The sequence below is a fragment of the Psittacula echo genome (genome assembly GCF_963264785.1).
Source record: "Psittacula echo genome assembly, chromosome: 1".
Lineage (NCBI taxonomy): Eukaryota > Metazoa > Chordata > Aves > Psittaciformes > Psittacidae > Psittacula > Psittacula echo.
In genome coordinates, this window is record NC_137735.1 from 11,635,733 (window position 1) to 11,779,911 (window position 144,179).

The following is a 144,179-nucleotide window of genomic DNA, read 5'->3' on the forward strand; positions in this document are numbered from 1 at the left end:
ATTCCAGAGTGGCCTAAATTTGTTGCTAAGCTGCCTGGCTGCTGTTTGCAAAGACATCAGTGAAGGCATTGACCTCAGTCATGTGACCTTGGCAGAGAGAAACCTGAAACAGAGGATGGGCGAGGGCATTGCTGTGGCTACCAGAACTTCACTTGAAGTTGTAACAGAAGCCAAGTGCCTCATCCTTTTCTATAGCAAGGGCAATGTGCTGTTATTACCTTTATAAGAGGGGAGTTGCAGGTGTCTGGCCTGTGTTGGTTTGAGAAATCAGTTTAAAGCTATACTTCCTCCTGGATCATTTGCAGCAGCAGTGTCAGGAGGCAGTGTCTGAGCTGTCTTGTCTGTGCTGCTGTCACTGCTGTCTCCTGTCAGGCTCCCCTGAGCCAGCTCATCACACTGATGAAGTACAATGGTCATGTGCTTTGTGCCCATAAAGCCCATGAGTGATGCTGGAGTTTCACAGAAACGCCGTCAAACCCTTCTGAGCTCTTCAAGTGTTATTTCTGCTTTGCTGTAGCCAAGTGGTGAGACCACAGGGGAAACTCAGAGGTTGCACCTAGAGTTCTAAATACAAATTAGTACACTCTGTGACTGCATTATGATCATGTAACAGTAATATGTGAATTATATAGCATTTAGCCTTGGAAAGGAGAAACCCTGATGAGCAGAGGGAAAGACTGTGTTAGAGTAAAAGTGTTTTCACTTTTCCTGCCTATTAATTTACATTCCTTTGGAGTATTGCTATTTAGTAAAGTGCCTTCTGTGTTTCTGCCAAGCTGAAGTAGCTGCTGGGAAACACTAAGTAGGCCAAATCTCGCAAATATCTGGAGAGCTCAGCCAGGGTGGCTGATGGTGATCCAAAAGAGCGCGGGGATGGATCTGGCCTCACACAGATAGCACGATAGTACTGAGCAATATAAAATCCTGCCATAAGGTTTTAATGGCAGAAGTCAGTTGCTGCAAGGTAACGTGTGGGTAAGAATTTTTATAAATTGAGTAATTCATAGTTTTGATTCAATGTGCAGAACATGGGACCTTCAGGTCTTGCCCTCTGGGTGTCAGGCCATGTCAGCTGGGTGCTATGTAAAGTTATGGACCACATCTGGCAAGGCCCTGGACAGTGATATACTCACCATATAGATTTCTGAAGTCAGAGCTCTTCAGTTGCCTTATGGAAATCCTCTTCTGCTCCTGGCAGACAGTACTGGACAAACAAATGTTTTGTTTCATATCCATTACAAAATGTAAAGATGTTTTCTGTAAGTAATAAACCAAAGGGAAACATTCTGAAATTTGGGAGAATTCCTGATTTCTGCTGTAAGTGATGGCCATTTCTGTAAGATCCACAAACTATCAGCTGTTTCTGTCTCTTATCATGAAATACTTTCAAATTTGATCATAATGACATATATATGCTTTTGAAGCATTGATGCTTCTTTTAAAGAAAGAATAGTCTCCACTCCCTCTTTATATAGTGTTCATAACCCTTCAGCCATAGTGAGCTGGTAAGAGCTTCACTAAGCCATAAAACTTGCACTTTATTCTACACAAATAATCCCCCCCTTTTCTTTTAAACAAACAAAAAACCCAGTGTTTCAAGTTTTAAACAATAGTTTGTGTTTTTGATGGAGAGTGGAAGGTATTGAACTTTCTGTGACATGAATTGGCATTGATTGTTGAGGTCGATGGAGACTCACCCTTCAACTTACGTGCAGATTAGATCAGTTCAATAGGTTTTAATCAAATTCAGTGCAAACTCTTCTTCAATCTGCGGGGCAGAGTGAACTTGCTGTGCTTTTTGTGGGTGGTGCTACACAAACTGTGCTGCTTTCACAGCCCTCCCTCGGCAGCACCAGAAGCCGTGGAGACCTCTTTTCACATTTACACCCCTGGCTGGTTTCTGTTTGCTGGAGAGGAGAAAACGCTGTATCTTTGTTGCTATGTAAGCAAGCAGGAACTGACTGGGTAAAGGGTGGTGAGTGATGGAGAGGGGAGAGCATTTGGCTTCTGTGAAGCCTGCAGGGAGAAAAGTGATCTGCATTGTGAAAAAGGGAGGTGCAATCCTGTTCCTATCCCAGCACTTTACTCCAGGTTTAGCTAGCTGTTCTCCAAGCCAGCAGTCCCCTTTCCAATGCACAAGCCATGTTACTGCCTTCATACAAATTTAGTCCAAAGCAAGTGAGAACTCCAGATTTTAATCCTCATGGAATATTCACATGGTAACTGGGCCAGGAAGTACTGCTTTAAATAACACATTGCTGTAATTCCAGTGATACACGGTCCAACTCCATATGAACAATCAGGGAGAGGTTTTTGGCTGCCAGGTATCTTGATGACCACCTCTGGGAGAGAGACAAGCTTACAGCATCTCTTGACAGTAGTGCTGTGCCTTCCTGCTCCATGGGGAAGGGATAGCCTCGACTGGGGGGATGGCCAGAGGGGTATCATACCTCAATACCTCAGCCTGCATCCTTAATTTGTGGCCAGGCAGTTTGCAGGTTTTCCTCCTTTAAGCCTTTTTCCCCCAGGTGCCAAGCAGCACCCTCAGTGGCTATGTAGGATGGCATCACCTGATGCAAAGAGCCATCGCTGGCACGTCCTGCGTCCGGTCCCTCCAGGGCTCTGCCAGCGGTGCCCTGCCCCATGGACGTGACAATATTTAGGCTTGTGCAGGATGCTATTTTTACACAGCAGCAGTGAGGTGCTGGCTCACGTCCTGTCCTGCTGTGTGTGGGTGCTGCGGGAGTCATCTGACCCCAAGCATGTTGGTGTCAGAGCTGCCTAAGCTCCCGGTCCCCTGCTGCTCTGACCGAGCTCTTCTCCCCTGGCTGGCCACGCAGCAGCAGTGTTTCTGGTGGCATTTCCCCTTCAGAAGGGAATTAATGCGGGAATGCTGGAAGATACAGGTACAGTGTGACGACTCCACATTTTGGAGGGCCTAGACCTGAAATGATTTGTCTTTCATCTGGAGCTGTGGTGACTAAATCACTGATACCGTCGTGACAGTAATTATTCTGTGTTTACGTGGAAACGCAGCAGAGTGGAGGAAGATGGTTAAACATTGATTTGACATATTATATGAATGATGATTTGGGAATTATAACGATGCTGGCACTTAGCTGAGAGCTCAGTTTGAAAACTTTCCTCATTTAATTTAAATTGAATTTAGACTTCATATTAAGTTGTGCTGAAGAACAATACCTATTGCATGATGCAGATATATTGGAGTGCTGTTCCTATATTCTTTCTCACTGCACTCTTACTAAACCCATGCAAAAATAGCCTTTACATTGCCACAGTAACAGTTCCTAAAATTAGCAGAGATTTTTGCTAACTGCCTTTGGATTTGGTAAATATTTTATCATAATAATGAGGGCAGGAGGTTACCTCCTGCTAGGCTTGTTTACGTGATGTGAATTCTGCACTGAGCATATGGTGAGATTTGGACTTCTTGCGTGCTGAGTACTTGTGCTGTGCTGCATCTCTTACGCATAGTTGTATTCACATTCTGCTGGGTAACACCTCTCTTCTTTGCCCCTGATCTCATAAACTCTGCAATTAGCAGTGAAAGCAGAAGTTAATTCAGTTGTACTGTCTGCTTGCTGTCCTGTATCAGGTATAGGTCTCTTTTCTGATTGTGATCATAATTGGTGCTGGAAAAGGCATGTAATTCTTTCCTTAGTGTCACTGGAAATGCTGTTTATAAGTAGTAGAAGCAGGTATACATCTCAGAAAGGAATGTGATTCTTGAACTGTTTTAGTTTGTATTTTTGGACTTCATGAATGAATTCAATTAAATGGAGACCTATTAACATAAAAAAATTATTGAATTTTATGAATTGCCTGTCTTGTGGTATAGGAGCTAAAGAGAGAATCAGCAGTAGTGCTTTGCTGTAGGAGCCACAGCAAAGGTATTGGGAAGAGCAGTGAGTGTTTCTGGGGGAGTGACTGGACCCACCTGATGCAGAAAAGCCTCATTTGGGGAAGGGAGCAAGCTCGAGTTCATGAGTGACAGTTCAGCTCTCTATAGCCAACTGGAGGGCTTGTGGGACTGTGTAACATGGACATTGAAAGCAAAACTTCTTCAGCTTTCCTGTTCTTCTGCTTCTTCTGTTATGAGATGTACTGAAGGCATTGTGTTATAAGGAAAAGGCACCATAAAGCATGCAAACATGTTTGAAATGGCTTTTAACATAAGCTGCTAATTGAGAAATTAGGTAAACTAGTTATTTAATGTTACAGAACGTCTAACATGCAGCTCCTTGGGCAGGTTTATTGCCTGTCTTTGGGCACACGCTCCCTACTGACCTGGTGCCCGGACCACTGGGGTGCATGGCTGGGCAGGGCTGTGCCCAGGGAATTGCTCTTCCTTGCTGCAGAGAGTGGTTGGAAGGATGGATGGGGAAAGCTTGTGGAGTTAACATTTCATAATCACTCCTTTTTTCTTCTTTTCTGTGGAAGCGACCATTGAGGTCTCAAGCCCCCACAAGGCTCCCTAATGAATCACCAGTTCTTAGGAGGAAATAAACCCCCTCAACCCCCTTATCTAGAGTAAATTTATAGCTCACACCCATTTAGTTCTCTGAATATTGCACATATTACTGTATTACTTATTACTGTGTTATATTATCCTTACCCCCATGCCACCACTGGAAGAACTCCTTGTCATTGTGTTTTACACACAGGCACTAGACAAGGAGGGAGCAGGGGCAAGCTTTAGGCATTTAAACCCAGGAGCTCATGGAATATTTAGAGGCACTCAAATGCTTGTTTCTTTTCCTTTCATCTGGGTGTTTTTAAATCCAACCCTGAGTGTTTTGACTGAGGTGACACAAGGCAGGTTTGGCAAAAAAACAGCTTGAACTCCAGTCTCTAATTCCGGTCGGTGCTGCTGCACTCATCTGCTTCTGCTTTAATCCTGCTCAGAGAAGATTGCAAATTTAATTCCCCTCTGGGCTGCTGTGCAACCACACCCTCCACAGATCACTTGATACAGCATTTCAGCCATCAATACTTCTGTTTCTCACATAGTCAGTAAATGGCACTTGGGCCTCATCTTCGATTTGATTTTGGGCAACCACCTCTTGCTATAGAGATGAAAGCTTTTAGTGTCACACAGAGATATTTGCTGCTAATTCCTTCATAGAATCACAGAATCACAGATTGGTTTGGGTTGGAAGGGACCTTAAAGATCATCTAGTTCCAACCCCTTCACACAGAATAATACCTGCTATCAGAGCTGAGCATTTTTGGTTCAGAGTTAGAATGTGGCCTCTGCCTTTGTTGAAAAAGCTGAATGTTTTTATGAACTAAACAGCTAATATAGATAATTTTAGATACTAATTTTTTTTTTTCCTCAGAACAAAATATCTTCATCTCAGGAAGTGAATGTAATGGGTTGTGAAAAGGCATGTTCGTGGTGAATTTATACAGGAGCCAGTAGTGTTCATAGTTGCTAAAGAAAATTAATGTAGCTTTTCTGCTGATGGAGGGTTGCTGTTGAAGGCAAATGATATTTTATCTGTATAGGCCAACCCAGCCTCCAGAACTGTATGAAAACAAAAATAACAGGGGAGAGGACCCTTCCCAGCTCCTTTGGTTTTCTTTTTACCATTGCCTGCAGGCTCTGGTTCCACACTGTCCATCCACAGAAACACTGTGAGGAGTTAGCACTTTCCCTGCATTGAGAGGTAATTGTCTGGATTATAAAAACATGTTCTTTAGGAACAAAATACTTATTGGCATCAACGTTGTCTCTCCATTTAAGTTACCCCTAGTTTAGTTCACAGTACACTTTAAAAAGTCCATGTGAAATATCACAGAAGGCCAGGTTGGATGGGGCTTTGAGAAAACTGCTTTGGTGGAAGGTGTCCCTGCCCATGGCAGGGTGTTGGAACTAAATGATCTTTAAGGTTCCTCCCAACCCAAACCATTCTAAAGTTCCATGATTATAATTGTGTCCTTTGGCTCTTTGTCATGTCAGGTTTCTGTAATCACCAAGGGCAGTAAATCTAATCAGGTGATTTGTCAGAACAGGATTAAATAATGTAGAGTAAATGTGGCCTTATTTGTGTCCTTCTATTGAACAAAGCCATTGAAAGTCTTTATTATTAGCTTCATACTTGAGGTTTGACCCAAGATGGAATGTATATTCTTAATCATGGTACTTTTTAATTTTTCAATATTTGATTTCTTAGCTTAGTAATGGCTTCTATGGGTTCTTATGCTAAATTAAAACAAAAAGCACCAAACTGGAACGAGCATTTGGACTGTATCGAATTCTACAGTTTGTGGCCATATGTTTCTTCCTCAGATCTGTAACCCACCATGAAGATTTCTGTCATCTGGTTGTTGGACAGCCTGATAGCAAAGGGGTTTGTCATCCTCTGCGTGGGCTGGTCAGACCCTTGGAAAACAGGATCGTTTTCCAAGGGTTTGATTTCCCTCAGCAGTCTGCTCATAGCAGAGAGAAGGTGACATTTTCCATCCCAGGCTCCATTGCGGAGCATGACCAGGGACTCGGGAATCTTCTCCCTTCTGCCACCACCATCAGCTTGTCTTGTGCTGGTTTCCAAACGCTTCTGTCTCATCCAAATCTCATCCTCATCCCTAACGCTTCATCCTGGTCTCCAATGCTGTCAAATCCTACTTAGTATAGCAATGCCAAAAGAGCCATTCTTATTCAAAGGGGTGTTTTTTTGTACCTGTCACAATGTCCATCTCTGTCAGGCTTCAGCCTTTACTCCAGTTACTTCCAAAACCAAAATGCTGTGCTTTAACATTGAACAACAATGTATTGTATTCTCTCCTATTTCCACCTTTACAAAAAGCTTAAACAGTTTGTCTGAAATTTTCTCTGAAGAAATGAGCTTGAGAACACCAAATCTGAATAGTGGCTATGTGAGCAGTTGTAGTTTGGCAAAGTTACAAGCACACTGAAAACATCACTTTACAGTTGCCATAAGGTGTATAATGCAGCTTTAATAATGAGTGATACCGCTGTCCCCTCTTCCCTGTGACACTTGCAGTATGTGCATATGTCTCGAGCAAGCAGTATAGAAGTAAATTTGAGGGATGTATCTTATCTGACAAATTTTGCAAACCATTGCTAATTGAATAAGCTGTTCCTTATCCGGAGCTGCAGAATTATGTACTGCATAGCCTGTTGGAGAGAGGCTGAGACTTGACATCAAAAATACATGAGCACTGGATATTTGGCAAGATTCTTGGCAGTGATATCGCCAGCAGACAGGTCTTGCACACCAAAAAAGTGCTGTGGAAATTGTTTGCTGGTTCGTTTCTTGCCATTTTTTGCCTTTGTCAAAAAATGAGTGCACTTAGATCTCGTTAGGGTCTGAGGATTGGTGAAGATTAACTCTGCTAAAGCAGAATGCAGTCTGGGAGAAAGGGAAATTTGGATAATTGGGCATTTATTTGTATTTCTGTATAGAAAAAGTCATTTATAGTTAAGAAGGAAATTTCTAGTTTAATTCAGTTCTACAAATAAGGGTATAATGAAAGTATTTAATTTTTAATGAGCTCTTTAGTTCTGATCTGGTGAGTAGTCTCAGATCATTACATTTCCTCAGTAATTTGCTATTTCATACATTAAATATTGATGGTATCTTCTGCTGCCTCAAAGACTGATTTTGATATACAGAGGCATAAAAGTAGAATGCTGAAAATTACCATGTAAGCACATTTCCTACATGATTTGAAACATAAGTTAAAATGTGAAGTTCCCTAATATAGTTAGTTTCTCAAAATTGTCAGCAGTTGCAACTTCAACATAAAGCACAATCTATTTTAAAATATTGAAACGTGAAACTAATATTAATCATTTTGTGGTGCTACATGAAAGAATAGGTATTTAAAGCTGTCTTCAGTAGCACACATTTATAATGTACCCAAAGGCACTGAATTCCCACTGGAGTTTTGTGTGATAGTGAGTAGCTTAGTTCTGAACTGAGTAAAACAAAGTAATTATGCATCTGTTTACCATGAATATTTTAAATATGATTTGTGTTACTTCAAGATGAATGGCAGAATTCCAACAGAAATACTGCATCTTTTCCTTCAAAATTTATTTTATAGGGGAGTGTTGGGTTTTTTAAATTCTAAACCTTTGATCCAGAGACCTGAAGGGAAGCAAATGTGTCAAGTTCTCCTGCCCTGTAGCTCTGGACACTGAACACCATGGGCATCATGGAAAGCAAAACTTTCTGTTTTCTTCCAGTTTGCAGCCAGGTTGAATGGGGCTCTGAGCAACCTAGTGTAATTGGAAGGTGTTCCTGCCCATGGCAGGGGGGTTGGAACCAAATGATCATTAAGGTCCCTTCCAACCCAAACCATTCTATGGCTCTATGACTCTGTGTTACTGCCCTGCCCATGGGGCACACCACAGCAGGAGATCGCAGCATGAGATCACAGCCATCTGCAGGCCACCGCATTGGCCAGTCACTTAACGCCTCTGAAGAGACACCATTCAAAAAGCCTTAGCCATGGGAAGAGTAAAACATAAAGAAAAGGCAAATGTTTAATAATTCTAAACAGAATTTTGTATTTGAAATGTAACTTTTTTAGTCCAGAATGGTCAGGGCAAGGTCAGCTCTTTTAAAGTCAAGTGTTTCATGGATTAAATACTACAAATGTGATGCTTGTTAATAATTGTGGAGGGAGCAGAAGTTCTTTGTCCATAGTTATAAACTTTTAGCAGCTACTTTACTGAGTAACTCAGGAAAATACTTCAGTTTCTTACAGGGTTCATTCTTTTTCAGGGTGGGTAGTTTGTTTTGGACAGGCTACAGTAAAGACAAATTCTCATGTCAAAAGTTAAGTATTTCAAAGTTCAGAGTTTCCTCTATTTTCTCTTGAAGAGTAAGTCGGACCCTCGTATTATCTTGGATTGTGTGTGCTGTTTGCACTGTGTAAATCTGGACATCTGTCTTTCTATAAACTTCTAATTGCCTGTCATGCTGTGTTGTTTTTATTGGAGATGTACATAATTATAACCAGGGCTTCAGTAATAGTTCCAAAGTTCACATTGCCTTGAGCACGACTTTTTTGACAATCCAGGATGTGTAATTTCAGCAGACAAGTCAGAATGCTAATGGGTGGTGAATAAAGCTACGGGCATTATTTACCATGGGCAGCTCAATCCCATGTATCTGTGGGTAAAATGTGCAGAAACTCCCCTGGAAGACTGGATGGGAGGCTCAGCATCTCGTTGAAATACTGACTTCTTCGGGTCAGTGGATGTGGAAAGGCCTTTTAGATATCACCACTAGGTGCTGGCCGTGGGGATGAAGTGAGAATAGAGGAGGAAGAGCAGCAAGGTCAAATATTGGAGAACAAGAGCTGGATGGCTCTCTCACTGATTTAGGTATCATCTGTTATCATGTGTGTTCCAGCCGTGATGTTTGCTCTATAGACTCTTAAATACACTGTGATAAAAAATTGATGCAAGAACTTCAACAGAATTGCACGAATAAGGTCCTGTCTCACCTGTTCCACATAACCCATGGGGATGCCAACTTGTATTCTTATTGTCAACAGCCCAATAAATGCAATTTCTAATTTACATCACAAGATGGCAGCAAGTTTTTAATTCACTTAATATTTTACTAACCTAACTAAACCTAATCGCTTGGAATCATGGCTTACGTATAAAATGACAGCACACTTTGTTCAATGGTCAGATTTATGTGGCATTTACAGAGATGTCAGTGTTTCAGTAATATGAACTCAAAACATCTACAGAAATGTATTTCTATCTTAAAATCAGTTAAAAAGACAATTACCTTGAACTTTAAAGATCAGTAGCTCACAGTGTAATTATTACTAAGTCTCATTAAAGGTATTTTGGATTAAAAAATATAGCTTTTATCTATAGTCTTTGACTTCTTGAAGACAAAATGTGATAAATGCATTTAGTGAAATTCAGGCAGAGGCCCTTAAGACTTGATCATGTGGATTCTTTCCTCTGTAAGTAATTCTAATTCATGTTTGAAATGTTTGCACACTTGAGCTTTGAAAGTTACGGAAGTGAAAACTTAGCTCAGCTCCTTTGGCAGGTATTTTCTCCTGTGCTGGCCAATACCAGAAGTTAAAGCTGTTTTATCTGCTTGACCTGTTTTGTCCCAGGTGTGAATTGTCATTAATTGTAGCTCTTGCCGAAGATGCTACTGATGGCCTTTTAAACACTCTGCCTTTTGTTTTCCCTTGCAGTAACACAATCACAGGCTGTTCATAGCCAACTGGAGAAGCCATCAACTACTGCAATTCTCTGCAATACCTGTGGAAATCCATGCAAAGGAGAAGTTTTGAGAGTTCAGAACAAGTATTTCCATATTAAGTGCTTTGTTTGTAAAGGTAAGTGTTTGTGAGAGCTGTTTTCCTCTGAGCAGGGCGCTAGCACTGGGCATGTAATCTAATGGTCCTGGAAACCTCACAAACATCTTACAACCCAGTTCATGCCTGAAAGAATTACTGTAAACTCTATGATTGCTTGCTGTAAGATTATAATAATCCTAAATCGTAAAAGTGGAGTATGTTTTAAATGGATATTAGCCTATGGAGTTTACTGTAGACTTGGGACCTGAAGAACAACAGGTTGGGGCGAGGAGCAGATTAACATTTACAAAGAAATTTAGAGTTTATCCCTCTCCCAGCATTCTAATGCAGGCCATGGCCATGTCTGTTCAGACTCTTATGTGCTGGGCTGTGATGTTTGAATCCCAGTGTGACCCTCTGTGCTTTTACATTTTTGGGGGGAAACTACTTGGTTTGATCCAGGTTGGTGCCTGGTGATGTAATATTAACACATTGCAGATGGCAGAAGGGTGGTCAAGGAAACAGAGAATCTATTAATCCAACAACCCTTCTGTAGATACTTGGTTGGTTGAAAGATTATCTGGAAGTTGCAAAGATCTAATTTGTTTTGAAGGTACAAATGAGTAAGTATTAACTGCTGCACAACCTGCTTGCTTCATTATTAAGCAGTATTTCAAATGGCATGGCATGGCTCTGGTCCCAGCTGTGTTAAATGTGACTATTTCCATTCCTATTTAAAGGAAACTATCAGGAAGAAGACTGTCATTATTTGTTAGCTACACTGATATTTTATAAATCCCATGGGATTAAGTATGTAGCATTCAATACCTGAATAAATCTTTAATGAGTTAGACAGGATTAAATGTTCAGCTCAATAATTGTGTTCTTTGTAAAATTACTTAGCAAGTAAAAATAAGCATAGTGCAGTATCCTAACTGGCAGCAAAAATACTTCGGTTACCTCTTGAGAACCAGAATGGTATATAAAGCAATACACAGCCCATACATACATCTTTCAAACTCTTTTAAAGCCACCTGTTCTTATGGTAAATTTTTATTATCAAATTAGATTTCAGACCTAACTCAGGAAGAAAGCAGGTCATTTGCTATTCAGGAGTCTTGTCTCCTGCATAAAGTCTCAGTAACATGCTGGTGTATGCTCCATATAATTATCTTGATGAGATCCAAGCCCCCTTTTATACACATGGTGTATTGGTGACGGAACACTGGAACAGGCTGCCCAGGGGGGTTGTGGAGTCTCCTTCTCTGGAGACATTCAAAACCCTCCTGGACACATTCCTGTGTAACCTTATCTAGGTGTTCCTGCTCCTGCAGGTGGATTGGACTAGATGATCTTTTGAGGTCCCTTCCAATCTCTAACATACTGTGTGTGTGATACGTGCTATGAGAAAAAAATGGCAAGTGCTACAGAAGGAACAAGACACAGTCATGTAGCCATGTTTTCATTTCATAGGGCATTTGCTTGTAGAGACTGCCAGCTCATCCACAAGTGCAACAAGCAAATTCTGACACTTCACTGATCCCAAAGTTAGGCAGTGCAGAGGCTGCCCCCCCATCATGCAAAAGATGATGATGAATGCGCTTGAGAAGCTGCATTGCCCATACCTGTCTGTAAGAGATAAGGATGAATTTATTCGCTTCAGGCAGATCTTGGATAAAATGAGAAAAACTCACTATGTTAAAAAGGAAGAAGCAGGGTAGCATCTGTCAGCCACCCATCAGACTCTCAGCTGGCACAGGAGATAGTGTCAGGGACGTGTGGTTAAACTGCTTTGTGGTGTCAAAGCGCTTGGAGTACTTATATTCCTCCTTACTAATCATTTTGCTAAGTGCTAAGTTTGCACACATGGCTGCTTCCTTCCCCCCATTATTTAAATGCTATAATTTCTTTTATCACTTTTCAAGGGTTTCCATCAATTTGCTGGCATCCTTATGGTATTTGGTTTTGTTTTCTTTCTGGGTTTTATTTGTTTCTTAGGAAGCATAAGTTGCTTTCTAGTGTGGATTTACCATGTTGTTATGTGAGAATTTAGAATCAGAACAGAGTGCTGAGCACATATTTCACTAGGTAACTTAAAGGGGAAAAAATCAGGTTAGGCAAATGTGATTTGTGTTTTTAATCATGTGCTCAAATCAATGCTTGAAAAACTATAGTTAATGTTAGGATTTAGCTAAATATGGTACTCTGTTCTCCTGGTTAGTTGACCACTTACCTCCTTTCAGCCTTAGAGGAGAGGCTTGTGCCACGGCTCCTTTTCTGAACCCCTTTCCTTGTCGTGCTGCTGGACTGCTGTGCATGGGTAGGGAGATGATCCTGGGAATATATTTACCTTACAGTTGACTCCTCCCTGCGGTGTAATTATTTTGATAGTACTCAGCAATGCAGTTTGCCCCCTCTCAGCTCATCTGCCAATGATAGCACCCTGAAAGAGACTGTGTGTCCAGCATCCAGTGCAGCCACAGGGCAGTCCCAGGACAGATAATCCTATGAGTGGGCTGACAGCGTTGCCACACTAAGCTGCCTGCCTAGGGTGAGTGCCTCTGTATTAAATCATGCCACAGCCTCCATCAGAAACCTCGGATATTTGTAAAACTGCAGAAAATTACATTCCTGCTCGCAGTATTTACAGATATACAATGATGGAGACAACAAACCGTCAAACAGCCCATGAAGAAGAACAACAAACGGCCATGTCTTGATAGGGTGTGTAGTGGTATTAGAGGTCTGAATGAGTTGATCAGTGACAGATGATATTATGCTGGAAGAAGCCACACTTGCCTTTTTGAATAAGTGAGATGTGAAACAAGTTCTCTGATGGTGCTGGATAGACTGTGAGGTTTCAGGGAGGCAGAGACATTAATTGTTTCATTGTTTTTAGGACAGAAGGGTAGTTTTGAATATTGCCAAACTGCCATCTGATCATTCCCATGGGGACTCTGGGTCTCATAATGGCAACAGCAAGTATGTAGGTGCCTTTTGTATTTAAATTGTATAACTGGGGAAGGTCAGTATAAATTCATTCATTCCCATCCAGTTCTTCTTGTATTCCCAGATAATGATTCTAAATAATTCTAGGAAAAGTTTTAAAAAATCAAACAATTTTTATTATTTGAGATATACATAAAAAAAAAGAATGCTGTGAACATCTGCTAGTTTTGCTCAGTATCAAAGTTTAATAGGCCTTATGGAGGTAAATAGGCATTATAAATAAGGTACTTATAATAGCTATTTTTATACATTATTTCTTCTTAAGTTTCCTGTCTGATCTGCTAGTAAAAGGCTGTAGGGAACATGGCGTCTAGCCTCACTTCAAATTTTTACTCAATTTTTACTTTAAAATATCTCCCATTTTAATTGGTTTTAGTAAAAATGCAGTTGTAATAGCAGCAGTTTCCTTTGGAAAAATAAGGCGAACATTCATTAGACTTCAAGGGCATTGGTTCCAATGTTTGTGAATTCTCTTATTTCTTGCTGCTGTAATGAAAGCACCAGGGAAAATGACAAATGGTGATGACTCAGACTATCAAATTAAAGCAAATTGTGTTGTCTAGTTCATTCTGAGGGTGTCTGTCTGGTCAGGACTGCTTCTCGTGCAGGATATGGTATTAGGTAAATACTGGCTTGGAGCTGGGTTACAACAGCATAATTTAGTGAGCCCATAGAGAGACAGACTAACATAGGATTGCAGATAGGAGAGATGTAGGTGCTATGAGTATGTTATCCTGGGTGGCCTCGTTGACCTTTCACAAAGATAGAAATTACCTTGTTTTAGAAGTTTTTGTTAAGTATTTATTTTCCTGTGATGTGATAGAACCCTGGCATTTCCAAAGTAGCAGTAAGCTGTGTTACTGCTATGTTAAGCAGTATTTAGGAAATATTGGAAGTGTGAATCAAAGCCCAGTGTTTCTATAGCTTTATATATTTTATATAGTCACTCATGCAGACCTAATAATGGACAGTTCATAGGGCATTTGCAAATCTATTTCCATGCAAAAATCATGCAACCTCTACCCTAGTTAAATGGGAAGATGCCTGCAATCTTGCAAAAAGCTGTTCCTTGTACAAGATTACTCATATGTGAGAAGAACCATAACTCATCTCTTTGTACTTTACTGGTTTGATCTTGATGAAATGAGGTAAGCTTGCCGTCCAAGCCACAGATATAAAAACATGATCGTTGCGTAATATCAGCTTTGATATCTATGTGTTGTACCCCTAATCAAAATTCCCTGGATTGCTGTCTTGCTATGAATGCAGCACATGCAGTCTTCCATGCCAGCACAGCTAGGAGTTTCAAGTATACTTTTTCCCTCTATAAATTTTTATCTATTTGTTTAATTAACCTGTTAGAACATATTACATCTTCAGCTTAGAGTTGGGTATGTGGTTTTGTGGGTCAGTGTTTCTGATCATTATTAGAATCATGACATGGTTTGAGTTGGAGGGGGTGTTAAAGCTTATTCAGTTCCAACCCCCCTGCCACAGGCAGGGACACCTTCCACTAGACCGGATTCCTTAAAGCCATGTCCAACCTGGCCTTGAACACTGCCAGGGATGAGGCAGCCACAGCTTCTTTGGGTGACCTGTTCCAGTGTCTCACCACCCTCACAGGAAAGAACATCTTGTTCTTGTGGCACTGCAGTTTCTTGGGGATTGTGAAAAGGCCCTGGGATGGATATATCATTTCTGTGCTATTTTTTCAGTAGAACATACAACACAACCCAGTTTTATATCCTTTATTGTCAAGGCAGATTAATGGGAAGGGCTAAGACGGAATATTTTATGAAAAGATTAAAAAAAATCAAGTAACTTGGTAATAGGAGTGATTTGTTTGTTGTATCAAGTGCATCTGCTAGGATATAAATATGTTAAAAGCTATGCTGAGTAATCTGAAGGACTTGTGTTTGAACATAGCTGCGGGTTTCATGTTTCAGAATGGGAGTCATTTATGGGAAGCTCACTAGTAAGATTTCAGAGTCCCAACTTTCGGCCAAGCAGTAGTGGCTGGTGGCATGTGTGGCATCTCAGGCACTGGAGATGAGCATAGGGGCTCTTATTCATCAGGTACGCTCAGCAACATGCCCATCGCTTCCCAAGTCCTTCAGGATTTGCAATCCTAGATTGTATTAACTCAGTATAATGGGAAAAACTATGCTTCTGACACAATGCTCACTGTCTGTCTTGGAGAGAATGGCAGTTTTGGGGCTGACTTACCAATGTCATGTTAGCTTAATACTTTATTTCACTGAAATAATAATGATGATGGCAACTTCTACCCTTTGCAAAAGTAATTTAATGCAGTGGCCAGTGGTTCTGTGTTGTGGTTTTGAGATTTTTAAGCTTAAACTTTAATCAATCACTGACTTTCTAAAAGCAACTCCACAACTAAAGCATGAAAAAGAAAATTTGGTCAGTTAGTGAACTCTACAATTGCAAAGCAGTTGTTTTCTTTGTTTTAATCAAATTCTTGTTGCAACCTTTCTTTGTATTTGTAAAGAACATTCTGCTGCCCTTCATGCCTTGGTCATATACTGATCGCCTCAGCACTATAGTGAAAGGTTTATTTTGTGGCATGTTTCATGCAAAGTCCGATGGTTTTTTTTTTTTTTTAAAGAGAATCTGTCATGACTTTACGTAATATTAGTGAAGTGTAATGAAAGGGACAGAGGAGGAACCATGCTTACGAGCAGTGGTAACGTTTCCATGAAGGTTAGCTAACTGTCCACCCCAGGAATCCAAGTTTCTGTTATTTCCAGTTTCCAACTTGACTTATTTCATTTAAAGGCATAACATTTCAGGGATTTAAATCTTTAGGGCATAGAAAAGCTATACGTGCTTACTCTTGGCTTTATACCCAGAATGCTAAACAACACCCCTGCTTTATTTTCTTACTAATTATATTTTTCTTTAGTGTTTTTATTGCCTTGCTCTTCCCCTTATTTATGAAATGTGGATAGGATTTTCAAAGAAGTAATTGCTGCAGTTTCTGGGGGATGATCCAAACTTGCAGATACAGCCACGTGCAGATGTTTGCATTGTAGGGGATGGTTCCTAACTGGGAGGAGAGAGGTAGCCAGGAGAGGTGCTTGGCCCTGCTGGGAATGCTGAGTTAGATTTAGACAAGGTCATGAAACAAATGGAGAGCTGTAAATCTTATCCAAGTTGAAATCAAAGTAGAACTGGAACAAAATAGAATGCATTTTAAAATTATGCTTGATGTTCATTAAATGAAGTTTTGGATGGTAACATAAGCTTTGCAGGCAGTAAAGATACTATTCACATAAAGAAGTTTTGAGCATACGTAATTTTAGCCCACATTAGATAATGTGACGCCCATGCAGAGCCTGTAATTCTGTTGAATTGCTCAAGTTCTCCTCTTAGGGTAATGTTTTTCTCCACGCAAAAAATGTCAGTGCAAGGATGCCTTTATGCAAGGGGCCTTTCCATCTGTGCCATGCTCTTTCACCTGGGGGTACAGCAGGGATACACCCAGCATGCTGGAGTAGTTACTGAGAGTTTCAATGCACTAAGGTGACATGAAGCCTGTGTGGAGACTCAGAGAGAGCAGCATAAAATTCATCACTGCCACGGTGGTGTTATTCCACCTCCCGCTTTCTGCGAGCCATTAACATGACACCATCTGCCGTATCTGTGCATAGTCAGAGCAAGCACTTCATTTCCAAACCTGTAACTGGCACACAAAGCTTCATTATGAAAAATCAGGAAATATTTAATGTTGTTACATGTGGTGGGTTTTTTTTAAAGCTAGCTGTTTTAATTAGTTTGGCAAATGACAGCAGTATTTCATCATAAACATTTAAGGTGTTACTAGGTGGAAAATGATTAAAGAACATTATTCTGTTTCTTAAAACTCTTGGCATGCTCATAAATTTTAAATAACCAGATTAATTCGCTAAAATGTGAAATAAGTATAAACCAGGCATCTGTTCCAGTTTTCCTGGGAGTTGTTGTGGTAGCTTGGAACAGCCACCTGTATTGTGCAGTGAGAGATCCTCTCACCATTAACACTATAGGAGTGCTTGTATAGAGCAGTATCACTGTCTTTTAGCTACTGGCAAATTCTACTTTCCAGTAGGGAAATGAAAATGTAAATGCACCTTTTTAATGCAGAAATTACTAGATGTGTAGTTCCTCTAATTATAGGAGTCAAGTTACATAGTGCAGAGGTAACTCCCCAAACTCTCCATTTAAATTAGTACACCTGAGTCGCTAATGTTTTGTCAGTCTCATAAAAGCATTCTGAATCTCTAAGGATTTTCCTGCACTGAAGTGTGTATTCCATCAATTAACTTGTGGGTATCATAGCCAGTCTATCCTGAGAGCTTCTGAATATGTACTGTGTGCTGTATCCTTTACATCTTTATCAATGCTACACATGCATGGTGAGGTGTTATAAGATGGATATGATATATCCCCAAAGTTCTTCATATTTTTTCCACTCCAGAAAGTTGCTGGCTTTCCTCTGGCAGATGTGTCTGCCTTCCTGCAGTTCCTGGTTTGGAGCTGGGGAAGGGGCCAGCAGATCTGCCCCAGACTTTTCTGGAGCTGCATACTGCTCTTGTTTATCATGGACTATAACAAAACAAAGTAAGAATCCAGTCATTGAGATTATAGCTGGTATTTCAGACATTATAGTTAGACACTACTGGTGACTGGCAGGCTTAAGTATACTTGATTTCTGGTTAAAAAGACTTAGATTTCCTGCCTAGGAAGAGTGATTGGATTACATATATTACATACTAATGCAAGGTTATTCTGTCTTGCTGCTGCCTCACCTATAGACAGATGTTTCAGGTGTGAATTGACTAAGAGGGCTAGTGAGCTGCTATTCTCATACCATGCAGGCTTTGCATGTTCAGCAAACTGCGGAAGACTTCCCCAAAGCCTTCATGGAAAGCTTACCTGGACTCATCCAACCAGACCATGAGACAAAGAGTATCTTATCTTCTGGAAACAGGCTTAGACTGCTTCCAAGTAATTGCGGTTCACTTTGAAGTTAAGTCAGCACTGTAGTGGTGGATATTTGCCAGGTGGTTGCTATTGCTTCTCACAGGCATAGTGGCTAGGAGAAATGTTCCAGATATAATTGTAGGCTTTTGGAGAATGGACTCCCAGACTACATCGATGGCGTTTGAAGACATGCAATTTAGCTGCCAAAAGAGAATTATGTCAACAGTGTACTATGTATTATCCTTGGGGTCTTAGTCAGCCACCAATATCCATCTCGGAGATGGAGGAAAATACTAGCAATGTGCAGAAAGCCGCACTGCAGAGGAAGAAAACTTTCATTTATCCCTGAGCAAGCAGAGATCTTTTTCTTGCTTTCCCTGTAACATTGTGAATGGGGTTTTGTTCCTTCTTTTATTTTCAAGGTCTCTGCCTCTCTTTCTTGCGTTGGATTCATGCCTGGTTGCTTGCATTAGGCAACAAATGGTAGGAAAATAAAATAGACTTCATACATGCAGTTACATGTAAGCAAACTGCTTGATTGTCTCGCAAGCTTAAAGCAAAACAGCACTTTCTGGATGCGAGAAAACCAGTGCATTTTACTGTTACAGCCTGCTGTAGTGTAGTATCCTCTGAGCCTCTCAGGACACAGCTGGTATTCAGGCCCAGTACACAGCCAGAAAATTATTCTGCTTTTAGTAGGCTCATTTGCCAGCAAGGAACAGAGCGATGCATTTTATATTCGTACAGTGCAAATGGAGTACTGATGACACACAGTAGTGGAATAGCAATATGCTTAAAGTGCATTAATTAATTGCTATTGCTGCTGTTTATTTTCATAGAAAATGAAGGGTTGGAAGGGACCCCTAAAGGTCATCTAGTCCAACCCCCACTGCGATGAGCAGGGACATCTTCAACTAGACCAGGTTACTCAGAGTCCAGCCTTACCTGACCATGAATTTTTAATTTAAAACCATTACCCTTTGTCCCACTGCAACAAGCCCTGCTAAAATGTTTGTCCCAGTCTTTCTTATATGCCCGCTTTAAGTATTGGAAGGCTGCAATAAGGTCTCCCTGGAGCTTTCTCTTCTCCAGGCTGAACAACCCCAACTCTCTCAGCCTTTCCTCCTAGGAGAGGTGATCCATTCCTTTGATCATTTATGTGGCTCTTCTCTGGACACTCTCCAGCAGGTCCATGTCTTTCGTTTACTGAGGACTCCAGAGCTGGATGCAGTACTCCAGGTGAGGTCTTACCAGAGTAGAGTAGGGGAGGAGAACCATCTCCTTTGACCTGCTGGCCATGCTTCTTAGGATAGATCCTGGGATACAATTGGCTTTTTGGACTGTGAGTGACTTTGCCAGCTCATGTCCAACTTTTCATCCACCAGTATCCCCAAGCCGTTCTCTACAGGGCTGCTCTCCATCCCTGCATCCCCAGCTCATATTGATGCCTGGGATTGCCCTGACCCAAATGCAGGACCTTGCACTTTTCCTAGGGGAACCACAGTATCACAGTATCACAGTATGTTAGAGATTGGAAGGGACCTCAAAAGATCATCTAGTCCAATCCCCCTGCCAGAGCAGGAACACCTAGATAAGGTTACACAGGAATGTGTCCAGGCGGGTTTTGAATGTCTCCAGAGAAGGAGACTCCACAACCTCCCTGGGCAGCCTGTTCCAGTGTTCTGTCACCCTCACTGAGAAGAAGTTTCTTCTCAAGTTTAAGTGGAACCTCTTGTGTTCCAGTTTATACCCATTACCCCTTGTCTTATCATTGTTAGCCATTGAGAAGAGCCTGGCTCCATCCTCATGACACTCCCCCTTTATATATTTATATACACTAATAAGGTCCCCCCGCAGTCTCCTCTTCTCCAAACTATAGAGACCCAGCTCCCTCAGCCTTTCCTCATAAGGGAGATGCTCCACTCCCTTAATCATCTTTGTCGCCCTGCGCTGGACTCTCTCCAGCAGTTCCCTGTCCTTCTTGAACTGAGGGGCCCAGAACTGGACACAATATTCCAGATGCGGTCTCACCAGGGCAGAGTAGAGGGGAAGGAGGACCTCTCTCGACCTACTGACCACCCCCCTTCTAATACACCCCAGGATGCCATTGGCCTTCTTGGCCACAAGGGCACAGTGTTGGCTCATGGTCATCCTGCCATCCACTAGGACCCCCAGGGCCCTCTCCCCTACACTGCTCTCTAACAGGTCGTTCCCCAACCTATACTGGAACCTGGGGTTGTTCCTGCCCAGATGCAGGACTCTGCACTTTCCCTTGTTATATTTCATCAAGTTTCTCCCTGCCCAACTCTCCAGCCTGTCCAGGTCCCGCTGGATGGCAGCACAGCCTTCTGGTGTGTCAGCCACTCCTCCCAGCTTAGTGTCATCAGCAAACTTGCTGACAGTACACTCAATTCCCTCATCTAAATCATTGATGAATATATTAAATAATACTGGTCCCAGTACTGACCCTTGAGGCACTCCACTAGATACAGGCCTCCAACTGGACTCCACCCCATAGACTACAACTCTCTGGCTTCTGTCCTTCAGCCAGTTTGCAGTCCACCTCACTACCTGATCATCCAGGCCACACTTCCTCAATTTAGCTATGAGGATGCTGTGGGAGACTGTGTCAAATGCTTTGCAGAAGTCAAGGTAGACCACATCCACCGCTCTGCCATCATCCATCCACAATGTTATTTCCTCATAAAAGGCTAGGAGGTTGGTCAAGCATGACTTCCCCTTGGTAAAGCCATGTTGACTGCCCCTCATAACCCTCTTATCCTTGACATGCCTTAAGATGGCATCAAGGATAAGGTGTTCCATCACTTTCCCAGGGATGGAGGTGAGGCTGACTGGTCTATAGTTACCCGGGTCCTCCTTCTTGCCCTTTTTGAAGACTGGAGTGACATTTGCTTTCCTCCAGTCCTCAGGCACCTCTCCCGTTTCCCAAGACTTGGTAAAGATGATGGAGAGTGGTCTAGCAATGACTTCCGCCAGTTCCCTCAGCACCCGTGGGTGCATCCCATCTGGACCCATGGATTTATGGATGTCCAGATTGCTCAACTGGTCCCTAACCCATTCCTCATGGACTAAGGCAAACTGCTCCAGTGACCTGACTTCATCTGAGGTCTCAGGAGTACAGTGCTCTTCAGGACTGCCTCCGGCAGAGTAGACTGAGACAAAGGCGGCATTCAATAACTCTGCCATCTCTGTATCTTCTGTCACCAGGGCACCCATCCCATTCACCAGTGGGCCAACCTTGCCTCTGGTGTTAGTTTTATCAGCTATGTATTTGAAAAAGCTCTTTCTGTTGTCCTTGACCCCTCTGGCCAGATTTAATTCTAAGGAGGCCTTAGCCATCCTAGCTGCCTTCCTACATCCTCTAGCAGCAGCCTTATATTCCTCCCGAGTGGCCAGCCCCTCCTTCCATGACCTATAAACTCTGCTCTTCCACTTGAGCATACCCAGCAGTTCCTTATTCAGCCACGCAGGTCTCCTGGCCCTCTTCCTTGACTTCCTACATGTCGGGATGCTCAGCTCTTGAGCTTGGAATAAGCAATCCTTGAATGCCAACCAACTATCTTGGGCCCCTTTACCTTCAAGCAGCCTTGCCCATGGGATTTCCCCTAGCAATTGCTTGAAAAGGCCAAAGTTTGCCCTGCTAAAGTCCAAGGTTGCAATTCTACTTGCTATTGTACTGGTCCTACCACACAAGATCCTGAATTCCACCATCTCGTGGTCGCTGCAACCAAGGCAGCCCTCAACCTTTACTGCTTCGACCAGACCCTCCTTGTTAGTGAGGATGAGATCCAGCAGTGCTCCTCTCCTGGTTGGCTGATCCACCATTTGGATGAGGAAGTTATCATCCATACACTGGAGGAACCTCCTGGACTGTGGCTGGGTTGCTGAGTAGTCCTTCCAGCAAACATCAGGGAAGTTAAAATCCCCCACGACGACCACGGCCTGTGACTGTGAGGCCGCTCTCAGCTGCCTGTAGAAGGCCTCGTCAACTTCCTCACCCTGATCTGGTGGCCTGTAACAGACACCCACAACAGTATCGCCCCTGCCAGCCTGCCCCTTAATTCTCACCCACAGACTCTCAACTCGCTCGTCCCCTGTCCCTGGACAGAGCTCAGTACATTGCAGCTGCTCTCGCACATAAAGAGCAACCCCACCACCCCGCCTGGCTGGCCTGTCTTTCCTGAAAAGGACATAGCCCTCCATGAGTATATTCCAGTCATGCGAGCTGTCCCACCACGTCTCTGTAATTGCCACCAGATCATAATCTCCTGACTTAACACAGGTCTCCAACTCCTCCTGCTTATTTCCCATGCTGCACGCATTGGTGTACAGGCATTTCAAGGAGGGAGCTGAGCTCACCAATTTCACCCTAGGATTATAGGAGGCCTCCCAGTCTTCATCAATCCTAGAGTGCTGCCCCACTGGGGCAAGCCCAGTTACAACCCCATCCCCCTTCGAATCTAGTTTAAAGCTCTCCAAATGAGCCCTGCTAATTCATGCCCCAGCATCCTTTTGCCTCTGTGAGTTAAACCTTTCCCACGTGCCATCATCCGGACTGGAGCCTTATAAAACCAGCTGTTATCAAAGAACCCAAAGCCCTGCCTAAAGCACCAGTCTCGTAGCCAATCATTTACAGACTGAATTTTCCCATTCAGTCCCACATCATCACTGGAAGATGGAAGAAGTGAGGAGAAGATCACTTGAGCCCCAGACTCTTTCACCATCCGCTCCAAGGCCCTGTAGTCTTTCTTCATCCCCCTCAGACTGCGGGAAGCAGCTTCCCCCCCACCTGTCTGGAAGACAGGTTCACATGGGCCCATTTCTTGAGCTTGTCCAGGTCCCACAGTTATGTGTATTTAGGTTCCTCAGATGGTCACATTTTTATAGGCTGTAGGCAATAAAGAATTATGGAGTTAAATTGACTGTGAAATCACACAGCATAAATGACAGTGCTGCAAGTGCTGTTACAGACACCAGGCCAGGAAAAAATTATCCTGGTTCTATGCAAGTAAAGGAGCCCCTCAGATCTGTATGTAGTATTTTGGTGTCAAGTAACTGCAAACCATCTTGATGAGCGGAATTACTGAGTTGTTAGAGAAGCCTTCCTCAGGTATCCTCCTCAGAAATGGTGTGGATATCTTCCATCTCAAGTTCCATAGCACATCCAGCTACTGGCTTGTTGCCAGACACCATAAGAGGAGACAAACACTCACTACTTAAAAATTACTCCAAATGCTCGTAACTGTTCCAGATAGGGCATTGCCTTGGTGTGCAGAGTAGTACCAAGACAAGCAGCTGAGTTACTCAGTGTTAGTCTCTTCATTATTGTAAGTGCTGTGCTTGCAGTGCTTTTCTTGTTTCACTAAGATGAACATCAGTTATGGTTGGAAGCATTTTCTAGGTTTTAAATAACCCTACCTCCAGATACTCATTTTGGATGACAAGTGTTGGGTAGGAGTGAATCTGTGACATAACTCTGATTTCCTATCCTAGGAGAGTAAGGTCTGGTAGTTGCCTTCAAACATGCTCCCTAGGCTTCCTTCAGCTTTCCTTTCCCTGATTTCTTATCTCTGCACATGTGCAGGATCATCTCAGCTAAGCAGGGTCACTGCCCATGTAAGTAGCAGCAAGCGGCACAGCATCTTGCCTGAGGGATGGCTAATGGGTCTGTTTTCAGAGCTAACCTTCTCAGCTTTAAATTCAAACTGTTTTAATATCCAAGCCAGTAATTAAACTGGACTCCCTGTGTTCTCCTATGGTCAGCTGTGTGTTGAGTTAAATGGTGTCCGATGGTTCTAAGAGTGTAGGAGCAGGAGAGGGTTCCTGGCTTGAATTGTGGCTGGTGGAGCATAGCTGGTGGGGGAGTGATGTGTGAAGAGCAAGGGAGGAGTATTTGGCTTGTGGAAATGTGACTTCCTCCAGCATGGAGAGTCAGTGCGTAAGAGAGAGAATGGAGAATGTAACCTCCTGTGCTCCAGATTCACTTCTGATTTTCTTCATTCACTGAATCAGGTTGCCCAAAGAAGTGGTAAATGCTCCATCCCTGGCAGTGTTCAAGGCCAGGTTGGACAGAGCCTTGGGTGACATGGTCTAGGATGAGGCGTCCCTGCCTATGGCAGGGGGTTGGAACTAGATGATCTTAAGGTCCTTTCCAACCCTAACTATTCTATGATTCTATTATATAGCAATATAGTTTTAGTATGACTGTTGTTTTCTGTCACTTAGTGGTTGGGGCTGTGTCCAGGGAGAAGTACCACTTTTTAAATGCCCACTCATAATTTAAAGTAGGCCTTGAGCCCAGGTCTCCTATGCTGAAGTCTCTGTCTACTGAGAAAGATGATAAAACAAGGGTGATTAGATGTGATTTTGAATGAATGTTCAGGATCCTATGCTTTATTGGGTTTCTGTGGTGTAAGTATGTGTTATTTTGTGCCTTGAACATGCCTACTAGGTTCATTTCTCGTAGTTTAGATGCAAGATTCCAAACAGGCTTTAGTGTGTGTTGGGAGGCTTTACGTTTAAAAACCAAAGTGCCCGTGGACTCTCAGGTACCTAACAAGAGATCTCAGTCTTGAATGTTAAACTTTTAGGTATCTCTGCTATTTTGGGACCAAGGCACTGAGCAGCTCTGCAGTGTTTTGTATGTGCAACCCAAATTTGATAAGCAGCATTCCTACTCACCTTCTGTGGGCTGCATGCGAGGAGTGACACTGCTGTAGTCATCTGTTCAGCCTCATTTGACTGTAAGCACCGTTTGCTGCTGGAAGCACTTCCCCACATGCACATCGCCAGGAGCAGAAGTATGTAGTAACAAGTGTGATGCTGTGACTTAGAGTAAAATAGTAGTCAGAAGAGCAGCAGAATCACCATTCTGAATTCCAGTTCTCCTGGAATAAGTTAGTTCAAGTCTGTTTTCAAAGATCCTGGTCAATGTGGATGAGGATTATCTTCTACATCCCTGTCTACTTCTGTACGATGTCAGCCAGACTTGTCAGATGGGAAAGGAGAGTTACATGTTCTCAAATTGCCAGCCTAGTTCTATCACTGGTGCAATGGAGAAAGCCCCTGAAAAGTCTTATAAGCTTTTGGTTAATCAACCTTAACTCTTTACTACAGATTTAGCTTAAAATCTATAAATTGACATCTAGGATTATAAACTCTACTTTTGCCTGGAGCAGATGGTTGTAGAGATCCCTCCAATTCAAGCTTGGTGAGTGATGTTTATCAAGTAAATATGAGGTCTGATTTTAAAAAAGGACCTTGTAAGCCTGTGGAAGTTTACAGCAGTTACCATGCAGATCACACCCGGTGTTTAGAGGAAGCAGTATTTCAACCACTTTTGTGTCCACAAGGAATATCAGACAATTGTAATCTGTCAGAGACCTTTCTTTGTATCACTGGTGCTTTAGATTTTACAGGTTTATATCTCTTATGCATTTCCTTTAACCCGTTAAATATGATGGGTGTTGTATATGCCAGCCTTGAACTAAACTCCTAAAGACTTAACTTTGTACCTGCAGCCACTGCACTGAGGTTAATATTTTTACATGGAATAAATCCAAACTATTAGTGTACAAAATACATCACTGATATAATTTGCTATTAAAGTAGTGTTTTTCAGATGCACAACTGTTCTGTGGTCATAAGCCCATATAGTGAAGTGCTTTAGTATTCTACTAGGAACCATAGGTGAAAAATGAGCATTGTCTTAGAAAGCGAGCTTTCTGTTTCCAGCCTTCTGAGTCTGTCTTTTCTCTTCCTACAGCTTGTGGATGTGACCTGGCTCAAGGAGGATTTTTTGTGAGACAGGGAGACTACATCTGTACTTTGGACTACCAGAGACTCTATGGCACACGGTGCTTCAGTTGTGATGAATTCATTGAGGGAGAAGTGGTCTCAGCACTGGGCAAAACCTATCACCCAGACTGTTTTGTGTGTGCTGTCTGCAGGTATGTTTTCTACGTTAAGTTATTTCATTTAAAAGCTAGATTTTGAAAGACCAATGCCAGGCATTCAAAGTTTAAGAGTCTGTAGATGGGGGGTGTGAAGGGGAAGGAGGGAAAGGGGGGTAGTTCTGCTTTCTATTTTCCACTCTTTAAAAATAGCAGAATAAAAAGACGCGAATTTGGAGTGCCTGTTTTCCAAATGCTTTTTCTGTTATATGGTGTCTCATGTGTGAGGTTTTAAAAGTACTTGTGAAACTGCCACTGCCTCTGCCACGTGCCACTGCCATGTGTCAGACCTTTTGCTCCAAATAATGCTTTATTTTTCCAATGTCTGCTATTTTGTCTTTGGTTGGCTGCAGTTACAAAGGATTCCAGTGCCACTGGCTGAGTCTTCAGTGACCTAACTGGATACCATATTAATAGATTTAAACTGGTTTCACAGTGGTGCTTCCCAGAAACTGTGAAAGTCATTTGAAGTAGGACAGAAAGGTCCTCGACTCACAGGCAGTTATGTACATGTTGGATTTCACCGAGGATTTCCAGCAGCTATGGATGTGACAAGTGATGCAGCACACAAGATATTCCCCTGCTACAGCCCAGTGTAGTTCAGTGGGATCATTTCCCTCATGGGTATGTTTGACGTTGCGACCCAGTGTTGGTGGGGATATTTGCAGACTCTGCAGTACAAGTGATTGATGTCTGCTTGACCTGCATCTTAATCCTCTTCTGTGGAAACAGCACAAACAAATCTGTTGAAGACTTCAGGAAGAAACTTTAAGTTCACCAGACCTTCAGGAAATGCACTGTTGCAGTGTTTGGAGCAAATGGAAATGCTGTAGTAATTTCTCTGGCTCAACTTGGACCTTTAGCAGTACAAGAAGAGCAACCTGTGTTCAAAGGGAAAGCACAACAGGGCACTGATGGACCACGTGTGGGTACTATATGTTCTAGTGCCTCATCCAGGTGATTGTACACTCCAAAACCAGCATGTTCATGTTGCTGCGGCAGCTCATAGGGCTGCTGAGCTCAGATGTCCTCCTGTGCTGGTGCAGAAGGAGGACTTCAAATTCCAGGACAGCCGTGGTTCAATAGTAGGATCTTGATTTATCAATTGCAGGAATAATTAAATAGCCAAGTTAAGGGGAAGACTGAAACTAACAAGCCATTATTATATTCCATCTATTCAAGTTTTACCATGCTTAACAGGCGATTTTTTCCTTTTGGTTATTTCAAACAAACATTAAGAGTAAAGATAACAGAAAAGCCCCAAATATATGTATCATTTTTTAATAAGAGAAAAATGATTTAATAGGGTAAGTGTGGATCTTATGTGTTAATGGCTGGCTGCACTTGCATTTGGCCTGCAGCCTGTCAGTATTACAACTCTTCTGCAGATGAGCACAGCTAATTCTCAGTACCTTTCTAAAATGAGGTAGTTTTTCATTTAAGAGGGAAAAAAAACCTTGTTGGTTCTGTTTTGCTGCTGTATGTGCTTGTATCCTCAGGCACATCATTGGGGTTTAGCATTCAGGCGTAAATTATTTACCTGTGTGTTACTGTACTTAGCAGCTTGGTACCTAACTTAGATTTCAGTCGGGCTGTTGGATATACTAAACTCCAGGTGTATTTAGTCAGTCCTTCAGCTGATGTTTTGGAGATTGGTGCTAAAATTTGTCTCATCTCCCTGGAAATCTGCAATATTTTTCTATATGACTACACAGTACCTAACAATTCAGGTGAGCTGAATTGCAATACAGTGAAAGTACTCTCTAGAACATGCTAAAAAAGATCATGTATGTTGAAGACATGCTAAAGCTTTTAAAAATCAAGTTCCTGATACTAAAGTATTTAATACTAAAAAAACCCCAGAGATGTTTCCTTCTGTATAACTAAATCATTGGACTGAAAGCTATTTCACTGTTTCTAATTGCTGCTATGTAAAACTTCAGTAGAGAGACCCAGATTTGCTTCCGTTGCTTTCCTTAGAAGGACACACAAATTCATGTTGTCTTCATCAGAGCCAACTATAATGACCTGCTGACTAGTAGGATTCAATTAGTGTCTCCCAGGGGGGTTATAACACTGACTTGTGGTGCAGAGCAACAGAAGAATTCTGTCATCTGTTTATAGTAAAAACACTGGAGCAGGTCCTCAACTGCCCTAAATCAGCTCTGCTTCAATTACCCCAGTCTTTGCAAGCCAGGCATAATTCATGTTTTTTATGGGAAAGTGTGTCCTATCTAAACATCATCAGCATTTGTCTTATTGATTGATATCCATAGTTAAAGGAAGGTGGGTAGACTATAAATACACTTGGTTTGAGCAAGAAAAAGAATTTATTTGTTTAAAACAATAAAGTAAAAAGGCAGAAAGACAGAGCCACATGGTTTTGAGTGCAGGATTGTAAAGCTCTCTTATTGTAGCATTTTCTTTGGTGAAAGAGTCAGGAATACCATTTGTCTCCTCATTTCCTGCGGATGGGCTGAAACCTCAAATAACTGGCCAGATCACACTGTCTGAGGCAGTTGGCTGATAATTCAAACTGCATTTGATCTTGCCTTTTACAGATGGACTTTAATGTGTGTGCTCTGTTAGAAATCTGACTTCCAGAATGGAAGCTTGAGAGGTGGTGACTGTCTGATAGTGGGGATGATCCTGCTCTTGAGGCAACCAAGCAAGGTTCTTACCAACTTCAGCAGGAATGTGTTGGTAGCAGAAAGTGCTTTGCAGTCATGACATGGGTTTCCAAAATGTTGCAAGATTTTTAGGTGCTTTAAATTAGCGCTTCTATAATCCGTATTTCTGTAGCTTCTGAAGTAACACTTTTAAACTGCTCCTACGTTGAATAGTAAACCAGTGACAGTAGCAACTCCTTTCTTTCTTATTTTTGGAGAAGATTTGAATAGAAACTGGTGGGAAGTGTATATTGCTTCAGATGGTACAATCGGTGAGAAAATCTGATGTGCATTCAGCTAGCTGGAGCAGTGAGGAAAAAAAAAACCTGTAGTGCAAGCCCAGTCGTCTTCTGGAGTCCTGATATTACTGCTTTTGAGTGCCCAGTGCCTCAGTGTTATGGAAAAGGGCTGGATTCCGCGTTGCCCTCTTTGAAAAAGCTTGTGTATCCGAAACCCAACTCATCCCTGGGCATCTCTTGGGACTCAGATGCAATTGGCCAGGGCTGCCAAGATCAAAGTGTGAAAAAGATTAATTAGTGTGCAGAGAAAAACTATTAAAAGTACAGTATAAAAAGTACAGATAAAAGTATGATCATCTTCTGTGATTGTTTCTCTTTAACTTGCAGTGACCTGGTGGCTCTTAAACAAATTCACATTTTAGTGGCGTGTTTACTCTGCTAGCCATAAGGATTGAGGGCTTAGTTCCTTCTTCTTCTGATGCTGTTCATAGTCCAATGAAACTTGTTTTCTGTTGTGTTTTGTGATGCCTTAGACTAAGAATGAGTAGAAGAAAAACAACATAGTTTGAAAAATGTTGCAGCTTAACTGCTTAGTCTGAATTCCTGGGAAGTGGGTGAGAAATCTCATTCTTACAGCTTCATTAATTGGATGAGGCTGTGTCCTCCGGAGGGCTGCCAAAGACATTTCCTCCAAAAGGCTCACTTGCTTGGAAAGTGAAATAGAAAGAGGACCAAGGTTAATGCTATCTGTAGCAATAAAAGCTGCATTTTATTAAAATCATGCATGTAGGTCTTATATGGCTGTCAGAGACAGGACTGTATGTCTCTTATGCAGGATGGGAAAGGGCAGAAAATTAAGTCTTGCAAGAATAAATGGGAAATCATGCCCATGGGAAGTCTTAGTGTGTTAAAAGTTGTATATGCTTAATACATCTATATGAGATGTATGGTCTGAATAATGTTGTGCTGTCCATAGGCTCTGTGATTTCAGTGTTACTGATGGGCTGTGTGTGCATAGGGTGTCAAAAATCTGGGGTTTGGTTTTATGGGTGAATATAATTGGTAAAGTTCGGAGGGGGAGTGCGTATTCACCCAGTTGGAGGAATGTATATAATTGCTATCCCTTTAATTTCAGTATTCTTATAATGAAAAGTTGGGAAAATATAGTTTATTGTGATATGTAAATAATGAAGAGAATGGCAGTTTGACTCTTAGCTGAGGATAGATTAGCACATACATTCCACATTAATAACCAAACAGGTTTGTGTTTGCTTTAGAAAATTTGGATATCTAAGTAGTACGTTTCATCTTAATTTAGGAAGTTCTCTCTTGAAACAGTATATTGATAGAAGTTGGTTATATGCTAAATAGAGGTAAATAATGTGGGGAGGGGCAAGAGGCAGTTACGTATTCTTCAAGGATTTTGTGCCAAACTCAGATCTAAAGCTTCTCTCAATCCATTTGTGTTTCTGTTATCCTCAAGAAGGTAATTCATTGTGGATAGGCAGTTGAATGTAAAAATTCAGAAAATGGAATTTATTTTTCTTTTGTAATAAAAGATTTTATAGTCCTAAGTATAGCGCTGCTGTTTCTAGAAACTGCAGGCTTTTATTTATATAAGTATGTATATATTTTATGTATATATGTCTATATAACACTGAAAATCAGAAGTTAAAATTCAGTTCATTCTGAAACATAACAATCACGCCAGACTTTCTGAATATGCTAATCCTTTTTAATTGCTCATTTTTTTAGTGCTGCTGAATTTTGCAAGGGTTCTATTCCCACTTAAGCAGTACTTGGTACTTCTTAAAGCATCTCCTGAGGCTGGCTGCTTTATCTGGATGTTGAGGCTAAAGATTTGAAATTGTACTGAGTGTTCTTCTTGACATTTTGATTCTAAACCAAATATATTTATCAAGTGTCCTGGGTTCAGCAGTAGCAGTCATTTTTCTCTTTCTTAGTAGCTGGTGAAGTGCTGTGTTTTCAACTTGCAGCCTGGGAACAGCGCTAATAACACCGATGTTTTTAGTTGCTGCTCAGTAATGTTTACTCTGACCAATGACTTTGTGAGTCTCATGCTCTGCCAGGGAGGAGGGGAAGCCGGGAGGATACAGAGAGAGGGCACCTGACCCAAACTACCCAAAGAGGTATTCCATACCACAGCACATCATGCCCAGTATATAAACTGGGTGCAGTTTCCTGGAAGGGCTAGATCATTGCTCAGGTCAGGCTGGGTATCAGTCAGCAGGTGGTGAGTGCTTGTATTCTCTTCCCTTGTTATTTCTCTTATCATTATTATTATTGGTGGCAGCAGTAGTGATTTGTGTTATACCTTAGTTATTAAACTGTTCTTATCTCAACCCGTGGGAGTTACATTCTTTCGATTCTCCTCCCCATCTCTCCGGGAGCAGAGGGAGGAGGGGTGGGGCGCAAGCGAGCGGCTGCATGGTTTCTGGGTTGCTGGGTGGGCTTAAACCATGACATCAAGATATCAGTATATGGTGATTCCTGAACAAAGGGGTCTTGCAGTGTGACTCTTCAGTTTTATGTATGGACTATACCTATAGCCCTAGAGTCATGTAAGGTGGAAGGGATTTGGGGGGATTCTGTGGTCCAGCCCCTCTCTCAAAGCAAGTCCAGTTGGAGCAGTCTGCTGATGGCATTAATTTAAGATATTTCAAAGGATGGAGATCCCACAGGCTCTCTGGACACCCTGTTCCAGCATTTAAGCACGCTCGTGGTTTTTTTTTTTTCCTCATATGTTGAGTTGACGTTTCCCATATTGTAGCTCATGTCTGCTGCCTCTTGTCCTTTTGCTCTCTACTTTTGAGAAGAGCGTGGCTCTGATTTTATATACATGTCATCGGGTAGTTTTAGGCAGCACTAAGATCTTTCCTCAGCATTTTAAGGCCAGACAAGTCCGTCTCCTTCAGCCCTTGCCCATGCCTCCTGTGCTCCAGCTCTGGACCTAGGCAATTCCACTGGTCTTCCTCCAGTAAATTTTGTTCTGAGGAACCCAAACTGGTACACTGCTCTAGATGGAGTTTCTCAGATGATGAACAGAGGGGAAGATCTTATTCCTGGGCCTGCTGACTACATTAATGCAGCTCGGGATTCGTAGGCCTTCTTTGCCCCAGGGACACTCTGCTGACTCATGTTCAACATGCTGTCCACTAGGACCTATACATCTTTTTGTGCTTTCCAGCTGATTGACCCCCAAGGTGTGCTGGTGCATTGGTTTTTTCCTCCCTAGGGGCAGGACTTAGCATTTGCCCTTGTTGAAATTCATGTAGACAGTAGATAGCAAGTAGTGTCCACTTTATATCATCATGTTTAACACCATAGGTCAAATTTGTCCCTATGGAGCAACCTTGAGGGATATGATTGTACCAGGTACAAGTTAAAGCAGAATTTGATCCTGTAGGTCCTTAGGTTGCAGTCTGACATTACACCTGACCCAGTGTAACTGCAGCGTGCTATGAAATGAATAGCTTTGCTCTCCCGACAAGCCTGACCATATGCTTCTGTTAATTTTCTTATATCAAATTTAGTTGGCTGTTCAGCCACAGAGGAATCAGCAATTTGAAAAAACAGAAGGCCATCTGTCATATCTGAAAAAAATTTAGTATTTTCTTTTGCCCCAAAAAGCTTGAATTCCACAGTGGCATAGGTTGAGGCATGGTGCAGAGAAGGACACGATCAGGCAGGACCGGACCTTTTGGTGTCAGCATACAGTTACCCTGGATTAGACTGAGAATGATTTGTTGTTTTACAATAAAATTGTAAACCCAGTCATTTCTGGCTTTACAAATATTATAGTCGGGTGGATAAAACAAAATTCATTGGGAAATGAATTACAGAAGATATGTTAAAATCCTACAAGTCATTTCAGAGAGCTGCTCTAAATATGCTCTTAATTCTCATGTTAAAAATAGATTATCCAAAGTGTGAAAATCACACTGAATATTTTCAAAGCATAAGGAACTAATTAAAACCCATACATAGCAATGTTCAGTGAGTGAGTGGTGGTGAGATATTGTATTCAAAGGCAGATACTGTGCTCTTAACCTCCAATTTTATATATAATCCTGCTCACAATTTAAAGAGCTCAGAAACTGAAACCTTGTTAATTGACTGTCACCACCTTCTGTTGTGCCTTCACTCATATCCTGCTGAAATCCTCGAGCAGGGCTGCTTGTGAAAGGGAGAGGTTAGATGTTTCAGAAACACTGGCAAATGTGTTGTATACGAATTCTGGATTCCCAATGAACAGGATAGTGAAGCAAACGCTGAGATTTAATTATGGGTTTAGAAGACCAGCAAGGGAAGGAAATGTCTGCCTGTACCTTTGGGTGGGCAGCTTCCAAGGAGGACTTCCTTTTTTAAAGCAAGATATCTCACACATGTGGAAACTGAATAGAGAATTGAAATGGTTGTCCTCACCCATCCAAATGGAAGGGCACTGCAATTAGTTAGTAAACTCTTGGAAATTAAACCAAGACACGTTTATGGGCTAGGAAAGCCCCTACATGCCCTCCTCTTTAAAGGAGGCTGTGTGGCTTACTGCGGTGCCTGTGAGCTTTGGCATGTTTTGTGGGTTTCACCTACATTGCTCTGTGCCATAGAAGGTCGATTATTCTATTCTTCTCTTCTAGAATCATAGAATCCTAGGTCAGAAGGGACCTCAAGTATCATCTGATCCAATCTTTCTTGGCAAACATGGCATAGGCTAGATGTCCCAGCACCCTGTCCAGCTGAATCTTTAAAAGTGTCCAACATCAGGGTATCCACCAATTATTCCAGTGGCTGACTGTTCTCACTGTGAAAAATTTTCCTCCTGTTTCCAGTTGGAATCTTCCCAGGAGTAACTTGTGCCCATTACCCCTCCTCTTTTCCATGTGACTCCTTGTAAGAAGGGAGTCTGCATCTACATCATCTTTGTAGCTACCATTTAAATACTGGAACATTGTGATAAGATCTCCCTGAGCCTTCTTTTCTCAAGGCCAAACAGAGTGCTTTCAGCCTTTCTTCCTGTGTCAGCCTTCCCAGTCCTTGGATCATCTTTGTTGCCCTTCTCTGGACCCTCTCCAGCCTGTCCACACCATTTTTGTATAGCAGGGACCAAAACTGAGCACAATATTCTAGGTGTGACCTGACAAGGGCTGAATAGAGTGGGAGAGTGACATCTTCACCTCTGCTGCTGATGCCTGTGTTGATGAAACAGAGCATCCTTTTGGCTGCCTTTCCAGTCAATCAATAGTGAAAAGGTCTAGACTTGATTTTGTAATATTTTGTTAAAATGAAAACATAATTAAATGGTTTCTTTCACGTCAGCAGTATAAAACTAGGGCAGCATTTGAATTATATCACTCCATTTTTGAGATGGTTTTTGATTATTAGTCATTAATTTTTATGATCCGTGTAGAAGTGTATCGCATTTACTAATTTTTTATTCAAATGCTTGTATGCTCATTTGAATGAACTTCTGGATTGAACTAGATGACCTCCAGAGATCCTTTCCAGCCTCAGCTGTTTAGTGATGTCCATGAAACCTTATTACTATATTACATACTCCATATACTATTATTTAGAAACAAAGGAATTGTTCTTACTCACTTTTCAAGTATTAAAAGTTTTTCTTTTAAATAGAATCACAGAATAGTTAGGGTTGGAAAGGACCTTAAGATCATCAAGTTCCAACCCCCTGCCATGGGCAGGGACACCTTCCACTAAACTGTGTCACCCAAGGCTCTGTCCAACCTGGACTTGAACACCACCAAGGATGGAGCATTCACAACTTCCCTGGGCAACCCATTCCAGTGCCTCACCACCCTTACAGTAAAGACCTTCCTCCTTATATCCAATCTAAACTTCCTCTGCTTAAGTTTTAACCCGTTACCCCTTGTCCTATCACTACAGTCCCTAATGAAGAGTCCCTCTCCATTATCCTTATAGACCCCATCAGATACTGGAAGGCTGCTATGAGGTGCGACGTAAATGTAGAATAAGCCACTCTTGGGTGGTTTAGGGAGCAAAATAAAGTTTATTCTTAGCAAGTATCTATGCGACTTTTGTAGTGAAGAAAACCTCTCAATCGGTATGAATCTGAATAGCAGTTGTAGGGGAATGTCATGCAGAATTGTAATGAAATGTTAATGAAATAATCTGATCAGCTGGACTTCACCATGAGGCAGAAGGCCTGTGTTATGCTTATGCTCCACTTAAGCCATGTTTTGATAGCTCGCTTGGGATTTAGTTGGACATGAGTTTTGGGTGGGGTGAAATCTGTTTCTAAATCCTCACTGTCCTTTGCTGCATTATGAAGTGATTTGTCCATTTGGTCTTCTTAGAGGAAAAAGCCTCAGCAGTTTCTGTGCCCAGACAAGAAAGCTCACAGTGGAAAGCTTTTTGTTTTAAGGACATTGATAAAAAGGAAGGATTTAATTAAGTGTAAGGAGAGCTGTTGTTGAGTAGAGCAAGTAAGAGCAAGTAGAGTAAGGTAGAGGTTTTGAGGTTTATAACTGTGATAGATTTTCTCCTATGAGAATTCATTTGCTTTCTGAGCATAAAGATTAAGAGAAGGACTTTGATATGATAAAAGTTGGGAGGGCAAGTGTTTTATTAATATATATTAGTCATCTTTCTCATGCAGCATTTTAACAACATAAAAGAAGCTGTATTTGTCTGTACTTATTCCTGTAATGCTAATTTTATTTTTATTCTGTAACTGAACCTGTTAGTGATCAACCCTTGCTGATACTGCATTCCTTAGATGCACAAGGATTTGGACTTGAGTGCTCAGTGTCTTTTTGTATCTTTAGATCTTTTCTTTTTTCTAAGTAGCTGTAACATCTGTATTTGCAATTGTCTGTTTGATATGTGTCCCTTTGAAACTTGAGCCTCCAAGTGGCTGAAAAATCATGAATGAGAACTGGGCAAGCAGAGACAAAGAAACCAGAGTAATAATCAGTTCCTTTGTGGAAAGATATTTCATTTCTATAAAGGCATGAGACTGTAACCTGTTTGCTTTTGTTTCCTCTGTTGTAGGCTGCCTTTCCCTGCGGGTGACCGGGTAACTTTTAATGGGAAGGAGTGCATCTGCCAGAAATGTTCCCTGCCCCCTTCCAGCAGCACTGGCTCTTTCCCTGTACAGAACCTGCGAAGTAAGTAGGGGTTTCTTCTCTTTTCTGTTGTTCTTAATCTGTGTGGGTTTAAAGAACGAAATCTGACACCAATATGTGTAACTGAAACACAACAACAGCCTCAGTAAAATCTAAGTGTAATTTAGACACTAATTCAGACAATTATCATTATAATTTAGACACTGTGCTGCATAAATGGTGTCAAGAAATACCCGTAAAAACGTATATGGTAGTTTTCAAGGAAAGTGTGATATTAAGAAGACAAGCACATGGTGCCATTATAGGGTTAACAATACCCATAAACGCATTTGATTAAACCTGGAGTAAATGAGATTATTTGGGGAAAGGTATAATATAAATGTTATTATTTTTGAGAATTTAGTCCAACTCCTGCTAAAATAAAATCCAACATGGTATTTAATAAGTTGTAAGTGTTCCACTATTGCTTCAGAAAATATCAGTGACAGGACTACATGGCTGAATACTACACAGGAGGGGTTAACGTATGCACCGTGACAAGAGGGACGTTTGCCTTGACCTCAGTGCTATCCTGTACTGTCAGAAGATACAAACACTGCACAGAAGTAATGCGGTCTTTTCATACCACCTTTTTTGCAACAGATCATGGAGTGTCATTGTTGCTTTGAACTCTGTTCCTCTGCTGATTTGTTCAAAAGTAGCACCATGCTTTAGGTGTCAACCAATGTCTATATGTAATTAAACAGCAACAGCAATTCAATTAAACAGCAAAAGACAAGAATTTTTAATGACTATCACATCACATTGAGCTGGATTTGTCATAGGTGAGGAAGGGCCCCATAGATTGCTCATTTTTGTATATAAGCAAACCAGCCTGTTTCAGGGAGAAATCTCTCCCTTTTGGGGAGTTTTTGGGGGGTTTCAATTTCTTTTTCCTTATGTCCCCCCCCAATTCCCTACAGAAGTTTTCACCATTTTCTTTCTCTAGTTTGTCAGCAAAAGCTCCTGTGGAAATGCAGTAAGGGACGCTATGCTGATTTTCCTCTTGCTAATGCCGTTCTCTTCTGGAGAGGCAATAGCTCTTTCTCTTAGGTGCTTTCTCTTGTCACTTATTCCGGAGATCAACCATCCTCAGCCATCTTGGCTGGCTGCATTTGCAGATCCATACTTTAATGGCCTATCATCTGTTTGTCTCCTTGTCGTAAGGAGAAAGTGCCTTTGACTTTAATGGACATTATTTGCCTGGTTGAGTACTGACAGTACAAGTTCATTTGATTATCTGTGATACAGAATCATTTAATGTATTTACATTCGCTTTCTCTGTACACACACACATGATTTTTTCTTGCATTGCATCTCCCCAGTTCTTTCAGGTCACTGCACTGAGTCTCCCCAGTGCACAGGTACCTGCAAACCTAAGCAAACCACTTGCCTCGAAGGGAAACAGCACTGGAAGCATATCTTTGTGGCAAAACCTGACCTTGGAAAACAGAAGCTTAGGTTTTCCCCAGATAAAATCTCAAACATGGGCATTTAAACGTCAGATACAAGTCTGCTTTATATCTCATTAGAAATAGAAGGAAGTCTTTCCATAGATTTCAGTAGAATTGGTTAAGTCTTGGTTCAAACTTGGATGGTAATAGGTTGACCCATTCTTGCACTGGCTCAGAACTGCCCAGTACGTACTATGTATGTTATTTGCCAGCCCATTTATCTCTGACTTGAGCTCAAGAATGCTTTCAGGATATCTCTGGGAACTCACTGAGCTCCTAGTATCACTGTCCCCTCTGACCACTCCTTCTGTTTTCATCCTGCCACTTCAGTTTTGACCTCTGTTATGCATTATATTCGGAAGAAAGGAAGAACGTCAAGCATTTTGCCCAAGTCCTTGATTGTTTTTATTATTGTGTATATACCTACCTACCGTTGTTGTTTCCTTTATAAAACACTAGCTGTGAAAACCTCTTGTGGCAGTGTTGATGTTGAAAAAGTACTCAGGGAAGAATATCAACATGTAACAGAAAATGATGTGTTATGCAGAGTTATGGGTTGAAATTAGGTGAGTCACCAAAGGATGCTGCATCCAAAACAGGAAGACAAGGATGTTGCATCAATAGGCACTGTTGGCATAGCAACTGCAGTATTTGTTTTTAATTATCTGGAACTTAACAGAGAAAACAGCAGTTGGAAATAAAGAATTAGCTCACAAAATGCTTCATTTCTGACCACCCAAGCTTAAAACAGTTGAATGGTGAATAATATCTGAATACACAGTGTTGTACTAAGTTTGTGAAATAAACTCTCAACTAGTGAGGTTAAATTAGATTACCAGATGACCCCCCCCGTGCAGGGCAGATCACAAATGAATTTCTGATTGCAGTTAAAGAATAGATACTACAGAATACTGCAGTATTTATTCTCTTGTGGGACTAAATCCAGGCACACACCCAGATGTTGTCTTTTATTAGCAAAAACTCAAACATTCTGATCTATGGTGCACAAGCTTTTGTTCTGGGCTTGTTTCCACATATTGGTTCTCTACAGGGTGACATTAGAAAGACATATTATTACTCCCTTAATCCATTCCAAATCCACTAAGGGAAAATAAGAACTGCCCTTTATTGTTGTGCACTCAGAAATGAGGCATTTACAATTGCACTAACAGAGTGTCTCATTAGGGTCACGTAACCAGCTAAATAGAATCTTAAATCAGAAAGTTTTTAAGAGGACTGTTTAAATGTTCTAATGAGCTCCTGTGTTTAGAATTCCTTCTTAATAACTAGATAAATCTTTTCTTTAATGCTTTTATATATCTTTCTCTTCTATGCAAGTCATGGTTGTGGTTTTATTTTTTTTCCTCTTCTGGCATCTCTAAATGACTCTCAGGGTTTGCCTTTTCTGTAGCAAATTGTTGTTATACATGAATAATTCCTAAATATATATATGTATGGTTTCACATAGGTTGGATGATATAATCGTATGGAATTGAAGGGTTACTGAGATACTGATACTAGAATCAATTTATTACTGATATTTATCCCTATTTTTTCTACATAGTCTGTTTTAACATTCTGAAGAAAACTATACATAAACACGAACCTAGAGTGAAGAGTGAAGGAAAGCTGGACCCTGTAGAGTAAGGATTCATTTAGGATATAGTGAACCAGATTAAAATCCCATGCCTGTGTTGCATCTCTAAACAGGGTGCTCACTGGTGGACTGTTGCTGTGGAATCTGAGGGTATAGTTGTGTTTTCCTAGCATAGTCAAAAGCATCTATTGTTTACAAGCAAACAAACCATAAAACAAAAACAACAAAAAGCAACCAAACCCCCCCAAAAGTCCTGTTCTCAATTACTTTTATTGGGGAGTATAGCCATGTTTAACCAACATAGCCTAGCCTATGTTACCCAGTTATGATATGGTTTACATTTAATTTTGACTACCACTTTTTGGAGCTTTATATAAGTGAAATTCTGTAAGTTATAAATATATAGCCAGCCATCACATTCACATATTGCAATGTCACTACTACTCAGGAATTTGTAGCGCCTCTCATGTATTTTTCCTGGTTACAGGATTTCAGCTTAGGCTTTTTTTCATGGTTGCAAAAAGAATTTTGAAATACTAAGTAAAGCTTTCAGACCCAGAACCAAAGTCTAATATGGAGAATCAATTATTCATTGCAATCCCATGACTGTTAGGTCTTTGTTATTAATTTTATTGGCCTGATTTACAATGCTTGAAACCAAATTGGCAACACTTTGTGTATTTTAAACACTGTATAAATGTGTTAAAATAAAACCTAAGTCGCAGGAAATCTAAGTCATTATTTTTTTACTTTGAAAGATTCATGTCTTCTAGCAACGTTAAGGCAATATTAGGGCAGCACCACTTGTCATCCATCAGCGAGCAGCCAGCAGTGAGCTTTAGAGACTGCACAAAGCTGTTACTAGGACACTGATGGATCCTTGTACTGCAGTAATCGGTATTGTTACGTGACCATCTAAAGCCTGTGATTCACTCATATTGGATTTTTCTCTTGCAGATTGTGGGGGCTGTGGTTCAGAAATTAAAAATGGGCAGTCACTGGTTGCCTTGGACAAACACTGGCATTTGGGCTGTTTTAAGTGCAATACATGTGGCAAGCTACTGAATGCCGAGTACATCAGCAAGTAAGTTAAATAGGAGCATTTTCATTCATTTTCAGCATTCTTTTAATACCAAATAATTAATTTAGCATTGCATATCCTTTAGATTTTGCTCATGTATATTTGGGGGTATATAAATATTAGAGATCATTATCTAAACTATTAACTGAATTGTATTAAAAGCATAAAAAAATAATTAAGACAAGTAAAAGTTGGATTTTTCTATTTGTCTGGAATGGGACTTGACAAAACAGCTATGCTATAGAAAGGAATGGGTGCAGTATGCTACAAAGCCCCATAGATACACCCTTAGTTACCTATGTTTGACTTTGTGCAATGCTGTTATGTGAACAAGCACGTACTATCATTTCCATGTGATTCACATAAGCAAAAATGTTCTCCTAAAGTTCATTAAGGAGGGACGTATCACGCTTTTCTGCTGCTCCAGACCCTTGTGCTGTCAGATTTGGACTGTATGTGATGACAGCAAAGAGAAGCAGCTTAAAGCACACATGCAGACCAAGTCCCATGTCAACACTCATATCAGTGCAGTGAGATACAGGGCTTTCACTGGCCAAAGCACCTGGGATTAATTTCTGCTTCAGAGAAGTGTGTTGATACGATGAAATTTTCTTAAAGAACTAAATAACTCGGTCACTAGTGCTCGGAGATGATGGAGTTTCAGAGCCAATGTCCCACTGACTTTCAACAATTCTTTGGGTTTAGATTAATAGGCATATAACATTTAATTTCACAGCTTGCAGGGGAGAAACAATATATAATAAAAGGGTGTTCTCAAATAAAGTTTGTGCATTATCTCAGATGTTCTGCTATTCTGCTGTAGTTTGCTACAGTGCTTTATTTTTGCTTGTTATTTAATAGTAAAACCCCATAAATTTTAAAGATATAATTACCATTAAATCCCCTTTTTGAAAAAGCTGAATGCCAAACAAAATAACTCAAGAGAAGAAACATCCTGGCTTCAAATTAATTCAATTATTTATTGTGATAACTTGTAGGTTCATCTCGAAGCAATCAAACTTGTATGCAATAAAATTAATTTTTATGTTTCTCCAGGGAAATATTGAATAAAATTATGTCTCTGCTAATAAATCTGACTGATCATGGGCTATTTTAGCATAGCACACGAAATATATTGAACAATGTGTAACTTACACTTTGAAACAGGAGAAGAGTCTCCAGTTTCTTTTAGAGCTATTTATTTTCATTCATCGGCTTAATAGTCTAAGTGTGAAACTTCATAAAGTTGTGATCTAAATTTGATAAGTAAAGAGCAATGTAGAAATAACCGTTTTTTTCCAAAGAAGGGGAAAAATATGGAAGAAGTTAATGAGTAATACTATACCAAAAAATGGTGTGAGGGTCTCAGAGACTCTTATGACAAGGGCAAAGACGATGGCTGAATTCAGTGACAGAGCAGGAAAGCGGGATTGCAGTAGACTTAGGCCGGACTAGTTCATTAACTATTCAATTCTTTACAAAATTAATAAGTAAAAGTGTCTGGGATGTGGGAAAGTCCATAAACTCCCTATGAAGTGTTGAAGCATTAACAAATTCTAGCTGTAAATCAGTAAATCTATAAGCCTATGAAAAGCAATCTGTGTATGTCCTATTGTTCTTCCCTAGGGATGGTGTTCCATATTGCGAAACGGACTATCATGCAAAGTTTGGGATCAGATGTGACAATTGTGAAAAGTATATCACAGGCAGAGTGCTTGAGGTAAGGAGAACTTGTCGTTCAAAAATATCTCTGAGTGTACAAGGAGACTTGCTCTTTGTGGTGTAGTTGTATGCTTACAAGTGAGTGTTAATGCAACATTTTAATGTTACTTTATGGAGTACTAGGAACTTCTTCTGTAATTCTCTTTTATTTCTTCTGTTAATGATTTTGTAATACACAAACTCCCTCAATGGATGTTTGTGGTGCTGGAGAATGTTCAGGTAGCAGAAGTAATAGGTGAATGGGTTATTGGGCACATTTTAATACTTATGCTAAATTCCTTTGCAATTTCTGCTTTGTGATTCTGTTTTATGTTCCCCAGGGTTAGGATGAAGCTGTTTTAAAACTAAAATTAATCATTTGAAATGTGTTTTTGCACCCAGAAATTAATATATTCTTTTGATCTTAATAGAATTTATCTTTGCATCTAATTGTATTGTTATCCTATGTTCAATGATTATCCAGTTTTACGTTTTGCCTTTTCCTGTATTTTGTGAAGCCTTAGCCATAGTTAGAAAGAGGTTCCCCAGGTCACTCAGTTCACTTCTGTTTCTTCCTCAGTTAAGAAAGCCTGGAGAAGTCCTAAAGGACTTCCATCAGAGAAAGGTCTGATGGGAGTCATATAAAGACTTAACTATCCAAGTGATGGACACTTACAGCTAGGTAGGAACTGAGGAGCAACTAGAAGGAAACAATGAGTCCATGCTAGATGGCATGTGCCAATGTTAGGGTTAGGCCTGGGAGGCTTTTCCGTTATCAAATGTTTTTACAGAGGTCTCAGAAAGCTGACATCTAAGAGTGTGAAGGCAGCTTTCTCAAGTGGGAGAGGCAAAACAGAAGAAAACATTTTAAAAATATCAGAAATGTCAGAGGTGACCAGTGGAAGCTGCTATAAGTTTTCAGAAATGCCAGCCTTTGACAGTGAGGGAAAGGTAGTAAGAGAGGGTGGGCTTTGGAGGTGAAGCCAATTAACTTACAGTCAATGCAATAAGGAAGACAGCTGAATAGAGAGGCAAGAGTGTCATGGTCAAAGCTATAGAAAATTAGAGGTGCACAGCAGGCTACAGGGAGTGATTAAGACTGGAGAAGAACAGAAGCTCCAGTTTCTGTACTGGCTCTTTTGGCTTCACAATATTGTGTTTTTCTGTCCTGTTCTTGCCTTGAAATATCTGTACAAAGATACATTTTTATTTGGTAATATTTTACCCACAGTATGGCTAAACAATAGCATGTGGTTTGAATGGTTAAGAATTGGGTCCTTACTGACTCTGTGGATGATGAAAGGGAAAAAAAAAAAAAGATAAGATTTGCACAGTAACAGTACTGAGTTGCATTTGTGGGACCCGGGGGCACATGTGTCTATGCCTGTTTCTTCTAACTGCTTGGTGAGAGCATGCTGAACAGGAGGAGAGTACCTTGTTTTGATTATAAATGGACCAGCAACAAACTTGAGAAAAGTTGATTCTTTAAAGCCATAGTAGGAATTTTACCATGACTGATTATATATGTCTTTGTAGTTCTAAGTGATGTTTTAGGTTAGTGCATGTATATGCCCACCTCCTCTCCCCTTTCCCAGTGTTATTTTGATGACGGTGCTGTTGCACTGATTTTCTTTTCTTTGGTACTGGTGCAGCCTGGGAGCAACTTTGATTGAAGTCTGTGGCATTTAGCTGTGGAAAAAATACTGATGCAAGATTCTGAAACCTTTTTTAACAAAAGATGAGGAAAAAGGACTTTCACAATTTGTAAAAGCACAGCAGTGTCAGTGTCACTGACAGGCAGGAAAGCTAGGCTGAAGTTAGTATGAAGCAGGCAATGTATTTGAACAGGTACAATGTTATTTAGTGTCTGGACGCTTGTTATATGGTGTATAATCTTTCCATAAACTTGTATAAAGTAATTTCAGTTTGTGTGCAACAAAACTGATGAAGCTTGAATACAAGTGCATGTGCTGTGTCCTAGCATTCCACTGTCACAGTAGGTCCTGCTCCTCATGACATCTCTCAAAATACCTGCTCCCATCCTCTCTGCTTCCCACTGAAATATCTCAAGACCTTTCTTTACATTCGCACTGCCTGTTTTTATGGTCAGGAGATGACACTGCATGAGGCTCCTTCCATGGTGATCAGCTTGTGATTTCCATGAGCCTTGTGACTTCTTTAATGGATCACTTTAATGGCTATTGAGTTTCATTGTTGGCCGTGGAGAGCAGTCAGGTGAGGAGGTAGTGCACACCTCATTTCATTGGGAAGATAGACTGAAAGTCATGACCTAAGCAAACAGATTTGAAAGAACACAGAGACCATATCTGTAGCTATCGTGGTTAAGTCATTTGTTGTTCGTCTGCAGCAGATGGACTTGTTCAAAAGGCTTGCAATTGAGGCTGATCTCTTCCGTCTGTCTGACATAACACTCAGTGTGTGTTTGTCGCTTGTTGATATGTTTGTAATTCTCCTGGTCATGAAGACAGAAAGAAAGTAAAAAGTAGCCATACGTGTTTTTCATTAGAGGATGTACTTTTTGTGGAGCTGTCTGGAATCCTGAAGCATTTTTCGAAACTTCAGTATTTCTTTTTACCATCTTGAAAATAATCTGGAGATACACAGAAATAATAGGGCAAATTGCTATTAAAGTGGGAGAAAATCTTGACAGCAGTGCTTATTAGGCAGAGGAATAGTTTCCCAAGGGAGCTGCTGGAAGCTATCACTTAATATTAAAATGAGATTGGACAAGGCACTGGAAAATCTACGTTAGGGAACAGTCCTGCAGTGACAAAGGGAGGGACTATATGAGCTAATAGGATTTTTTCCATCTCTGATTTCTGTGACAATGTCAGGAGGACAGCTGCTTCCACGATTATTGTGTGCCCAGATTTTATAATATTGTCTCCCTTTCCAACACTTGTTCGTTTTAAGTGTTTATTCAGCTGAGGAGGAAGGAGAAGTCAATTAATGTGAGTTACTGATAACTTATAAAAATATAGCTGGTTTTGTAGGTTGCCAGCCAAGTACAATGATGATTTACTTAAATTCATCCTTCAGTCCAGTTTGTTAGGGCCAGATTCATTCCATGTAGTAAATGAGCTTAAACCCAGGATAGCTCTGTTTAGAATTCCTTTCTTGTTTCTTTCTTCCCTTCCAGTCCACCTTGGCTTCACCCCAGTCTCCCAGGGAACTTGTACTGGAAATACTACAAAAGGGGGCTGAGCAGCTAATTTACGGAGACCATAAATTCTCCTTTTACTTTCAAAGGCAACAGTTTTGCTGTTCTTTTATAAAAACCCCTGCCCACCAGTGCTTTTATGGGCAAGGTTCACTTTGCTCAGGAAGCATACAGAGCACTGTTAAATGCAGCATCAGTCGTCTCCTAGAAATTGCTGTTTTATCCCTGACCATATATGTTGATAAACCTGCCAATTAAATGGGGATCAAGAGGTGTCTGGAGTTTATAGTTTGACTAAAAATGCTGTTTGACTGAAAACCTTTAGGGAGAAAAAGGTTTCTTTTTAGTGTTTATGCTATAGCTCTGTTGCCAATCCAGTAATAGCTAAAACCAGGCAATAACACAGAAAATAAACCCATTTTAAAATAACAAGCTGTTGATTTTTTTAACCAGCCATCTCCCTTTTGTCATGTTGCAATCTATTTCTCCGTGTTTAGCACTAAAAATACTTTTTCCTCTCTTTCTCTATCGCAAGCACTTATTTATTAATTAAAATCTGAACTTGTGCTAATGAGCATGTCATAAAAATAGACAAAATAAGTGTACTTGCCCTTTTTTTTTTTTCTAAAAATGTACTTTATTTCACATGCTAATTCAGAGCCTGATACAAATCCTTTTCAATCAAGAAAACCCTTCCCATTTATTTCATGATTTTTAATCAGTCTTCTAGCTGTGTTTTGCTCGGAGGAAGCAGGGGTGGGTTGCCTGCCTTCCAGTCCTTCCCACACAACAGGCTGTGCAGAGGCTTCAAGGCTGTTGAGGTGTGTGGAGGAGCTGTGTGACTCCTGGTGCCCTCTCCTGGGGAACATGCCTGTGTTTCCTTAACATCCAGTATTTAGAAACTTTAATTCAGTTCTGGCACCTCTATTTTAAAATAGTCTGTGCATAGTTACTGATTCTTTGGATGCAGTATGATTTTTAGCTTTTTTGATCTTCTCCCTTTTAATCGATGAACTCTTAAGGATAATTTATAGAGAACAACCTTAATTTCTCTCAACTTTCATTTTTGAAAAACTGAATGAACCATATTCTCCTCTGCTTGTAAATCATAGAATCATAGAATGGTTTGGGTTGGAAGGGGTCTTCAAAAGTCATTTAATCCAAATCCCCTGCAATGGGCAGGGACATCTTCAACTAGATCAGGTTGTCCAGAACCACATCCAGCCTGGCCTTAAATGTCTTCAGGGATGGTGAATCCGCCACCTCTCTGGACAACCTGTGCCAGTATTTTACCACCATCATTGTAAAAGACTTTTTGCTCACATCCAGCCTGAATCTCCCCTCTTAGTTAAAAACCATTTACCCCTCAAAAAAATAAAGTCAGCCCCAGGCTCTTCTGGTGATGCTGGTAGACATTCTCGCCATATGTTGCTAGCTGGAACCACCTTCTGTCAGTGTGCATGAACGCTGTACACCAGATGATATCTCACTACCACCTTGTGCAGTTGGAATAACCTCTTCCACTGCTCCTGAAGTACTTTCTCTGGTATATCTTGCACTGAGTGTGGGTTTTTTAATGTGGTTTCATTGATATTGAAACCCCATAGCAAGATATGAGCTCGGGGGTGTTTCCCTTTATCTGCTGTTTCAGCTGATGATTTCCTACATTGTTAAAGGAAGCTTTCATACCCAAAGAAAACCTTCTGGGGTGTTTTGATGGCAAATGCAGTATATGCTGTGAGGGGATCAACTGTGGTTGTTTGGATAGGCAACTGCAGCCCAGCAATTGCTAGGCTGAGCTGCCTCACAGAAGGTCTCTATGACCAGCTATACTGGGGGCTTATGAACAAGCTAGATCTCCGCTGCTACTAGCCATTGTTCTGAATTTCATGTGAATAAAATTTGACAGTGGAGCACACTGGAAGTTATGCTTTTGGAAGGGTCTTTTGAGGCTTATTTACATGCAACCCAACTGCTTCTGTAAGCACTGAGAGGTATTTTCAGTATGTGATTATACTTCTGTCTTCAACTGTCCCATGATTTAAACCTGCATGGCTGTGGTGTAAATGTGTTTTACAAGTGCTGGTTTCACTTATTAAACATAAGGATGGGTTCCATTGCTGTTTGATGTCCTGACATGGCAGCATGGCACTCAGTGTATGTGGGGGAAGAAAGGGTTGACATTTTTATGGATTATATGTATGTGTAAATGTCTAGCAAAGTATAATCAATAAATCTTTTTAAAATCTATTAGTCACGAGTATACGCTACCTTAAAATAAGGGAACAAACGCAGTAGGCATTAGGCAGGAATGAGACTAGAAATGACAATAATTTATATGTCAAATGCCTTTTATAACTCAGTGACTTATTAATTAAAAATTAATCCTACTTTTTGTATGTGTGTTTTGCTTTGCCCTAGGGTTAAGCCACTTTTGTATGTAGCCACATCTACTTTGTAAATCAATTGCCTTTCCCTTTATGAAAGTCTCTGTAGCAGAGAGATGAGACTAATTCTTTATAGCAGGGTGTACCAGTTTCTGCCTGCAGTGTGGAAGAATGGTTCATTCTGAAATGTCTGTTACCCTGCTGTTTCACTAACAACAAAACCTAGTGATGTGTGAAAGGTACTTGAGCAGCAGCTTATAATGTAGGCATTAATACTGAAACATGCAATAAAAGCGGCTCCATCTATAAGAACGAAGGGTTTCCTGTAGCATGGGCAGCCGTGTGAACGTTGTCAGAGCCGCAAAAGGATCCAAGTGTCAGTGCTAGTCTTCAGTTAGAAACTGCTCTCTACACCAGTTTTTCTCCTATCGTGAGAGAAGAAGGAAAGAAACACATCTAAATAAATCAGCATTAGCTCTTGCAAAAGGAAACCATCTAAGGTAGGAAACATTAACTGGCACTTTCAATGCATAGTGTTTGCTGAGATGCAAGGCATTTTGCAGCTTGAGAACAGTCTCTGTTTCAGTGCTGCTTGTATTCATCTGGGGCTGCTGGTTTGCAAAGGCAGATTGATCATCAGTGCAGAGTATCTGAACTTGACTGGGTAAGTGTTAATTAACAGTTGACTTAAACTTTCTGCTTTAAAACAAGCATCATTAAAAATACTGTCAACAAGCATATAAATAGCAATGCAAATGTTTTTGACCTTATTAGCCTTATTTTAGCCTTTTCTGTAGTGCAATTATATTGTTTTAGTTACATTCCTCTTATCTTTATCCCACCCTCATACTTTCCTTCTCCAGAAAGATATAGAACTACACCTCTGTGTATTTATTACTTGAACTATTACAAACAATTAGGAAAAAACAGTACATATTAAAAGAAGCTGTTTTATGTTTATTGAAGAAGAGCACTGAGTAGCATTTTGTGATATCTTAAGCCTGTTATGTTCTTACCAAAGTAAACGATTCTGCAAACTATTTCTGAATAATACAAACGAGAAGTTCAGAATTTGAACTTCTGGTTAATAGAGAAGAACGAATTACTATTGCAGCATTTGTGGGGGTTTTTGTTTCAGTTTCTTGCTTGCTTTTCTGTTGAGGATTTCTCTCATATGTATGGAAGAAGTCCCCAGTAATGCTGCTGTGCATTTGTGCCTGTGTGGTTCTGTATGTGTTAGAGTTTTCTTGCAGAGTTAGACTCTTGAGCCAGACAGATCGGTGAATGGTGTCCACTGCCTTCTCAAATTATGCAAAAAAATAATACTAGTTACCTATCTTAAATTATCTCAATTAATTAATTAAAGAATCAAAGCAGTGGTTCTCATAGTCACCTTGATACCTCCTGAGCCTCAGACACTAACAGCTTACAGTATGTCTGTTACAATGCCTCTCTAAGCAATATGTTGCTGTGGTGATGCATTATTATCTGGTGCTATTTGCCAGCATTTGAATATTTTGACAATGTAAATGTTGCACTTTTTGGATGTCTTCAGTTCCTCATCCCATTGTTTTGTATAATTTCTGGTGATCTGACTCACACCTGGGGTACATTGTGGTCAGCAAAGCCACTGCTCTGCAGTGCCCTGTACCTACCAACCCACGATCCAGCCAACACAGGTGCCTCCTCCAGCTCTCTCCTGTAACCATGACAGTAGTGCAGCAATAAGCGAACTTAGTGACCATTGCCTTTGTTTGGAAAGTATCTCCAGAATGCTCTTGCCCATGTGACAACAGTTCAGTGTGTCTGCAGTAGCAGGAAAGCAGTTTTATTTCTTGTATTTTTAAGAGTTTTAGTCGTGCCAATGTGCTTCTTCAGATTTCTTTTTTCACCCTCAAAGAACTTCTGAATAGTACCTTGAACTTGAAATGTGTGGATGAGTCTGAAAGTAGCAACTTTCTACTTCCAGGAAGGACTATTACTATCAGTTCTGCATATGACAGCAGCATTTCTAGACCCAGCTAAATTTGGGGATCCTAAATATCAGGCCTTATTCAGGCACAGAATGAGAGACAGCTTCCGTCCTCGGATGTTTGCAGCCTGGATCACTACGACCAGTGCTGGCTTCATCTGATAAATCATGCTTTCTCTCCCAGGCTGTTCAGTGTTAGTTGCAGCTTCATTTCTCCCGTCTGAAATGGGTGGGCTAAATGCACAGCTGCAAAGTTGAAGATAAAGGGGAATATGTCTGCAAGTCATCTTTCTCCTTCTGCACTCCCTCTCCCCTATCAAGGGATGGCAGACGTGAGAGCCAGCTGCAGCTTGTCTTGGTCTGTAAGTGTGTTTTAAGGAGTGGAAGAGGCAAGTGGAAAAGAAGGAAGTAGATTGTTGAGCAAATGGAAAGCAGAAGCCTTTCAGTCTCAGTGGGTGGCAAGAAAAATTTGCAGATCTGAGAAGAAAAAGACAAAAGGGGCAGATCGCTCATTGCATAAGAAGCGCAACTGAGTGCAAAATCAGTGGTTTCAGGCATAACAGACCATTTTGGTTTACAAGATCATGTACAGGATTCTGTAGAAAAAGCACACTATTGGCCATCTCCAACTTTTGCCTGACTGTGCAGCAGGGCTGAATTTGCTCCTGAGTCAGAACTTGTTTGCAGATGTTACAGAATGGAATTACAGCTATAACAGTACTGAATTTTCTTTCTATTCTTTCTTTTTCTCAATTACTCCTTTAGGATTTTAATGTGTTTGGGGTTTTTTTTGGGTTTTGGATTTTCTTTATTTCTTCCACAAGCATTAGAAACTTCTCTTTCTGAGAGCCCAGTTACTATCATTCCGAGATAAATGTCCCTGTTGGTACATTTGATCTGCAGTTTATACCTGGAAGAATAAAGAGTGTGTGGGAGGCAGTAAAAAATGACTCAGATGTGGGTGGGAAGTCTCAAGGCTCTGCAAAGTACAGAGGGATGAGCCAGAACCAAGACAATATGAAATAACTGTATATGTGAGGCAGTTGAAGCTGTAAGTAGTGCTGCAGGTGCATGTATTGAACATTTCGCATGACTGTTTCTTGGCATCTAGTGAGATGATAAATGAATCCAGTATGGAGAAAATGAGAAGGATTGATTCAAAACATTACATTTACACTCATGTAAACACTATTGAAAATGGTTCATTTGCCCTGGCACGCTGCTGAAGTGACTCAATGGTGAGTCAGGTCCACTGTGACTAAGGGAATTAGTAAGAGTTTTCCTTCACATAATTGTCTCTTTGTCTCCTGGGTCTCACACTTTTCTCTCCTCAGTACTGTTGTTATAACATAAGCAGCAAATATTTTGCCAAATATCTCTGCCTTGATAATGTTGCCTGTCCCTTCATACCCAGTAGATAACATGACAGCTGTTTACTAACTTAACCGTTATTGTATACAACTGTTACTGACTACTGAGTAATCCTTCAAGTTCTTCTGTAATATACGCAAAACTGGCTTTGCTAGAAACGTGATGCAGATTTTATGTGGTTACACTTAAGTCTGATAACTGAGCAGAGTATTTTACTTCAAGCAAAAAAGATAATCTGATTTTCTGAATATCATCACTCTAATTTGAAAATACCCTCTAGAACACAGTTTATGGAGCCAGTATAGTCTACATAATATGCCACTGTGTGGATGCAATGGCAGAGTTATGAGCTTGTAAGGATAACTAAGCACTGGAGCAATCTTCTCAGAGATTGTGGCATCTCTATCCTTGGAGTTTTTCAATAATCACACAGGACACATTCCTGAGCAGACTAATCTGATTGAGCATCAACCTTGCTCTGAGCAGGAGGTTGGATTAGATGACCTCCTGAGGACCTTCCCAACCTGAATTATGCCATCATTCTGTGGCGAACTTGCACAGTTCCTGACTTTAAACTGAATTGTATTTCTACCATTAGCTGTATTGTGAAGTGCACTTGAAGAAATCACAATGTGTTCGAATGAATGAATGGATGAGAATGTCTATGTGAATGAAAACTATTCAGGAAATATTTATCATCTTATTGAAGTTCTAAACTTCTACCCATCAGAACAGTACTTAAGTATTTTTCCCCTTCCCATCCCAAATAGTAACTCCCTTCCACTTAGACAGCAGCAGTCAAGTCCTGAGTCTTTCATAAGAGCTTTAGTCCTTCATTTCAGGGTGAGAAGCTGCCTGGTTGAAAGGCTTATTGATTGTCAGCAGGTTTTTGCTTTATTCTATTTCCTTTTGCTTGAACAGGTGGTTGGTTGGTGATGACCCAATTCTCCAACAGATTTGTTGGGTGCAGAAAGCTTTTGACTAAGAGTGCACAGGCTTCTGTGGGCTTTGTTTCTGGGTCAAGCAGCTACATCATGCCTTGGCATACCAGCAGGCTCAGTGTTTTGTAGCCTGACTTCCATTATCTTTGTTCAGGATAAGATATAGTTAGGACTTCATTTGGAGATTTTACAGTATGAGGAGGGCAGGATTTGGACCTATCTTAATAGATAACAGTCAGTGGTAGTAACACTATTATAGCAACCTATATATCGTACCCTTAAAATGGAAAATATGCTTTGATATGATTGAATCATTGCAGCAGTGTAATCTTTTCTCACTTCCACTTAATATTTACTCCCAGCAGTACAAGGTGTCAGTTACAACTGTGCATTTTCATAACAAGATAATTTTTTTTAAAGGTAAGATTACTGAAATCTTCATTCTCAGGAAAGGAACCAAATAGTTACAACTTTGTTTAACACATTAAATGATTTTGTCTACTTTTTTTCTTCCTTTATTAGCTACTTTACTGAGTAATGCAGTGAGATAGGACGCACTTAGACTGTTGAGAGAGTCATTAGAAATCTTGCATCTTCCTTCCAGGGCTCAGCTTATGCTTTGGGCTTTAGGCTGCTCTGGTTCAATCCCTCATGTGTCAATTCATAAGCAGTTGTCACTCATCAACTGCAATAAAAAATTACATAAGTCACCCTCCTAGCAACGGCATGAGAGGCCAAACGAGCAGTGTCATTGTGATAGAGTTACAATTTTTATACATATCTTTTATAGATTCTATCCTTTCATCAGCTACTGCAGCCACAGCTAGAGAACAGAGGTTTTTGCTGAGCTGTCTGCAGTAATGTAGTATCTTTTCCCTGAGTGATGGCAGCTAATTTAAAACCCAACCTTAACTAGTTAAGGTTGTTCCTTCCGGCATTAATTACTCTGGTGTCGTGGTTTAAGCCCAGGCCGTAAATCAGAACCACGAAGTCCACTTCCCCCCCACCTTTCTTCCCTCCGCTTCTGGAGGGACGGGGAGGAGAATCAAAAGAATGCAGCTCCCACGGGTTGAGATAAGAACAGTTTAATAACTAAGGTATAACACAAATCACTGCTGCTACCACTAATAGTAATAATGATAAAGGAAATAACAAGCAAGAGAATACAACCGCTCACTAACCAGTACCTCACCCCCACCCTGCCATGATCCAGCCCTTCCGGGGACTCTCAGTTCTACCTCCTGGGCATGATGTGCTGTGGTATGGAATACCTCTTTGGCTAGTTTGGGTCAGGTGTCCTGTCCCTGCTTCCTCCTGGCTTCTCCTCCTCCCTGGCAGAGCATGAGACTCACAAAGTCCTTGCTCAGGGTAAACATTCTGACCAGCAACTGAAAACATCAGCTTTATCAGTATTATTCCCAGGCCAAAAGTCAAAACACAGCACTGCACCAGTAGAAAAAATGACTGCTACTGCTAAACCAGGACATCTGGGTTTGCTAGCATTGCATGTTTCTCAGGCATGATGTTCATACTGCTCATTAGATATATAATGCCGCTTACTGTCTTCAAATTGTGCTTTAAAAGATGTGGTTAATATTCGTCACATCAGGTTCATTCTTCTTTTGTCTAGTTCAAGCATTAAAGTAATGAGAAATGAGAAAAGGTGGTTGTATGCACTTTGTTGTAGAATTTCCTGGTTCTAAGTGAAGGATGGATGTCCTTGTTGTGGTGTGGGACAGGCAGCAACACTACAGTGGCCCCCATGCTTAGGGCAAGGAGTGCAAGGAGGTCCTTGGCTCGCTGGGAGAATGTTTCTCATGTTGACCCAGCCCAGAAAGCTCTGCCTGCTGTACAGAGAAGATTTACCAGTCAGAGCACTCCCTCATACCTAAAGGAAATGAAATAATTGATAATACTTTGTCTCAGAGTGTTAAAGACTGTTTTGATTCCTCTTTTAAACTACACAGCAAGGCTTTGACTAGGTGGTTGTGAAAAGCTAGTATAGTCACTTGAAGGGAAATTAAACTGTTGGTGGTATACTGTGTTGCTAAGGACATGGCTTTGCTATTCAGGTTTGAGGAAATCTCAGTTGAGAATTAGTCTTTAAATTGATTTTTGTAATAGTACTGTCTTCACATCTGGATGCCTGGGCACAAAGGCTTGGTGCAGTCTTGAAGCAAATGTAAGGTATTAAGGTTTCTTACAATCTACCACTTGAACCTTTAAAGATCTCCCAGAGATGAATGTGAATTCTTCTGTGCTAACTGTGTGTTGATATTTTATTAAACACTGAGACAACAATCTGTCAAACGAAGCTTTCAAACTGTGCAAAGAAAAAGTAACCATATGGTTAGGAGTTTGTTTGCTGCATTAAATTCTCTCACATCAATATAACCAAGAAAAAGAAAAATAGTGAGGCCATTATTGCAACAAAACTGAAAACATTAAACAGTTGCTGCCCTAAATTTATAGAATTTCTGTGTTCTGCTGGACCCTGCTCCCTGGACCCTCCTGTTAATCTAGGAGGTGAAGCCTCTGAAATAGTCTGAAGAGAGAGGGGAGAGGAGCACTAATGAAAGCCTCTGTGGCGTGTACCCAGGGAAGGTTATGCTTCATGTTCAGACTCAACACCCCCAGGTCCTAGGTTTGAATATAATTTATGGTATCTAATCTGGGTAACCATATAAACATGTCAGGGAATATTATTAGTTAATCCCTGCATTGAGTCTCTAGCCTCAGGTTCAGCTATCACCTGTTATTTAGAAATATGGTGCAGTCTAAATTAAATATTTAAAGTGAAGCAGAGTTCTATGTCTTGTCTTCTGTGCTTTGGTTAGAAGAGCAAAATTAAAAACAATTAGAACAGGGGAACAAAACCCATTTGGCAGCACTTACAGTTATATGAAAAGTTTGAGTATCTCCCATTTTAATTCAGGGGTAATTATTCAAAATCCATTGGAGTTATCCTGGAGTGAGCATCAGCAAAAGGGATCACTGCACTGTTCTCCTTGCATTTTTCTGTTATTGTATCTAAGTTGTAAAAGAGGTCTTTCTGTGTCATTCTACATCTCGTTGATATTAGTTACTGTATAGAGTGAATTAAAATTATGTATTTGGTTGTAGTGTTAAATTTGGGGAAATAGATTTTATTCTGTGATGTATCCAGGTTCTGATATATCAGAACACATCTCTTCTGACAGTTTATTTTAGCAAAAGAGTAATTCCCCTAGAGAGTGTTAGCCTGGAAACTGTATCAGCTGTGACAAATCAATTGAATTATTGAGGTGATGCATTGCATTAGCAATGATTGTGCACTGCAGATCTTCCAAGGGAAATGATATTTCTTTTCAGATTGATATTCCAAACCTGTGTTTGTCTGGTGATGGTTAAATACCCTTCTGTGCTTAAACACCTGCACTGAGGCAAGCAATTTTAAACTCAGGGTTTAAGCCCAGTAGCAATACTTCATGGTCTGATACTTTAAGGTGTCAATGCAGTAGTGACCATCTTCCGTGTCTAAAGCTGCAGAAATCACTCAGTAGTCTGTACAAATGGCACCGTAACAAAAAGAGTGAACTGGAAGAAAGCTGTTTTCAAAATGGCAATTCTGATGTGATGTGTCACTCTTCCTTATTGCTGGTTTAAAATGCAGCAACAGGTTTCAGGGGTGAATCAAGTTAACACTGATGAAGTAAACCCACAGATTCTATAACCAAAATTTACCTTACTCCTCTGTTTGATATTATGAACAGCAAAATATCCTCCAGACACAAATGATGTTCTTCAGTGTAAATACCTCTGAAAGATTTGACAGTCAATAAAAGAGTAACACAAGTTATCCCTGTAGTAACAGCATTAAATTTCTAGATTAATAGAAGGAGAATGTACATATTTACATGCTGAAGACAGAGGGGCAATACTTAATAGTAATTTCTTAAAGGCACATACAATCCTAGTAGCATTTGTAACTTTTTTTCAGATAAGCAGGTTGTGAGACATTCTACATGGATCGAAATTTGCTTATTTTTAACTCCAGGAGAATTTCTGTTGAAGTCAGATTTAGCTTAAACTTTAAATTAAACTTAGTTTAACTTAGCTGTAAGTTTTAGAGTTACTTGATCGCCTGGCTTTTGTTGATAATAGAAGCAGCATTGACTTTAATCCACCTAAACCATGGCCGTCCTATCTAGCACAGAAGAATTTGAGGTCAGAAGAGGAGGAAGATGCCAAGCTTTCAGTTATTTAGGGATTTTTAAGAATGAGGGGTGTGGGAGCACGCACAAGAGCCAGCTTTTGGCTGTTGAACTCTGTTTTGTGGGTGTCATCTGAAAAATGGGGTAGGGGTGCAGTTTGGAGGGGCTGGCCTGCATTGTTCATTTAGAAAAGCACTGAATGCTATTTTTGTCACTGGCTCAAGCCAACATTGCCTTGCGGTGCTGCTGTCATTGCCTGTGGGAACCAGAGCTAACAAGCTTACCCACAGTCAGCCATAGAACTGAATTTTGGCCAAGCTACCAAAATTGAGCTTTACGTAAATCCCTTGATCCAATAATCTTTTTTGTCTGATAATCATTTGAGGTTAACTTCAGCCTTGTCTGTGTGACACGTGTGACATAGACAAGCCCTTGCTCCTTTGTAGCAGGTAGATGTCTCCTCTTGAGAAACACCTAGAGGTCAGTGGTGAAACGGTTTAAATTAATGGAGCTACAAGGTAATTTGAAATTTGAATTTATGACAATTGATGAGTTGCTAAGGTGTTCTGAGCAAATTTATGGCTCAGTCCTATTCTCATTCTATAACTGAAAACGGTGGTATCAAGTTATGTGGACTAATCTCAGAACAACTGACAAAGCTCTGGCTTGTCTGTGCAAGGGACTTAGTACACAGTACCCAGAAGTGTCATCTCTGAACTTATAGACCCTATAGGCACACCACTCACACTCCTCATGGAAACCCTTTAGTAGACGTTAGCTGCAAGACACTTTCAAAGCATCTACGAGCATTCCTTCCACAAGGTGGTTCTTGCTGTACATTGAGATTCTATGTTCAGTGTGGTCATGAGGAACATAGAGTTTGGCTGCAAATCCATGCTCGAGGTTATGTCCTCCCAGCTTCCTTGCTCAGGTGAGTCCTAAGTTGCCTTGCACTTGGTGCACATGATGGTTGTTTACAGGGAATATGTGTTTGCTATATAAAATTGTTTCCATTCTGTAAATTCAGAGACTTAACTATTGCACAATAAATGTTGGTTTTGTGTGGGCAAGGCCATTATTTCATTTTATGTCATGAATTGTCTGTAATAAAAAATTGGCATTGTGGTTGTAGGAGATTGTTGAATTAATTGACATTAACTGATTTACTCTAATTAGTCATATTCTAGAGGATGGGAGAAAAACTCTTCATAGTGAAGCCACTAAATTGATCAGTATACTTAATCATCTGTACCTTTTTTCCCAAACAGGCAGGAGAAAAACATTATCACCCAACGTGTGCACGATGTGTCAGGTGCAATCAGATGTTTGCAGAAGGAGAAGAAATGTATCTTCAAGGTAAAAACAAAACCAAACAGAAACCCAAAATGCAAAACACTTACAGCATTGCCTCTTACACATACTCATTAGCATGGCTGAGCTGTTTTGCCCATATTCTCATTTCATAGCTACCAAAGAAAGTGAACAATGCAATGGAAAAGCAAAACCAAACCACTAATGCTTACTCACCTACTACTTCTTTCTCAGTTAAAATCCAATAGCAAGCGTGAACCACAGAAGGATGAGTGGTAACAGTTATTTCCTGCAGATGGAAGGGAAGTACTTGACAGTGAAGATTATTAAAATGTTCCATTTACTGAAAACATGTGGGGTTTTTTTGCAGTGATAAATAGTCCAGATGAAAGTTAACGTGTATGTGGGACATCAGGTTCCCTAGTGCTGCTGGTGCAGTCCTAAGACCAATCCTGTACTCATCACTCATTTTGGTATGAGGTGATAATCTGAAGGTCCTCACCTGAATTCCCCTCAGTCAGACCTAAGTGTCCTCAGAGAGTGGAGAAGAGGATGCCATGGAGCTGAAGCCCTTACCACAAAATATGTCTGTACCTTACACAGCCATAAGCTTGCACAGGAGAAATTCAGTTTCTTGTCAGGGAATTTCAGTGGTAGTGGACAAGGGCTTGTGCAAGAATTTATTCAATGTGGGGAAAAAAGTTGGTTAACCTAGGTATGAGAGAAAATCTATACTTCATATGCAGCAACTTTTAGCCGTACTAAACTGATCGAATAAAATGATGTCTGCACAGTTAAATACAGGGTCAAACACCAAAGAAAATGAAGGCTTTTGCCTATGTCTTTGACTGGCTGTATCTTTTCAAAGGAAAAGAGAAAAGAGAAGCTCAGTGGGATGTGGGAACTGTAGGGCTGGTGTGTTATCCTAAAATCACATGCTTGTCCAGATCTGTATTACAACTTTGCAATTGTCCAGTTTTCTAGAAGCATACTTTGAAATAGTACATTAAGCTGGGAAAGTTAGACTTTATTTAAGACACAACAATGGGCTTGGTAAAATCTAATTATAATTTAGTACGTTACTTAAAATTACAATTTTATTGTCACTTTGGTTTGCAACAAAAACTAGCTCATTAAAGAACATAATGATCCTTGTCCGTGCTCATGGATTCTCCCTCAGGAGCCAGAAAATGCTGTGGTTCTTCCAATTGCAAAGTAGTGTAGCAGTACTAAAGTCCCATGGGAAATGAATGCTTTAAAAAAAGATACCGAACTACAAATTTGATTCTAGATTTCAAACTCTTTGAAACTGGGTTGCAAATGAATCTGCTTTTTAAATTCAGTTTGTTGTAACAGTGGATATTTGTTAGGTTTTGTGCTGGCTTTTAGTTCCAAGAATCACAAAGTATGCTCAGGTCCTGTTAATTTGGACCCTTCTTAATCACTTTATTTTTTGATGCATGAAACATCGTTACCAGCTTACTATCAAATACTTTTTCTCTTTACATGAAGAGCAGTTTCTATTTAACTTAATGAAAGATCTGTGATTAGGTGTTTGGGCTGCCTTACTTGATGTGTTAGATAAAAAAATGCTGAGGCACAGGATTTTATAACTTGTTCTTCATCCTCTTAATAAATTACTGTAAAGTTCCTTCAGGTGTTGCATGTTCCTTAGAAATTGAGTCATCAGTGGTCATCCATCAGATGACTTTTGTTTGAAAGGGCCCTTGTTCTTCTGTGTGAAAATGTTTCCCAGTTTTGCTGGACCACAGATAAGAGTAATTCAAAAAAAGTTGATCTGAATACTTCTTAATACCACTGAGAAGATTTACATCAACCTGTGAAGCAGCTGGGACAGATGCTGTCAGTGGGCAAGCTCAGACCTACTCATAATTGAAAGATAAATTAGCATTGAATTTAAAGGTGCTATGAAGATATTTCTTTAGTGGTTCAGGCCCAAAAAAACTTCAGAAACTTAGTAAACATAATTTATCTGTTCTGTACTTATAGGTAGTATCTCACTGTGTGAGTCTGGGTTCATCTGGGTTATTTTTGTGAAATAAATTCTAATGATCTCCATCTGTCTTCTGGGAAATAGTTTTTCTGTTTCTATCTTGTTTCCAAAATCCACTGGTTAGAAAACTATCAAACTGCTGTGAAAACAAAGCATTTCCAATAACTCCTCTTGGTGCTCTCCACCCAGTATAAACATTAAATATTTAAGCGCAAAGGTTCTCAGTTTCCCCTTTAATCAAGCAGGAATTGCAGTACGCTCACATTATTTAACTGTGTGGAAGCTTTGGTTTGTAGCTTGTCTGAGCTCAGACTGACATAAACATAAAAGTTCCTTTTTACTATTAAAGCTCACCAGTTATTCTTTTATGTAGTTATGTGCATTCCACTTCAGTTGAATTCTGAGTATTTATCACTGTGTTCAGCTTTTAAAAAGATTATTTTTTTTTCCTTTTTATTAATACAAAACTATTAAGTTTCTTTCTCACACATACTGTTTACTTCCATCTCTGGAATTCATAATCCTCTCTTCTGTAATTACATGAAGTATGGAATTGATTCATTCTGTATTTCCTGCTTCCTCCAAGATGGATAGTCCCTGAATGTATCCAGTTCCCTAGTATTTGACTTACGTGAGACAAACATATAGGAAGTGCAAGATCAGTACAGTGAATAATTCAGAAAGACTGGATTTTCAGCTAGTGTTAAATGCTGCTTCATCCCATCAGTGTGCTACTTACTATGACCTGGGCCAGACTGTTAGAAGATTATATATAATAAGAGAACATGAAATTCTGACTACACACATGGAAAAAGAAAAATTTACCATGCTGATGGAACAGGTTTTCCAGAGATGCTGTGGGTTCTGCATCCTTGGAGATATGCAGAATCCAACTGGGCACAGCACTGAGCTGCCTGCTCTAATGGGACCTGCTCTGAACAAGAGGTTGGGCTGGAAAAGCTCCAGAGATCCCATATCACACTTCTTAGGACTTGAGTATAGATACTGATCTTGCATATTGAAGTACATGTAGCTTTCTGAAGTGCATCAAGTGTTTAAAATGTATCTAATCAAGCTTACTGATATTGAGAAGTTGTCAGTTTTAGCTTTGAAAGTATCCATGAAATGGTGACAGGATTGGAATCAGTACACTGTGATTTATAAAACCTCATAGGCAGGTTTAATGATGTTCTTATTTTAATTCTTTTAAGGTTCTTATTGGGCAACAGAATTAAGCAGAACTTTAAATTTACTTTCCAGGTACATCCATTTGGCATCCAGTTTGTAGACAGGCTGCAAAGGCTGAAGAAAAAAACAAGGTAAAAAGACTGTATATAATACCTGATGTTATTCCATTATCACATTATTCTCTATCCCTTTTTTCCAGTGGGCATGGAGGGCTGGCTTTTTAATTTTTTCACTACTGTAATTTTAAATTTTAGGTTACAAAAATCTAGTAGGTTAATGTAATAATATAAATGATCTGCTTTTACTTAGTGATTAAAGCTACAGCTTCAGGGGAATGCTGACCTATGAGCTATATGAATAAGCTGATTAAGGAAAAATGTGAAAATATGAATAAGAAAGAAAAAAGTTAATTTTTAACTTCTGTCTTATTATGATGTGATCAGTTCATGACCTCTTCCTTTTTTATGTGGCTCTGCACTTAAAAGATCAGAGGACTTTCTGTTTATTTTTTTTATCAACAACAAAAAAATCTCCTTGGAATTTCTTTTTTATTATTTGTTTGTAACATGTTGGCAAGCCAGCCCCAACTTAATTTAATCTCTGGCTTTAAGTACCTCCTTAAGTTGGATGATTTGTGCATCTGTCTGTGTGCAAGGGGAAAAGGGGGGAGTTCTGGCAACTGTAGTAATTACAAGGTTAGCAGATGAATAAGCTGCCCCTAGGAAATTAAGAATTAATCTGTAGCTGGGGAAATGATCCTTCTGAATTGCTGGGGCTGATATACAACAATCTCATTTAATGCAGAGGCCAAGTATGGGGTTGTTCAGTTCTGATGTTCTCTGATGCTCCAAGTGGAAAGCTTGGTACACTTGTTCAAGAAAGCTCTGCTTTGATTCATCCAGACTTGGACAGAAGGCACATGGGGCAAGTCAGAACAGCAGGAAGCAGCAGCTATAAAAAGCGTGTTTACAAATCTGATGTTTTAGCAAGTGCAACTTTGACTAAATTACAGTTTTGAAAAAAAATCTGGTTTGAGCTTTACCCTGAAGGATCTTGGCTGTATCTTTTGTACCCATTTGTATGGGAAGCGATTGCTCTGGTATTCTTCGTGGTGAGCTCTGAATATCAAATATATAATGTTTCAGTAGGAAATGTATTGGTTTAATGTATATTCAAAATTATGCAATGTATATATAAAATGTATGATTTAAATTATAAAAATACTTTAAGTGCTGTTGATTCAGCCTCGTACTATTAAGCAGTATTTCAGGCTTCCTAAAGATTTTAATCTAGCTGAGTTGCTGAAATTGTAAGGCTAAAACCCCATGTAATTTATTGAAAATATAGTAGTTTTCCAACTCCCTCCTTTAAAGAAAGACCGCAGACAAGGTTGTACTGAGTTCCTGCTTAGCTGCCTTTTCCTTACAATGGCAAAGAAAGTGTACTTGTAAGATACTGTGTAAAGGTTGACTCATTTGTCTGAGCGCCGAGAGTTTGCGCCTTCCCCAGAAGAGAGGAAGATATCTGTATCTGCAAGTCAGTGAGAGTTTTACCTGAGTAGGGAAAAAAAAGCTGCAATGGAACTCAAAGCATTTTCCCAAGTCTAGTAGTTTTCCCTTCTCTTTGTTTTTCTTCTTCCTTTTTGGTCTTTACACTTATTATTGAAAGAATAAACCAAGAAGAAAGAATGATATTTCAAAGAGGGTACTTATGTACTTTTCAGTCTAACTTGTAAAGCTGGGAATGGGATATACTGGTTGAGAAATTTTCTGGTCAACCTTTGCAGTTTGTTTTTGAAGTTATCTTTCTATATATTTATGTACATACATGCACAGCATGTAATTAAAGCAGGTGACAAAGGCAGAAAGACTAAGTGGCAGTACAGTTCAAAACTTTGGAGATGGAGTGCAAGTGTGAAAGAAGATGTGAAAGAGAGTGACAGCAAAAAGCAAAATCAAGAGAGAGTGAGATTATAAGCAGAAGAGATAAAGCTGGAAAAAACAGAAAAAATCAAATTAGCAAGAGAAAGAACAAGTATTATCAAAAGGCATAAAGGAAAAATAGGTGGAGGAAGAATAAAAATGCGTAGTACGGAGAAAAGAACTGAACAGAGGCAATAGAGTGAACTGAGATGTGAATTCTTATTGCAAAATATAGATTATGTGCAGCAAGCATAGACTGGGAATGCTAAAAGGGGTAATGGACTGGGCAGAGAAAAAAGAGCATGTGCAAGCTGTGGAATGAGTGACTTAATCACTGGGAGGAGAAATGGGAAAAAACTGTGGGAGTACCTGAATAGCATAATGAATCATAGAATCAATCTGTAGAAATATCTGAATAAGATGAGACTTGGATTGCACAAGTAATAAATTTTAATGAATTGTAGTCGTAGAATCATAGAATAGTTAGGGTTGGAAAGGACCTTAAGATCATCCAATTCCAGCCCCCTGCCATGGGGAGGGACACCTCACACTAGACCATGTCACTCAAGGCTCTGTCCAGCCTGGTCTTGAACATTGCCAGGGATGGAGCATTTGCCACTTCTTTGGGCAACCCATTCCAGTGCCTCACCACCCTCACAGTAAAGAACTTCTTTCTTGTATCCAACCTGAACTTCTCCTGTTTAAGTTTAAACCCATTACCGCTTGTTCTATCACTGCAGTCCCTGCTGAAGAGTCCCTCTCCAGCATCCCTGTAGGCCTTCTTAAAAACAAGATGGCACCTCCAAGTTGAGGAAAGATTATTAGAAAGCTCCAGGAATTCATGAAGAGTTATTAAATATATTCAGCCATTCAGCCAGGTATTTTATGTGCTTTAAGGGCATGCTACACTCTGATCTTAAAACATACTCCACTGATCCACATGACACAGAAAGAAGCTCTGAAGCGTTATCTCGGGAATCCCAATGTTTGTTCAGAAATGACATATGACTTCAGCAGGGTTTAAAACATTGGAATAGTGCAATTTTCTTTAGGTTTGGTTCTTTTTCCCCCACTGCATTAGGCCTCCTATCGGAACATCATGAAAGAGAAGTGTGGCTTCTACATGACAGCTATGCATTGATGACATTTCATGTCATTTACACAAGTTTTGGAAAATTGCATTGTGTTTTAACTATGCAAAAGAGCAGGGCAATTACACTGTCTGTATTAAATGATTGTCTCAACAGCAGCCACAAGTATTTTTCAGATAATGCTCTTTATTTCCATGCTTGTCCCTTTGGACTTTCTGAGTGTGTATAGAGCCTCAGACAGTTGAAAATGAGAGGGAGAGAATTCCAAAACCCCATTCAGACATGCCAAAACAATTAAACTGAATATTTTTTATATAGATAAGTACCTCCACATATTGTGTCAGGTAGCCACAGGGCTATTTGGGCTAAAGAAGTTCAATGGAAGGATAGTTGTGATAATTTAGATTGTTTGCTCTGCTAACACAATACAGTACAGATATATTCACATATTGCTTCTCAAAACAAGTAAATATTTCAAATAGAGACTGGAGCAGTAGGAAGGATGCAACCTGACAGCTGAATACTGCAAAAAACCTTTTAAGGGTTTGAACAGTTGTAACCTCTAGGTAAGAAGTGTCAGCCTTTCGTGAGGCAATAAATGATGGTCATTCTGAGTCCTGGGAAAATATGTACTTTTTGCAGTCAGGAGCAGTTTTTCCCGTAGACGGGAAAGAATATTTACCCACAATTGACATATCTAGGTAAAATAGGGTGTAAACCTATTGATTTCATGGTAAGACTTGTTTAATCTTCAATTATGAATGTGAGGTCTGTTCATTCATGGTTAATATTATTGCATCTCATAACCCTTTAAGTAACAGCCCTTGTTATTTAAAAGTAATTATATTTTTCATCATAAAGGATGATGCAAAAAGAAAGCAATAAAAGTCTGTCATTCTAAATGCCAGAATGATTGAAGACAGAGCAAAACCAGTTGACTATTAAAATCAACCTGGTAGTCTTATGATCAGAGAGCGGAAAGCCAACCCATTAGATGATTCGAATTCCCTGCAGAATGTTGTTCTCTTTCCTCTGAGTGAATGGCACAGTAGTGTGACAATTTCCAGAAGCAATGTAGATTGGTTTGACAGTATAACCTTAGAGTAAAAGTGCTGCCACTGTATCATCTTGTAACTTGACCTGTCCTTGATGGTGCCCAAAGGCTGTCCTGGCACCCCGAAAGTGCTCCAGGCCATTTCATTCTGAAGGGAGGAGAAAAGAAAGTGATATGTTAAGTAATTTTTGCATTTAAAAGAAGTTGATTGACTAAAAATGTTCTATTTTTAACTCCTTGGTATGCCTGTGTGTTTTGAGCTTGCAGAAATAAGCCATTCTTAGGTGGTAAAGATTACATGAAATGTTTTGCATACTCCTTTTGAAGTAACAGTTACATTTACTCTGCCTTTCCTCTATTTCTCTTCTGGTTCGCTTCTCTTCCCCTGCCATAGGAAACGAGGACTTCCTCTGAGAGTATTATTTCTGTACCTGCTTCAAGTACGTCAGGTTCCCCAAGCCGTGTGATCTATGTGAGTATTTCACAGTGAAATTCAGTCTGTGGGATGTGGAAAACCCTGTGCTTCCTCCTACGTTTAACACATTGTGTAGAAAGTTGGTGTCTCCAAACCACTGCAGCTGGTGACTCCTCTAAAATAGAATTTACTTTCTCACGTTTAAAATACTTGAATACTGCATTTGCCATAACAGACTTCTGGCGGTTTCCTTTAGGTTTTTGTAGTGTATTTATAGCATTTATATTCCAACTGGAGCTGGCTTACACCAAAGCATGCAAAATACCACAGTGCTTTCTAAAGAGAAAAGTTTAAGTAAACAGTACAGGCCACAGGTAGATTACAAACTTAGATTTGAGCACAACTTGTCTAAATCAAGCTTATGAAAGCACTCATGTGTGATTGCAGGACTGGGGCCTTGACAAATGCCAGTCTCTAACCTCAGAGGGCCTTTGATGTGTTTATGGTTTAAGAAGTCCTAGCTCTGGAAAGCTCACAGAGAGAATTTAAAATAACAAGTATGATAAAAGCTTATGCAGGGTATTTTTTCACTACCAGGTGTACCTTGATTGTCATAATTGCTGTAGCTAATGGTCATGGCCAAATCCCCAAGGCTACTACCAACAGGTAAAAAATATCCACAAGTGTGGCACAATCGGTACAAAGATCTCCTGGAGAGCTTTAGTATTGCCAGAGCTATTCTTTATCCTGTCCAAGTATCCCTCAGGTAGGCAGGTTATTCTCACTGGATACCATATGCAGAGGAAATTGCTGGAGATACAGTTGCCTGCCAGAGAGCTTATTCTTACAAAGATTAAGGGCTTTTATCTACTACACTAAGACAAGGAAAAAGTGCCTTGCAGCTGAATGTGTCTTTTTCCTTAAAGCAAAAATTATTTGGATACAATCTAAACTTTATGAGAGGAAGACTGAACGAGAAGTGGAGGAACTGCCCCTTATGTAAATGCTCATTGCTGGTTTTGAGTTCTCCTTCTGGTAGATCTCCATGCTCTCAAATACTTTGAAGATAAATCATTGTGCTTACATTGTCATCTAAGCACTTTCTTTGACCAGGTGGTCTCTATCTCTCCAGCCATGCACCACTTCATTGTTTTCATAAGCATGAACATTCTTCTAAGATTTATAAGTGACATTTATCTAACTATTGGATGGTACTGTTCTTCTTGATGTTTGTGATTACAGCTTTAAATATGCTTCACCAGCAGCTAAAAGTCAAGGACAAACCTCCAATCTCTTTTTTTGGGTATTTTTTTTAGGGGGGAGGGAACAGAGTGGGGGAATTTTTTTTTTAAAGGATATCATTAAATCAGCACACAACTCTAACGTTTGTTGCTTTAATATACTTTAGAGACAGCTGAGACTGCAAAAAAATAAAGTTGTCTGGCAAATATGAGTCAATTAGGAAAAAAGGTTCCCCAGAGGCATGCAAGTTCTTGCTATATCTCTCTCATCTCTGACTGCTTAATTGTCAAAGCTGTGAGATGGATTAAATCTTATTTTGGCTTTCACGAACAGGAAAGTAAAAAGAATCAAAAACATGTTACTTGACTTCTATATTATCAAAATGATTCTTTGGCTATCTTTTGCATTTGTTTTCTATTACAGGAGTGTAATGACTTACAGAAATGATCAAGATTTAACTTGGGTGCTTTCATGATTGTTTTTACCAAACCTAAATTCATGCTACCACTGAAAGGAAGGTCACATACATGTAGCCCTGTCCCTCCCTGGCCATGTCTTCCTGTCTGCTCTTTGATGCTAGTACTGGTGGGTACACAGAGGTAGGATCAGTCAGATTTGAGACCAGATTCAGCTGAAAAAATAAAGGAGGAAAAACCTCCAGCCAACCAAAGAGGCAAGAAAAGACCCAGCCATCTACATGTCCTGTGATGCTAATGTAAAACAGAAGGCAGAGCAGAGTGGCAGGGCACACACAGAGCAGCTGCTTTCAGCGGTATCATGGATTCAGACCCTTAAAACCAATAGTGAAATTGTGCCTTCAGAGCTGGTGAGCTCAGTGAAGTACCATGTTGGGCAGAAGAGAATTTAGAGAAAATAGTCTTTAGGAACTAAGACTAATAGTCTTAGGAGCCGTGAATTAGTGGTGCTCATATTTTCAAAGACATCAAGTCAGCCATGCCATTGTTCTGAACAACATGCCATCTTATGGGAGACATGTTTCTGGGTCATGGTTGAGTAGTTAGCCAGAGAAAGATGAAGAAAGCATGTTTTGACTAAACCTGAATGTGGTTCACAAATGGTTTACTAAAGCCATTCCACTTTTTCTTCATCTGTTGATACCAGACTTTGGTGTTTTCTTGCGCTGAGAAAGGTACAGGTCAATGCCCTTTCAAGCTGATAGACATCTTTTCGTGATCCTTAGTGATGACTTCATTATATCCAGACTAAAATTTACCCTAGTGCTGATGTCCTCTCAGAGTCCCTAAATACCACTTAAAAATCAGTTGATTTCTAAATTCTGGCATTAAATAAAGCTTGAATAAAAGTCTTTCTTTATATATACCTATATTTTATGAAGATAGAATTAGGTGCTCCAACCCAATAAAAACAAATAGCAGGTTTAGGTCAGATTATGTAGCTGTGTTGTACGTTGTCATACTGGGAATAGAAATCACATATTTTTATACAGATTATGTTTGCAATTTATACACCTGAAAAATTACATGTTCCAAATGAAATAGATATTAAAAAATCAGAGCATGGTTCAACAGAATCAAAAATACCAGATTACTGAAGACATGGTTGGAATCCTCTTATCTCTAATTTGAGCCTTCCCTAGCTTATTTGAAAGTAGGTAAAATAAATAAAACAAAAACCAATGTAAGCTGGATGTTTGTAGACTAGAGTGTTGAGAAAGAAACTGCATCTCTAAGATGGTTCTTGAATCCAAATTTTTTGGTATTAAACTGAGAGTTACATAACTAGGTAAGTTTTACTCTTGTCAGCTCTGAAGTCTAGTGGGAGGATCTCAAGTTGCACATCTACATGGAGAAATAGGGGCTAAAATTACCGTAATTCACATTTAAATATTCCCAATTCTGAACTTCTTTGGGTTCAATAGAATGGTATTCGCAGCCCTGGATACCTTAGACAGGAAATTATCACAGCCTCCTTGGTCTTCCTTGTAGGTACAATGCTGCCCAAAGTCTTCCTGGAACAGCCCTGAGAGACTCCTCCTTTGCATGACCTGTCTCTACATCAGAGCCTGCCACTGGCTCTCAGTAGGGAGGGATTTATTTCTATCAAGGGGCTATTTCATTGCTCTTTAGCTTGTTAAACTAGCTGCATGGAAGGTGAGATCTATAGACAGCTGAAGAATCACATATTTGATTAAAAGACATTTTTTCATTAGTTTTGAGGATAAGAATATATGATAGTTATGGCAGCTTTGTTCCACTTTCTTAGTGAAGAGGAATCTTCCTCTTTTCCATGTTGTTTACATTTGCACAAATTCATACATTGTTTTAGAAAAATGGAAAACTGAAAGTTGCCACACTAATTTTTTCCTGTATGATTAACCTAATAGAAAACTTCCCTGGAAAATCTATTGAACTTTTTTTAGCTCATACTAAGAAAAAAATATTATCACTGCACACATAAATCCTGGATACTTCCATATTTTTGCATGTGGAAAACATTATTACAGTTTTATAGCTGATTATAGAGAGATATTCAGAGAACAGCAAGATTCACTCATTATCTTGTTGCCAACAAAGAGCTTATCATTCTTATCTTCTGCAAAGCCTGAGCTAGGAATGAGACAATTACATTGCCCATTTCTCTACTCCTCATATGGCCAACTTGTCATTGTATCTACAAGACAATATGCTGGACATGCTTTTGGTGCAAGTTACCATTATCCTAAGGATAAACTGCGCAAAAGTGGCATTTTGATAATTATACTTTTGGAATAAGTGCAGTAAGAGGAGAATGGGGAGTGACACAGCCCTTTCCCTCTGTTGGCTGTGTGAGTCTCATGAAAGGATTTGAACTTTACTTAAGTGGCATCCATGATCTTCCTTCTAATCCAGCATGGTACAAATCCATCATCTGCTGGTTTGTGACCCATAATTAAGGGCTACTTAGACATAGTCAGGAAAGGAGCTGAAGCTGTGGGACACAGCTGAATGGGAAAAATTAAAGACCTGACTAACGTTTTTCAGCATCTGGAGAGTATACATTGGAAATATGTATTTGATTATTCAGTGCTGCTTATGGTAGGGGAATCCTGCACACCAAAACCACTTGAAAATGAAGGCTATTTTGCCTGAAAGATACAATATCTGTCCCCCGTATGTCTTTTTCCAGCTAACGATAAGTGAGATATAACCAAGACAGCTGGAATAATGCCATGCTACTCCTATTAACCAAATGTGAATGGCAAAGAAAAGTAGAAAGCGCCAGTTTAGAAAAAGAAAACAGTAATATTTAGCATTCTGTAGTAAATATTTAAATGTGCACAAACAGAAAAAGTGGTTTAATCCTATGATTACTTTTCTACCTATGCTTATCTGGTCTTTTCTCATTGTATCCTGATCATATTCTTTCTTATTCTTACTGCTTTCTTTCCTCCTTTTCTTAGGCAAAGCTTGGAGATGAAATTCTTGACTACAGGGATTTGGCTGCTCTTCCTAAAAATAAAGCCATCTATAACATTGACCGCCCAGATATGATCTCCTATTCTCCATATATCAGTTACTCTTCAGATGACAGGCATAGTTACGGGGAGGTACTGAAGCATGGGTATTTTTTTACTATGAATTTGAGATTTTATGTGCATCATTATCATGTGCATAATTTCAAGACAAAAACAACCCCACCAACTTGTATAACTCCAGTTAATTGAATCATGTCATCCATTCATTCATAAGGCCTTTCATGAAAACAAGTGCAACGTTCATTTCACTTTTTAGTCTGTGGAACTTTATGTGATCATTTTTTAAGCACATGACATGTAATTAAAGTATGTTTTTCTCGGAGAAGAGTTCATGCATGCGGTAGGAAACAAGAGCCATTCCTAATTATAATGCAAAAATCAGAAGTGAAGCCAAATGTCTTTTGTGATTTTTTCCTTTTTATAAAGTGTACCACGTTATTTTCATAACACAGCAATGGTATCACTTTCCAAGTACCGATTTCTTTCAACTGTCACTTACTAAAGTTCATCCTCATGTCATGCATGCATTTCAACCTATTCATATACAGTGCTAATATGATGCAGTTTGTGCTAGTGAAATTTAATTTAACATAATCTAATACTAATTCTGGTTTTTTTGTGAAGCATATCTGTATATAACTCCTGTCATGCAAGTTAGCTTTTTTTCCCTAACCGTAACTAGCTTTCACTTGAAGTTCTGATTTTTTTCTATACTTTTAGATGCGTTTTTACAAATCTAACCTCTTAGATATGCTAGTTATATTAGAAAGATATACTTCATCTAGAATGGAAATCTCATTTGTTCCCTATAGGTTTAAGTGAAATAAATGCTATAAATAATAGCCATGCTATTTATAAGAACCTCTTAATCAGTACCACTGAAGTCTCAGTACTACTCTCACGTAAAATGCTGCACGTATGTTGGGTTTTGCAGTCTTCCAAACCCTCTCTGTACAATGCTGAACCACAATAGCTCCGTTATAATGCATCCTAAAAGAATTAAGATTGTATCTGGTAAAGGACTTAAATGGGATTTAGGTTTCTGAATTCACAAAACCAAAAGCTGCTGCCTAGCCCTGTGGAACCTATGAAGTCTAAACGCTTCCTTTCTATATCAAAACTCATGGGCGCTGATAGTTTGTTGCCCTCCTCAACTGCCCTTTTACATCTCAGCTTGGGAGAGGTGTGTAGACTAAACAACCTCCCACCCACCTCCTGTGAGGACTCAGGCATTGCACCCACTCCGAGGTGGTTTTGGGCTGTGATTGCAGTCCAACTTGCACATTTTCATGTTGCTCCAAATATTTATATCCATGATATTACCAGGGCAGGAATAAACCCTGTGTTCCAAATTTCAACATCCTGGCTACTACCTACAGCCGCTACAATTTCAGTAGATTTGCTTTGCTCAACTAACCAAACATAGTATTTAATTTTGAAAGGAAAATGACTGAACAGCAATGGCAACAGGACTGGCCTCACCAGACCCCAGGATTTTGCAGTAAAGAAATCAGCAAAATCTTCCTATGAAATTATTTGTATTTTATTCCTTCCTTACTTACTTACTTAAAAACAAAAATTGCCCTAACTTAAATGACAGGTGCTTTTCCAACTGTATCATGTGTTACACATGGATATTGATATTTTAAGAGTAGTTCTTATCACAAGTAACATCATGCATGAATTTGTATCACTAATTTGTTGTGTGTTGCTGTTTGCAGTCACCTCAGTTGCTCTCTCCAACACCTACGGAGGTAATCCCCAAAGCGTTTGTACCCCTCTTCTAACCCATTTTGTGATGCATAAACCTGGTCATATTGATAACCAGCAGCGTCTGAAATGTGGGGTTTGCCTCCTGATTCTACAGTGCATGGGGTTTTGTTTTCTTCTGTGTTACTTGTGTTGAATATGTGTTTTGCTTCTGGATTGTCATCTGTGTACATCTACCTCCACTGTCATCCATGTTTCTGCTTTCCAAAATAAAGGTTGTATGGTGGTTACTTCTTCAAGCTCTACTAAATAAATTACATTGGGAAATATGATTTATGTTTACAATATAAGCTGCTAGCATGGGTTGACTTGAATTAGTGCTCAGCATAGCTTTCTCTTTGTCTTTTTATTTTTTATCACAAACAGTTAAACTACTTGTTTAACTGTTTAACACATACTGTTACATCACTTGCACATACCTGAACTTCTAGGTGTGTTTTGATGTGCGATCAAAGCCAGTCATTGTTTCATAAAACATCACCTTGGAAGCAGTGATAGCATTTCACATAGTTTCCCAGATAGTAACTCAATTATACATCACAGGCCTGGCTAATTTCTCCATTATCTCAGTTTTATGTATCGCATATTTTTTATAATAGTGGAGAATTGCAAATATCTATTAAGGATTTTAAGCCACAAACAAAATCACTATAAGCACTGATTAAGCAGGGAAGTTATCCAAGAGGGATGTAATTTAGTTGATAGTTTAAAAATAAAAATGTGCTTTATTTAATGTTGGATTTCACTTGATTGCTCCTTCCAGAGACACAAAACACACAAAAGGTAAGGTCTGAAACAGTATCAAATCTTTGTGATTTGGAAGATTGTAATAATTTCCTTTAAATCAGCTACCAATTAAATTCCAAAAGTGACACTGGTATGGAAGTCATGATTTGTGTTACGTGAATGCTCCCATGTTATCCAGCTTTGCCATACTTGCTTTCTTTCTCTAAAGAGTCTATGATCAGGTGCCCAGGCATCATCATCTGCAAACTTGTCATCAGTTTTGTTGCAGGGATTTTTATTAGAGGAAAAATCCACTGTATCATACAATTGGGCACAGCATAGAAAATTAGTTAACAGTCATTTAAATAACATTACAAGACTTTGTAGAGACGTTGCTATACTGCTTGTTAACTCTCTTTGCAAGGGTTTGAGTGAGTATTAAATAATGCAGCTACATTGGGAGGGAAGCATCTCAAACTGGGCATAGAGGAGTTGGTGGCAGAATGTCTACAGAACATTGTAAGCTTGGGAAAGCATCAGTTCTCCATTTTTGGGGGGTGTGGGTGTTGTATAATTCCTTCTGAAATTGATATTAAAGCAATAATGCTTCTCACCACTATATAAAACTGATTTTTCCATTTTTGAAAATGCAGTCAATGAGTCTTGGGTGAGGTGGAAGGGACGGAGCACACGTGAACAAGAGAAGAAAAACTGATGACGGGAAAACAGTGTATACATCTCTATAGAGTCAAGGATAATCCTAGAGAAGCTAAGTTTATCTAAAGATGAATTGATGGATATAATTAAGTTGTCTTGATAGTCATTTGGATAGTAATGATGAGGCTAAGTAAGATGTCCTGTATGTTTAAATGGTGAATGATCCACTGAGAGTCATACGGATGCCTAAAGATGTCCCAGTATTCACAAGTGACTAGCACCTGCATGTCTTCACTCACTCCTACTGGAATAGAAGGGAAGCATTTTTTTGGAGTATGACTGTCCATAAGGTTTTAAGTGGTTGAAGCTAAGGTTTTAGTGGGAAATGGCTTGTGTGACTTGCTTTGCACAATGCTGCATTATTAATACTAATGCTATATATGAGTGTTTCTATCAGTTATCTAGCTAGTAATGACTATGTTGTAATATACTAGACTGAGCAATTTATACAGCAGACATAGTAATTTCTGTGACGTAATCAAGCCAACAAATGCTGATTTTCATGTTGCGTGTAACCACTGTGCATCCATTCATATGGGTACAAAAGTGACTATAGTACTACCATACTAACCTGATCTCATCTTCCACCCACCTGTGTATGTTCAGGGAATTATACTGTCCTGAAACTACACTTCTACAGTATTCTGTTCTTTTCAAATTGTATTGTCGTGTTTAATTCATGTATGTACTGACTTTCCTGGGAACATGACCATTCTCTGACACTTCGTGGAACTCTTTCAGTCACACTGCAGCGGAGGAGCTTACAGCTGAAAGCCACCTCATTTCATTGGGATTGCATGGAGCATTACAATAACATCGACTTCCATCTATATGCAAATGTGCACATGAAATGTGCAAAATCATATATTCTGTCTGTTTCAGAAGTTATTTCTCTTTCCTGATGACATACATTTCGTCTTTTCCTCTCAGGGTGACCAAGATGACAGATCTTTCAAGCAGTACAGGACGTCAAGTCCTAGCTCTGCTGGCTCACTGGGCTATGGTCGCTACACTCCAACCTCCCATTCTCCTCAGCATTACAGCAGACCAGGTAATGGAAAGCACTCTTATTTATTCTCTAGATTTTTTTACTCCTGTATCTTATTTTGTAAGTAAGGTAGGCTCTGAATGACAGGGGTTTAAGGTGGAATAGTGGGTTTACAGTGATTTATTTACTGTAAACAGAGACTCCCCTGGGGAGAAAGGAAACAAGTGTTTCAGGAACAAGCATCTAAGAAAATGAAAACAGGTGTCTAGAAAGATTGTTTCTATGTATTTGTAAACAGAAGATAGAACAGTTTAAAGAACTTAATCCTGGTCCCATCCTGCCTGAAGTGACACATTCAATCCCAATCTCTTTCAAGGTGTGGTGTGACAGTTGCGAATGCACACAAAGCAAGTAGTGTGATTGAGTAAATTCATGAGCCCTTCTTGTACTGCAGGGTTATGATCTGTGTCTCCTCTCCACAATGCAAGAGCTGGAGAATGACTAGTGATTCTATTGGCTGGATTTTGAAGGACAAGTTGCTTTAGTTGAGAAGCTTACAGCAATGTTTATTGCAGCTTTGGGCTGTAGTAGCAGCTGTGTTAGTGCACTTGTCACACAGAGAGGAGGGATCACCTCCTTTTGATCTTTGCATAGGAGTCCCTTACCAAAGCCCATTCATATCTGGGCACCATACAAAGTTTTATCCTTGGAAATAATCAACTGTATTGCTCAAAATTCATTCTAATTTTTCTCCGCTCCGTCATTGGGATGGATAACACAGAGCATTTATATTATTTTTTTGGGGTGTCTCTTAATTTCATTGGGAGTATAATATAATTATAAATCAGTTTGTAAATTGGGAGCTCTTAATCTTTCCAGTGGAAATGAAGATATTATGAATAACAGAAACAGGAATTGAATATATAATATATATATAAGCAATATATATAGAGAGATAAAGTCTTTGACAAAGTGGAAATGAGACTGAGTATCAAAGATCTATTAAATAGCAGACAGATCAGTCTCCACTGGAAGTATGGCAGCTATGTCATGCTTAAGCTTAGCTGCACATTGTTAAAGCAAGGAGGAAAGACAAAAGAAAATCCAAATTAATTCTAATGGTTTACAGCTTCATTGAACATTTAGAAGATAGATATCGTAAATGCCAAAATATGTTATCAGGATATTATTACAAAGACGACTTTTAAGAATGTTTTTCAAAGTACTTAACCACATGTCTAGCTTTCAGAGCTCAAATAACTTCAGGATGTTTCTTCAAATGCTTAAATTAATGCACTTGAGTGCCCTGGTGCGTCGTGAACTAGATCCTACCGGTGTGCACCCGATAGCAGAGAGAACTGGGCCCACTCATAGCACAGTTCTCAGCAGAGACAAGGCTCTCCCCATTTCATTTCATTAGATCCATTATGAGCATATATCATTCCCTCTTGCAGCTTTTGAGTATGCAGATTTTCCCCTGAGTGCAGCTATGCTTTTTATGGTTCCTTTTCTGGAATATTTTCTGATGCATTACATTATCAGTGTTTTCTATAATACTCCTCCTGCCTGTGGAAAGCCCGTGTCCCTTGGCCAAATGCATAGTATGGCCACTGTGCTGTTTTTAGCAATAACTGTAGAAGGATGAAGTCTCACATATAAGCTATATGTTTTCTAAGCATCAGGAGGAAAATGTTCCTGGAAAAAAGGATGGCATTGTAATTTGTGGCTTTCAGTAAGTGAACTAAATAGTCTATTTTCACTTACTCTCTGTTGCCCCCAGCTGGTACTCAGAGTCTTGGTACCAGTAGCTGCATCTCCCTGCCCCAACACCCAAGCCTTACATCTACATTCAGACATCATTACATCCCTTTCTTCAAAGGTAAGGTCCAGGAATGCAAAACCGTGCTGTGATACTGTAGACTTATTCAGATGTGTTTCACATTTATGTCTGTGCAAGCATGGCTTCCACTTGGATAAAATTTGTCTTAATTTTGTGCAAGTGCTTTCTTGATGTATTGTGGAAATTTGAAGAACTGAGTGGGTATGGGGCTTATTTTTGCTTTTTTTTTTTTTTCAGTGAGCATTAAGTGTATTTCCAAGGGGTGGACTGAAGGAATTAGCTTCCATAATGAAAATGAGGGAGAGAATAATTTGGAAATCGGTTTGTTCTAAAATATATTTTGGTGGTGCTAAATAAATATTATTACCAGCTTATACATTGGACCCAACACTGGATGATCAGTTATCTAATCTTCTAACCTACATTTAGATATCCTGCATATTATTTGTAGCATTAACCAAAAAATATGCCAGATAAGCTGGTTAAATCAATAAAGCTGCACTGATTAGGAAATAATCTGTGCCTAAACCATAGTAACTGAATGTGTTCTCCTTGCCTTTTTTTTTCTTTTTCCAGTGCATATTAACTTTGAATGAACTCATGTTCTCATGAGACAGTACAGGGGAATGCCATGAACCTTTGAGGCAAAGGCTATATTTTTTAGCTAGTTAGTTAAATGTCAGAAAGAGGAGACATTCAGCTACCCCACGTGTCTTTCCTGGAGTCTGTCCTCTCTAGTAACAGTATCAATGGGGCAGAAACATGAATGGCAAACATTTTCAATGCCTTTTTCTTGACTCTCTTGAACTGATGTAATAAAGCAAAACTGTTCTTGCTGTTGTAACCATTACAGAAAAGGAAGTGACCCTCTGCAGGAACCAGACTTGCAAACTCAACTGAATAGCAGGCACTCATTGCCTTTGGAAAAACAATGGATGCATATTCATTGGGCCCTAACACATTCAGAAAGAGCTCTGCCCACAGTCAGCTGAATTTCACTGGTATAAACAGGAACAGAATCAGGCTTGAGTCTTCCAAATATGATCCCTAAGAGAAAATTTAAGAAGAAAAAGCTGATGAGATTGAGCTATTTCTTACCATTTTAAAATCTACCTGAAAAGCTCCTTCCCACAACCACAAAGCAGTCACCCACACACACATTTCTGGGAGGCTGGCACATACCCTGGTATTCTCTGAGGCACTCTTGAGCATGTTTTTTTTGATCTGTTCTCTAAATTTGGACGATGTTATCCAACCTGATGTACTGAGTAAGGAAAAACACTTTTGTGTGCTCCAGTGCATGATTTCGCTGTATGGCAAGCTCTTACTCAAAAGCCCGCTTCTAGTTGCTTAGTAGCACTCCTGTTAAAATGAGTTTCTGTTCAGTGCTACCTGATGTTGCTCAGAGTAGCAGCAATTACTTAGTGCTTCTGTTTGGAGAAAGAAATCCTCTAGTGGCACCTCCTTGTGCCTGAACAGTTATTAGTAATGTGATCAAAATGATGTTTTGCAATTTTGCAACACTTTTTATCAAGGAGCTGAAATATTTTGCAAGCAGTAGCTTATAGTGCCTCACAGTGCTCCTGTGAGGCGGGCGAGCCTGGTTATCACTTTCCTGTATAGCTAACCTGAGCCCTGCAGAAGTGTATAGATTACCTCCTATCTTACGCTGAGTTAATGTCTTACACTGAGTCCAAAAGGAGTCAGATTTGTCCCCATCCTCTTCTTAATTCCTTTCTCTGAGTTGCAGGCTGTTTTTTTTTTTTTTTTTATTTTATTTTCAGTTTTAAGGAAAGTGAAATCAAGCTCATTTAAAAAAAAAAAATAAAATTATTAAATCCAAAAATAATACAGCACTTAATAATACTGGAAGTAATCTTTGTAAAGCCGGCACTCCATAGTTGCATCAAAAATGTTTCTTTAGGCTTCCAGGAGACAGAAAATGTTAATTTCCCTTGGGAAATTAAACCAGGCAGAATCTTTCTTTTGATTTCAATGAGTTTGTGTCACATTCTTCCAGAGAATTACATGGTTCATCATTTTTCCAGTGAAAAAAATATGATTACTGACTTCCTGTTCTTTCTTCAGAACACTGTAGTCAAGCTCCCATGAAGCGTACTAGGGTGACCTGTTCTTTATCATGCAGACATGTGGTTTAGTTATGCTCTTTTAAGGACTTTTGGCTTGGAATGTCTTCAGAATAAATCGTGTGAAAACCCCACTTCAAGTAAGCTTCACAGTTCACTGTCATAGAGTGTGATATTCCTAGTACCTATGCTTGGTGTAACTCTTGAGGTGATGGAGTCAGTGAACCGTGCTGAGCCCTGCTGAAAAATACTTAAAATGTGGTGGAAAGTATCTTGCCTTTCTAGAGCAGGAACGTGGCTTCCAAAGCCCATTTATGTGGCTTTGAAAGCTTGAAAAGAATTAGTCATCAAACTTCAAAAAACTTTGTCTTGCTTCATGCACCATGTGCAGAGATATTAAATGATCCAGTTTCAGGAGCAGGCTCTGATATCTCCCTCATTAGGCCAGTGGTATCTGTTTGTTGTTCAATCCTGAACTTAGACAGTTTTTAATGTAACTTGTTATCAAGTTTCCCATCCTCCCAGATAAGATAAAAGCTGACAAGGAAAGAGATACAAACAATGTTATACTTTTCCTGACAATCCCTTGAAAAGGGAGCATAGTCTGAGCTCTGGTCAGTTGGCTCCATAAACACAAGGTTAAGAGCCGCCTACCCTGTCAGCAGCCAAAAGACACAAGGAAGTTTTTGTGGTTGACACTTAAGTTCAAAGTAAGATTCTTTCCAAGTTAAACAAAATCCAGGGAAGAGTTCATGATTCTGTTTCTTGCTCTGCACTCACCAGTAGAGCAGATCACAGCCTGCAGCTTCTTGTGGCACAAGACAAAACCCAAATGTTTGAAAAATCACTCTTTGGGGATAGTTGTAATTTCTCTGAGACCTTCTTTGAAGTTCTTATTCAGTGTATACCAGGCAAATCTTGAAAGAGAGAAATTCTTGGCAAAGTCTCATTTGAGAGATTTTAATTATAGGCTAGATGAAATCACTGTCGGTAGTACCATCACATGAGTTTTCTACATGGGTCTTCATTTTGCTTTGTTATTAAATACTTATTTTTGTATGCAAAATGTGAAATACAACTCCTCTGTTTGTCCAAATCAGTGGCAGAATTAAAGTTTAAATGAGTGTCAGCTTGTATGAGTGAACCTTTTCTCCCATTTCATCCTTCATTCTTCCCTTTTGAGCAAGTTAGATGTGATGACTTTGAAAACCTCTCCACACATAAGGTCCTTGCATCGAGAAATTGGCATATTTGCTGTCTCCTGGTACTTGTGCTTGTATCGTGTACTGTTAGAAGTTTATTGCTCTTAATCAGTGCTTCCTCCTGATTCCTTGCTGACCTATCCTATCACTGAAGAAGGACTCTAGGTGTGTATGATACCAGCACCTTGGGGTGCTCAGTGAGTGATTGCTCATGCAGGTCGTATATTAATATACATTTTTAATAATATGCTAGTTTTTAAGTAAATGAGGAATTAATACACTGTGAAAATCACTTGAAAACTTTCCTCTTCTTTTTAAATCTAAAGATTCCAATAGTAGCATCACATTTGAATGAATGACATTACAAGTTTTTTAAGTTTGGAGTCATAAGGGATCTTGCTTAAATAAGTGTCTACCACTGCTCTTTGCATTCAAACTGGGAGCGACATTGGGGCGTCTTTCATTTGGTAGGAATGGCCAGGCATCTGGGCAGCAAGCAGCAAAGAAAGAAGGAATTAATAAATTCACATTGAAAACCTGTCACTACTTCTTTCTTTCCAAGAGCAAAGCAGTAATCAAGAAACTGAATAACTGTCTGCTTCCTTGTCTGAGGACAACTTGGCTGCAAGGTGGTTGTGATGCGTCAGGATTTTAGTAATTCCATACTTCTTCCTTTACCGTTTGGAAGGACCAGAGGCTATCAAGCAAGTGCAGTTGTGATTTCAGTTCTCAGCTGCTCAGATTACATTTTTCAGCGAGAAATCCCTGTTACTGGCTACACAATGGTAACAGCTGAAAAGTTTTTGAGTTTTAATTTTTCACCAACTGTGAAAATAACAGGCACACAATTTAGAAGGTATTAGTTAGTGTATCATCATGAGATACACAGCACACTCTTCTGACCTCATATGGCCTGTTTATGCTCCTGCTGGACACAGTGGCACTACCCATCTGACTTCAGTGGTGCATGTCAAGGCTGGCTTTGCTGACCATGAACCCACTGTTTGTCAACAGAGGCAGAGACCACCTCCATGGACATGGCCTAGACAGTTATGATAATCCAGTAGTTTTATGGTTATAAAACTTCCCTTCCTGAAGTCAGAACTCAGTTACAGATCTAGTATCCCTGAGCTGCTGCACGTTCTTTACCCCCAAAAAACCTTGCTATAATTACATCGTTACTAGCCATTAAATTTGTGCTCCATCCACACTAAAACAATAACAGTGAATTAACAACCATTTTATGTTAGAATAAATGTCATGTTTGGCTTCCAGCTGCTTAACAGTGCTGTAAACTAATAGGATTTTACAAGTCCCAAAAAAGTAGAGCTTTACTTTTTTGTTTGCCAAGCAGCGCTATAATGCCATAGAGTGTGCTTCGGGGAAATAAGCTAGGAAAAAATAAGTGGCACCTAACAAGCCTTTGGCAAAACAAGTGTAAAAATGAATATGCATCAATCCTTTGTATATCTTAAAATTTGGTGAAGTGACTATGGCATTATAGATCTATGACTTGATAATCCAACCTTGTTTGCATAAATAGAGCTGTGGCATGTTACCTGTGGGAAAAAGTTTGCAATTAAGAACCAAATTTCAACATCTGTTTTTATCACTGATATATGCAAGAATATTTGACTTTACTGGAACATCTGTTTTTTAGTCTAGTCCTGCCCTGAGATAAACACCACTGAATGATTTCATTACTGGTTTCAGGGCAGGCCATGAGCCATAGCATTAATCTTTTATAAACCGTGATTGATAGATTATTCAGTTAAGGCTATGCAAAACACATTGCAAGGCTGTGGATGTTTTGACCTTTTTTTTCTTTGTTGAAGTGCTGTTAAAAAAGAAGTTTTAGTTTCAAAGTGGGGCAGCTTAATCTGATATTATCTTTCTGATATTCATTATTGATGAGGTGCTTGGAGACTAAGCCAGTACACTGTGCTGAAAAGTAATGGGCTTCACAAAAATCATATATTTAAAACTGTTGGATTAACAAGTCATTCTGAACAAGCTTTTATGCTTGAAATACTCTACTTTGCTTTCCATTTTTTCTTTTATCTGCTTTCTTTGCTCTTCCCCTTGGAGGCAGTGAAAGTGGTCGGAGCACTCCAAGCTTATCCATGTACTCAGACAGCAAATCTTCACCTTCTGTCTATCAGCAGGCTCCTAGGCATTTCCATATCCCAGGTAGGCACGCACTGCTTAGCTTTTGATCTTCGATTGCTGGCACCTGTTTATTCTCTTCTGAATGTAAGCTTTTTCTTTCATTAATCTGTGAATTTGAACTTCAAGAGAAGAAAATTTCTGATAAGTGCGAATCTGTTACCTGTTAAACTTCATCTCAGAAATAAAGAAGTTAGAGGGCTGTGTGCTTGTGGATGTTAAAAAACGTAAGTGTTAGAGGAGGCACACAATGACAAGTGTTATTAAGCCTACAAAGGTACAATTATTTATAGTGCCGTGGCTGCATAGGTCTGTTGAATTTGTGTGCAGGAGGGAAGTTTGAAGGGGTTTTTGGCTTTGGTTTGGTTTTTTTTCTTATCCATCTACTTTCTGAATTAGAGTTATATTAATATAGGCTGAAAAGAGCTGGAAGACTTTAAAACTCCAGGAGGCTCACTGTGGCTGTGTCTTTGCATATGTGCTATACTGTTTTCAAGTTCACCTTCAGTCAAAAAGCACATTAAATTTATGTCCACACTGTTTAGCTCTTTGACTGCTAAGAGCATCTACCTGCTCAGTGGAATAGCTTATTCATTTTTAGCTTAAGGGGCTAACGTTTCTGAAAAGAAACCATAATTAGGAATTGTATCTGCTCAGGTCTGTAATACTAATTAAATCTGATGTCTGTACAATGTGATATGAGAACCCTGGACTGTGGCTCTGGGGGCTTTAAAAATTTCCTGGAAGGCTGAGTTAGCTACACAATTAAAAATATAGGCAAACTGTAGGATTTTCTAGAAGAATATTGAGCATTTCAAATATAAATATCTATGTCTGAATGTGTACAGTTTTAGTAATTAATGGAGAAATTCCTTTTTCAAGCATGGCTATAATACTAGTCTGTTATACCTGTATATGAGTTTTATTTTAAGTAGTGGCGAGTATAGCCAGTTTCTTTTTGTTGTCTATGAAATATATATTGGTATTGCAGATATAACCACCTGCATTTCAGCAAATTGACACCATTCAGGGTGCCTTGAAGCACTTTAAGAAAATTAGGAGGGATTATGCTGCATAAATAGGTATAGACAATGTTTTAAATATATAAAGATGATGGATAAAGCTTCATTCTCTTGTAATAACCAGTGAATGACAAACCACTGAACGAATGCTGAAGTCTTTGTTGAAGTGTTTGTACTTCTTAGTGTTCTTGAGACAAGCAGCATTGTATGAATTGCTTTCTTACTCTTTTATTCTTTCCTTTCTCTTTCCTCTTCCTTAGACACTGGCGTAAAAGATAACATCTATAGGAAACCTCCTATCTACAAGCAGCATGGTACAGTCTGCTCTTCTCTGTTTCAGCTTTATCTACGTGCCTTTGTAAAGAAATGCATATTGACTTCCAAACTCGTTTGGTGTAGTCTTTGCATTTCATTATATCCCTATAATATCAAGTAGAAAAGGAAGAAAAGTAATGAGAAAATTAAATAGCATTTTGTATAATATGCTGTCCAAGGATTAAGTAAGTTCTCTAAAACTGGGATAATGATATTTTGATTTGTCTTGGTAATTCAGAGCTTATACTAGTGTCAAAGCATGTTTCTCATTTATGGAATGCTACAAAACATGTAAATGTTGAAGGTTGCTCTCCTGTTTTCAGGCCATGCCTTGGGATACCTACGTTTTTTAAATAATTCTGACTTCTGCATTGCTGAGGGAATAAATGGTCATTGAGAATCGGTGTATATGAAATACCCACTTTTCATCTGCAAGTTCTTTAAGCTGTAAAACATCAGGAACAAATGTAGTCACACCATGGAAGTTAGGAACAAATTAAGTAGCTGATAATATCGGCAAGATGTGATTGGAAAACCTCTGGTAGATCCAGCAACAAGGTTGCTGTCCGAGTTTCTAAACAACACAAAGAAATATGTGATGTTTTCTGCCACTGAGAATCTGACTTAAGACCCTAGAAAATATGAAAAAATAGAAATATAAAGTCTGTGTTCTTCTATTAATATTTCACTAATGAGCATCACTGTGTTGCTGTCAGTGCCTGCCTACTATGTTCTCAGTGATGTTTGACAATGATCTTGCTTTGTGGTACAGGATTAGTAATAGGGAATTCATTTTCCCAAAATGAATTCCACCATTATTCTTTGGAAAAAAATACGTGGGGATTCTGCTGCAATAAGGGTGCCTGAAAAGTGCAGAAGTTTTAAAAATTATGCTTTCAGGTAGTTATCATCTTTATGCTATCTTTCACGGAAAACAACAGGTATTTCTGGTTTGGATGAAGTTCTAGTTTGGCTCTGATACAGCAGTAGAAGAAGGAAAATTGTCAGCTAATGTCTCCCAACTGAGTGAGTCAGCCTGTGCATGTTCACTGTAACTGGTACTTCATGCTGAAGTAACTGCACATGCAGATCATCCAGATTTAGATAACCTCTGTGGTTTTTCTGGGTATGGTTTTGAGCAAAGCAGGACTTGCTAACATTTCAGTGCACTTTAGGTGTTGGTCTTTGATAGATATTTTCTGCTCCCGGTGTCCTAATCTTGGACAACCTAATGTTACCTCTCAGGCAAAAAGATAGGATCTGTTTGGTTTAGTGCTTGAATTAATGTAATCTTTCAACCTTATAGTCTGCCCAAGCTCTCTAACTCTGTCTTGTCTTTAGATACACAAATCACTTGAGGCAACTTCAGGCTGAGCAAAAAAAAAGCTACTGACAAGGGAAAAAATTGCATGTTGTAGTGGTGTTTGGAAAGATCATGAGAAAATGCAAAGTTACAATCATCTGGTGTAAATCAGCATAGCTTCACTGATTTACACAAGCTGACAATATGGCTCCAATGTCCTGTATCCCGGCTGTATCATTTAATTTTATAGACTTTCTGGTTTCAAAAGAGGATTCTAAGTGGCAGCATTTTTTTATTCCAGGCCAGGCATTCTTGTTTCAATTTTCCATCCATTAGATAAGCAGTCAAAGTCTGGATTATGTCAGTTTTGCACTGCTGGATGGAGTTGTTCCTCATAATCACTGGAGTGAGCTGAGAATTAAATTATCAAGTCAGCAATTTCTGTAGGTTAACAAGGATATATGTTTTAAACTTTATTTATAGATTATAGATGTTCTGAAAGGTTACATTGAAAATACACACTTGTTTTTCTGCTGAAGAGCAAACCGTAATTTACTCTAACTCAAACTAAAATCTGTGAACTTTCCTTCTAATAAAAAAGAAATTAAAAATAAAACCAGTAAATAAAACTTACCTTTTGTTCTGGAAGTGCTCCTGGCTAGAGCATGAACACGTGAGCAGCTGATGATTCAGCTCCTCAAGCTAATGGGACACTGAACTAACACATGCTGAAAAGGAGCCAGAGAACATTCCTTCATTGAAGAGAGCAACTTTGAACAAACAAGCACAAAAATATTCTTTACAGCAAAAAGTGCAAGGAGCTCTTCCAGAACATTTGGCTTTAGAGGTTTCAGTTGCAGCAGTGTCCAATAGGTTTGCTGTAGCTACACCTTCTGTGTTTCTATTAAACACCCAATTCCAGAATGAAAAAAGGTGGTGGAAAAATGGGATGTGTGAGCGATCAGGCTGAGACCCGAGATCAGAAAGTGAAGAGTGCAGGAGCCTTCCAAAACGTCAGTGAACCAGGTTTAAGTACTTCTTGCAATGTAGGGACTTTATTTTTCACCTGTCATATATGGATACTTCTTTCTCTTTATTTCTTGGAGAAGCAGTTTGCCATCTTGGGAAAATGCTCTTGTGGGGATGCTGTTAGCTAACTGTGAAAACCCTGTGTTTGTTCATAATTTAACTTTTATTTTATGACCCAGCTTTGTTTTGCCACATTAAATTGAGGGGAAAAAAAAGAACAAACCTACAGTTGCAGATTTTCTCCTTTAACCCACAGGTTTTTTTCCTTACTGTAATTTGTCATTTTTCTTAAGAATCACCTCTTCAGCAAAACCAGTTAAGGTCTGGATCTGTGTGATGGCACCAGAAAATGAAACAGAACAGCACTGAAATGCCTGTGGTGGTGGCCTTTTGCCCATGTTGTTTAGATAAAGGGCAGATCCTCTTCTAGCATGCTAGTGTGGAAACAGAGGGGGCAGAGTTGAGAACAACTTGCTGCTTGTGTTGCAGCACCTCTGATGGTGCAATTTAATCTCCCCACCTTTGTCTCCGAGAATCTAATCTGAGGCTTTTTTATTATCATACTATTTCTATTATTAATAAATATGTTTTCTGCCTACATTGCATTGCGTGGAGCTCTTGTGTTGCCCTTTTATTCAGGCATTGCAGACAATCCCTTGTTATGATGAGTTCTCATAGGCTTAAAATTAATGATCATTGCATTACTCCTTTTTTGTACCATTAAAACTCTCCCCAAAGCAACATAAAGTGATACAAAGGCAAGTAGGACTCAGATTTTGTGAATTTATCCGAAACTATGTGAAATTTAGCATAAAACCTTTCTGCAAGTTTCTGAGGTGTAACTAAGTGTTTGGAATACTCTGCGACATAAAAGGCAATGAAAAACACATTTGATGGTTGAGAACTATTAATGAATAGCTTTTAGGTTTTCAGCTGAATTTCTTCTCAGCAAGATGGAAGTTACAAGACAACAAACCAACAGTAAAATATCAGCAATATTTTGTTGTTGTTGAAACACTCTTTAAGAGGGCGTTATAGTCAGAAAAGAGGTTGGTCAAAGAACTGTGAATTCTAGAGCCTGACACAGTCTCTCCTGCTGATTTCATAAAGAAGTAATACCAGATTTGTTCCAATTTGCCATCACTGCCTGTCCTCTGTAGGAGGCCCAGGTGTGCAGACCACAAAATATCTATGTAACCATAAGTACTTTCATGGTTATGGTAATGCAGAAGAATGGGGAAATGACTGCACTGTGTGCAGTGACCATATAAATCTGTCCCTAAATTACGATGTAGGTTTTTTTCTCACCGATCATTCCTTCAAAATAGTTTCTTCCTAAAAAGGTAGGTTTGAAATCCAGCAGGAATAGATTGTCTAAATTCAGTGCATACCTGAAAGATGAGCATTAGTATAATAATTTGAAGATAATTTAAATAGTTCTGTGAAATTATAGCTCTACACATCAACTTGTCTGCCCAGGAAATTTTTGTTCATGTTTCTTTCTTTTTATTGTTATTATTTTTAACTCTTAAGAACATTTGGAACAGTCAAAACAGAAAAAAAAAAAAAAAAAAAAAAAAAGATGTAATATGTTCTAATTTTTAAAATTAAATTAATCTTCCAGCAGCAAGAAGATCAGAAGGGGAGGATGGAAGCATGGATCAGGACAGTAAAAAGGTATTGATGAGAAAGAACAAAAGGAAGTAGTTTTTTACCTTTCTTTAAGCAAGTGTTTTTTAAAACATATTCATATATAAAGGTATTCTTTCATAGAACTGAAATAATCATTACTACTTTAGGTCCTTCCAAGGAAGTAAAGCAAAGCTTAATCGCTTACCCAGAAGGTTTAAAATATACGTTCTATAGTAAAGAAACAAGCAGGGATATTGAGGTTAAGAGCAATAAACTCATGGATTTTCACTTAGTATATACGGTGGTGGTTCAGTTAAGCTTGCTTAGGCTGCATCTTAGCATAGAAGAAATATATTAGCAGCAGATTAGTTACAAGAAAATGGCTGAATCTTCTAAAGTGGGACGCAATGATCAGCTTAATTAACAGAGAAACTACCCTCAGCCTAGCTGAAAGTTAAATGTTTCTGGTAGCTGTGATGTCTAAGTCATGATACAGTCAACTTTTACAATTTAATAAAGGATGCTACAAGTTGCACTGGGCATAAACAGTTCACCGATTTCCTAGACAGGTGAGGTAGGAGAACTTCATTCAGATGTTAAACAGGCTTTTCCTCTTTCCAGCTGAAGACCAGTTGGCTTATTCTGAAGGGGGATATGGACACCAGAACTAACTCCCCGGATTCGGAAACGCGGTCCCTGTCTCTGGCTGCCGACAGAGAAAACTTCCCGAGGGCACAGGAGACTGCTGGTTACTCCAGTGAGTACTGCATCCCCTGGCGCGCCAGCCAGGGAAGGTGGCCCTGCTACAGCCTGGTCCACCCAGCTCTCCAATTGGCTTCATGTTTCATATCTCTATCATAATTACACCTCTTTGTCAATTTGTTTTGCTATGGCTTCTAAGTACTAAGTGCTTTCAGATTGTGATAGTAAAACTGTTTATAGTTTCATGTTAATGAAGGAAGCAGCACTGTTTGTACAAATGCTGTATTGTCTCTGTGGAGAGCAGACATTCTTTACCACAAAAACCTGCTGCTCATTAATGCATAAAAGTGCCTATTTATTATGTGCTATTTTCAGTAGACAGGATGGTAGATTGTTGGCTTGTGCCAATAACTCTTGATACAAATTATGGATTTTGAATATCAGTAGAACCGTTTCTTCTGTATCATGATAAGCATAAAGAACACTTTGCTCCAAAGGTTAACTTAGAATAGGTATTTTTTATCATTGCTCACAGTTATACCTGTAAGTTCACTGAAATCTTGCAAGTGGCATAATGTGATAATTTTGTTATTAAATACTGGTCTGAAGACAATACGCCCATGCTAGCTGCCAGTGCCGAAAGTGTGGTCTATACATTTCTTACTCCACTTTTCAGCAAATCAGGAGGTGAAGGAAATGGTCATCAGAATCAGGTCTGAATTTTACTTTTAGATTACATAAACAACAAAAAAATAGATTAAATGAATTTTAGCAGGTATCTGGGCCATTCCTCTCCCTGCTTCCTCCATTACACCACATGGCTGTAGCAGGTCATCTGAGGTAAACAAGTTGGGGAAGCATTTTTCCAAAAGAATGCATCCAATGCAAGGCATGTCTGGCAGCAGAACTAGGATGTCAGTCTTGTGGGCATTTTGGTAATGTGATAGCTGGCTCCATCAGCTTATATTAAGGAAATTATGGCTTAGCCATGAAAGGAACAGGAAAAACAGATGGTACAAAGTCTGTCGCAAGGCTGTAACAAGATAAAAAGTTATTTTGGATCATCCATCTTGCTGGCTAACTTGAAGGAATTTGATTCCTTAATCCTCACCAGACGTCACATGCATGTGCACAAGGTGCATTGTAGGATTTCCTGTGCAGGTGAAACCAAGTCTGACCCCCTCACACACCCAACATCTGGACACCTAAACCTTTCACTGTAATGCACATGTTGGGTGTGTTTGGGAGCTTCCTGGAGTTGATTTAATGCTTTTCTATAGTCCTATATTCTATAGTTCTATTGATCTACTACTTTCTATAATAGCCCTTGTACACAGATTTTAAGTAGGGAGAAGTACATAGTGACCAAGAACTGTGTTACACAGGAACAACGTACAGTGTCAATGTCACTCTTCTATATCAGCATTTCTTTTATGGTGTTTGTTTTTTCTATTTTATTTTTTTTTTTATATTACTATTATTATCTTGGGAATGTGGACCTAATGCAAAAGGTGGTTCACACCTCTGTCAGTGTCAATATTATCTCTGTGTTGGTGCCATATAAGTTGTGTCATTCATTTTCCACTGCATTTTGCCAGCATTTCTCCATCCCTCCTGAAAACTGACCCTGTTACCCAATTAGCAGCAACACAGAAATGAAATTGAAGAAGTTTTGTCTTCCTGTTATTTACATTTCCTTTTTTTTTCTTTTCCTTTATAATTTTATTGGGCCACCTGACTGTCTTAATACTCACGGATATCCTATGTAATCTCTCCTCAGTGTTTCCTATTTAGTCCAACGCCCTGTTGGCCATGGAAGAGTAGTAGCTTCTCTGCCTTTTGCACTTACGGTTGAGAACTCTGACATTCAGCCCCCATCTCTGTGGCATAGTCACTGAGTATCAGAGAAAATAAACTTTTGGGGTATAGTTTTAGTGCCAAGTGGTTACATGCAGAGTGAAGGAGGATGACAGGCATCAGACTGTGAATCTCTGGTGATGTGTCCAAGCATACTGTGCAAACAGCCCTGTGTACAAACAACCCTGTATTCATCTGTCCAACCTTTGAGAAAACTAGAGAAGGCTTATTCTGCTCTGGAAGATATTTGGCCACATTACATTACCTGTATGCCCAGAAGAATACATCTAACAACAAAGCACATCAGTACGAGGCTTGTATAATTAGCAAGCATCTAAAGTGGAGCTTGTGTCTCCTTACATCTGCCTGTGTAAATGTGTTTTGTTTCTGTATATGTAATATACAGAATATATATAAAAAAATAATCAAACACTTACTATAATTTATTGTTTTAAGTGTTACATATTTAGGAAAGCAGACAGCTGGCAGGGTGTATAACCCATGGTGTTCTGTGTCCCTGATGTGCTGAGAGGCAACCTCAGAATATCGAGATTAAAGTCAACATCATACTGGGAAAAGCAGGAGCCATATCCATGCAGAGAGTAGCTGATGTTCAGATAGTGCCTAATTAGACAGAAAGATTGTTTTATCTTGGATATTTACTCCAGATAATTTACGGTAACAGTTTGATGTGATAATGAGCAGTATGTGATTGTTGGCTTCCAGGATTGTATTTTTCCTTTATATTAAAAAAAAAAAAAAAACCAAGAAGCAAAATAAAAAGTGTTTAGCTTTATAACTAAGTTCATGGGAAACAGAAGCTAAGTGAAATACAGTTCTCACTGGAGTCGGTGGGTCTTGCCAGCTTGTTTTGGGCTATTTCGGCTTTATTTGCCTCTTGGGTTTCTTCCAGCTGGCCACACGAGGTCTCTTGTGCCTGGAGCAGTGGTTCAGCTCTGGCAGCCTGGAGGCAGCTCCTCAGCTGCAACCTGCTGGAGTGAGCCCTGTTTGCTTTCAAACTGGGCTTTACCTTGGTGCATTTTAAACTGTCTCACCAATATTCTCTGCAGGCAGGAGGCCAAGAAACTGAACTCTGCACTGATGTTCAACACCAGCATCTTCTTCCAGGCAGGAGCAGGGATTCTGTTGCATATACATTTATTCTACCTCACACTGTTATACTCTTCTCCCTCTGGTGTCAGAGCCATTCAAATAACAGGCAATGATAAGTTTCTTAATTTCCAGATTGGAATAGCCAAGTGATCTGTCTAATTCAGTAGTCATCCCTATGTCCCTGTATCAGACAAGGAAACCCCCTGCAAGGCTGGTGGTTGATTATGTTTCTAAAGAAACACTTGCTTTTATAGATCATTTTCATTTTACTAGCTTAAATAAATAAAGTTTATCAAAATTCCTTTCCTGTGATGAGCTTTCATTGCCCCAGTTATCCTGTAGGCCACTGGCCTGGTGGACTTAATTTGGCCCACTTGAACACAGATGAACAAGAACAGCACAAAGGACTCCTCCAGGATCAACTGTCACTGCCTGAAAATACTGTCTTTTCCATATCTGTGATGTATCAGGACAGACATTTCAAACTTTTACTTTTTAACACTTGTATTAGCAACTCAAGATCATCTTTGTGATCAAGCTTGTGAGTCACCTTGTGATATCTAAGCTTGTATCCTTCACCGTCATTTCCAAATTATGAACTCTCAGCTTAAACTGTAAAAGTTTGGGGTATTTATTAGTCCCCAAGTGCATGACTTTTCCTGTGAATTATTAAATCTTACCCATTTCTGTTACATTAATGTTCAAGGTTATCCCAGTTCTTTATGATATCACAATCCTCCTCCTGCCTCAGTGCTTTGTAACTCTGTATAGACAGGAAAGTTTATTAGCCCATTACTATTTTTGGTGTCCAGGTTATTAGTTAAAACATGAGGTAATTTTAACTCAACACCAGTCCATGCTGACACTTCTCTGTCAGCTCTGCTGAGTTCTCACTACCCATTTCTTTTGATTTCATTATTTTCTTACTGACCTTACAATTCCTCTGATAAACTCCATATTCTCAACATTTGTGTTTAATTCTATATGCAGTCAAATACCAAACACTGCAATGACATTAAATCAGATAAGATCTGATAAAATGTATGATGTGCAGAAGTTATTTCTCTTAAAGAAAGCTGCCACAAAGTCTGTCAATGTGTCTTTTACATATGTCAAACCAATTAAAAATTATGTGAATATAATTGATTTTCTGTTTACTTCAATGTTTTTATTTAGTCTTTACTTAATTTTTCTGTTGGGAGCAAACTATTAGCTCCTTATTACCTTTTTTCCCTTTTTAAATATAAAAACTATAGTTGCAGTTCCCCAGTGGCAACAGGTATTGGATTTACAATTCAATTTGAGCTTATTGCTCCCTGTTTAAGTACAATTAAGTGCTTTGAATTATATTTCCGTCACAACTGGGATTCATTGGTGTACCCTTCCTCCATTAGCTTCCCTCCCTTCTTACTCAGTACTCTACCTTTTGTTTGTTAAAACAAAGGTGAAATACTCTTTTCAGTGTTGGATCCGTACCTAGGTTACCTTTCACCTCTGCTGTGTACTGACATAGTGTAACTCCCAGTAATCCCATTTCTTCTTCCCTTGTTCTCTTTTTATTTGGATAGCTGGAAAACCTTTTGCTATTTGTTTTAATATCATTTTCAGTGCTTAAGTTAGCTTGACTTCTGGCAGTTCTTTATCTCAGCACATTGTGAGCTCTTTGCTGATCCATCTTTTTTTTTTCCTTTCTGTATGTTTATTTCTAATAATCTCCTTAGAGTATGTATTAATCCAGTGGGGTATGGATTCCTTTCCTGCATTCCCCGTTGGATACAGATTAGTAACACTTTTGACAGAAAGAAGTGCTGTGCATTCAGTTCTTTGAGCTAGCTGACTTCTGCAACTCTTTGCATCAGTTTATCAAAATATCCTCTTCTGGAATCAAGAATGTTTATCCCACACGTGTTTGTTCATCTTCTATTTAATTTAAACTGATTCAGCTTGCATAACAGCATTATTTTTATTAGCTACAAGCTAATATGAAACCCTTTTGTCCTTTCACTGACAGAAGGTATTTCCAAAATCTCATATTAGATTCTCAATACTAAAAGTAAGGCTCTTCAGTTGTTTCATAGTGACTGCGCACAGTTTCATCACCATATTACAGCCAGTTTGTTCATGGTAACACCACTTTGTCACTTTTGTCTATCTTAAAACTTGCATTCTCTAGAGTGTTTGTACTCTCACTGATTCCCTTTATCCATTGTCATATCTTCGTTTATGCCTTTTCCTACCTGAAGCAGTAGAATAAGTTTTAAAGAAAACAAAAAACGAAATAATTTTGTGGACTTTTTAAAGTTCTAGGATACCAACACTTCTTTTGTAAGAAACAAAACCAGACCACATACATCATGATCAAAAGCGATGTAACTCTAAAATGATGGTACCACAGTATCACAGTATCACAGTATGTTAGAGATTGGAAGGGACCTCAAGAGATCATCTAGTCCAATCCCCCTGCCAGAGCAGGAACACCTAGATAAGGTTACACAGGAATGTGTCCAGGCGGGTTTTGAATGTCTCCAAAGAAGGAGACTCCACAACCTCCCTGGGCAGCCTGTTCCAGTGTTCTGTCACCCTCACTGAGAAGAAGTTTCTTCTCAAGTTTAAGTGGAACCTCTTGTGTTCCAGTTTATACCCATTACCCCTTGTCTTATCATAGTTTGCCATTGAGAAGAGCCTGGCTCCATCCTCATGACACTCCCCCTTTATATATTTATATACACTAATAAGGTCCCCCTGCAGTCTCCTCTTCTCCAAACTATAGAGACCCAGCTCCCTCAGCCTTTCCTCATAAGGGAGATGCTCCACTCCCTTAATCATCTTTGTCGCCCTGCGCTGGACTCTCTCCAGCAGGTCCCTGTCCTTCTTGAGCTGAGGGGCCCAGAACTGGACATAATATTCCAGATGCGGTCTCACCAGGGCCGAGTAGAGGGGAAGGAGGACCTCTCTCGACCTACTGACCACCCCCCTTCTAATACACCCCAGGATGCCATTGGCCTTCCTGGCCACAAGGGCACAGTGTTGGCTCATGGTCATCCTGCTGTCCACTAGGACCCCCAGGTCCCTCTCCCCTACACTACTCTCTAACAGGTCGTTCCCCAACCTATACTGGAACCTGGGGTTGTTCCTGCCCAGATGCAGGACTCTACACTTTCCCTTGTTATATTTCATCAAGTTTCTCCCTGCCCAACTCTCCAGCCTGTCCAGGTCCCGCTGGATGGCAGCACAGCCTTCTGGCGTGTCAGCCACTCCTCCCAGCTTAGTGTCATCAGCAAACTTGCTGACAGTACACTCAATTCCCTCATCTAAATCATTGATGAATATATTAAATAATACTGGTCCCAATACTGACCTTTAATCCTATTTTCAAATTATAGTTTAATACCAAATTAGAGGGCAGAGATTACACAAGCTCTCAAATCTTCTTTGCATTGCATAGCTGCATAAGACTTCCATAAAATGAGTCCCACAACTCTCTTCATGTCCTGCCCAGTAAGGTGAGTGCATCCTGGCATGCTGTTATTTATAGACATTGTTACACATGTTCATGTTCATTAAATATGGAGAAAAGATGAGCGTTACTCAGTACTATTTCACCCTCTTAATAGAATATACTTTTTGATCTTGTAATTGCTGTTTCTGGATGTTTTCTTGAATTCAGTGGCTTAGTAGGCTGTAAAACACTTGCAAAAAATATAGTCGTGTGTTTTATCTTTTACAGGATTTCCATATGCTAAATCTGCTTCTCTACCTGGCTATGGAAAGAATGGCTTACATCAGGTAATACATTTAAATGCATTCTTCAGGCAGTAGTGTATCATAAGTAGGCAGCCTAGTCACTAGTTGAAAATCTATGCTTCAAAAGGTGTTTTGGCTGCCAGCCCTGTCTGATAGATTTGTACCCTTGTCTGTCTGCAAGAGTAGGACAGACTGAGGCTTCTCCTTTTAACTGTGTCCATCATGAGCATTAGGAATCTTGATTCTCCTCCCAAAGCAAAGGTGCAAAATGTACAGGCTGCACATATTAATAGATCACAGTATAGTTTGAATTAATGATAGAAAGGGCTAGGCCTATAATTAGGCAAGAAATTATCTTAGAGCAAAGGTGGAGCAGCCCGCTTGCATTTCTTAAACCATCTGCTCTGATTTTTTCAGAATTCATACACAGGTATGCATGTGTGTGTAGTTATATGTATATGCATATGTACATACGTATATATGTGTACATACATATATATACATATATGTGTATATACACACAGATTTGTCATATTTTAAGGCACTGAGAGAGCAATATAAAGAAAATGGCAGACAGCAATCTAGAAAGCAAAATATGTAACAAAATTATGATCCAATCAGACTAGGAATTCTTTTTCTAATCCTTTTTTATAGTTTTTGTATATCTTTAGGAAAAAGGCATCTTTGACACTGCAGTCTCTGTGGAGTCTGGCATTGTGAGTTCTCAGTTCATGGCATGTATATTTAAGTACAAACCCTTTATGGTAATAGCAATAAGCTATCTGTATATAGATGTGTGTGCACTTGCATTTTGAAGATTGATTTATGTCTAAATCGCATCAACAGGACCTCGTTCAAATTCCCTCCTTTCTCTAAAGGAAGATGCGAGAGCTGTAAAAGTACATGAGCAGGATTAAAGTTCCCCAGTTATAAGAGTCAAACTGCAGGTCGTTGGAAGGAGCTATGAGAAAGCAACTGTCAGAGAGTAGCTAAATGTATTTTTCAGTAGCTGCTGAAATATCTATCCCTTTGAGTTAATATTACAAGGCGAATTGTTCCTTCATTGCTTCAATACCTGATTGCTTGAATTCCTCTCTTAAGGAACCCATGGCACTGCAACTTGATCAAATGTGGTTTAGGAATTTGGAAGGGTCTAGGTAAACCTGACCTGAATGAACAGCGTTTTACTGACTTTTCAGAATAACAGTTCCCAATAACCTGAAGTGAGTGAGGGACCGACTTGCACCCAACCACAGCACTTGGGAGGCACCGAAACTATCAGAACTTCTAACAGACGAGGCCAAAGTAAACTCCATCAGTAGTGGAGTTGGCCATAATTGTTGTCTGGTGCCATGCAATATAATATGAAGGCAGCAGATGGCAGCATTTGTCCCGCCTAAGCATCCAGCCTCACAGAGGAAAACTGGGAAAGTTGAAAAGGTTGATCCTGATCAAATCCTTGAGGCCAAATTTTTTCTCAGTATAGATGTCCTCTGTTTGGATTGCTGGTTCATACCAGCTTTTGTGGTTAGTCATTTTTAAATCAGCCAGCTCAGTGCTGTATAACAAAATACACCAAAGCCAAACAGTAAGGAGCCTTGCAGGTTATTGCAAGCATAGCTGTGCACGCCGGTGATACCCTAACAGGCAAAAATGACACTCAGGGAAAAAATTCATATAATAGTGCTTTTCTGCTCTCCTATAATGTTTTTCTCCATAGCATTAGCCAGCAAGAAAAAAACCAGTGGGTCAGTCAAAGTTATCGCACATATATGCAGTTCTCCCTGGTCTTAGTGGCATCAGCAGTGTGAGGCAGACTGGAGAATGAGACAAGCTTCAGTGCAGCGTAAGCGGTTTGTGATGATGGCAGCAAGACATCTGCATCAGAAGGAAAGGCATGTGACAATTTCAGTCTTAACTTACGGGAGCAATTAGAATCAAGTCTCATTCAAACTCGACCTTTCTCTTTCACAAGGATCAGTATTTTGATTGTGTGGTACCAGCTGGTTTTCTTTTTTCCTTTCAACAATGTGCAGAGTGATTTTGTGTGTTTTGCCACTACACTGCTTCTTTCTTTCTCTTTCAGCCTGAAAATATGGGCCAGTACGAAACGGACCAGGAGGCGAGCTGGGGCACGAAAGGTACGTTGCAATATCATTTCCACTTCATTTCTTGTTTTCTTCCTTTGAGGATGCTTTTTAACATGTCGCTATGAAGGATTCTATTCTGCGATTGTAATAATGACAAGACAGAGACCCAGCTCAATAGCATGTTTATCACAGAGAATCTTCCTTTTATCTAACCAAACATAAACGCCTGACTGAAGTTTTGTACCATCAAGTGGTACAACCATGCTGAATCAATCTCAGTATCCTCAATACATGGCAACAACCTCTGTGGTCGTGGTCTTGTATCAAAGAGAAGAGGAAGTCTGAGACAATCACTCCCCTCTTCAAGACATATCTAATTTAAAAAAATATGTCCACTCTGCTTCTTGTTTGTGCTACAGTGTGGTTACAATGTACAGAATTCAAAAACCAGAATTTATTTGCATTCATTTCTTTTATTACAGTTTAAATAGACTGTGAACTTAATATGAAACTTGGGTTGGAATTTTCAATAGAGCTGGGCAATTTAGGAACATGTATCTGCTAATGGGGAAGAGTAGGATTTTGCTTCCAAGACACTTAATCTCATTTTAAAAATCTTACTCTAATGCTTCACTTTATGCCTTTGTGTTGATACAGTTCTTTGTCTCTGTTTGAATAGTTAGAGGTACAGATTTTTAAAAATAGACTTATCTCTGATTTCATTTCAGACCATAAAAATGTCTATGAAAATATTGGCTATCCTTATTGCATTTAATCATCGTTGTAAATAGATGACCTTGTGGTAGTCATATCATCCATAGTCGTATACTGATCTTATTAGAATACTCTTGTACTAGTTTAGATCCAGGAGTCATTGTCCCCACACCCCCAAATCATCTTTTCTTCACTATCATGAAGAAAAGTGAAGTCAGCCAACGTGCAGTACATTGGCATCTTGGACTATTTTATTTACTCAATGGTTTTCATATATGTTCCCAAACTGACATATTTTAACTATTTGCATTAAAGAGCAGTAAAGGCAGGACTTTTGGGTGACAGATTGACTTAACACTCCACAAAAGTCTCCTGTAAATAGAAATTCCCAATTTTGCCACACATACTGTGTAACTCAATAGCATCAGGAGATGGATTTTCTGTAATAAGCCTTTGATTTCAAAGACAAGGACTATTGCCTCAGCAATAGGCATTCAGAGCATGGGGGTCAAATGCTTACTAGGCATGCAGTTATCTAACAGCTGTTGAGAAGGGAGAAATATATTAGTATAGCAAATTGCTGATGTACCTAAATATTCATTGCAGTGACTTCAAAAGAAGCTTATAAATTCTAAACTGTGAACCTGTTCTCATTCTCTTGCAGAATACAAGGTAAGAAGGGCTTTTCCACCACTGGAAGAACAATCAGATTCAGCACTTCCTAGCAAGGTTACATGTGTTACTTTTTTTTATTATTTTATTTTATTTTATTTTATTTTATTTTATTTTATTTTATTATTTTGTCTCAGTGAAATACTTGTCAAATCGGGATGCAGGAATGTACCGTTTAAATTAGTAAGTTCCCCCCACTGTTATTTCCACACATCAGAATTGGATATGGCTGGAGTTCATATACTCTTGTCTTTTTAACAGATTTATCCTTATGAAACACTTATTGTAACAAACCGAGTTCGTGTGAAATTGCCTAAGGATGTGGACAGGACCAGGCTGGAGGTAGGAATGATGCTTGCTTGATGGCTTTGAGAGTCTTTGTCCTATCTGTTTGCCGTCTTAGGTACTCCTGTGCCCAAGTAATAGCAATGAAAGAAAAGAGAAGAGAGCAATAGCATTATGTATTATACTTTATTTAAAAACACTAGTATGTAGGCAATTTAACTAAAAAAGAATAGCCAAAAACCTGGTGAGTGTCTGATCACATGGTGTTTTACAAAGATTCCGTTAGTTTTAGATGATTATACAAGATATTAAAAGTTGGAATGGGATGGGTGAAAACTTGGGGTTTTAATTCCTATAAAATCATCATCCTAAAATAAGATGAGTATTACAAAAAAACTCCATTTATCTTGCAAATACACTGACCTATGTTTCTGGTGCACTGTCTTATTCAGCCTCTCCTTTGGCTGTGTGATCCACAGATTTGCTATAGCATCTACCTCTCTCAAAGAGCTGTAGCATAAGCTGCAGAAATGCAGATACAATTTATCATAAAGGAAAGATTAGTTTCCAAAGGCCAAATCCTGAAGTTGATGTTCAGGCAAAATTCATGAGGTTGATTTTTTTGACTGAGTAATGACAGGACTGAATAAAGACTCACCTAAATTATTAAACTAATGTATCTTTGTGTGAATTACTATCAAGAAGAAGAGATAGTTCGCTGAAAATTATGTGATAACACTACTGGACTTTTGGGAAGATATATATTTACATAAATTTATTGTATTTTTAACTTGATAATGTGACAAGAAAAGAAGAACCTTTAATCTGAAAGTGAAAAAAGAAGAACTATGAAGTAGCAGAAAGTTCCTCATTTTAAAAAGATAATTTACCAAATTTTTATACATGTAGTATATTTTGGAAAAGGTGTTACGTTCTTAAACACTTCAGTGTGCTTGTCACTTGATTCCCCAGCAAGTGGTATTGATTTGATTGAGAGGAAAAAATAGCCTGAAACGTGTGCTGTTTTAAGCCTGGGGTATAGCAAGTCATGATAGCAATAATAAAAACCATAAGTCCAGAAAAAGGAGCAGGGAGTTGCAGGAATACTCATCTGGACACATTCTATAAAGGATCCTTTTTACATATATTTGTGAGTGTGTGTGTGTACCAAAGGATAGAGTTTTTGTTTAAACACATCAGACTGGTCTGAGTCAAAAATGCAGCTCCAAATTGCTTTTTTAAGGCAACATGTAGTTTGCTTTGGATGCATTGTGCCTGTCCTGGCTGCCGTGATCTGTAACTCATCCACTGTCCTCAGCTGGGATCACTGTTTGCTTAACACCAGAGATGCTCAGGATGTCTCTCACCAGGTGCCTGATGGCTCAAGAAGCCCAACCACTTCAAAGATCTCTCAGAGGTTTGCAAAAAAAAAGAACAATAAACAAGATCTGCTTCAAACCTGCACCAGAAAAGTGATAAGGGGACCACACTGATCCCGCTGATCGCTGCACTATGTTAAACATGTGTGTCTGCAGGAAGGGCTCCTTTGTAGATGGTCCCACATTTATTAGGGATTGGTAGTTTTTTAAACAATTAAATTAACAGTGTTTTAGTGGGATTATAGCTACTGGAAGAAACACAAGCAGCAGCTCATCTACACATTCAAACCATATGCAAACCTGAGTGACAGGCACAAACTGTTCTCTTCCCTCCTGGCTTCTTCCCTCTTCCTCGTCCCTTCTTTCTGCATTACAGAATTGCTGGAAATAAGTAGCTTTGCATAGAAAAGCAGTTTATCATTATTTTCTCTTGTGGCAGAAGAAGAAAAAGATTGTAACTTAGTTGCTGACTTGTGCATTCAAGTTGCTGACTTGTGCATTGCACTCGGGCAAGAGCCAGGACTCAGGGAGCCCATGACAACATGGGTTTATAGTTTTGCATAGGAACATACCAGGTTTAGAAACACACACACTCCGTCTGGACCTACCTGGTATATCTTGGTGTCTTTAAGCTTTTGAAGCAACACTGAGAATACCGGAAACAGTTACTAAGTTTAGATATCACCTTTTCTAGAGCTCGTTTCACATGCACTGGAGAGTATGACTCGATGCTCACGGATCTCTAGGAGGCAAGTGCTCTCTCTGAGCAGAATTGGTTGCCAGCTGATCTGTTTCCATCTTGCACAGCCATGTCACTTGCCAAAGGGCTGGATTGTGCCTATGGAAATGGTAAAAGTGATAGCACTGCTAAGCCAATATCCAGACTGTAGAGTGATTTGTCTAGGAAATTAAAACAAAACAAAAAAAACCCTATGTTTGAATATTCTGAATATTATTCTGATCAATTTTGCTCCTACTGTTTCAAATCAGAACAAGCTCCTGGATGTGATGTCTGTGGACAGGGTACAGGTGGTGTCAGTGAAAAGAGACCTAGAACTGCCATGTTTTGTACCAACTATCAAACCTGAAAGCAGTCTTACAGTGTCCAGTATGATTAGAATAACTCACACGTGATGGTTCTGATTTCCTGGTCTACTTAAGAGCAATCAAGCAACTAAATCTGCATAAGTTAGATTTATTTAACTCTTGCAAGTTGACTTGAAGCAGACTCCTGTTTGTGCAATAGAGTTTGTTGTGAACTTCAAATGATCCAGCACAGATGTAATGGAAAAGGGGCTTTTGTTTGTCTCTGATTCCCATTTCCAAGGGAAGTCTCCTATATTGAGTGTTCCTGTCACGAAAAGTGAAATCAAGTAAATGGTATTAGCTCTTTGGGTCAAATTAAGGGAGGCTGCAATGAAGGCCTTGGCCAAGAGCTGCAGGAGGGTGGGGTGTAATGAGTGGTAGTGTTTTCCTGACTTTGCTCCCATTGTGAGTATTTTTTAGATTATGCTTGTTGTGTAAGAAATTTATTTTAAGGATTATAAAAAGTATTTTCTTGTAAAAACGCATATTTTTCTAAGCCCAAGAGGTATCTAGAGATTAGGAAGGCTCAGTTGGTAATAAATACATTCAAATAGTAGGAATTCTTTCTTCAAAAGCATATATATCCAAGCCTGGAAGCATGTCTTTTGTTTGCTCATTCTAACTTAGCAGTGGGGTAGAAGTACCAAGTTCCTCATGCTCCCCCAGGAGATGTTTATGCCAGCGGTGAATTAATACATGCAGCATTGAGAACTAGTTACAATAAACAACATGGTGATTTTTAAATGCATTACTGGTACTCTGGATATTGAATGAATAGCCTAGATCTTAATTTAGTATTAAAGCTGATTAGAAATGCAAGGAATTTACACTAGATAAAGATTTGGCACAAGAACATTTTTAGAAGTTTCAGTCTACTGTAGTGCTGTTTATTCTAACGTTAGATGAGTGGAGCAGCATTGTCGTGAGCTATTTTAATACGAAATAGTAAAGAACAAGTTAATTCAGATAATGTTGCAGAACAACAAAGCAGTTTGGATTATACAATCTGGATGAAGAAGAGGAATTACACCCTCACTGCATCTGCAGATGACACAAACTTGGGGGAACAGCAGTTGATGCTCAGGTGAGCAGAGTCTCCTTTCAGAGGGACCTAGCCAAGGCTAAAGTGAATGGGTTGACAGGGACTTCATGAAGTTCAGCAGAGGTAGATGAAGATTCCTGCGCTGGTGACAGAATAATGCCATTCATCAGCACAAGGTGGGGGAATGGCTCTGCAGAAAAGTACCTGATGATCCTGATAGAGCTGAACATAAGTCAGCAGCCCACCTTTGTAGTATAGGGGTTATAGCCTTCTCAGAATTAGGCACTGGAAGGCCAAGAGGCAGCAGTCACAAGTTGCAGGAGGGGAAATGACAGTTAGATATGAGGGAAAAGTTCCTTATTGGCAGAGTAGTGCACTGGAACAGGTTGCCTAAGAGGTTGTGGATTCTCCATCCCCGGAGGCATACAAAACTTAGCTGGACAACGGCTTGAAGAACTTGGTCTAATTTTGAAGTTGGTCCTGTTTTGAAGACCTCCATAAATCCCTAATTTGCTTAGGTTGGTATATTCTGTGAAGACAAAGCCTTAACATAATTACAAAATAGGATTACTTGGTGCTCTTGTTGCATATGAAAAAGACCATAATCTTGGAACATTTTGTCAAAAGGATCATTTTATTGTGCAGGGGCTTAAATATAAGTGTTCTGGAGCAAACTTCCCTGTTTTGGGCAACTTAAGCCCTCAGTTTCCAGGACCTAAGATATCACCATTGTATGGTACACATTAACACATTCCTTACCTGCTGATTTCCCAATGTTCTACATGCCTGTTGTTTTTGTTTGGTTTTGTTTTGTTTTCGTTAAGGAAGTTGGGCTTATGGACACCTTTGAAAATCTTGATAACTCTTTTAAATATTTGAATACCTTTTATGATTTAGACCTTCAGCTTCTAAAAGCAAACACTTGATACTTTTGTCTTAGTTTGGGTATTCTTTGCCTGTTGCTGAGTCACAGCAATATGGCTCAGTGCTTGCACATCCAGATTGATGATTTATGCCCAGCTGCATAGATTTTTGTTTTCTTTCCCCTCCTGAAGTTGTTTTTATCACAGAGTATAAGATTTCTTTTGTGGTCACAGGCTGGTAGTTTTGAAAGCCAGCATAGAGTCTTCCATTTGGAGACCTTCCTTTAGTGTTTTCATTTTTTATTTTCTTATCTTAATGTATCTTTGTTTCTTTAGCCTTTTCTTTTGAATGTCAGAGAGCTAAAAGCGTTACTCATTCGTGCCTATCCAATGCAGCGGAAAGTAAATTATTCCACTTTTGTTTGAGCCTGTTCATTCTTTGTTTAACAAGGATACATTGAAACAATTGCTAAGGAAAAAAGTGTCCTGGAATGTTAAGTTGCAAACCTGCATCTGCCACCTTGTTCTCTTGTAAACAGAAATGAGAGATTTAAACATGGTTGCGGTCTTGTTTGAACAGAGCACTCACATTAATTCAAGCATGCTTTTCCTTCTGAAACTGCTTGTCTGGATTTGTTTGAGGGATGACATTTTTTCCACTAGTTTTCATTCAACAGTCACCCTGGGTTCTAGCCACTTGGGCTGCAAACATTTTAGGACTGGTTTCCAGTAGTTGAGCATAAATTTGTAACAGCCCCAGCTCCTAGATGTCATTCATACAGATAATGTTGTGTGTCCCACCTCCTCCAGAGCTCAGGTGGGGAACAACTGACATGCTCTCTGTGTTTTAACACAGAGAAGTGTAATTTGTAGTCTGGGGCTTGATTTGAGGTAATGGGCTTTCTTCATGATGAAGCTTGTAACCTGGAGTGAAGGAGTGCAGGTCCCTGACTTCAGTGTACCTTCACACTGTTTAACTTGAGAAACATTTGTGTGGCGTTTCTTATTCTAGGCATGTGCTTGTGTTATGATCAATGCTGGATGTCTCTATCAATTTTCAAAGCCTTTATGAGAGGAGCCATTATAAAATGAAAATATGCATTATAAATGATGTGATATGTATGAAAGCTAATCCCTATGAGAGTGGAAATGCTGTGGAAGCAAACAGAGATTAGATGTGGAGCATTTCTATTACAGATGAACTAAAGCCCAAACTAAGGGAAACTGGAAAATCTGCTTTAAGAATCAGATATTTTGTGCCTAAATCTAATGAAAATTTTGAAACTCAAAATCTCCTAGTATTCTCATAATTCATTAGGAATTCATATTTTTATTTGCAAATTCTTAATTGTTTAACATTTTTATCAGCAGTCCACTGAAGGCAGTACATAATGTCAATATGAAAAGGCTCATTTGCTTGAATGGCAGACTGATGGCACAGGTTGTCCTCAGAGATATTCTGCATGTACCACTGTGTAGGTAATATATTGATACCTCTTAGAGAAATACTTATCAGTTTCTTGCATATTTATAGATGACTCAGCTGGGGAAAATATTGCCTGTAAAATGCTACTAACAGAGTATTTTGTTTGTGCCTTGTGATTTCACAAGACATTGGATTTTCAATACCATATGATAGTAGTGCTTAGTGGAATGCAGCTACTCTATGAAGTTTTATGATACCCTAAAATACTAAATGAGATACAGCCACAGATCCAGGAGCCTTGTATAGGTGTCTGGGGTAACACCAGCACAGGAAAGGGTTTCAGACTCCTTTCCTTCTGCTTCTGTTACTCTAATTTTTAAACTTAAACAGGGGAAGTTTAATACTGGCAGTGTCCAAGGCCAGGCTGGACAGAGCCTTGGGTGACATGGTCTAGTGTGAGGTGTCCCTGCCCATGGCAGGGGGGTTGGAACTAGATGATCTTAAGAATCTTAAGATCCTTTCCAACCCAAACTATTCTGTGATTCTATGATTTTACTTTTCCTGGGAGCCTAAAAGGACCCACATTGCTGTGTGGAAGCAGAGGAGAGAGGGGGATCTACACCTCCTGCCAAGGTTTAGTTGCACAAGTTCCATGTTGTGACTGAGTGCCTTGATCTAGCATGACCACAATTGTAACACCTACTGCTTCATCTCCTAGTCAATGGAGGTGCTCTAGTTATCTTTTGATACCTTTTGAAGTTCATTAGATGGCAACTCATGCCAGTTCTTAACTTTCCCTCCCCTATCACATAATTGCTTAATAGTTTGAAATATTTATTGAGTGTGAACCTTAATTACTCCACAGATGAGTGCAGCATTCAATACTCCCCTGGAAAACATGGCACATGGTTAATTACAGCTTTGTAATTAGCCATGCAGTAGGCTTAGAAGAAACCTCTGAAAAACCTGCTGTGCTTCGGCAGTTCAACAGAAAAGGGTGGAGAGTGCAAACCTTGAGTATTCAAAATGCAATAGATAAAAGAGAAAAGAAAATCTTCCAGGGAATTATAATTGCGCATCCAAAAGTAATATTTGGGCTAATTTCGAGAGGCATAGGAAGAGGGAGGGGAGGGCAAGGGGAGATGAGAAAAACTGGAGAAGAGAGGAGGCTATCATAGTTCCAAATGTTGAGGTACATCTGACATCCTAAATCTTAATACACAAAAAGACTGTCCCACTGACAAAGCCTCTGTATTGCCCTGAAGAGCTAAGATTTGGTTATTTACATCAATGTGCGCTTACCTGCGAATAAACCTTTCCCAGTAAATCCCAGTTTAGTTTGAGTATTTTGTGTTTTGAAGACTCTGGAAAGGGTAGATCGGAGATCAGAAGTGTTACAAGTACTGTGAACAAAAATGAATGAAAGTGGACAACTATTCAGAATTACAGTTTATGAAACCGAGTGCACAGTAGTGCTTCAGAGGGAGACCAGCTGGAAGATTCACTATGGATTCAAATAAAGGCAATGTAATATTCAGCTTTTACTTCCTGTAAACATAGGGTAACAAAAAGCAAAAGGGGAAGAAATCTGAAGTTTTAAATGACCTCTAGGAATTAGAATTTCGATTTGTCTTGTCTTCAACTCCTCACCTCCTGCCATCCACTGTGCTGGTTCAGTGGTTCAATACTGACTCATGAGGAGGTATGGTATCAGCTGAATTTCCTACATCAGCAAGTTTTCACATGAGGACTCCCATCCAATTACTGACACAGAATAAACATGCTTGTGCAGGATGACCTAGTCACAGGTTACTGCAGCATGGCTGTAAGTTAATTGCAATTTTCCCTCTTGTGACTTATTCACACTAATGCCATATTCCTAAATATTGGTTTTTAACATCTCTAAATTTCATTCAAAGCACAATTATACTCAAGGAAATCTCATTGAAATAAGTAAACATTATAACTCTATTTAGAATGATTACTGGCTTTTTATCAGGTCACAGAAAAATAGAGGCAAGCTTCATTAATTTAAGTTGAAAAGCATCACTTCTTTTCTGAGATAACACTGCAGCAAGTATTTGAATGTAAATTAATTACTTTTGTTCTAAGAGACCCAAAACTGATTACATATCTGTACTACTCATTTTAATGACTGTGTTTCATAGAGCATGAGGTTTTTCCATTATAGTGGTTGTGTTGCAGTAGAGGTTTAGCTCAGCCCTTGCTTTGCTCTGTACATCTTAATAAGAAACATCTGCAGTTTAATTCTTCCATTGTGTGTTTGTATGTTTTAGGAGAGCTAGCTACATAATTAGTGCAAGATGTTGTCACTCTTCTTTACATAGTGCTGTGCTCTATAGGTAACATCCAGGTGAGGAATTAAATCAGCGTCATTCCATTCCCAAGCTGCAGGCCATCCTTGGCCTTCCCAAAATGGGATCCCAGAGTTGTGATCCCATATCTTTAATCCAAAACACTGTCAGTGCAGGTGAGAGATTGTGCCTCTGGAGAAGAGCTCCCCTCTTTGATGCAAATCCACTGCTGTGACCCATGGATACTCAGCACTTCACTGAACTTGAGTTTCACTGTTTTTCTGATTTCCTATGCAAGCTGTCACAAAATGCTATCCAGAGCAAAAGATTGAGCACTATTGAGTTTACAAGCCTCAGGTTAATACAATTGTGTCAGAACAATATGATGCAGTTGTCGTTTCTAGTTTGGCAATTTCATGCTTAAATATATCCAAAACGCTGATGGTATGATGCTGTGAGCTCTGGTATAGCAGTCTTTTTAGGGAAGAACCGCCTTTAAACTGTTTACCTTATCTTTTAGCAAGGTTTTCAGGTAGCATCATGTTAACATCACAATGCAGCTTCCAAACTGAGCTTCCTTAAATAGTCAGTTCAGACTGAGGACAGAAGGGGACCTTAATCTAGTCCTCTGCACTCTCCTCAGTGTCTGCAACATGTCCTGCTTTGCCGCTGATGCAGTGCAGAGGGGTAGATTGAGGTAGGCTGCCTAAATACAGCCAAATTGTCACAAAGGGAATTAAGAATCAGTTATTAGCACACTGTAAAACACCCAGATTTCCTATGTAAACAAGGCCAACACTAGTAAAAAAAAGGAATGAATGTTACTTTTACTAATAATTTTGGCCATTCCTTTAATGGCCCAATAATGCACTATTAACGTAGCTGGATATTTTAAGCTGATCCAGTCCTAAAAGAAAAATGTTCTTGGCCTTGTAAAGTAGCTTTACACACACATCTTCCCTCATACCTCAAGATGAATGTCCTCCCTATTCCCTATGCATGATTTTCAATTTCCCTTCTTTTGTTCAACTAATGAGACAAGGTAACGCTTCAGTTAAGACAAATTAATATTCAAATAGCTGAGAAGAAAGATAAATCAAGGTGAGTTCTTAGTGGTCATTTTCTCTGCCTTTGTTTGGGAAGAGCTCTAGGTCTTAAAGCTGTAAGGTTTAGGAAAGTCCTAACAATAGTGCAGACAAAATTTAACATCACACATAGGAAGAAAAGTATGAACATAAACTTCCCGCACTGGCCTCTATTCCCTTGGTGTTTGGACCCTTCAAATACTTGTAGACATTTACCATACTTTCCCTTAGTCATCATTTGGCTAAGCTTATACATACTTAGTCCTTTTAGTCTTTCCTCATAAATCAAACCCTGCAACCCATGATTACTTTTGTTACTTTTATCTGAAGCTTTGCCAGTTTGATGACATCTTTCTGGGATCAAGATTTATTCCAAAATTTGCAGACAGCACTCTAATCATTGCTGCTTCTAGAGTTGATCCCAACGCTAGAGCCCCTTACGCTTAAGGAAGGAATGGTTCAAGTTCCTGAGATGCAAGAAAATCAGTGGGAATTATGCTACACTGAGCACAGACTGATGTCCTCAAAGAGGGTTCAGACCAAAGGGGAAGTGTTCCCTTCTACTAGAATTAATTTTCCATGTGGATAATGCATTGATGGAGTAAGAAACTTTGCTAATACTGCAGTCTGGTTGTTAGTCCTTGAGATGAGGGACAGTATACGGAGGACAATTAAAAGCAAAGAAACTGTCTAGTGGAATAGGAGGTGGAAATTAGTGAGCTTGTGCTTCTGCCATCTCAATCTTTGCTGATACATTCCTGATACTACATCTCAACTGCTTTAGACCAGGTGGCACCAACTAAGAACTTCTTTGAGGAAAAAAATGGTGCCAGTGTAAAACAAAACTTCAGTGTTATTAGGAAATGAGTGCATGAAAGGAATGAAGGTGATGTCATCTGGGTACAAGCAGAGGAGCAGACACATCTAATTTATACTGGCTTGGATAGATGCATGTGGACTGAAACCTCGCTATGCTCAAGGACAAAGTAAAATGATAAATGGCAAAGTATGGCCTTGGAGAGAAAAGGAGGAATTGCAGAGCTTGTACTAAGATTGATTCCAGGCTTTGTTGGGAGGTAAAGATGTAGCAAGTATTTGGCACCCTGAAGAAAAGGTCCAAGGCCTGACATAGGCCTTGCTGACTCTCCCTACATTGACTTTCAGTATTGAAAGGGATCTAATGAGACCACAGCAGCTTCTAGCAAGATATGGTGTAATTTACCTCAAGAAAAAAGCAGTGAAAATATTTATTTTGAAGTTTTACGTTTCCTGTGGTTTTAGATGATTGGCAGAGTGGATTTACCTGCAGGGTATAGGCTTTCTGATTTTCTCTTTGAGTATGAACTACAGTTTGTCACTGCTTTCTCCTGAGTGAGAGAACATCTCAAGTCTTACCCACAATCTAGAAAGTAAGATAAACCAAAATATGACACGCTTTGCTCATCCATACTTCTTTTTCAATCCCACAATCTACAGACATGCTGAAGTTAAGCTTGCTCACATTTGTCCACTGGGTTACCTGGAAAATATAGGGGGAAAAGAATCAATGCAGAAAGAAGTTACTTTTTCTTTCCAAACCCAGTAGAATTAAATTCTGTCAGTGAGATATTGTTTCTAAAGTACATTGTCAGATGTTGCTCATTTCCATGCGAAACAGGATCTCCTTTGCCAAATATGCATGGCGTGTTTGTTCCATGCTATGCATAGTGCTTATGGTGGGTTGCTGTCATTGGTCAAATGAAAAATGAAGGCTCAGTTCCAAAGTCTTAGTCACTATTGTTCTGAATCTGTGGAATCTCAAGGGAAAAAACACCAAGGCTGTCCTTTTTCAAGAAACCGCAAGAGCCCAAGGTGACTATTCAAGGTAACTAAATGTAGCGACTTCTTACAAACAATTTAATTAGTTTTCCTGGAGTAATTTACATTGCAAAGATAAACTCATTGGTAATAAGGAGAAAGTAAAATTTTGCTTTCAAATTTACCAAAAAAAACCAAAAAAAGCTTTGTAAGTAGGGCCAATGGGGCTGTGTCCATTCTGCTCAGGTAAACCATTGTGGGATTACCAGGGCGTATTAGCATGCTCCATGCCATAGTTTTGGCTAATAGCAGCAAGCACTCTTCCAGACAATGCTAGGATCCACTTCAAATGATAGGCAACCTATTTGAATTACTGATAAAAACAGTCTCCACAGTGGCTCCACTTCCCCTGGCAAGCACTACATTCCCGACTTTAGCATCTTGCATTCAACATTTGCTCATAGCATTTTTCATGTTTGCAAGGAACATATCTCCTTTAAAACGACCCTTCTGGGTGGCTTGCCAGCATGCATCTGAGTAACATGAATAATGTGGACTAGATGGTGGTTTTGAACCTCCTCCAAGTGATGAGGACATTGAACTCAGTTTTCTCACATCCTGGGAAGTTCTGCAGCCAGGAGGTAGTAAGATTAAAGGAAAGGGCCAATATCCTTCTCTTGAAATAACACAGTTGTCTGAAGTGTGACGAGCCTGATCTGCTTTGTGAGGCATATCCAAGCATTTCTTGTGCTTAGCAGCTTTGGAGGACGTAATTTTTGAATGCAAGGTGTACTTCAACAGGCGCTGAGGTGGTCAGGCTGGAGCTGTCTGGATGTGTTGGGAAGAAGAACTGCTTCTGGGAAGCTGCAAGGCAAAAGCTCAGCTGGGGATGAGAGGGTTAGATTGCAGGGCTGGTCCCAGGTTCCAAAGAAATCCTTGTGGAAGAGGAGAGTCCATGTTTAAAAATTGCAATTTGTAATTCTCATTGCACTGAATCTGGCCATTTTAGGCAATGTGTGCTGTCACATCAGAAAGAGGGAACCATAACTGGTACTACTGAAATGCTTGAGTACGAGTTTGTCCACAAATATCAGAAGGATTTTGTATGATATTCATTTCTTATTCACACATTTATCTTTTCTGCTTTTCCTCTGTGTGTACAAATAATTGTTAGGCAGCTGTTATCCTATGTCCTTCCAATTCTTTATATTGGTATTCTCCTCTTTTGTCTCTTTTTTAAAAAGCCACGAACCATGAAAACCTCAAATAAGAGTGTAGTTCTTGGCATCTAAAGGGAAAAAAGCAACAAAACTTTATCCAGCTTGGACTTCTGATAAGAGTTTGTCCCCATGGTTGAGCGCATTTTTGGATTTAAGAATTTAGCAGTGTGCTTTCTGCTTTGTTACAAGGCTGCTATTAGTGGACCAGTGTGGTGTCCACCACTCTCATTAAAGATCAAGGCAAAATAAATCCAACTCTGAAATTACATTGTTATCATTCTCTTTAAAGTCCTGGAATAACTTAAATTTGTCTCAGTGTGCTCTGTTATCAAGCACCATGTATAAACACGTCTTTTCCCCTGAGAACCATAGCTCTGCTCAGTTGGAACTGTATTGAAAAGATTATATTTTTTTCAAAAGTCATTACTGCCATGAATAATTTCATTTCCCAGCTACTCTGAGAGTGTTTGGTTTTGATGCAGTCTTTTCCAGAACCAGTTTGGGAATTTAAATGCAAATCCTTATGCATTATTTTGCAGTGTGTTTTAAAACTTAGACAGGAAAGAAATATTCCTGCACAGAGATGAGCTTAATGATACCTTTTGTATTTTCATTTTCAAGAGGCATTTGTCTCCTGAAGAGTTCCAGGAAGTCTTCAAAATGAGCATTGAGGAATTTGATCGTCTGGCACTTTGGAAGCGGAATGATCTGAAGAAAAAGGCCCTGCTTTTCTAGACCCTCCCAGATAAAATATGTGCTTACTCAAAACAAAAATAGTCTTGCCAGAACTATCACATGCACTTGCTGTTGAACCATTGTCCAGCTTCATTGTGTTAGTATGTGTCAGGGGAAACAGGACAGATTAGATGGCAATGCATTGGAGTACAGAGAATTTGCTAATCTTGCATGACCAGCTGGTTTTGTCAGTAACTCCTGGTCCTACCCAGTTTACAATGTGCAAAAAATCTAGCTTTAAATTTATTGTTGCTTGCAGTTATTGCTTGATGCAAATGGAAATTCTGAAAGGAAGAGAAAAAAAAGTGTAGCTGTGACAAAGGAAATACATCCAACATTTTGTTCATTAAGTTTTACAACACAATTTTTACAAAATCAAGTAGGTAATGAATATAAAATTCTATAACGGGGGATTACATGCTATTAAAAATATGGTAAAAGCCAAAGAACAGCATGTCCTCAAGCAACTATTGCAATGTTTATGTGTGGTACTTTTTAAGAATGAAAGCAAAAATATGGAAGCACCTTAATTCTTATATTTAGACACAGCCTACTCTTTGAAAGGTCATATTTGTCTAGAAGGTAACTAGCTATCTTTAATTACAACACAAGAGTTTTTATTTTATTAAGAATATATTGTGACATAAAACAGTTATAATAACTAAAATGTATGCAAAACTACTTAAAAACTTAGTCCCATTCATCTGGAAAACTGAAGCCTTATACAAAACTGGTTTAAGAGTGTATTGTGCCAGTTAACTGTATTTTCCTGCTAGTTTGGGGTGTTTGGAGAAGTTTTTTTTTTACATTTCATGCTGATAAAAATACCATGTAATCTTAATTATATGTAGATAGATATATCTATCTATAAAAGAATTATTTTCATTAATATATGTCCTAATTAAAGACATTCTTACTTTCTCCACTTTCTGGCTTTACATGCTAAGCCATGAGAACTGAGATGGCAATTGTTAGGTGTAGAAATGGAACAGTTCAGCATAAAATGTAACAAAAAAAGCTTGGTGTGCTCTATCAGTAATACATCCAATTATAATCAAATATATAAAACCATCATGCACTACTATTCGCATGTTTCTGTGCAAATCAATTTAAAAGAAAACAAACCTATGTGATAACTGATGCAGTACCTTGGAACTATCTTAAATAACAAGCAAAGCTAACAAAATCTAAGCATTTGATATGAGCATTAGACCTTAATATCTCTTCCAGCTGAAAGACTGTATTAATATAATACTTTCATATGGTCAGAAGTATGGTTGCTGACAAAGAATGTTTTAAAGTGAGTTGCTAGTTTCGTGTGATACTAAAAGAGCATAACAAAAAGTACATTTTTCAGCCATGTGTCAGTATACTGCATTTTTACTGCCTTGAATGTTTGTACTCACTTCCTACTTCACTATGTCTTTTTGCATTTCCTTAAAGTAACTGGTTAATATATGCACTACAACACACTATTTCAACTGACTCAGCATTGGAAAAATCATAGCATTGAAAAAGTCTTCTTCGAACTAACTTTGAAAGTCCATGCTGTTGGAAATAAATATTTTCTCATGACCTAAATGTTTTGTCTGATGATACAAATGTTTAAAAAAATCATTAAAACAAAGAAATAACTGAATGACTTTGTTATGAATGTGTGTATAATTTTTAGATTGCTCTGCTGCTCTGGATAGGGTCTTCCCGTGATATTAATGTAAATAACATGTATTTTGCATTAGGTATGCTCACTGAGGAGAGTGTTAAGTGTACCTGTGAATGTCAAGTTACTGTGAAGTTGGTCATGATTTAAGCAATGCATTAAGCAATTGTCACATCTCACCAAGCAAAAGCTGCTTCATTGGTGATGTTCAGTGTACAGAACCATTAGCCAGTTTAATTCAGAACTCCTGATCACATGTAAGCAACATCTATAATGCTTTTCAACCTTAGAATAGCTTACTATTTTGCCTACATATGAAAACTGGCAGCACACTGAAATGGGCCAATCCAAAGTGTGATCAGCAAGGTCCATGGGTACTATAAAAAACTAAATCCAGGAGAACAATTGGATGGGGAATGAGTAAGTTGGACATTGATAAAGACCACTCTTCTCATCTAAACCTTCTTGGGACTTCAGATTGATTGAAGGTGTCTTCTTCAATGAGGAAAAACTATTGCAGGTTGATCAAAGAAATCCAGATCAGGTTTACTATGTTACCTTAATAATGATTTGAAAGTGGTAAGCACAGAAACTATTGTACTGGTGTAGGATTCAACCTGTGTTGGAAGGAAAATGTGCATTACTAAGCAACACATGATTAATAGCTCCATGCTGCTGTACTGTATTATGCAGATGTATGGCTGATGACAAGTGAGGACAGTGAGAACATGTGAACTCTGACCTATTTATGCTGTTTTGAGTTAGTCTGTTAGAATGTCAACAGCCTTAAAAGTGTATCCTGAAGGTCCTTGTCCTACCTGAACTAAATCAGATGCAACACTTGTTTTACATACCCTCATGGAGATGTTTTAGTTCATGAATATCAGTTCTTATCACAATGCACAAATGTACCTAGGATTGGTACCCCATCATCTATCTGTACTTGCTTACAAATGAGTTTGCCATTCTGTGCTCCCTTTTACGGTCAGTGAAGAGGAAAAAACACTTCAATCACATCCTAGTGTTCAAAACAAGTTATATGAATTGCACCTCTTTTATTTCTGCCCACTGAATATAAAGAAAGCCAGTCCAACTGCAGAAGTACAAATTGCAAGCTATCTAATCTTAGATAAAATTAATTCTTTGCCTACAGTCTATAAGTGAAACTAATAAACCAGATTTTACCAAGTTGGTGGAATACCAGTCTTACAATCATTGGCATCTCCTAGACCATGTTACCAAATCACTTTCAAGCCATCAGGGTGGTACTTTGAATTGCACAGATCTCACGAAACTCCCTAACAGAGTGACTCTTTGTGTTAATTATACTGGTCACCAAACAGGCGCATATGCAATGCCAAACACACAAAAATGTTTTAGAAGACGGCCAGTTTATCAACTTACGTTCCTTCTGCCAGCCAAAACCAAGAAGGAATTTTGGCTTCCATACACAAAACCTTTGCTGACGTTAGATGAACAAGTACTCTTGTGTGTCCTTCTTATTTCATTTTCCTGAAAGTTTTAAATGATCTGTCAATGTCTGTTCTGTGCAGAGGTGGCATAAGTCAGTAAGCTGTTCTGTTTATCAGATGGCACATATAGGTATATCATTCTATATTTAAAGCATCTATTGTCGTATGGTGCATTGACCTATTTAGTTATACTTTCTAGCCTAAATTCTCATTTACAGTATGGTATTGTATGCTGGATTTGGCACCAGCTGAATATACCAGTGTAAAAAGGCCATGAAGTGAGTAGTGTTGTAATTCACTTAATCACTGTTTTCTGTACATCACCTAAACTGTAAACCAGAAGACGGTATTCTAGAGAATGCAACATTTCTGTTTCTAAAATTTATCATGTTTTTCCAATTTAAAAACTACAAATTAGAATTTTAGTCATGTAGTCTTCTCTCAGGAACGTAAAAATGTCTTCTTAAATGTGAATAGACTAACATGTGCATAATCAATATTCTGGTTTATTTCTAGAGTTCCATATGCTAATCTTAAACAGCACTCTGAAATGGAAAATGCATTTCAGAGCAATGAGGTAAATCTTTGCCAGAATATTCCATCTGATAGTGTGCTCCTGCATTGGCAGTAGCAAGCCAAGAGTCTCGACAAATCATCAGCTGTTTTTTAGATAATACTCTCTAGAGTTACTAAGATACTGTCCCATGGTCTTGTTTTCAAGGAAATGCTGTCTTGCAGCATTTTGGTAAGTATGGACATGGCTGTGCAGCTTGAAAGGATTATTATAGCTCTTGAAGTAACCTATTGTGATATCTATACAAAAAGCAAGGGAATTTTGTCAGCGATTTAATTTTCATGCTTGGATATGAGTTGTATGTATCAGCTGTTCATGACAACCGTGATGTATGACCTAATTCTCACCTCATGTATTTTAAAGAAGGCATGTCTCAAACACAGCAATGAAAGAGCCAACTTATTTCATCATCATAGTCTTTGAGACAAAGGAACACATGGATTTTTGTGGTTGCTGAGGAATATCTGACCAATGATTCCAGATAGGAAACCAGGCGTGCCAGATTACCATTATAGCTGTCTGAGAAGGCTGGACATTTTTGTCTGACCTTCTGCTATTCTTTTCCTTGTGGTTCAGGGGAGAGCTCTGAAACCTGGAATTGCAGAAACAGGAAAATACATACTTGTGAAAAGCTACCTGGCATCCAGTAACCCTCTGAGAGAAGGCTAGTTTTACATGAACAAAAAAGATACAGTTCAGACCAAGGGGGATGCCTTGTCTTCCATTCCTCATTTTGATGAGGAACCATGTATTTAACATTTCCCAATGACTGCCCCTTGACCAATGTGATTACTTGATAGATCACACACATGGCTGCCATTTTTCAGTATATATTTTCAGTATCTGAAAACAAAAAGACAACTGTTTTTAATATCACAGTGACAGACTGCAACCCTCTTGTACATGTAAAATTATACCGGAGCCTTGCATTTCTTCTTCATATCCAATTCATATCTGAGCTATAGCGAAATCCTCAAAAGCTCACAGAAGGTGTCAGCTCAGGCTTCTTGAGTCTTTGTATTCTGTCTCACTTTTTCTATTCTGTGAAAAGCTATGTCAGAAAAGGTGGTACTGAGTAAAACTGCATTGATTTTAAACATTAGATCTTAATAGTTTACTTCTCTGGTAATGAAGCACTCACAGCAGTTTGAAGTTTGTTGGGTTGGTGCAGATGGTTATTATTTCCTCTCACAACCACTATCTCCGTGAGTTACAGCTAAGAGAAGTAGTTTTGTGTTTTTCTAAGTGCTCTTATTGTAATGATTTCACATGTTATCTTCCTACCACTCTGTGTTTGACATCTTGACTACCATGCACACAGGTGTTTGTAAGTAGAATCATAGAACAAACTGGGCTGGAAAAGACCTTTAGGATTATCAAGTTGAACCGAGTAGTTCCATATGTTTTTTTAAATGGTTGAACAAACGTATGCAGAAGTTTGGACCAGCCAGTAAGTCCTTCCATGCCAGGCTGTCCAGCAGCAGCAGCTCCACAGTGATCAGTAGGAAACCAAATCTAGACAAAAGCAATATGTCCCACATATCTAAATGTAATGTAATCTAAATCTAATGACTCAAGGCTTTAACGAAGAAGTTTGCTGTCTCTGCTATGGTGTATTTACCATTTGTTAGAAGAAGTCTGGATGTCCTTGATTTCTGTTTCTGAATCTTGTTACATTTCTGTCGTGGATGGTTTGCTGTTGACCTGGTTTCTCCACTTGCTTTGATGCATTCCTTTATTACATCCTTTAACTTATCTCTCTACTAAAAACTGCAAAATTAAATCCTTTCTTTGCCCTTGATAATTCTTCTGCAACCTCCTCTCAGCCCGTTCTACCTTGTATTCAGGACGTGCTCTGACACAGTAAAGGCATTACAGTATTTGCTTTATATTCACCACGTTATGTCAAATATTATAACATCTTTTTTAAAGGGGAAGAAGAAAGGTAAGAATGACTTTGACTTTTTTACTACAAATATACCTTATGCTGAAGCCCTGCTTGAGCTGGTCTCACTCTTGCAAGTTGCTGGGTTTTTTCCTCCCAAGTGGACATGCTTCTGACCTCTGACATAAGATTCATTATAATTTTTTACACTACTATCTCTATTTTTTTCTATTAATGGAAATTAAACTGATACTGTGTTTGACAGCAAATTAACTAATTGAGATTATTAATGGTCTGTCTGAATTTCCTTCCAGTTCTCTGGCCTGGAATAATTCAGTTAGGGAACCAGGGTAATGTTTCTTCTTCATGTCTCTTGACTGTTTTGCTAGTCAGACGTTAAAAACCAGTTCTCTCAAGTTATGGATGTGAAACATCACAGGCACTTTGGGCTGCCCAGTTTTTGCCAGTTTCATACTAGACATTTTTCATCTCCTAGCTAGTCTTTGATAGGTGGAAGTGCCTGCAGGACTTTATGAGTCACATTATAAGCATCAAATTGTTCACATTGCATTTTTTCTCTTAATCCTTGTTTTCACTGTAATAACTGGTTATTGTTATAGTGCAATAAACATAATGTAATAATCAAATGCCACTGAAATGCTTTATTCCACTTTAAACGGCACAGAAGAGAATATAAGTACAGAATATGAATTGAAATTTTTGGGGGAGCTTATTTTGAATAAGGGCTAAAATTAAAGGGTTTTGCAGCAGAATGTTCTCTTGTCATCAGTGGAAGGACTCTGCTGCTGTAGGTTATTATGAGGTGCTGACTTTCAAGGCAGACACCTTCCTCCAGGGTCTATGGAAGGTTTTTAAATTTTCCTTACCTTTGTACCTCTGAAGTAGGCTCATTCATGAGATGACTAAAATTAGTATTTCTGTACTAATATCAGTTGGGTAACACTGTTATTATTCTGAAATTCGAAATACTGTGAAGTTTTTCTTGAGCCCTTACTAAAAAATGATGAAAAATCTACTGTAAGAAATTCAGTAATAAAGAGGCTTAATACTTGCAAAACAAATCTCACAAAAATGCTACTCTATCAGACATTGATTTCCAAACACTGTACAGAAGGTAGGCATTAAATAGCAGATGCCCAACCATAAATAAGGTCCTTTTCTTTTAAAATCCTTCTAATTAGACGGCTTAAATGGAAAAACATTATAAGGGGTTTTGGAACAGAGAAAGTACGGCTTTGCTACTTTTGGAAGTATCATTAAAAGCCAACCTGGCCAAGCTTTCTTGAAGGAATAAGACAATTACTCATGTAAAATAAGAGTCATGTATCACAGTGAGTCAACTGAAGATTAATGAGATTGTAAAACAACACAGTGGGTTTATCCGAATAGTTTAGATTTTCAACAGAATTACACAAGTATTATTTTGGCAGATGATCAAGTTTAAGAACTGGCTGTTCCCTGATCTTGCTGATAAAGGAGAAGAAAGGTATAGAGAGGTATAGAGTTTCATACCTTGTTGAACAATGCAAGGCAGGCAAGGGGGTGGTGGTGTGAAATGACAGGGAAGGGCTGAGGTTCCATTTTTGGCCCAGTCTTGCTTCAATACAAAGAAAACAGCTACAGGTTGGGCAGAGAAGAGATTCAGAGCAGCCCTGCAGAGAAGGACTTGGGGGTGTTGATCAATGAAAAAATGAACATGAGCCAGCTGCAGTGTGCGCTCGCAGCCCAGAAAGCCAACCGTATCCTGGGCTGCATCAAAAGGAGCTTGACCAGCAGGTCAAAGGAGGTGATCCTGCCCCTCTACTCTGCTCTTGTGAGACCTCACTTGGAGTATTGTGTGCAGTTCTGGTGTCCTCAACATAAAAAGGACATGGAACTGTTGGAACAAGTCCAGAGGAGGGCCACGAGGATGATCAGGGGACTGGAGCACCTCCCGTATGAAGAGAGGCTGAGAAAGTTGGGGCTGTTCAGCCTGGAGAAGAGAAGGCTGCGTGGAGACCTCATAGCAGCCTTCCAGTATCTGAAGGGGGCCTACAAGGATGCTGGGGATGGACTCTTCATTAGGGACTGTAGTGACAGGACAAGGGGTAACGGGTTCAAACTGAAACAGGGGAAGTTTAGATTGGATATAAGGAAGAAATTCTTTACTGAGAGGGTGGTGAGGCACTGGAATGGGTTACCCAGGGAGGTTGTGAATGCTCCATCCTTGGCAGTGTTCAAGGCCAGGTTGGATGAGGCCTTGGGTGACATGGTTTAGTGTGAGGTGTCCCTGCCGATGGCAGGGGGGTTGGAACTAGATGATCTTAAGGTCCTTTCCAACCCTAACTGTTCTATGATTCTATGATTCTTAAACAGGTAAGGCTGTGAGATTTACAGGAAATCTTCTCCCAGTGTGTTCAACCTTAACAAATACGAAAAGTGACAAGACTGGGCTTTTTGTTTGTTCTGTTAAAGTTTGTACTACGCAACAGTACAGCTACTTTCCAGCGATGCTGGGGTTTTAATATGCAACTCATAAAAGGATGTTAGCATTTTGAAAATGTCAGGCGCTAAATGCTAAGCCCACTGAAATCACTGGCAGCCTTACCTGCGCAGGACCACAAAGGTCAAGTTACACAAAATCTCTTCTAAAAGTGAAATCAGAACAAGGGATTCTTTGCTTATGTTTAGCTCAAACAGAAGTATATGAATGGGAAGTAACTACTTTTAGCTGCACATTGTGATTCTGTAAGGTATGTATTACCCTTTTGTATGTATTCCCTCCGCCCTCGTTCAAAATCAAGTAGCAGTGAAATGAAGAACCTAATTTAAGATGTTTTACAACTCTGTGATGATAAGATAGTTGCAAATAGTGTTGTTACCCAAGAGAAAATCTATCGGTATAGAGAGTAAGGAGAGGCCCATGCATTATGTAAAAGCTGCATAATCCCTCTTCTTGAAGTTTCTATAATACACACTTTGTCAAATTTGCTTTCTTCAGAAAGGTGAATGGCATTTCTGTTAAAAGTTTTACCTGTAGAAGTGCTTTGGAGGCACATATATACTCAGCACTATGAGATTCCTGGAACAGATTTGAAAGTATATGTAAAATATGATTCCCCACCTTCCCCCCAGTGAACCTGGCATGTGGGACCCAAGAAAAAAAACAAAACAACTTATTGAAGAGACGATAGTTCAGAAAGGTACCCTTCTTTTAAAAAATGAGAAAGATGCTGATTATTTGAATATTAATTACAATAGAGTCTGCCATAACAGGATCACAGTATATGATAAGGAAAGGAAAAAAACCCAAGCAAAACACTTCATCAAGAGCTTCTTGCTGTGCATAAAACACATTTATTCTATTTATTCTTTTACTATATTTGTAAATGCTTCAAGTGTCTGAGACAGCTGTAGAAACGCTGATGATTGCCTCACAGAAAAATCACAATTTCAAATTAGCAGAAAATTATTTTTGTTCTAAAAAGCCGTAACTTGCCTTCTGTTTTTGAAATCCTGCCATCATTATGTTTTACTGGAGAGTGGCAATTAACTGTAATGTCATTCCATCTCTTGACAGCCCAGATTGCACAATATTTTTGCCTGCTTTTCGCTATTCCCTGAGACCATCCTTTCCCCCATGCCAACACAATGTGAGAGCAGGAAGTTGGAGATGGCAGGAGGCAGCCGCAGCAAGGCTGGTTCCAGGGAGCCCTCATCTCCCCTGCCTGACATGTTGGCGTCTTCTGCACAAGGCAGTGTCTGGTCTCTACATAAAGTCAATTGTAGGTTTCTTGTGTCTGCTTAAACAACAAAAATCCCTCAACACCCCACAAAACCCCCCAAAGTGGCAGGTTGTTTTGACAGCCTTGTGGTACTGAATAACAACAACATACAGGATCTTTCTAACAGGTATGATTTCACTTTAAGGTACTGAACATTCTTTCCTTCTCCGTCCATGCCTTCCTAATCCTATAGAGGCATCTTGAAAGGTCTTACTGAAAAGCATTGAGTAGACTTTCAGAGGATACCAATCATCACTTACATCATCCAATAGTTTTTCTTATACTTGTTTTCTCACCAGGATGTTGCTGAGGTTTTGGGGCTTCTTAAACTAGTGAGTTGTGTGCTTATGGACTCAGTCCAAGGCAGATCTGAAGTGGAATTGAGTGTATCTTTAAAACCTGACCCATACTTTTAAATGCTTAAAGTACTGTTTTCCTGCCTTGTTACATTATTTAAGTGAGCCAAATCCAAATTGCTTGGAGTTCCTTACAAGACATAAATCACAAAAAATGGTTGGAGATTTTATTCCTCATGCCTGTGTTTCTCACGTTTCATCCAATGCTGATTTTCCAAAGAGAAAAGTAATATCTTTAAGCATGCATAATAACTCTTTTAAGCACATCCTAAGGATAATAAACATGGCCTGTCATTGTCATGACTTTTCTCCTCCACCACACAATAGATTATCTGATGGTTAAAGTCCCAATCTTGGGAACAACTACCTTACTGTTAGGGCTTCTAGATTGTTTTCTTTGCTCTGGTTATTTTCTTTTTTTGTGATAACCAGTGCTAAGATATTTATAGGAAAATAAGGGCATCCCTATGGCTAAGCTACATCAAGTCATGCTTGTGAAGACTATTTCCACAGTAATGAAGTTACCTTTGATAGAGTGGAAATGTATTGTGAGTTACTGAGAACAAAGGTAGGATTTGGAGCACTGCATGCACTCTTGGTCTTAAACTTTAAGAAAGAAGGCACTTTTTCAAGCATGGAGAATGTGTGTTTCAAACAGGGACACTTTTACAAACTTGCCTTTTGCTACTTTGTGTTAGAAGATTAGTTTAAGAGGTTTATTGGGTGCAAAGTATGACACACCGTTACTGTGAACCACAGATTTCCCATTAATGGCATGACTTCAGTTTCCATGCAAGAAATCCCTTAGTAATCAGTTGATTTAATTTGATGATACTGTGTTCAAGGTGAGTTATGTGCTGTTCCTTTTAATTCTATAAAATGGAATCTGAATTTAAATAGTGTCGTTGAATACTCATGGGAAAGAAATACACTGAATCACTAAGGTCTGTTGTGCAGCTGAAGCAGCTTACAGGATGCATACAGACAAACTCAGAATTGCGGGGGAAGGGGATGTCATTTTAAAATGCAGCATTATGGAAACTAAAAATTCATGTAAGAAAAAGGTTCTTTTGAGCTCTTTGGCTTTAGACAGAATTTGTCTTCAAGAGGATCTCTTTGTGCTGTCTGATGTTTGTCTCCGTGATAGATGGCCCCTTCTTTACTCCTGATGGAGTTACCACCAGAGTACAAGAATTCCTTACCAATCCCTCCAACAGCCTAAGGGCAAACCTCTTGTTATCTCACTTCCTCATGTGGCACAGGACATGAAGCACTTATTTTCTTGCCAGTCTTGTGATGACCATTTCTCATCTTTGTTTCTTTGCTGATCAGTTTCCTAACTTCTTCAGGACATTTCTGTGGGAGAAATACTTTGCAGTATTGCTAGAGCCAAGCACCCTGCTTAGAGACTGCAGAGGTGCCACAGAGTGTCTTAGGGCAAGCAGAGGCTACACACTGAAGTGTTACTTAATGTAATGTGTAATTAAACTTTACCAAAACAGAGGCAGTAAAGCCACCAAATCCTGGAAGTGCTTGCTGCAAGCATACAAATCAGTGGCAATGTGCAGGGATTACACTGCATGTGACAGAGCAGCCAAGGGCTGTGCTTTTATAGCAAACTTTTGGATTGCTCTCTCTAACGAGCAAGTTTTACAGGTCATGATGCAAATCAAGTAGCTCTAAGACAGGAATAGCTGAAAGCAATTGAACTGTGGAGAAGAGGAGTACGGTTTAATTTTTCAAGGCCGACTAAGCCCTTTCATATAGCCAGAAAAATCACTACTTCTGACTACTCCAAACCCCACTCCTGCCAGCTGCCAGCAAGAGGAATGAAAGAAGGCAGGTAGGAGCAGGCTGCTGCTGTCAGAAGAGCTCATCCAGTAGGCAAGTCCTTCCCTGTCCATACCCAAAGGCATACAAGAAAGAGAACAGCTGAAAATGAGATTTTAGGCTAAATAATTTGTCCTGACAAGGTTGGGCTGTGAATTCAGCACTCCTGGATTAGGCTACAGAGATCTCATGCATATCCTGGCTGGCCATGTAGTGTAAATGCTGAATAGCTAAAATTTTCCCTAGTTTAACCTATTACTTGGGGTATCACCCTATTGGAATGACTGCATATAGAATGCTCCACCAATACTTCTCACAAGAGAACATTTGTGTATCCAGCTGTTAGACTTGAAGTAAAAGAGAAGGTGCTCTAACACCTGGCTGGACTAAAGGTGAAGAAATATCATTGCTCTTCCTTCAGCAACATTCCCAAGTGACCTCAGTTTTCTAATTTCTTTATGGACGAAAAAGAAAATAAATGCATGAACTTGTCCTGTTCGGAATATGTTTACACACCTTGTCCATGTGCAAGTTTGCACTGGTTTAACCTGCAACTTTGTTAAAAACTGAAGCCTGCTTTAAGCTCTTGCAGGATACTTTTAATCAATATAAACCTTAATCAACATAAACTGCCTCAGCTTGCACTCTTGATTTAAATCTGTCTTGTATCGAGCTAACCAAAGATGATGGAACTTGGTTTTAAATCCAGGTTGGGTCTGTGCATGTTGGATCTGTTTGCACTATTTCAACAGAAGGGCTTAAGTTGTGATTTTAGATAAATGGCAACATGCTTCAATAAGAAGTGGCACACCACAAACACCCTACAGTAAATGATTCTATGCTCAGTGTGCTCCTGTTGTATGCTGTGGGTTATTCCCCCATAGCTGAGTGCCAGGGTGACAGCATCTCTTGGGTGTAAATGGGAAGGGGATAGACTGCACTGAAACTCCTGTTATGATATTACAATATTTCAGCATTTGCTCCTGGAAAAAGCCTCCATCCACCAAAGATGCTTTACTCGGGGGCAGGAACCCATGTCTCACCTGCCAGCATCTGCCTCGCAGGGGGCACCTCGGTTCACCTGCCTGTTCCCGGGGGATGCCGCACACACCTGCCCCGGTCCTGCCCTGTACCTAGGATCTGCCGCACCCCGATCCCTCCCACCAGGGATGCTGCGAACCCCTCTCCCATCCCGCCTTTGTTCCGCTGGCTCCTTCTGGCCCCTGTCCCCGCCCCGCTGGGCGGTGGGACCGGGCGGGAGGAGGTGCCGGTCCCGCCCCTCCCGCCCCCGGCGCGGCGCGGCGCGGTGGTGGCTGCCCTGCGCGGCTCTGCGCTGCGCGGCCGGAGCTGCGCGGAGCCCGCTGTGAGCCGGCAGCCGTGGCAGGACAGCCCTAAAGGTAGGAGGGCTCCCGCGGCCCAGCAGCATCTCTTCCCAGCTCCGGGGGCGAGGAGGGTAAAGAGGGGGAAGAAAGAGGGAGGGGAAGGGCTGGATCCAGAAAAGGGCTTTTTCTGCACTTTTCCGCTGCTGCTCAGGGCATCCTCATGCTAGGAAAGCTGTGGGCTTACTGGAAAAAAGCCTAAAAAGCAAAAAAGCCTAAAAAGCAAGAAAGCCTCGCTCGTTTTCTTGGCCGGGAGCAGCACATGGAAAAAGCTGCTCGGGATCCGAAGCATCAGGCGGCGGCAGCTCCCCGCGGCTTCCCCCGGGCTCCGGCAGCGCTGCACGGTGCGGCCCGTGCCCGGGCTTGATAGAGCGGAAATCTGACTGAGATTCTCTGGGATGAAACCCTCTGTTTGCCATCCCGAATCTCGCATCCCTTCCCGGCGAAAGGCACCAGCCTGCCAACCGCGCTGCTGCTTTGTACAGCTGGGAGTTTCATTATTCTCTGCCTTTTTAGGGTGGGAAGAGGTGGTCTCTTTCCAGCCTTTGCCATGAACCCGTTTCATCGTAGCCGAGAGATTGCATCATGTTACAGTCTCTGGATTCAGTAAGGGCAAAGGCGAAAAGAACCATCCTTCCAGATTTATCCCATTGGCTTCCCCGTCTGATCCCCTCCTTTTTATTTCCTGTTTAACAGAGAGGTTAAAACTAAAAAGCAGCCTGCGATTGGTAGCCGGTGGTTCAGTTCACAGCGACGTATTTTGATTTCTTCCACTGAGGGGTTTTTTGGAAACTCGATTTTAACTTTGTTGGTTCTGTGCGAGTTGTGTCTTGTGTGTGTGGGATAGCGAAAACTTGCCAAAGATTTAGTCGGTAGGAAAATAACAAGGAGGCAAAAGAGCCTGATAAACAGCCAAAAGCAGACGTTGCTTTATAAACTGCAAGCTCTGGAATTGGAGGAGGTGAATGGATTCACTCAGGCATCTCTCGGAAACCGAGGCATTCACCTGCCCGGAAAGGCAGTGTAGATAAATGAATGCAGCTTCTGAAAGGCAAGACAAGGCAGATGTCAGGAGCAGAGGAGTATTTAACTGATCTCTCCTCTGGATCCTATATGATCAGTTTGATGCAAACACTTGGTGTGTCTGTGCCTGTTTTATTTATCATGCCTTTGCAGTGACTGATCTTTTCAGCTGAGATCTGGCTATAAAACAATACATCTCATAGCCAGAAAGATCTAGTTAAATATTCTACTGCAGTCCGGGGCTTTCTAAGCCAACTGATTCTGCTGGTCTTTGTGTAGTTCTTTGTTTTGTTCTATGGGAAGACGGCTTGCTTTGGCGCTCGGTGGTGTTTTCCATAACTAGCATCTCACCCTTGCAGGTGCTCTGTCTCTGTCTGCTCCAGGTGTTACAGGGACACCTTTTTCTTTCATGAAAATAGCAGTATTTTGAAGTTATTTTTCTCTCCTTCTCCAGGAAGGGTGGGTGGGTGCAGAGGCACAAGGGAACAGCTTGGCAGCCAGATGGATCCATCCATCAGTGCTCTCTTATATGGGCACTTGGTGCCCTTCCATCATCCCTTATGCCTCCTGGTGGTTTCCATGGGAAGAGCTGCGCAATTACTTTCTTTTGAACAATCCATTATCCTCTTGAAAGTGGGGTGGAAGAGCTGCAAATCCTGCATTAGAGCCAGGGGGAGAGCTGTCCTGTCTCTCTGGGGCTATAGGGCACCAGATGGGTTTAAGAACAATTTGAAATGGTTTCTGAAAATAAGCATCTACAGTTTTCTTTGTAAGTCTGGACACCCAGCAATGACAGTGACAAGCCTGTGCACAGAACAATGAGCCGATACTCACTGCCTTTGGTGATACGTGACACTGTTTGGTGTTTCCCAGGAAATATGTCAGCAAAATTCAAAGTATTATGTGTTGTTCCTGGGTCTCATGAAGATTTTTAGAGGAAGGGATTTGGAGGACCTGAGGGGTTGAAACTGCAGTGTTTCTTGAAGCAGTGTCAACAAGGAGGGGTAACATCCAAAGGCACTTAAACACTCAGACTGTTTTAAAATCTTACAATCTTAGTGAGGTTTTTTATTTTCATCTCCTGAAGCTCTCAAAATCGAAAGGATGCTGTTGGAGACAGAAAAATAGTAAAAGAAATCTCAGTGGGGTCAGGCTGTGTTTGGTACACATATGACTATTTGTGCTATTCTTTTTAGTGGTACAAAGAGAACCTGCTGTAAGGTCAGACCAGGAATTGTCTTGCCCTGCTGCTCACTGTAGATTTCCATAAGACGTTGCCCCACGACAAAGAGCCAGCGGTTCAGGACTGGTTTGTGCAATCTGGAATTGATTGATTTAATTCCTGTCCATTTTCAGAAGTTTCCTATCTGATGCATCAGTCAATGGGAGAATGATATCCAGGATCCTGCCTGATGCACGGCATTGTTCCAAGCTGCGCTCTTTGTCTTGTGAGGAGGGGGTGAGAAGGAGGAACGGGAGTGCTTTATATTCATTAACGAGATCTCTTGCTGAAGTGGGAGGGTGGGATGCAAGGACTTGTGCTTCCAAACTCCTGTACAGTTTAGTTCACCCTATGTTATTATGGCTTTAGTCACACCAAACCTTGCTGTGTCAGCTTTTCAAAGAATTTATACATCCCTTCCAGTTATGCAATTCAACTTGGTTTAGATGTGAACAACACCTAGATACTGGTATGACCCTGATTTTCCTCTGATTCATCAATTTATTGATCGTGTTTCATCTGGGACAGGAATTGTCTGTTTGGGCTGGGCAGGTGAGTGTGTTACTCATTAGGTGTTATTCCAGGTTAATATACGCTAATACAAAAAGTTCTTAGGCTTCCAGTTGAACTCTAATAGTCAAATCCAACAAAAATAATACTAGAAAAATGGAAGTCAACCAAAGGACTAAGAGTTACTGTGAACTCTGAACCAGGACTGAAAAACCTCAGTCTTGAAGGTACTCCTATTCTACATCTATTCAGGTTATCTACTGAAGTTTAAGAGGAGGAGCTTTTCTACTATGAAGCATCCTGAGCTGGCCTTAGAGCAAACTTACGTTTTTAATATCACACCAGGTGTCTTTTTGGGAAGTGTCTGTATAAAGCAATACAAAGAATAGTCTGTCAACACTATGAGCAGGTAGGAAAACTATGAACAGGTATGAGCAACTGTTGGACCACACCTACCCCTCTATGTACATGTGAAGGTCTTACATTTGTGTTGCATACGCTGCAGCACTGTAAATTACTATGTATAGATTAAATGATAAATTAATAATTAATGATTAGTAAGATAAATTAGATTAATTGCTCTTACTCTCTAAGTTAATTCTTGATTCTCCAGGTCATGAAATACATGCTGATGCTAATAATGCTAATGAATAGTATTGCAGGAACATAACTGGAGTTTGTGGAAAGGGAGATATCCCTTAGCAGGTAACAAACTTTTTGGGACACAAGCCCTATTCTCTAGAATATGGTAAAAAATGAAATCCCAAACGGCAGAAAACCAGAATTGTCTGCCATCCAACACCCCTCTGCTACCTTAACAGAAAGTTGGTCATGATGCATGGTGCATAGTGAGGTTTGACTGCTTGAGGTGCTGAGCACCCTTAACACACAGCAATGTCCAAATGAGTTGATGGTGATCTCCTCCCTTAGAGCAGCCTTGGGAGAATACACTATGCTGTGGAAAGGATGAATCAATATCTGTTGTATATTTTACATCAAGAAATCAAGGAAAGAATCCCTTAAGAGGCCTTTGTGGATAGAGTTAATTTTGTATATTTTCTTTACGTGTAGTGGTATCTTAAAAATTGATGGTATGTGTTTGGCAGTAAATAAGCAAAATTGCATAGGACTGTCTTCTTTAAATCTTTCCTAAATTGAAGGAAACAAACATTTGGGGGAAAAAAAGCAGTGCATTATTCCTTTCATGGTGACATAGTGGTGGGATTTTTAACTGTCTGGGGGATTTCTGCTGCCAACATCTCACTGCTGTCATGTATTTTTGAGCTGAGTGATATAAAGGCTGTCTTTCTCTAGGACAGATGTTGGTAATGGCCTTATTGTGCCAAAATCTTTACGAGTACAAAATGCTGAATAAAAGTATTTCCATACATTAATAATAAGTGCCAGAAAAGAGTACACAAGCGGTTTCAAATTTAATCTGTAGTGTAGCTGATGTCTCAAAGATAACAGCATTTTACCCCCAAGAAATACAGCTCTTTGTGTATGTGAAGTAATTGCTATGAGTAGCAGTAAATATATATTATTCATTAGGGGACTGTCATTATATGATATTTGTGAATTCCCCAAAGTCTCTTATCACTGTCTTAACGGCATCTCAACTTTTTTATGGAAAACAAGATTTTGGTGTCCTGCTTGACTGACTGATGTTTTGTCTTGGTGAATTTATCCTGAGCTGGTAGCCACTTTTAATCAACATGCATATTTGGTTCATTTAAAATTAACAAACTTTAGAGTATTAATTCATGTATTCACATTATCAGATAGCAGTTGTTCACACAGAATATGTAGTGGTATGTTATCTCGGTTTTGCAGAGAAGCAAATAGCAGAAGTTATTTAATACGTCTCTTTCATGCTAAACTACTGTACAATGTCTTCAAGTGTATGAAGGCTCAATATTTGGCCAGCTGCTGTGGGTAGAATTTTTTTTGTCTATTCAAGTATGTTTAAGTATCGATTTGAAACTTATCTGGTTTCTCATCGGTTGCACATGTGCATGGCATTCCTGTTCAAAACTGCAAGAGAAGGCAAGGTAAGGATGGATTTTCCCTGTTATTAGCAATTAGCAGATCCAGATTCTATTTTGTTGTACCATTTCTTACCCAGAGCAGCTGCAAGGAGAGAATTACAGTGTGACCTTCACAGCATTTCCTAGAGCTGTCATCAATCAGATCTGGCAGGAGCTTTATCGCATCTATCAGTGTGGCTCATAAGCCACATGCTGTCTAGTCTGGGGGAAAAAACAAACAAACAATGGGAGCTACTGTAGGTTTTGTTTAAAATAAAGCAACCAAGAGTGAGCTTTTCCCGTAAGTGCCAGCTTTGTAGGCAGATTTCAATTTTACCATGTGCTGTTGGGCTGATTAACAAAATATGGCAATTGTAAAGCAGTAGAAGAGATTTCCACTTGGTCTCAATGGCATTGGCACATCATTCACAAGCTGTTGCAGCTTCAGCCTTTCGCAGTTGATGCTCTCCAGTTTCATTCTACTCCTCAGCATTATTTTTACTAAGGAGTAGATGCAGTTGGATTGATTAAGGTGTTTTCTGCACACATAAGTGTTAGGGAATAAAGAAGTGTTTTCAGACTTCTCTGTTTCTCATGTAAAATAACATAGCTTTCTCAGTTTGCTATTTTTGTAGGAAGGCATGTGCCTTTGCAGCCTGTTCTAGAGCTCATTTGGAGTCAAGTTTATAATGTAGTGTCCAAGGTCAACCGATCAGTTGCAGCATCCCATTTTTAAACATGCAAAACATTATTAACATCCTGTGTTTTGTTTGTTTTGTGTTTGGTTGGTTTTCCCTACCGAGTTTTACTGAAATTTAAAACATTTTGTGTTCTTTGATTTTTATGGGTTTTTTTTCATTGTTACACCAAGTTCACTGCTATTTTCAAAGTAATTTGCTTTCTTTTTCTAGCAGCTTTTCTAATAGCTTTTCTTTTTTCTTAGCTGTGGTAAGTACAGCTTTCCAAGGGTCAGTATAGTGACAGGTTGTCACTTCATGCCTGGCTTCCTTGCAGGAAGCTAGGACCCTTGCAGGCAAAGTCCTAGCTAATAGGTAGATGGGAGAGCAAGAAGCAGTGAAACAGGCAGAATTGCTAATATGTAATTCTAACATGGGCATACATTTTTGTATATATGATATATACAGATATATATGTAGATACAGATAGGTATATAGAAAGTGTGTATAGGTCATATATGTTAGAGCTGCCTTTGTCACACAGGTTTTCTGAGAAAAATGGCTAATTGCTAATAAGTATGTATTTACTGTTATACTATCAAGTAAAATGTTAAGGTCCTAAGCTTCCAACTGGTAATGTTGATGGCCAACTGCAGGCTATGATCTATAATTCTAGTGGGTTTTAATCGGCCAGCTCTTGGTGGAAGCTACTTTGGTACCAGATTTGGGCAAGGAAGCTTGAAATGCTGTAAGAAATGTGCAAGAGCAGGTGCAAGGAGAATGCTCATAAAATGTGAAATATGTTTAGCAGAATGGTTATCTACTCTGTCAGGAAAAAAAATCACATGAATTGGCTAACTGGCTGTGGAAAGATTGACTGTTGTGGCTTTCCTCTATGTGTGCTCTGTCAGTTTGACAGATTTTATGGCTCCAGCTGCTAACTGGCATTAGGCAGGGCAGTGGCTGCAGCTCTCAGCCCCTGCTCTAGAGACCATCAAACCCGGGGGAAAAGGAACCTGCCCAAAACAATGCTTCATGTTATCTGTCTTCAAACACTGGAACTGTCCCTGAGGATTTTGGCAGCTGAGGGGGAAGGGTTTGACAGACATCCTTGGGTGATTTTGATGGTGTTGTCAGCTGCTGCCTGCCAGTGGTGCCTATCCTCACTGTTGATCTAGCATCAGCCCCTGGGTTTGAGCCCAGCATTTCTGCCTGAGCAGGGGATGATGGGGCCAGGAGAGGCTGCAACACTGAACCACAAGCTCCACCAGCCAGGCACCACAGCTGTACAACTGCTTGGTAGAGGGGTTTTGAGAGACCAAAGGCATAAACAGTCCCACTACATCAGGAGGATGACGAAGAGAGGGGAACCTGCCAGCAGGAATCAGCCTCGGGATCTGAGTCTTGTGTCTTTGTTTGGAGGTTCCTGCTTCATGAGCAAGGAGCAAACCAGCTGGCTGCCTGCTGCTGGCATAGACCGAAGGGAAGGACATCGTTTTAGCCCTGCAGTCGGGGTGGGCCACAATGAGGAAATGATAAAATGGCAGGAGTTGAAAACAAGATAATGTAAAAGGCAAAGTCGTTAGATAAGAAGCAGGACTGCTGAATGTCACTGGGGCAGCGGTGGCCAAGAGCTGAGCTGCAGAAGGGCCACTCTTTGATGCTGTTCTGCCACTGGGGCTTAGCATAGATCAAACTGAAAGAAATTGGCCTTGTGGAGAGTGGGATTTATTCTTGTAAGCCAACTCCATGCTAGGGAATAGAGTGAAATACTTACAGGATGTGTTGCTGGCTGTAGGAGATACAGACAGAAGAAAATAAATACTTGAAAATGTTAGGATCTAACTGATTTTCAACTTTGATTTTAACACACATTATCATGAAACACCCTTTGGAAAAGATTTGCTTGCTGGAGTGGGGAAAAAAATATTAAGGCTGAGAAGCTTCTGTGAATACAGAGAGCTCTTCTTGCTTGATCCCTTTATCTGCACCATATGTTTGCCATTAGAACCTGTGAGTCTCCTCGGACAGGGGATGATGGGTGCATGGTGAGTCCTTCAGGAAGAGCTGAAAGGAGATAGAGGCTAGGTCAGGCCACGGCATTTTGTTTTGAGCTTAACGGGAATGAAATCCACCCTGAAGAGTCTTGGGGAAAATTCTGGATGAGGGCCAGTATGAATAATGCTGCGTGCAGATGGGTGGGACCCCACCTGGTTACAAAGCCAGTCCTATTTCCAAGTTTAGTGAGTCGGGCTGAAAAAAGGGATATTTAAGAAGTAAGGTCTCATTTAAAAGGAAAAAACCTCAAAGAGTTGGAGACCTTAAAAACCCCAAACAAAATAAAACCCTGAAAGTCTCTCACTTCAGAAATTAAAGAAAACAAGCCCCTGAACATGCAGAGAGCTGAAAGCACACACCAAGAACTTCAGATAAACAAAACAAGTGTCCTCTGGGGAAAGGAAGAGCTGTTCCCTCTCTGGGAAAGTTTGTCTGTTCCTGTGGCTTGTGAACTTCTCATCTTCTCTGGGACTTTCTGCTGTCCTTGGTTCACGTTTTGCAGCTTCTTGGTCTCCTGCACTTCTTTCCCTGGAGCTCAGAGAAGTGTTTATGCAAGCGCTCAGCTTTGCATAAATGAATCGTCTTATTTGATGTTGATGAGATTACCGCTTGGGGTGTTTATGCTGGTCTGCTGAACAGGAGCCCCCGCAGACAGGAGTCAGCTCGGGAGGTGTGTAAGTGTGCTGACCCCAAATCAGCCACTCTGCCCCCAAAAGGAGCCCTCTCACTGACCTCTACTGGTGTGACCTGAAGCTACCAAAACACCTTCCCCGTGTGACAACCATATTCCAAGCCTGATCCCAGGGCTGGTCTGGATCAAACTGTATCCAATGGGCCAAAAAGGCACAACAATTAATTTTAACCTGTTTCAAGTCCCAATTAGTCTCTTGGTGACTGCTGTTCCTGTCTGTCTGTCTGCAATGACTGAGCCTCACAGCCTCTCAGCGCTGCAATTCCCTTCACATCCTTTTGGATCTTCTCCTTTATTATTGTTTACAAAATGCCGAGTCTGGATTTTGCATATGTGGAAAATCTTACTGAGAGCTGTCACCTCTTTGACCTTATCTTCTCCAGATCTCTCATTTTAATGTCCTGTTGCTTATAGTTGCTACAAGTAGTTACTATGTAACTTTTAAAAGTACTTGGAGTGTTAAAAATAAGCTATACTGAAGGCTTCCCTGTAAACAGTAGCTCTCTGCAACTCAAGGGCAAGTGCAGGTGTGTGTTAAAAGCTCATTTTACTGACTTCCCGAAAGGAAACAGCTGAAAAATTGATTAAATTACAAGGAAAGCAAAAGCTGTCTTGAAGAGGTATGATGTTAGGGGATTTTTAGACTTCTTCAACCCTTTTCAACTCCTTCAACCTCTTTTTCCTACCACAGTAATATCTTTTTAAGCAGTATGGGACTAGCTCTGCTGTACTTGCACTTGGGGATTCCTTTCTGGTTCATGATCAGCGCATCCGCAGGCTCCAAGATCTAAGTGCAAACTCAGATTGCCCTGAAGTTTATTGTACTTTATGAGAGCAAAGGGTGAAATCCATCTTTGAAACTTGGGGTCGTTTGGGCTAGGTTTCCTGACATAACAGTCCTTACAAAAACCCAGCTGTTCTGGGGTTGTCATTCTACCAGCTTTAAAGAAAAACAACCAAATAAAGAATACCCTGCCAAATAGGGATCAAACCTTAGCTTGGTGTGAGTGTGCCTGAAATAGTCTCAATCTTTTCATTTACACTCGTTAAGTTCTTCTTTCCCTTCAGGGAGTGAAGCAGTATTTATGAAAGAGTCCAGCCCTTTCCCTGTACATCACTGTAGGGAAGGGCTGCTTCCTACTGAGCTCCAAGTGCTTTTCTCTATGAGTTAGGATCTGGATAACCCCAGAGCAAGATCTAAATGTAAATATGTGAAAGTAAAGATACGTGAAATGAAGGTATGCAGCTTTCCCAAGTGTGACTGCAGAGCTGTTCTTGGCCAGGAGACATCACCTGGATGGTTCAGTCACCTGATTGAGCCAGCTCCAAAGTTGCCCAGAAACAACATATCAGGAATGTGCTCTTGCTCATGTTATAGCTTCAGCGATATATATAACCAAAGAAGTGTGTGCCCTTATAGCAGGTTGTTATCAGTGGCTTACAGAGCACTTGGAATACCCTAGAGCAGCTCTTTGTATGCTGATAACTCATAAAGAATTAATGACTTCATGGGATGGGATAGGGAGTAGGAACTGGAAATGGCAGATCCTCAGGGTGCAGAGGGAAGAAAAGAACTGACTTAGTTTGCCTGAAAGCTTGAAAAATAATAAAGTTGTAAGAATTTTGGTAGACCGATCACCTCTCTCATCAGCCCTGCTAGTGCCTCAGAAGTCCCAAGAGTTCAATACAAAGCCATAATCTTTGTGTTAATAAAGTGCATAGTAGAGAGAGAGCATGCAACCATCCTGTATGACTCAGGAGAAGCCAGACAAAAGCCCAAGTAGCTCTCATGTTTGCTTTCTTCCAGTCATGGAAGTGTTTAAAAATGATGTAGATGAGGCCCTCAGTGGCATGGGTTAGTGGTGGCCTTGGCAGTGCTGGGGTAATGGTTGGACTTGTTGATCTTAAAGGTCTTTTCCAACCTGGTTGATTCTAAGATTCTATAGCATCTTTTCCCTTTTTTGCTGTAGTCTCTCCCGGTTTATACGCTTTCATCTTAACTCCTGCAACTCAAGTGACTTTAGGAACTCTGGGATAACCAAGCATTTATCTACTTTACCTGGAAACTAAATTTTTGGGGTAATGGTAAGCGTTATATCCAGGACATTTGTGACACCACTTTTGAACTGCAGTTGACAGGGGCTAGCTCACCTGCTCCTCCTGTCAAGCAATCTATAGAGCAAACATCTTGCTCTCCTTTTTTACAGCCCTGGACTCCTTACATGAGCAGCGTCATGTAATGCTATACTATTTGCTATTAAAGTTACAGGCTGCACTTATCTCCTGATCAGCCAGTGGAGAATAGCCATGCAAATTATCCCACTGATGTGAGATGTGCTGGGACTTTCCATACATACGTGCACCTTTCTTTGATTGCATTCATTAGAGTCAGCTATAGGCCATCATGGCCATCCTAAATCACTTTTCACTTCACTTCATTACAGTTGTATGCCAAAATAATCCTTCCCCTATTCAGTTCAGCTGCACCCAGTGCAATGAAGCAGTTAAAAATATGTGTATAATTCTAGAAGGCTCTTATCAGCTCTGGGAGTGGCAGAACGAAGCATGGCTGTGTGTGTACCATAGCACTTCACAGAGTGATTTTGCTACAGTCAATAATAAAGAGCATTTTTGCATAGTTCAGAAAGGTACAAAATAATATTGAGCACCTGTACCTTGTGATAACAGTCTGTCAGGGTGCAACTACCTGAAAGCAGACAAAGGACATGACAAAAAGAATTTTCCTTGGATTGAAGAAATTATTAGTGGCATAATTCTCCAGAATTGTGATTATTGGACATTTTCTGAGGTAAGCCTGGCTAGGAAATGTTAAATTCCTTTTGCCATAATTTCTTTATTAAAATGAGAATTTCTTCCCAATGAGATTTTTGCAAGGAGAAGACAGACACTCCACATTCACCCATGGAAGTTGTCCAAAGCACAAGGGGGGGAAATGCCATTTCAGACTGTTAAGAACAGAATGATAAAAGCCACCTGGAAAAATAAATGTTCAGTGTTTGCTGATTCCACCGTAGAGTGCATTTTCCTGTGGAATTATTATTTATACTGTACTAAACCTTATAAAGCATTTAATAATATGATTAATTTTTAATTTGGCTTTATAATTAAAGTTATGCCTTTTTCTTCCTGTGCTTAAGAAATAGCATCCACGCCTACCGTGACTCTTCCTCTGCCGGCAGCAAGTGAATTTTTTTCATTGACTAATAAGAGAAAGATCAAGGACTTGGGACCTTAATAATAGGACTGCTGGGAAGTCACAGAACGCCAGCAGAGAGCCCTTTGAATGAGAATTTTCATAATCTGCTGCCATTAGCTTGTTTTGCATTCAGCTTGTCTGCTGGCTTGTGACGAGTGGTGAAAATTACTCGAACCTGGGCTTTTGAGGGTACTATTATTTTCCTCTTTTATCTGACCATACCATGGAATTATGTTACTGAATTCAAATTTGACAGTGGCAGACTGTGTGTCCTGGATGATTAAAAGCTTCGTCAGCATAAAGTTGCATGCTCTTTAATTTAAGGATCAGAAGGCTGTATCTTATCTCTTCCAAGTGTGAAGGCTAAGAAATAGCATTATTAAGCTAGCTAAACAATTGTAAAATATATATTGAGACCAGCAAAGGGATTGACTTGGGTAGTTTTGTATTGCTCTAGCTTCTTTATCTTCCCAGAGGCTTTTTTCTACATTCTTCCTATGTGCACCCATTTTTGGAGTCTTTCAAGGCAAGAATTGTGTATTGCATAGATAAATAATAAATAATGTGTCACTAGTCTTTTGCTGAATTGGTATTATAGGATTTTTATTAAGATATTTGTTAGGTCAGTTTCTAGATTAAAAATATTAACTTCTGAAGGGAAAATTTAAAGTGGTGTATTGATTTCAATTCTAAGTGTCTGTGCTTGAAAGAACTTGCCCCAAGATACAACAGCAACAAAGTACTGTTGTTTAGAGAAGGGTATGTTTGCCTGCTTTTCAAAGTCACTTTAAATGTAAACATGCCAGAAATTTTAATATTTGAATAAATTTTTTTTGGGAAAAAAAAATCCTCTGAGGATTTCCCCAACCATAACAAAAACTTCCAACAGCTTTTCTAAGTCACCAGTGTATGAGTAATTACTTTTTTTTATAATGTGAAATGAATAACTTATGTACAGGCACTGAAAGAACCCAGGGCATTGTACCCACTCAATTTGTTCAATATCTTGGGCTAGATTCACAAGTTCTCTGGTAGAAATCTGACTGGAACTGTGTTTGTTTAAAATGCGACTCTGGTCCTTTCCACACACTATCACAACATTACAGTTTTTTATTTATCTTCTCTGAACCAGAGTGGATTTTCTACACTGAAACACGCCAAATACATGACTACTTTGCCTATTTAGCCGTGCCTTTTGAATCTGGAATGGTTTTCAAAGGGACTAAAGTGCAAGAGCTTGCTTGCATGAAACTATGTAAGGATGAAACAGGGAAAGTTTAGATTGGATATAAGGAGAAAGTTCTTTACTGTGAGGGTGGTGAGGCACTGGAATGAGTTGCCCAAGGAAGTTGTGAGTGCTCCATCCCTGGCGGTGTTCAAGGCCAGGTTGGACAGAGCTTGGGTGACATGGTTTAGTGTGAGGTGTCCCTGCCCATGACAGGGGGGTTGGAACTAGATGATCTTAAGGTCCTTTCCAACCCTATTCTATGATTGTGATTGATAAGTGCTTGTCCAAATGATCATCTATCAGCATCCACTCATACAGGGCAGTTTACAATGTAGGATGAGCTTAATCTAACTGCATCACCCAAAGATGACAATATTTCTGCTGGACTTAGAAAACATTAGACTGTTTTGTCTCCACAGTGAAATCACTTCTAAATATCCTCCCCCAAAATAATGATATTCATATATTTGTGCTTGTTCTTAAACAAAAGCCTGCTCCAGACTGGAGGTTTTTTGGACTTGGCATGCATTCATTGCTGAACAGTACCCTATCCTCTACATAATTGTCTGTCATCCTTTTGTGGGCTTTTTTTTACCTTGCCTGAGGCTGATTGAGTACGGGCATCTGATTGAATTTGCATGTGATAGAGTCAGTATCCTAACAAATTGCTTTAGAAGACAAATGGTGATAAAGTGCTCCCTTGTAAGAAATGAGACGAGGGTGTTCCAGCATAGTGATTTTCTCATAAATACATATGTCTTATAATACAGAGTCTTGACAATGGAAATTTATTTGGGTCTGCTTTCTTATCAAAAGAGTGTGGTTAGAAATTATGTAGGGGATTTCATTTCAGCTTCCTTTCAATCACTGTCCTTCAAAGATGGAATGCAACTTGACACGTGCAACCGAAGGCAAAGCAAAGCAGAGGGCAACCAACTTGAATGTTGATTGAAGAAGAGAAAGATTTCAAATAGTAACATGATTTGTGAAATAAATGCATTGATCCTTATCTACATCAGGTGTAAAAGAGCAGTAATGGGATATAGAAGAGTAGTGATGGGATATATAACTGCATTATTCAGTGTAGTTCAAGGGCTGGAGCTAAATTGACATGACTGAACTGGTGTTGATAGGTTAGGAAAAACAAAGGTACTGAGTGCAGGGCGAAACCCTGCCCTTTTTGTCCATGGGACTTGAGGGAATAGGCATACTCTTCTTTAAAATGATTTTCATTATGTTTGTGATGGCTTGTCGCATTGGCTGTTCTTGATACATGCCTGACAACTATGAGCTAGAAGTGCTTTCTTTCCATCCTCCCTTCTCTTGAGACAGTGGGATGAAATCTTTCATTTGAGCATCAAATGTTTTCTTTTGTATGTTTTCCACACCACGTTTTTGAGACAGGGAGAAAAAGATCCATGGTCAGGCTGTGACAGGAGGAAGCCAAACTTAGATTGAAATGAGAATGCATTTTCATGAAGTAATGTTATGTTTACTAATCTTGAAGATTCGCATTTGGAAATGTGCTTTTGAATTGAGGAGAAACAGTTTGTTTTAATCTATTCACTTCTAAATTAGGACTCAACTACTGGTACTTGCAAGGCACTAAGAAAGCACTCGCTTGGACCATCTGTATGGAAAAATGGGACTATGAAGCTAAATGTCATATATTCACAAGTCCTGTCTGTCCCTGGTTCTTGCAGCAGCAGCCTCGTGCATGCTGAGTGAGTTAGAAACCCAGGAGTCTATGTGAGCTCCACTGTGGCTCCCGCTGGTGCCACTTAAGATGTACTTAAGAAAATGTAGGTCTAGATATTTCTTTTACTTCTCTTTTCAGTAAAACTGGTTAAGCACACGTAAAGGATGACATTAAAATGCTAAGTAATAATATTACTATTAAATATATATGTGAATGTAACATATGACCATTAAAACAACTTTCTAACTATATTTAAATAGCTTTACTGTAATGATAAAGGTCCTTTTCACTTTTGTTTTAGTAAACAGGGGATCAGATTTTCAAATTAAAGGCATGTGAAAGCTGATAGGCACTTAGAGTGGCATACCTCCTGCCAGACTCAAGCCACACATGGGAGAACAGGTTTACAGCTGAACTCCTTCCCAGTAGAATGTCTTTACAATCAAGGGATAGAAATCTGCTTCTCTAGGATGTCATTAAACTGATCTGTTCTAGATGTCTATTTTAGGAAGCCTAAATTTCTTCATTGACTGTGCATTGAGCCTAGGGCAACTAGCTGAGAGACAGATGACTGCATTGTAAGCATTGGCATTTAGTCAAAGGAATGTCACCTCAAAAGCTCAAATGGGCTGCCTACCTACTTTCAACCCTATAAAATGATTAACTCTTCTGAAGTAAAAGAATTTATTCAAGAGGCTTAAAACAAGATGATCATTCTTTGGATTTGCATATATAGGTGGATTATTTGTGGTCTTAATTTGGGTTTACTTGGTGCTCACAGAAAAATCTGTCATGGTGTCTGCATGGCTACTTCAATGCTTTGAAGGCTCATGGGACTCAGTGAAAACATCCTTGGAAAGAGACTGAAAATGCAGGATTGATGGCTGAGACAGATTCTTGGAATATTAGTTTTATGATATGAAATACTTAGTGATGTATTTCTGGGCATTGCTGTATAATTTTAGTTCTCTGCTTTATGAGTAATTTGCCTTATTGGTCTCCTATAAGATCATTCATATACCAAATACTGGTTCATTCAACTGTGAGATTTTCATTTAGACTGCTGTGCTCAGTGCCTTATTAATTAAGGTATCTTGCATTTGCTGAGGTTTCACTGAGGTTCTTAAGTTTAAAAACAATAAATGTTTTTCTTTATTACCACTGTTGAAAATTAAAAAGAAAACTATGCCACCAGTCACAGAAAAACATGTTCTGAAAACAGGAAAAGTGAAAAAGAAACTGACTGTAGAAAGGTTTGGAAGTTATCATATGGGAAACTGCAGCTAGAATTTGGGAAAATTTTGTTGTTTGTGTCCTTGGAAAAGGTGCACATTAGAGGCCATCATTTCTGGGAAGAGGGAAGTTTCTGGGTGTAGCTAATAATCTACTAATCCATTTAAGCATGAATTGTACATCTGAGTAATGTCAGGGATTTGGGATTTTGAAGGGAAGTCCAGGGAGAACCAGTGGCTTGAATTTATTGCCAAAACCTGATTTTTTTGTGAGTATACTTGAGATTTGGACAAGATGTGTAGATACACATAATTGAGAAATATGGCTTTCTTTAGCAGAAATCCATATATAAAGTATTGTATTGCAGGCTGATCTCCTAAAAGGCTGTTATTTAACCAAACTTTGATTTGTTTTGGTTTTTATTGTATACTATATTATATTGTATATTAAATGCATTATATATTATATATATTTCTCATTCTCAGGCAGTTTAGTAGAGCAATAATTTCCATATCGTTTGCTGAGGAGATTTACATTGAGATGGCTGGAAACCAAACATACAACAGCACTCAAACGACTCCATCAGGAAAAGAACACCTACAGAAATCGGGGTTTCCCATGAGACCCAATCAAGCAAAGTTCTTTACACATGCATGTGTTCGCATTGAAACCATTGGGAAAATTCAAAGACTTAAACCTGTGTATTATCACACCAGAAGGTCAAATAAAACTGCAGACATAGAAGATGCAGAGCACCTTGTGATGCTCCTTCATTCCGGGGCTAACTTCACCCCTAAGGCACAGTGTACATAACCCATGTTCTGTATTTTTTTTCCTGTTGACATTTGTTTACTGGTATCAGCCTTTGACTGAGTTCTGTTGCTGTTTAAGTCTTAAATATAGTTCAAAGACTTAAAACCAGTTGAAGCTATTTTTATAAAGAATGTAGTTCTTCACCACTGCTTCAGGCTGAATAATTGCTATCTGGCTGCATCTCGCTTTTATTACCTACTGTATGTGACCTCCCACAAAGATTTGTTATTGTTTGAAACATGATGATTATTGCTGTATTGTTTTACCTAAACATTTTTTCTTGAAAGAAAGAGATAAGTTAAATATTATTAAGAGCTGGAGAGGTAAAGCATTTATTAGAAAGTGCTATTCATAAACATATCACATACACTCAAGTGTAGACCACCACATGGTTGCTGTTTAGTTTAGGCAAGCATGCATTTACATGTTCTTTACAAGGGCTTATGATATGTTCAGCAGCTGGATTTTATGTTAACATTCCATATTAACCAGAAAGGCAAGATGGAGCTAAATGAAGGCATCAAGCCTTGGTAGATATTTCTGTGCTTTCCCAAAAACTGTATCCAGATCCCTAGCAAAACTCCACAAGTTGCTACACATGTTGGTAGGAAGAGATCTATTGTAGATATTTACACAACCCTCCTTATCTTACTATCTAGAGAACTGCTGATATCTCTTATAAAGACCTTAGATGCAACAAAATTTAAAGGACTGGGCAAGGATTAAGAATTTAAGTGCAAGGAACAATCTTCTGGAGGTGCCTCCCTTTCACTGTTGGCTTTGCTTTGGAAGACACTGGGTTATACCTGCAGCCATATAGTACATAAGTGCTAATACCTCTTTGCTTCATAAGAGTATTAACAAGTACTACTTTGGATAGGATCTCGTGTCATAAAATTTACTTGCAGCTAGTTGTCTCCCTGGGAACTAGTGAGGTCTGATTTAGTAATCTAGTAAAGCGTATTGCAAGTGCAGTTCTGGGATAAAAGCAGCCTACATCAAGAGAGCACAGGCTCTCAGTTTTGAAAAGGTGGAAACATCTATACTTTTTTCTTCAAGCAGCCTCACTTGTTTACTATAAATATATTTGGGTTGAATTGGCCCCAGCTTCTCAATAGATGACTAGCTGGTTCCCATCACTCTGCCCCTTTCTGTTGCTATCCCACTACCAGTGTCCCATCGATTATGTACATACATATGTGTGTATGTGTATATATATTATATATATATACTCCAGGTGCTTTTCTTGGGTCAGTGGAGGATGGCTGAGAGAAGCTATGCTGTGAAATGACACTCAAATCTATGTCTACCTTTACGCAGCACTACCCCACTCCTGATTCATAAACCCCAAATTTATGAATTGGAATACCTTTCTCATAGGAAAGATTGTTATTTAAACTGTTATGAATGGCTGGTCTTGTATATGAATGCATATGTGTAGTCTGCATGCATTTATACTGTGTAACAGATATCCATACATAAGCAACTAGAAACACAATATCATATGTAACCCATGGCAGGGGAATTCTGAAAGCCTTCAGGAGGGATTTCTTCCTGTCATTTCAGCTACGTTTCCATTTTATCATATGCAGGAAGCACCAAAGCTTTCCATCTTTCCATATTGCATTCATTTGCCATGCTGCTTGTGGATTCCAAAACCTTGTCAGGAGGTACTTCAAAAATTGCTGACTTCTCTTGGTTGTTACATGTCAGCACAAATAGTTTCATTAAATTAATCTTACAGTGTCAGATTATGTAGGCATTTTCTATTATTATTGCTTCTGTAAGTGTTGAATAATATGGTTGAACCATACTTCTAGGAAAAAAGTGTGTAGTGGGAACTGTATTATACTCAGTTTCACCTGGAGAACAATGTCCTGAGAGTCAAAATGCATCAAGAAATGAAGTAGGTCCCTTTGAAATGTTAAGATGTGCATAACTGTGTATATTCCTCCTTTACATTCGCTTATCAGTATCATTCTCTTCTGCTTAATTATCGGAAAAAAAAGCACAAGGTAAAAAGGATTAAAAGTAAAGGGTAGGTGTGGTAGCCCACTGGTTCATTATTCCTGTAAAAACTTCCAAACAACAAAACAACCCTTTACTGATTTTGTGTTTATTGACCTTAAGGCAAATTTCAGAAGGGAAAATAAACAATGTCCCTAATGTAAACCACAAAATGCTACTGAACTGTTTAATTCACATAGAAATATTCAGAATGAACTTTACTGCTCTTTCATGGTTGCTTTGTAGTCTTTAAAAGCACAGAGCTGCATTGTTATCAGAGCAACTAATGCTTTCCACAGAGATGCAGGAAAACACCCCTGCTAGGAATGCACTGCCCCAGGAAGGAGAAAGTTAAACGTGAGCCTATTTGCAACTATTGCTTTCATTTGAAAATAATTATAACGTTTAGGCTATTGGTGACATTGCCTCTGGTAATTTCAGCAGTTCAGAGTGTCTGAGTGTATTTCACATATAATCCACAGAAGTATTTTGCATATGTGTTTAATAAATACCATTTTTTACCTTCAGGTGTTTTCCTATAGTATGGTCTATGCAGCCCAAAGTTCCAAGTTTAAGTCATGCGTGCTCAAAGAAGCTGAGTATACTGCATAATAGAAGCATGTTTGTTTTTGCTTCCACATAGCTACTGAGCCCCACACATAAACAAATGAAACCCCACAGGAGTAGGGACTCTTCTCTGAGGAGCTCGGGGTGAGCTGCAACTTTCCTGCCATACCCCAAGTACCCAGGAGACTGAGATGCTTTCTGCCATCAGTCACTTCCCAATAGCTGTCATGTTTCTACCCACAGCAACATGAAGAAAGTAATTTATGTTCATGTATATTTGTGTGTGTGTGTGTGTGTGAATATACACACATATATGCATATACATAGGCATAGACCTTGCACAGTGGTCCCTTCCAGTGTTAACCATTGTGTATCTACAGCAGAGACTGTTGTTTCACAATAATAGCTTTAAAATGTAAATAAAAATAGCTTTAAACGTAAATGTATACTGCTACTAAAAGATATGATCCAAGTCATCCTTCCTTGCACTTTCCCTGCCTGGGCACCAGCAGAAGCTCTTGCAGGCACACAGTGAACTGGCTCTGTGCCCTCCTCTGACTCACCCCATGGCCCAAAAATACTAATGTTGGCCTAAAGAAAGGCATGAAAATGAGGGATCAGAGACATTATGCTGAAAGCACCCTGTGAGCATCTTGGAAAGGAGGGAGGGGAAGTTAAGAGAGCATCAACAGAAGGGATTTCTTTTATGTTCAGTTGTTCATGTCATCCTCTCACACAGTGTGTTAACTGCTGACAATCTAAAGAGAAGCAGATGAATACTTTTAGAATTTAAACTCTTAGCAATGTCAAAATTCCTTTTTCTGACTTTCCTAGGTATATTATTTGGATGATAAGTCACAGTTAATGTCTAAATAACTGCTACTCCTTGACAAGCATCAGACATTCCTTAAGAACTTGATTTCTTCCTACTTAAACAGCACTTAGCATGATTAGATCTTAACCATTAATGAGAAACACTTATTTCCTGTGAAAATTATGTCATATGATAAACTAAGAAGAGGAGAGTCATGTTACTTGAGGCTCTTCACAGACTTGTTTACTGATAAGCCTTTCAAACCCTGCTAAGTTAAGATCTCTGGTGCACCCTTCAGGACCAGCTGAAGTTAATACTACCCATGCATGGCTAAACTACTTGTGATTTAGCTCCCAACCTGCTGTGATGTTTAAATACTAACCAGAAATAGGGATCTTCTGCATTAACATGACTCTTTCAGCCACAGTGCTCATCAGCTGAAGATAGGTGTCACTTCCATGTGTGGGACAGAGGGAGAGTGATAGCCTTGACAATCATGCCAATGTGCCTCCAAAACCTAGGAGATTCGTGTCATCCTTTTGAGATGAACT

At 39.6% G+C, this 144,179-nt stretch overlaps 1 protein-coding gene across 1 annotated transcript; it reads left to right on the forward strand.

Annotated features, from left to right (window-relative positions):
• Positions 1 to 2,890: 2,890 nt before the first annotated feature.
• ABLIM2 (actin binding LIM protein family member 2) lies at positions 2,891 to 112,398 on the forward strand (the record flags this gene model as incomplete). The annotated part of the gene is made up of 22 exons (XM_080638896.1): positions 2,891 to 2,906; positions 10,228 to 10,371; positions 26,111 to 26,294; positions 36,256 to 36,371; positions 40,377 to 40,503; positions 42,127 to 42,220; positions 57,515 to 57,602; positions 60,832 to 60,890; positions 65,221 to 65,298; positions 69,905 to 70,051; positions 71,701 to 71,733; positions 74,123 to 74,243; positions 75,961 to 76,059; positions 81,398 to 81,499; positions 82,758 to 82,811; positions 86,769 to 86,821; positions 87,398 to 87,533; positions 94,176 to 94,234; positions 96,279 to 96,333; positions 97,661 to 97,725; positions 97,930 to 98,010; positions 110,788 to 112,398. 22 exons carry the CDS (start codon positions 2,891 to 2,893, stop codon positions 110,899 to 110,901), a joined length of 2,025 nt encoding a protein of 674 aa, XP_080495022.1. The 3' UTR covers positions 110,902 to 112,398.
• Positions 112,399 to 144,179: the final 31,781 nt, after the last annotated feature.